This window comes from Cyprinodon tularosa, unplaced genomic scaffold, assembly GCF_016077235.1.
Source record: "Cyprinodon tularosa strain WSP-4 unplaced genomic scaffold, ASM1607723v1 ctg808, whole genome shotgun sequence".
NCBI classification, from domain to species: Eukaryota; Metazoa; Chordata; class Actinopteri; order Cyprinodontiformes; family Cyprinodontidae; genus Cyprinodon; species Cyprinodon tularosa.
Window position 1 is genome coordinate 27,015 of NW_024039572.1, and position 103,973 is coordinate 130,987.

The following is a 103,973-nucleotide window of genomic DNA, read 5'->3' on the forward strand; positions in this document are numbered from 1 at the left end:
CTTCTTATGTCTGCAAGTTGTTTTTTTTTCACACAATTCTCACTCCTTGTAGATTTTCTTTTTTTAGTGCATTCCTTTTAAACCATAAACATATGGCTGTAAGCAGAAATCCCAGGAGACTGAGTTTTTTAAATGCAGCAATAAATCTGATATCAACAGCCAGGCTACCTTTAAAGTCACTCACATTCCCTTACTTTTCCTTTATGATGTGTGCTTTGAATTGAATTTCAGCAAGCTATTTTCGGCATGTTTAGATTAATAAAGGTTATGATCTTGGTGTGTGTGTTCCTGGTGTCAGTACTGAGGATCTCTGCCGGTGGGTGTGGCAGAATGTTACAGGCTGTTATCATTTCCTTAATCTACTTTTGTAGAGATTTACAGAGATGTTCATCAAACAGCCAAAGTTGTTGATTCAAGCCCAAGAATTAAATTAGATTTTCCTGATTTGTTTTGTGTTGGCCTTGCATTTCTCCATGAGCTACCTACTTTTTAGTGCCTTTCAACTCAAAGGTGCCTTTCCAAACCCAGTGCCTCTGCCTGTCCTGACCTTTAAGCTGCTTGGGACAATTTTTAGAGAGTCCCATATAGCAGTCTGAGCTCCCCTCAAACAATAGAGCTATCTAAGTTAAAAGTTATTGATTGCCAACACAGCAGATATGGCACTAACCTGATGAGACGTATTTTAGGTTCTCTAAGGTAGGATTTAATCTAGAAAGGAATAATTTTTGGTTTTATGCCCAATATTGAAGCGTGGTCTGCGCTGTGTTATTCCATGCCACAACACAAGAGAAACAATCAGGAACTAGCTGTGGGTCTAGATAAGGCCGAGGCGGTGAGGAAGGGGGGGCAAGTTTATGTGACAATGGAGGGACATGAGGGCGAAAAAGAGCGGGGTCCAGGTGGAAAAAGGGTCCCAGTGTTCACGTGCACCTCGCTCTTCTAGCTGGTCCATCTTCACGAGTCGTTTTCTAGAATGGCGGTAAGGTACCAAAAAGGAAATACGCATAGTGTAGTGCGGATATAGATTTGACCAATCAGAGGCCTCCTGTCTGTGGCACTTTCTACAGTCACCTACAATTCTGGAGAGGTGTAGAAGAGTGTCTGCTGAGTATCTGCGTTGACTGCGACACACGCAGACGACCTGGTTTCTGAGTATAAATCAGCCTTAACTACATAACTTCTCAATCAGCAGGTCCAAAGTGGTCTGTTATCAGATTTTGTAACACAGAGGGAGACTGTTTCATTTAGGAAAAGTGCACTGTTACCAGTGGCCTGCGGGGGCGCTAGACCTGCAGGTTACAGGTCTAGCGCCCCCTAGTGATCAAGTCACAGTTTTGCTTTAAATCGACTCGAGTAAGGTTTGGGCTTCTCATCCACAGCCTTAGGATTCGGGTTAGCACTCAGGGGAAGCAATAAAAACCAAAGTTATTAGGTTAGGGACTAAGTTCATGGACCTATTTTTAGGTTTCCTCCAAAACTTCGGGTGTGAATTTTTTTTTTGTGTTTGACAGCAACTAATTTTCAAAAATATAGATAATCAAAAAAACAAACGAACAATGTTGAAACCTCCCTACAAACAGCATTCAGGGGTCAGTTATATAAAAAGGCTTGACATGAAAGTATAAAAATTGAAATTTATGGAATAAAATAATTTAACAAAAAACATGACATTTCGGTCCAAATCACCAACTTCCGATGCGCATTTATAGTATGGATCATTAAAATGGCGGCGGCCTGTACCCGCAGCTGGATGTCTCCTCTGTTTTATATGATGGAAGCAGGTCCCTTGAAGCTGCACTAATTTTATTTTCATTTTCTATGTAAATGAATTTCCTTCACCACTAATTGGACACTGGCTTTGGTTCTGCATTGGGGTCAAAAAACACTCCAAGGAACAAAACAAATGCATGGGGGTGGTTTTTTTTTTCCAAGATGACATCAAAGAACCATTGATGACTTCAAGTAACGAAAAAACCCCTAAGGTAATGGTAAAACCTAATTTAATCACCATGCAATAGAAACATATCGAACAGATAAAAAATAAACATTTACAACATTTGAAAAAAGAAACTGCTTTAAATTCGGTTCAAATCGGGTCTACAGTCAGACTTTCTTACAAGAGTTAAAAAAACATAACACCAGTTTGCAAAACTTTGCAAACTCAGGCTTTTCAAGTAATTACATGAAAATGGCTTAGTTTAAAATCTTTGGCACTGACACAAAGAAAAACAATGTCAATAAAAAGAAAATGGTGTATTATCTCAATGTTTAAATGACAAAATGGATATGATGGGGTAATGTCACTGTAAAATAAATAGAGTAAGGCTTGAAAGGTTTAAAGCTGATTAAATAAGGCAGAGGTAGTAATATATCTCTAAAGCATGCTTTTATCCTTATTCTGTGCTCCTGTGTGCACGCCTAGTCATACTTCAGCTGAAGATGAAAGCATCACATCCCTGATTTGCTTTATATATTCATAAATCATCAGGTAAACGAGAGTCCGCCTCATAAATTTTCATCCTCTGACTCCACGTCCCGCTCCCTGGGCTTCAGAAGTCCCATTTCCATTGGAGGTGTCCTCTTCAGCCTGGAGCGAACCGCACTAAAGAGAAAGATGTGTACATGTGCTTTAATCTGAAAGCCTCTCAGGACAAACAAGTCTAAAGGAGCAGGTTCTTACCAGCTGACAGTATAATACAGCACAGCGACAACTAGCATGGCAAAGGCGAGGTGCCAGGAATAGCACATGGTAATAAACATCATGGTGTTGTGGTCGTCCATGTCCCACTTGGAGCCGCTGGGAGGGTACAGCACGAAGCCAATCTGTGTGCAAACAGAAAGGTAGAGTCAGAGGAATGTGGCTCCACGATAATATCAGCCTTATGCTCTCAGTCAGGCTTTACCTCCCAGAACCAGCTCCCCTGCAGGAGTGTGAGGGTGCAGCGCAGCAGCTCCAGAATGATGTTCCCTCTGTGGAAGACCTCCAGGAACGCAACAAGACCCTCGCCAAAGACAGCGTAGAGGAGCAGCTGATGCACATGGACGTCCAGCATGGCTCGACCATGGAGGTGGTAGAGGAAGAGGAACCCTGACAGAAAAAAACATATAGAAGTAAGATTTTACGAGTAAATATCTCATTTAAAGAAAGTTTAAAACATTCATGCCTCTTGAACATTTTCTCCCTTTGTCACTAATTATTTGGATGTGTGTGTCGTGCATTCTCTCCTCCACAGCCCTAATGAACATGAAACACATTACGCTCCACTTTCAGCTGCAGGTCTTTGCAGGAATGTCTCTAATACTGCATGCCTATACATCAAGAGATTGAAAACCTTTCCTTATAAAATATTAGCTAAAGCTCAGTAAGACTGATTGGAGATTATGGCATCTATGCAACTATGGCAACTATGGACATTACTTTTCAAGGCTGGCCAAAAGATTCTGGGTTGTATTTAGATGTGAACTTTGACTAAGCCGTTCTAAAGGGCTGTTATACTCCTGCAAAAGTGTGTCGCAGTGAGCTTGTTGCAGATATTTTTCATTTATACCCAATTTTGAAGTGGGAAAATCACCAACTAGCTGTGGGTCTAGATACGGCCAAGGCAGTTAGGATGTTGGGGCAAGTGTGTGCAACGGCGGAGGGACATGAGGGTGAAAAAGAGAAGGGATCCAGGTGGAAAAACGGTCCCAGCGTTTTCGCACACCTCGCTCTTCTAGCTGGTCCATCATCATGAGTCGTTTTCCACAATGGCGGACATAAAAACTAAACAAGCCGGTAAGGGACCAAACAGGAAATACTGATAGAGTAGAGCGGATGTAGATTTGACCAATCAGAGGCATCCTGTCTGCAGCACTATCTGCAGTCACCTACAATTTTGGAGAGATGCAGCAGAGTGTCTGCGGAACAGGCGGGGGCATATCTGCGTTAGCTACGACACACGCAGACGACCTGGTTTCTGCGTATAAATCAGCCTTTAGACATGTACTTGGTGCTGGGGTCCTACAACTTTGGTATGTGCAGAGCTAAATAGTGATTTATTTGCAAATGGATAAAGTTTATGTGTAGTCTGGTGGCTATACTATTATAAATGCAATATATTGACAAAAAGAATAAAGGTGCAGGAATATGAAAAAAAGAGTCATCTTCATCCTTTTCCACCTTAGCTAGAAGTATTTGTTTTGATGATTGTATTGACATTAAGTGTTCTCTTTTTTGTTGTTTTAGCAAAGTGTTTAAAATGAACAAATAGTGCGTGCAGGTGGTGCCGTGATTAGAGCGCGTGACCCATGTAAAGAGGCCTTAGTCCTCGACACGGCAGACCCAGGTTCGAATTTGGCCTGTGGTCCTTTTCCGCATGTCTCTCCCCCTCTCTCATTCCCCCTGTAATGTCAGCCTACTGACAGAAAAACAAGCCGCTAGTGCTGTAAAAACTAAAAAAATTGGGTTTTTAGAAGCTGTGACCCAAACCCAACCATTAAAGCTCTGGTAGTGTTTTCCTGTTAAAAGTTAAATCTCTGCTCATTCCTAAGTCTTTGAAAATGTTTACATCCAGGATCTCCTACTTATCTTTACCTGCTGCCAAAAAGCTAATCCTATAGCAAGATGGCAAGCTTGCTTAAGGAGAATCTCTCGAAGGAAGAATGCTAGTCAAAAACAATTCTCAAAGGAATTTCTAAGAAGTTAGGACCGAGTATTAGAGGTCAAAGCAAACTGTTAATAATATTGATCTTAATATTCAGTTTTAATCTTTGTATGAGTCTTTCAAAGGCAGTAGGTTTTGCAGCTTTTCGTAGGAAAACCGTTCCAACTATTGCATTTCCAAATTCTCCCGAGTGGTGCTGACTTTACACCAGTGAATAAAGTGAATGTGATTAGTCATTTATCAAGCGGGCGGGATTGTTGTGTCGGAAGGTTCACAAGCAAGTTTGATTGTGGCTGGTTTGTCGGAAGCAGCTTGCTAACCACTTAGCAACTTAGTGCTAGTAGGTTCCCAATGGGAAATTCCATTGGGACCAAGTAGCACTAAATTGGCGACTTAGAAACGACACTGCCAAGGAACGCTATGGACAGCGGAAACACGCAAGAGGAGGAGAGTTTTGTGTCGGAGGTCTTGGATGAGTCTCCTTCATCATACATTTTTTATTAAGAGGAGGAAAGCGGTGATGAAGATGTTGTGGAAGAGGACGCCAGGGCGGTAGAAGCTTGGTTTAGTGTAGAAGGCTTACAGCCGTACATGTTTGAGCCCTTGCCTCCCAACGCTGTCAGTTCTGTTAGTTCTACGCCTGCTGAAGACACAGACGTCCATCCCTGTGAACACTGGGACGGAACTCAATGGGAAAGGAAATGATTCTTATTTCTTATTTTAACTGTTGCGTATATTAGCTGAGACATATGAATCAAGATGCTATGACCGAAAAAATTTGATTGACAGATGATTGGCTGAATTTAGGTGTACAAGCTGACATATAACTAACTGGCCCGCATAATATAACGAAAAAAACCACACATTGTAAGAAGGGATCTATTTTTAAATAGAAATTTTCTAAATTTTGGGACAATATAGACTGATAAAGAGTACATTTATAAGCCAGAATGATTTGAAATTTAAATATGACTTCCCTGTGAATTTAAAGGAAATAAAAACTTTTACATTATATTCAGGGCTGGTACAAGAGATGTGAGTTTTTTTTTGTTTTCCAAACAAACCTTCATTAAAGAATGCTATGGCCAGCATCAACCTATCCAGTGCTACCGGTGCTGCCTCTGTCGTGTGGATAATCAGAGACACGATGGCAGCCAGTCCAAAGAACAGGTACATGGTTGTATGCTGCCAGATATGCAGCTGCTCCCAGTGTTTGTCTGCAAAGTTGTACAAATGAAGCTTTGGCCCATTTGCTACAAACTGCTCGCCGACCATACCTGCGGAGCACAGAGGAAGAAATATTAATTAAAAGTGGACTTATCGGCAGCTAGCTTTTAAATCCCAGAAGAAGAAAATAGGACCTGCTCACCAACAAAAGAAAAGAAGAGAATAAGGGAGCTTTCGATGACCTCGACACGTCGCTGCGAGGCTCTGCTGGCAAGTCGAGCAGAGCCTAAGCTTTTGTTCTTGCGGGTCGCATACCACAGCGAGAACTTTCCTGTCCACCAAATCCCCGCCATCAGGAAGAAGCTCCCTGGGAGAGCGTGGCCCTTGAAGCTGCCCATGACTTTCAGCACCTGTAGGAGAGGAAACCAGAGTCATCTTTACCTCAATCCTGCAGGTAGATTTATTAAATATCCTCTCTCACCGATTGAAGAGAATTCTAAGCATAATTGTTTTGTACTTATGTATACTTTACGGGAGTAATTATTATTTGGGTAATGTTTTACTTTTATTCCTGACATTTGAATCATGCACTTTCTACTCCTTAAATATATAATTAATAGACAAGTTACTTGTATTTCATTGTAGCTAGATTTCATTATGGCTCAACTGTCAACAATAATATATATTGTATAAGAAAATAAGAAATAACAGCCGATTCCGATGTCATAATTGATATCATGCATCCCTAGAATGTACGATTTCAATTCCATCCATTCAGAAAAATATGGACATGCTGCATTTTGAATATAGCATAGGTTTTTATTTTTGTAAACCTTCTTGTATTCTTGGAGATATATATATATATATATATATATATATATATATATATATATATATATATATATATATATATATATATTATTGCATGTTGCATATCCCAGTAAATCTGTTTCACCTTTAAATCTGCAGCTCTCCCTTTTTCTCTCTGTGCTCTGTTTAAAACCATTTAGAAAACCTCTTTACTGATATAATGATCCTAGAAACAAAATTTCAAGATAGGTAGAAGCTCTGCATTCTGATTCTGTCTGTACAATAAGTCTAACGAACTCAAATATAAAGGTTGAGACAACAACTTTGAAAGAAAACACTAAAGATTAAATGTAAACTTGAAGGCTAAACAACGTGGGAACTATTAACAATAATCTAATGTTTTGCAAATGTAATGGGGGATGAAGTACAAAATTAAAAAACAGCATAAAACTGTACAATCAGAAGCAAAAAATATTTTAAAAATTGTAAAAAAAAAAAATCAGCTTTCTATTTTGGTCAACATTGTTATAAATAAAGCTTTAAAAAAATTATACCATAATATGGACTAAGTTCTACTCTCAAGGAAAATATGTTATAGTGCCTTTATTTTAGGTTTGGACCAAGACAAAAAAGATTGTGGGCTATTTCCACAAAAGACAACCTAAAACACCAAAACATCTCTTAAATTCACAACTGAACACTTCTGGACTTTCTAACAGCAAAAGCTTTCATTGTTTCATAATAGAGACTTATGAGTTTATTGTTTTGTTTTCATTCTGCAGTTTTGCACCCTGTCCAGCAGATGGCGCCCCAGACAGCCATCTGTGTCTGCAGAGCCAGTCCTGGTTTGGCCTCTTTAAGGAGCTCCAAACGTGGCAGGTGTAAATAACCTTCCATTGCACACAAATAGACCTCTTTTTTTCACAAATTTTATGACTTCTAAAGTAAATTGGCTCCACCAGAACTTTTTTAGCACCTTCATAGAAAATGGGGTGGAGACAAGATGCAATTTTAAACTTTTTTTTTATCTACATATATTTTTCTCATTTCACTCTGCCAACCTAGATTATTATTACAGATTCAGCATTAAAAATAGTAGAAAACATTGAAATTAGAGGTAATACATCAAGAAATAAATAAATAGGAAAAAACAAATGAGGTTAATACTTTTGCAGTGGTGTTTGTTATATGAATGCACATTAGAAAGATCAAAGAGAACCAAGACAGGAAAGCTTTTTAAAACAAGACGGAAAAAGTGAAGGAGTGGCTGTAATCAAGCTAAACAGCAGCAGCGGCATAATTAGCCACGATGGCCACAGGCCTCCAGACACCACAGCAGACGTGCATCTCCTGGAGAGTCTGTTAGGCTGACGGCTTGCACTTTTACAGCTATAAAGCTTGTTTTTGCATTTCTGCTGTGCATGGGTTACCACATAATGTCCCATGGTTTGCAGCCTTTTTAAGGATTAAACAACTTTATTCTATAATTAAATCAGAACATTATTTATAAGAGCTGTTGTTTAAAGTAGACTGTAATAAAAAAAAAGTGTGTATGCAGCTGAACAATCAGCTCCATTCAGCAATGAAATAATCAAAAGAAAAAGCGCGGCAGAGCATCAACAACAGCACAAAATGAAGCTACAGTCCCTGGGTCTACTCTCCTTTGTGATGGAAATGTCAGACAGAGTTCACAGGGACCCTTTTGAACAGTGAGTCCTGATTTAAAGCGCACTGTTTGAGATGTTAAATTGAGCTCATCTGTGTGTCAGATGGCCCTTTTCCCTATGCAGTCTCTTCAAGCTGAGGAAAACACTTCAGCAGCCACAGCAAAGGCCCTGCTCGTGTCACTGAAGTGCCATCGGAAGACTCATCAGAGTCCGCGCAAATGAATCACAGAGTCGACATCATCTGGGTGGTGAAGGTTTATTTTGATAATTTACTGAAGTACAAACAGGATACTTCAGTTTCTAAAATAAATCCGGCTGACTACATTACATGCCATAAAGTACTAACTGTATTCACAGCCAGTTTTATGTTTACTTCAATGTTAAAGAGCAAACTAATTTCATTAACCAAACAATCAAAACCTGAGTAAATACAAAAACTTCTATTTTTAATGGTGATTTTATTTATTAAGTACCAAAATTCTATCTAAACCAACCTATTAGAAAGCTGAGTGGCCACACCCAGGCCTGATTACTGACAGAATACAGAAATCCCCTGAACAGAACCAGTCTCACAACATGAATTTCTCAGGGTTTGGTTGAAGTTTTGAGGACCCAGATGCAGAGGCAGGGAGGCAGAGCTGAGTTCTTGCAGTTTTAATTAATGATAACAGTTAACAGAGGCAGGAATCCAAAATCCAACCTAAAATGTAACACAAACCAGAACTATGGAGACATCAGGGGAAAACAATCAGAAGGAGCCAGGGTAAAGGCTGATTTATACTTTGAAACTAGGTTGTCTGCGTAGGTGAAGTTGGGCCAGCTAGAAGAGCGAGGTGCGCAAGAATGCTGGGACCCTTTTTCCACCTGGATCCCCGCTATTTTTGGTCCTCATGTCCCTCTGTTGTCGGACAAACTCGCCCCCACTTCCTCGCCGCCTCGGCCGTATCTTGACCAACATGGTAGAGCGCAGACCACGCTCAAAATTGAGCATAAATCAAAAATATCTGCATCAAGCTCACTGCGACACACTGCTGCGGGGAGTATAACTAGCCCTTAAGAGGAGGAACCAGCACTGAGTAACTGCACAGGGAGAGTATTTATTGCTGACTGAAGAAAGGCAGGACTAACGAGCTGATTGGGAGCAGGTGTGAACAGAGGCTTCGAGAAGGAGCTAGGGAAAAGGAGTCCAACACCAGAGTGCAACAAAGGGCTAGCCAAAAAAACCTAAGAACTCAAATATACCCAGAGAACACAACAAAATAGGAATTAAACCAATAAAACTAGAAAACATGGAGCAAAGTAAAAGTGAAAACTTAACAGAACCAAGACCGTGACAGAAGTAGGCTGAAGGGGCTTAAATTGCAACATATAACCCAAATAGTGAAATATGTTGTTTAACGTAAATTATGATAAAGAAGTTTGATTTTTGCTTAAGGTTAAAGCTTGATGGTGTATCAACCATCAAACACTCATCCAATTCTAGCCAATTAACCCATGTTATAAAGATGTTATTGAATGAAAGAATAAATTCTAATGACTGAAAAAACTATCTCTAATCAATGTTGAATCAGTGTTTGTTTTTTGCCTTGCAACCTGTTTCTGACTGTCCCCTGGCTGTTGCTGTGGAAACCTTTTCCTGGTTAACTGGTCATTGTTAATGGTGGCAGTAAGACCCCAACATTTTTGCAACAATAAGTTTGTAGAGGTCATTCAAAGCCATGATGAAATTCTCAGACCTTCAACATTACATCATTTGCCTTCTCTGCTTATATCAACCTCTGGAAAAGCGTATGGTGTGCTTTATAAAGTTCAATATTAATGTTTGTGTTCACACATTTTTGGAGACATGGTGATGTAAGATCATTTTGAAGGACATACTGCCAATTGTCCACCAACAATATTGGCTGTTTCGGAATGTCGCCCTAATTATTTAAATGAGTGTCTGAACGTCTAGTAGATGGAAAAGTAGTGGACTCGAAATTTCCCACAATGCACCTTGTAAAGTAGTGATCATCCATGGTCACTAGATGAGTAGATATATCCCAGAATGCTTTGCGAGGAGAGCTCTCCTCCTCGCAAAGCATCATGGGGTTTAGTGTGGCGGCAAGAAAGAACAAAAATGGCGCCGGCACTGTGCAGGAAGGAGAAGTTATGAGTCCAACATGGAGTGATCATCTGTCCAAACGGTCAGTTAACTGAGTTCACTATGAAGTCCACTATATAGTCCCCACCCTATATAGTGATTGAGGGGTTAGGGTGGATAAAGAGACTTGTAAAGGTATGATGTAGACCTGTCAGTAGAAAGCCTTTCTTATTGACTTCACAGTGGCTTTATAAAAGCTGGATATTTTAAAGGAAAAGTCTGCTCATATTTAGAATTTAAACTTCTAAAAAGTACTTTTAATATAAAATTATGACATACTTTTCAATAAATGATAAGTGTTTTAAGTCAGAGTAATTTTAATTTGAATGTGCTTTACTGGAGACATCCATGTTTGTCAAAGAACACTACTGCCACCTACCGGTTTGTGACGTCATGGTGCGGTATCAGCTGTTGAGCAAGTCCCAGTGCTGTATCTGGTGTTTGTCACAATGTGCTATTATCTAAGTCATTTTGAAAACATTCTTCCAAATGTTGGCTACATATGATGTGTTTTTTCTCTGGCCAGAAGTTTGATGGCAAATCCTTCCTCTTCAAGTATCAGAAGGGTGAAATAACAATTTTTCCCCCTTTTATCCGATATAATACAACATCCAACTGCCATGCGTGTGGGCGCTAGAACGGCACTAGGCTTACTGCACCATGAAGTCACTGCCAGAAGGTGATAGGTGTGAGGCATTACTATATTTAGGCAAAAATGGCCGCTCCCAGACTGGGTGATCGTGACAAAAATTATTATTTAATTTTTTTTATTAACGCTAAATTCATAAAATCACCAAAAACGTAATAGGTTCAGGCATAAATAATGATCCATTGATCATTCCCTGCTGACCGGACTTTTCCTTTGAGGTGAAATTTATATGAATAAATATTTATACAATAATCAACACAAATATACATCTAGATCTAAATTTAGATATCATTTTAAAAATAATTTTGAATAGATTGAATATTGAAGTCACTGACCACTCGTTGCAATGCTTCAACATTGATTCACTCACATGTTGCCATATGGGCAAGGTCTGATCTCAGGAAAGTTTAGATAAAGTAGAGTCATAATCAATAACATATATCAGTTCAGAAATGGTACAGAGTCATCTATGGGATAAAAGGGAATTTAATGAGATGTGTCAGCAACAGATGGAGAAAACAAAAAACAGTGACGAACCTTTCTAGGAGTAGCAGTAGCTGCTTCAGTACCTGGATGACTCTCTTAAACATAGTGAATCATGATTTTCACTCTGTATAAAAAAGAAATCCCCCCAAAAACATCGAACTATGATTCCATAATTTTAGGCTGAATCTTTTTTGTGTTAAGCAGCAGCAAAATTATGAAAAGCATACAAGAAATTTGGTCCTTAACATGGGCGGGTCAACACAGGGGCCAATGAGGGCCAGTGCCCCTGTAAATCATGTCCCGGTCCCTGTTATGGCCTCTGTATTGAAGAAATAATACTTAAAGGACATTCTAACGATGATATGTGCTGGAACAGACACGGTTACTGATAGGTACTGTGGATCTATTTCATTTTGTGTCTTTACAAATTATATTTTTCTAATTATTAAAAAACAATAAGGCGATAGCTTCAGTGGTACTGAGATAGGATCCCAGTTTTCATCTGCTAAATGTTTTTTTTCTCAAAATAAATTAAAAAAAATACTCTAATTTTTACTGCTGAATTCATCAGTTTATCTTGAGTTCTAATTCAGATTTTACAGAACATTGGAATTTTTACTTAAATTAAGTGAAGAATATGTAAAATTCCTAAATTATGAATGTATATTGACCTAATAAGAAATAGAATTTTTATAAAACCTAATTGAATAGAAATTTCACTTCATGCAGCGTTCCTAATATATTTGAATCCCTTGCCGTAGTATTTATTCCATGCTTTTCTGGGCCCCCATGAAAAACTCTGGCCTCCTCCTGGCCCCCTGGTACATTTGGTCTAGAACCGCCACTGGATCTTAATAAAGACTCGTTAAAGTACAGGCTGAATTCTCATTAAGATGCTGCATAAAATGAATTTTTATTAGCTGCACATAAATAAAAACCATCCAATTAAAACCAAGAGGACAATAATCCCTTCGTTTAAAAGTACACATTACAGATGTTGTATGGAGTTGATACAAACCACCTGTTTTGCAAAAAAACAAACAAACAAACAAAAACCTGTATGTTTGGGTTGAATAGTTTTCCTTATAAATAAATAATAATTAGAACAGCTTTTATTCTATTTATTTGAGTATACTTTATCTGATGAAATGTGTTTTATTACTTTTATTATGACAAAAACAACATTAAGAAAATCATTTGTTATGGAGCAGATATTTTCTACAGCACTGTAAGATATTTACAGTTGCCACATAAATATTCACTTTAGTTCTTCATTAAATTAATTAGCTTTATATTTTTAAAGGTGAACTTTATAGACAAAACCAGGTTAGAGATGCCCGCGATCTATTTATATAAGTTTAGTCCTTTTTTTTTATTTAATTTTTTTTACTTTTTTTAAACACTATTTGCTGACAGTTAAATAACATCATGTTTACTGACTCTATTTGGTTATAAAAACAATACGTATGGTTAATACTGTTCTGTTAAAATAAAGTTTTCCATCTAATAAAACAAAAGGTTTAAAAGTATTTTATTTTTAAAGTTCTGTATAACTCCACAGTTTCAACTTCTCAGACGGTGTGAAAAGGAGAAAAAAACTTGGTCTTACCTAAGTTTTTTCCTCTCCGAAGATAAAAAGAATATATATCGCATCAAGTATTTCAGGAAGAAAAAATGTTTCGTCCTATTTTTCCCACCACATAGATCATGATTCCCCAGGAAAAGAGAAAGGGTGTATCTTCTGTCTAGGGCTCAGCGCAGAGTAAACATCTGCAGCCTGTTATCCAGATTCCTAGCAGCCAGACCAGATCCTAACTTTTTTTTTTTCTTTTTTCTTTTTTTTTTTTTTTTGCTACTTAGGGTCATTATTTTCCCCTACTTGCAATGTAGGCCTATGGTGCTCCGGGAAAAAAGAACGAAGTCATCCCATTGGAGGACCTGAGGGCGCTGACGTCACAACGCCGTGCTATTATTGGCTATCCGAGCCGTCGGTCTGAGGTGTCCACGTGTGCACTTTTTCTCCGCCCGCTCCAGCTCGGCCCAGTCCGTCTCTCTCCTCGCAGGAAACCGTTATTTTCCGTGAAGAGAGGGAGGCCGTGTGGTGGAACAAGAGCCCGGGCACGTACACTGCAGCTGGAGGAGGAGGAGGAAGACTCCTCTCTGATTAAAGATAGCCTTCCTCCTCCCTGAATTCACTTTACTTTCAGAAGCTCCTCTCAGCAAGGGAGAGAGTCTATTATGGCAGGCCTTTCAGCAAACAGCTGGCGCACTACAGGGCCTGTAGTACAGGCACATCCACACACACATATATGTATATATATTAAGCAAAGAAAACTTAATATTCTATTAAAACGTATTTTGTTTAAAATATTTACATTTTTATTTACATATGAATCATGAATAATTCATGAATCAGATCAGTTATAGACAGTAGTCTAGTTCTAAGTGGGATGATGTAATTTTCTTTTTTTTTTGGAAGCATACATAGCCTAATGCAGGGGTCTCAACGTTTTCCAGGCCAAGGACCCAAACTGAGGGTGAGATGGAGCGGGGACCCCTAATTATACATATATAGTATTGTAAATTGTGTTCTATCAAACCGGTCCTATAGTCACTCTATTACAGATGGTGTAATGTAACGAAAGTAATTTCTCCCTGGGATTATTAAAGTATTTCTGATTCTGATTCCTGGTTGATGGGACAGGTGTTGTGAATGAAATGGTGCTTGAAAGAGCTCCTGTGTGTCTCTGAATGTGTGCATTGATGCCTGAAGGACATCTTCTGCCTCCATTTATCTGTTTAGTGGAAAAATTTGCAGGGGGGAATATAAAAAAAAAACGAGTGTAATCAACCAAAACTTTCGCAACCCCCATGCTGTACCTATGCGGACCCCCTATGGGTCACGGACCCCCTGTTGTTACATGTCAGGTACGCTCGTCAATAACCAAGGCATCTTACAGTAGAACTGCAGTCAGTCCCTGGACTGGCAATGGCTATCACTGCCCCTACATAGTAAGGGACTAATTTCACTGGGATCAGCTTCATAGTCATGATAGGACACTTCTTTGGTTTTATTTATTTTGCTCAGGCTACACGTAAGCCCACAGCCCATCAAATGTTGAAAGGGCAATATTGCCATATATAGTAGAAATTTTACACATTCAGTAATAAAATGTCACAGGTAATGGTATGGGGGAGGATCATTTAAGAAGGGGGAGGATTTTAAAGATTTGTTTAAGAAGGGTGATGCCATCCCCCCCTCAACTCGAGATTAGATTATATTTTTATGTTATTTTTTAGCAGTAGGGGTTGTTATTATGTGAGAGAAAATTGGATCAAAAATAATCAAAGAAAACTCTGCCATCAATTAACAGATCATCATGTTGTAGTGAAACACAGCGGTGGTCTAGATTAGTTTTCAATGCAAATATACTTATATTTTAAAAAACATAAAGGATTTTATCTTGTATTTTGATTTTCACATAATCATGTTTCGTGAGTGGATCGTTTTGGGTTGTGATTATTTCTTTTCAGTTCCGTTCCATACTTGGTAATCTGTCTTCTATTTTTTTTCTGTCCTATTTAGATCCCTGTGTGTTCCTCTCTATCTTATCTAGTCAGTTTCTTTCAGCTCATTAGTTATGCTGCATTGAAATGCTATTGTTCTCACCTGTTTTACCGACCACCTGCCCAACAGTTATCCTCTTAAACATCAACTTGCTGTTGTTTTTCCTTCTCAGATGCTCTTCTGTTCCTCTTGTGCATCTTTGTAGTTTTTTGTTGATTTATCCAATATGACCTTGGGGTTCTCTTTTCTCTTCATGGGACAAACTCCGACTCAAATCACTACATTCACCTTATCTACAATCCATATACATCTTGGCAATAAAATACACCTTAAGTTAGAATAAAACAACCAACAACCAAAGATTTATTTATTGGTGAAACTTACATTAGTAAGTTTCACCAATAAAAAAATATTATAACATTTTTAGACATTAAAGAAATATAGGGAATAAACCATTTTGCATATTTTGCTTGCCCTATAAGACCTTTCACATGATTGACCAGTCTTACACAAATGTAAACATGAGGGAGATAGAACAACTGCCTGCCAGGTTAACACACTATTAATTTTTTTTATTTAATTAAATTAAACCCAATTTAATCCAATTAAACTCTGTTTATTTACATAGTGGCAATTCACATCACATGTCATTTTAAGGTCCTTTGCAGAGACAATTCAATTAAATTGTCCGGTCAGATTAATTCAAAGCTTCTATCAAAAGGGCTGGTTATTCTACAGCAGTGTGTCGCTGTGAGCTTGTCGCAGGTATAATGCAGACATTTTTGAATTATGCTCAATTTTGAAGTGTGGTCTGCTCTATGTTATTCAACCCCACAACGCAAGAGGGACAATCACGAACTAGCTGTGGGTCTAGATATGGCGTTGAGGAAGTGGGGGAAAGTTTGGGCGACAACGGAGGGACATGAGGGCAAAATCATCGCCACACCTACGCAGACGACCTAGTTCTGAAGTATAAATCAGCTTTAAGGAAGACAAGTAATGGACTTGCAGGACACACTCCTTCTGGGTGAGCATGTAGAAACAGTAGATATTTGCTCTCATTTTGTCAGACTATACAGCATCCCTCACATCAAGCATGCATGCAGCGACAGTGTTAAGGAAAACCTCTCCTTTAACAGAAAGAATCCTGCAGCAGAACCAGGCTCAGTGTGAGCAAATTTCTGCCAAGGAGACAGAAACAGACATACAGAACAAAGAGAATAGAGACCAAATTAGGCAGAATGATGAAAAGTGGTCCCTATGTACCCCTGCAATCTAAGTCTATAGCAGCATAACTATATAGGTAGCTCAAGATAACCTGATCCACTCTAACTGTCTGCTATTTATGTGCATTTAAATTAGGATGCATATTTTTTATTGTCTGCAAAGTTAATCTATCCATGTAATTTGTTGTCTTATTCTATCCTCTATGCCAATGGTTCCCAAACAGTGTGCCATGGCACGCTGGTGTTCCGTGAGGCAAGTCCAATTGTGCCATGGGATTTGGAGTTAAACAGCAAGCTTCAGGGTAGGAATGAAAACATTTTATCATCCACAGACAAGAGTCAGGGGTTTATGGCCAAACCAACTTTGTGGCGCAAGGCTTTGGAACGGAGCTCCATGGACATTTTCCTGCTGGAATCAGCTGCGACACATGCAGCTACAGAGTGCGATATATGCCAGCTACCTTCAAAACTTCAAAGGGAGGTTTAAGCACTATTTTCCACATTTGTGCATCAGAATACCCAAACATCTCCCACCACGCTATTATCCAACTTTTGCATTTTCCTACGTCCTACCTCCTACCTCCGTGAACTGGCATGCTCCACTATTGTTAAAAACAAGACCATGTCATGGCTGTCTGTTGAGCAGGACTTGAGAGGCGCTCTGTCCTCAGTGCCACCAAGGATTAAACACACCGACAGCCACAGGGGTCCCACTAATTTGTTAGTAGGTGTAATATTTACAAAAGCACATATATGAGTTATTCTAAATGTTAGAGTTATAATGTATGGGTCAGATTCAGGACCATGAACATTGCAGATTTCTCATTGACATTTCCATTCTAAATTTCTGTTTCGTTTCTCTCACCTGTCTGGTTTAAATGAGTCTGTTTGATTAAGCCCAATTTTATCAAGTTTAGATTTTTCTTTAGAATATGTTGTTAACAAATATTTCATGAGTAATATAGTTGTGTTTGGGACTCTTTCTGATCTGTTTGCCCGATCTGTCTTCAGCTCCTGCTGGTTTATCGAACCTGGAACTGATTCCTGACACTGTCCTGGATTTCCCTTCAGTACTTCTTTGGATCTCTGATCTTCTGGCCCAGACTCATGAGCAGCTCCTCGACACCAGCTTTGGCTTCATCCTGTGGATTATCCTGTCTACCTTCGTCTGCTCTGATCTGATCTTCTGCCTGTTCTCCAACCTTTGGAACTTCAACGTCTGGGACTCTCTGGGCATCCGCCTCGATGAATGAGACTGGAACCAGAATGGAATCTCGCTGAAATGGAATCACGGGCTGAACTTCAATACCAGGTTAGTGACTCACACGTTCATAATCATCCTCCGCAGGTTTGACGTGGTCACCAACCTGTGTTCTCTTCCTGCAGGGGTTCCTGTCTTTGCACCCTCGCTGTTCACTGCAGATACATTACTCTTAATAAACACAATATCAAACTGTCTATCTGCTTTGAAAACTGGGTCCTCTTTTCTGAACCTTAACAGTCACATTTTATTTGGCATCAGTAAATAATTATGAACTTTACAGATCATTTGAGTTATAACACATGTTGTAGGCTATTTTGCACAAAGGCGTGCCATGAAATTTTTGTCATATGGTGTGCCTTAGGTAGAAATAGTTTGGGAACCACTTCTCTATGCAGTGCTGTCTTTTTAATTTCCATTCCCAGCTCTACCTCCTACACCAAAATATGACAGCATGTATTTTGTGGCTTGTGTTTTCCCAGCCAAATGCAGAGATGCGCTGGCTGAACCTACGCAAAATTTGGACTGTAAAAAACAAACAAGGGTTAGATGGAAACAAAATAATGATTGTCCTCCAAAGTAATTCTTTATAGTTTAAGTTGAGCAATTGCTAAAGAGGGAACAAAATCCAGCACCGTCTACATATCATATAGATGATAAGATATAATTTTTGATTGCCAAACAGCACCTTTCTGTAGATGTAAACTCGTGTGAAAAAAATTGTGGGAGCCTATCAGTCCTTTAGCTGTTAGCTCATATTCGTTTTGTTGACACATGTAAATTAATGAAGGCTAAATTATTGATAACATCTTTAGCAGGTTTGGTTTGTTTCTCTCAGCAAGGTATGAGAGAGCTCTTTTATTCCATAGCTATTGTAGGATTTTAACACATTTGAATACTTCTTTTTAGATTTTATAAGGGCAGCGCTGTTATGATTATATGATAGGAGTGTACATGTAAATAAGATGAATGCAAATAAAAATTATAGACACTGACATTTATTTAAAAAAGAATAGTCTAATAAAGTTTCATAAGGTACAATGATGAAGTGGAGCTTTGTGAAGCTCGTTGAAGCACCTAGACATCAGTTCTTGGTGCTATATTATTAAACAGGATGCGTAAAATAAAATAAAAAAGAAATACTGATCTTGTTATATATATATATATATATATATGACATTTTTACTATACATATGTAAAGTGCTAATTTTCTAAAATCTTGATGCTTGCCTATCAAAATGAAAATGAAATTTAAGTTATGACATTTCTACTTTCTGTCACAAAAAATGAGGTATTACAATAAAGAAAAAGGACTGTGAGATATGAGGAAAGAAGAGTTATAACGAGACTGTAACAGCTGTAGCGATGACTGAAGATGAGGAAAACTATCTTAGCATAAGTGGAATTGATGCAGAAAAGGAAGCTACAAAGTCAGGGAATCCAGCCTATGCAACTGCACCTCCTGATATAGTTATTTTCTGTATAAATTCCACTGCAGAAATATTGAATAGAATTTAATAGAACAGAATCGAATAGAATAATCTATACAGGGTACAACAAAACTGAAATACAACTTCCTTTGGTGTACTTTGCAAACAGCATGAAAAGCAATAGTATAAGATAACAACAATGTAAACACTCATAAAAGTGACAGCTAAAATCATTCCATTATGATCATTTAGGTGTTTTTTTAATTGTTCTCTTTATTAATTTCTCTCTTATTTTGTAGAACATCTTTCTCAGTGAGCTTATACTTAAAATTGTCTTTCTTCCTTTGGAGAAAAGATGACAAAATAAAAATTTCAAAGGGTTTCTTTTATGTTTTGTTAACTCCTTGAGAGATTGAGAATTCCAGCCTGTCTCCTTTCTCTCTCATGTGAAATTTTCTAGCTCTGTCACTGGCTAAATAGGATCATTTTAGCAGCCTATAATTGCACATGCTTAAAATAGATGCACGATATACGCTAACATTTACTTTTACTGCGCACACAGTAAACATTGCATTAAGCAGTGAAGGGCACACAGTTGTCTTTAAAAGCTTAGAGATGATGGCAGACGTAGCTCTACATGTTAAGAAACTGCTTAGAAAGTTGGCGATGCCCATCATTTATTTTCTTAGTCCCACTAGCTACTCTGACCTGCGGCAAGCCGGTGCAGGTTGGACACACCCAACGCTCCTCTGCTGTTCCAGCTGGCTTTAAGGCTAAGGAAGGGAGGCAGTGTAGATTGGAAATTAGATTTGAAAAGTATTTGAAAGCCCCTTCTTGTGTCTAATGCAAAATATTAATTAATTAATTAAAAAAATACCCCTTTTTTATCTCTAAGGGATGTTTTTGGAATATATTGGTGAAATGTATGTTCTTATGATGGGAAATAATGGAATATTAATTTAGGGTTTTACGGATCTAATTGAACTGATTGTCAAGTGTTAATGCCTTTTTAATTTGTCTGTGGGTAACAATGAACAACAATAGAATAAAATATGCTGTTTTGAATTTATTATGCAACATTGTTGAGTTAAGCTGCATTATTAACACATCCAAATTAAAATGTTTCCGACTCAGTCCTCTGTTTTTAGAGATGTACGTTGAGGTGAAGCCTTAGCGAATTGGCATTCCTTTAGAAGTTTGTTTAAATACAACACTGCCTGTTGTCTGGAGCTGAGTTCCCTGGGCGTTTCCTTTAGTTATTATGTGAAGGTCAACGCTCAAACCCGAATCAAATCGAGCAGTTTGTCATTGTCTTCTCAGAGCTCAGTAATTGGTTGTATGTGATAAAGTCTGTCTGCATTTCTCCTGGAAGGTCCTTGTTGTTCTAAGACAAGAAGAAGGTCTAGAACAGGGTTGTCATGCACTGGAAGGAGTAATTGCAATGTGCTGGAGGTAAGATGCAGGCATTACATCCTCATGGGACAGTGGTACGAGACGAAGTACAGTAGAGAGGCCTCATCACCGAGATGTGGACACGGCATGTTGGGCATGTCTGTCTCATCCACAGCCACTGCTCCATGCACTGAAATACATCCCAAAACAGACAGTCAGCCACATTTAAATTACCGTACTATTACCTCCAATCTAACAAAGATGTGTTCTAAAGGTTATTCTGCACAATCAGGAATGAACCTGAGTGTAAGTGACATTACTGATATAATTCAAAGTGAGAAATTCAAACACATGATACCAGTGATGGTAGGGTTAGGGTTAGGTTAATCTTAACATCTGGGCTATAATAAAACAAGGTCAGCTTTTAAAAAGTTGCATTGTACAAGAACCTTTATATATTGATCTAGATATAAATATAATCTAAATATAAACACACAACCCAATATTTTATCTTCTTTATACATTTCTTTATAGCTAAAGTTGACAGACAAATTTTACACCACATATTGGAGCTTGCAAAAGTATACAACACTATAGGAACTGTTTCAGAGTAACTTTGGGAGAGCTACAGAGGGTAACGCTCAGGTGGGGGAATATGCTGGAGCGATAAGTTGTTCACACCACAAATCTTGCCTGTAAGAAAAAATGTAAAAAAAAAAAAAAAAACATCTTCGCTTTCATATGTATATTATTTTTTAAAGAATTTGTGTTGGTCTGTAACACAGTTCCCCTCCAAAATATTTATAATTTGGTGTAACATGACAAAATGTTAGGATTAGACAGTATGCATACTTTTGCAAAGAACACTAGAAGCTTAATGTTGAGAAAAATCACTTTTAATTACATTTAATTACATACAGTCATAAAAGAAGTTATAGTCTTTGGACCAGAGTCTGACAAAGTACCTGATTAGTCAGTTACAGTTTTTGGATGGGATTAAATTTATCTCAGATAATAAAGTAAAAATCCTTAGTGTTATTTTTGATCAGGTCCTGTCATTTACATCCCACATGAGGTTTCTAGAATTCCCTTCTTTGATCTGTGAATTGTGATTGTAATTCTTTACTATCAGGAAGTCCACAAAATGTAGTTAAAAGCCTTCAGCTGATCTAAAATGCTGCAGCCAGAGTTCTAACGAAAATTAAAAAGAAAGATCATATCTCTCCTATCCTGACTTCTCTTCTTTGGCTTCCTGTTAAATGCAGAATAGAATTTAAAATCCTCTTTCTCACATATAAAGCCTTAAATGGCCAAGCTCCATCTGATATCAGAGATCTGATTGTTCCTTCTGTACCTAATCAAGCACTTCGCTCTCAATCTGCAGGTTTACTAGTGGTTCCTAGAATTTCTAAAAGTAGAATGGGAGGCAGATCTTTTAGTTATCAGGCTCCTCTCCTGTGGAACCAACTACCAGTTTTAGTCCGTGAGGCAGACACCCTGTCTACTTTTAAGGCTAGGCTTAAAACTTTCCTTTTTGATAAAGCTTATAGTTAGAGTGGCTCAGGTTATCCCGAGCTATCTCTATAGTTATACTGCTATAGGCTTAGACTTCTGGAGGACATAGGGACCCCCATTTCATCATTCTATCTCTATTCTCCCACTCTGCATTTGTTAGTTCAACCTCTAACGTTCTGCTCTCTCTGCTATTTCTCATAGTAGCTTCATCTGGTTTGTTCTTGTTTGGCTGTGACTCCATCCTGGAGAGAAATATCAGCTGTGCTGCTGCTACCATCAACACCTTTGTTTATACATGGTCGAGATAAGCCTGTTATACAGTGTAGTCCTGTTTCTCTGACTATGACTGGCTCGATGTGCTCCCTTTCATCCTCTGAAATTGGAGGTGGCTGGACGGTGCCGCCTGTGAATCTGGTTGACAGTTGCCTTTTATATCTGTGCTTCTTTCTGTATCTCTGCTTCTGTCTCCTTAAACCCCAGTCAGCCTCAGCAGATTGCCGCTCACAGTGAGTCTGGTTTAGCTGGAGGTCTCCTCATGTTAAAAGGGAGCTTTTCCTCTCTACTGTCGCTACAAGCATGCTTGGCTTGAGGGACTGCCTTTGAGTCAATGAGTTGATGCAATCAAATGCTTTTTATTAGAAATAAAACTTCGAATCAGTTTGACCGTATGGTCTGGTTGAATTGTCTCTATAAAGTGCATTGAGATTACATGTGTCCTGAAATGACCCGTTACAAATAAACTGAAGTGAATAAAAACTAGGTCATATTCTGATCATCAAAAACCCTTTATGAAAAATTCAAATATTTAAAATTCTATCTTTTTAGTCTTTCACTATGGGGAGCAAAACACCAAAATCTGAGCAAACCAAGAGAACTTACAGGGCAGTTTTCAGGAAACCACACTGTTGTTTATGACAAAGGAGGAATCTTGATGTTCGGAGAAAACATTTAAAATAGTTTGTTTAAAGATGGCACCCTTGTACTGAGAGGTCTCAGCGATGTCTTCGCAAGGAAAGCTGACGCTGTGGGGTGTGCAGATCCCTTGTTGGGAAAATGGATCCATCTGCAGAGTTTCGTCGCTCATCCGAGAGCCTCCTGAACATACAAGCTGCGGTGTCGCTTCTTCTGCGTGGCACACTCTGCTCTAACATCCGGGTTTCCTTAGGCACCAACCAAAAGGAGGCATCAGATTTAGCTGAGGTTGAGGGTCAACAGATTGTGAAGACTCTCCATGCATTTCTAGTCATTGCAGGTCTTTGTTCTTTGCTACAGGGTTGTTGTTTTCATACCAGGCCCCATCATGCATGTGCAGGAATTAGATGACTCCTTGTACCATAGATCTGATTTCTGGCATGCTGGGAATGTAATGTGAATGCACCACAGACAGGAAGCATGCACTAAAGATCTAAACCAAATCAGCTTCCTACCTCTTTGTGGAAGCGATGTGTGCACTGTAGTTCTTGAAGTCTCTCTCCACTTTTACACAGATCTTCATGACAATTCAGGAACACCTTGTCTTTATCGCTCTACAAAACGTAGAGAAAAAGACGATTTTCAGTCTCAATATCAACATTATTTTGTTTCTCTCTCTGTCATAAAGCTGTCAAATTAGTCAATCATTCAGTTAGAATGTTGCTGTTCTGTTGTGTTTTCTTTTGGATCGTTTTACATGATCTTTTCTTATTAAAATACATAGCCTCAATGTGTGCATATGTGACTCCAAAAACCTTATATATAGATAATTTATATATAAATGATCAATATTAGCTTACGAGCTGTACCATGTGTACCTCATAATACTAAATACAGTGGCTTTAAACTGTTAACCGATAATATCATGGATTTCTCAGTCCTCCGAGCCCAATATTTTAAAATTCCTACAGCAAACTTCAGCATCATTAAGCAAATACAAGGAGGATGTTACTGATGTACGGGCAAACTATAATGAGATATGTAAGGGGTTCAATCTGCAAGGAAAGGCTGCATTTTAGTGCACAAGAGAGGGTAAGAAATTCATGACCCTTAGAAGTTTTACATTTTGACACTTTGCAAAAAAGTATATGTACTTGCTTTGGGTTTTATCTGATATAATAATATTAAACAGTCAGAGACTTTAGAGGGAAAGCAAGGGGTTTTCTTTAGGGGGATATCTCTCTCAGCTTTCAACATCATGGATCAAAATGAACTTTCATTATACTGTATCTATTGGAAACCATTCCATTATAACCCTTCCTTTAGGTTTTGGGTTGTTGTATTGCCATAAGGTGAACCTCTGTCCCCGTTTCAAGCACTCAGCAGACTCTAAAAGGTTTACTTCTCTAAATATCATATAATAGGCTCCCTCAATCCTCCAAATAACTCTGACCAGCTTCCATGTCCATGCTTAAGAAAAACACGACAGCTGGTACCCCATGTATAGAGATTTTTAGGGCAAAAACAACTGATAAATGCTTTCTCTTGCAACTCTTCCACAAAATCCAGGCGTATGGAGTTTACTACTATTATTTCCTCTTTTATAAGGAATCTATATTTATCCTTCAGTGTTACATTGATGTCCAGATCACTAACCTATTCTCTCCTTTCTTTATAGGTCTGGGTAAGGTAGATTGCCATTTCTTATTATGTTTACAGCTGTGCTTTGCTGGAATGATAGCTCAAAAAGAAGCTCAAATGTTTATAACTTTTTACCAGATTTTTCTACTCTATTTCTATGTCATAAAGATGTTTGTTCATTAATATCGTTTAAGATTTGTTCTGAAATCAAATTACACATGATAAGGTCACTTCTGAGAACTGGTTGCAGAGAATATCTTGGGAAGTATTGGAGTAAAGTAGCTAAACACAAAAGCCCATCTTCCTTTTTTAACAGTAAATCTTTTTGAAAGTTGTGTATTATTCTCCAAAAACTATATATCCATTTGCAATGCCTTCAAAGGTATTGCACTGACCACTGACCAAACATTGAAATCCACCTAACGTCGTATAGGGGAATCGCAAGGAAAGCTTCACTATGCCCTCAGTCCAGTAGGTGGCACTATTAAAGAACCAAAACATCAAACAACCACAGTTGGAGCAACAAAGTGTGTCCTTTTATACCATTTGGTGGGAGCAAAGTGTGGAATCGAGTCCTGCCGTCAATGTGAAGTGACACAGGGAAATTACTTTTAGCCCTATAGTGTGAAATGCCACTAGGTATGAGGTTAAGAGGGGACTAATGTCGAAGATCTGTATCTGTGCTACCATCTTCTAGAAAGAACACTCTGGAACAGTCTTCCAACCAGACAACCCAATAAAAGTCTATGGATAGCCAAGAGTTCTGACCTCCATCAACATGTGGAGGATCAGCTCAGACCACTTTCCCCACACAGAATGAGACACAACACCTCTGAAGGGGCTTCGTACAAGCATTACAACATGTACCCAGGGCCCTATGGGACCAAAAGGGTTTGCACATTTATGTTTTTATTACATTTGCCATCATAATCACAGCAGTGTCTTCAAATTAAACCTCTAGTTGTGATATTTTTCTAGCCTGGGTGCCATTCCGAACTTAGTCCCGCCCACAAGGTTTGAGGTCGGGAAGTTCGGTCTGGCTCTGCTCCATAGTAGCGCGAGTATGGTCGCCCACTCTCTGGCGATCCAATCAAATTGTCAGGGCGGGCTTTATACGATGATGGACAGATGATCAACAGTAACGTAATCAACCACGTGACCAAAGCGCGCTTGGGCGACAACAACAATGGCTGCCGCTGGAGAGTTGAGGTGAGTAGATTCTGCTATTAGGTCTGTTCTAGAAGATATCGACAGCAAATAGATTTTAAAAGAGTAAAAGAGAAACGCGATCACGGCTCATCTTCTTATTCTAGGCGCGCAACTGCACGCTTTGATTTTTGTTGACAACAACTATGCCTGGCTTAACATACGTCACGCACTCCGTTGCTCTTATTGGTTGTAGGTCTATCCAATTGAGTGCAGAGGCATTTTTTTTCCTGGTCCGTTCAAAACACGCCCCATAATCACAGCTCTGTGGAGCAGTATCAGACTCATATTCTGACTAGAATTGAGTAGGACTACGTCAGGCTAATATTTTTCCTCCTTTTGACCTCAGCTTAACTTTCTTCACTAATAAGTGAACTTTCAAAGGGTTGATGAATGAAACCTCCTATTGGTTTGACATGTTTTAATAAAATAATACAATGCAGAATACAGTTGATGAATGAATTATTTGGCTTTTAGCGTTTTTAGCAGCATCCAATTTTTTTTTCAAATGGTTTTTAAAAGATAACGCTGAAAGATTTTGCCACTTTTGGCTCTGCAGACGGAAACTTCTCTGTTATGTCATACAGATTTTACATCTCTGTTTGGCTGCGTGAACATCTCAGGCATCCCACCTTAATGCCGTCTAAGTTTTCCTTAATTCCTACAGGCTTTACCTAAAGCAACTAAGCAAGAAGTTGAATAATGATCTATAAAAAAATCCAAACTAAGTGGTAAAAAAAACTCACCAGTGACATGGTTCTCTTTTCATTGAGGCACAGCCTTCTCTGGAAGGACTCTGTGATCTCTGGGATGGGTGTGATGCGGCTCTCTGGGATAGCCGTGTTGGGCCGGCTTTCATCCGAGGAGATCCTATGTACCCTCTGATGGGGCCTTACCTCCCCCTTCTCCTCCCTCCTTTTAGGAATGGCCGCCTTGGACGCTGTGTGGATCCTGTTCAGCTTCATGGCATCTAACTGTGTCTGTACATAGCAGAGAAACAAGAAAATTGGAGTCATTGTAGGGTTTTTATTCTTTCTACTGCAAATGCAGAGAGCAATGAGAAGGTGGAACAGAATAAAGGGGATAATCACACTACAACCTTCATCCTTAGGTAACACCAACTAAATATAGCTTACCTCTTGACTCAGTTTGGCCAATTAATTTAATTAGCTGTAATCTGAAAAAGAAAGTACTTCTTAAAGTGATGTAAGGGGAATCTTCTGTCTGAGAATGTTTGTCTTACATCATAAGCATTTAACAGCACCAGTCTTTTTCTACTATGTTATGTAAGAGCAGGAATTCTGTAATACATTTAAATACAGAGGTGACAAAAGTATTCAAAATCTTTAGCTTAGTCAAAGTACAAATAGGTGTGCAAAAAAAAAGTGAAAGAACCTATTAAACTTGTTTGCTTGAGTTACAGTTAAAACATTGCAGATTCTACATTATACTTAAGTTTAAGTAAAATTACGTTTTTATTTTTTTAACAGTGTCCTGTCTGGCAATGTGGCAATAAAAATAATTGTCTTGATACCAAAAAGGGACCAACAGATTTAGCTTTCACAAGTGGAACAGTATGGCTAACGCCAAAGAGTTCCGCTTGATTTATAAGTATCAATAGCTTTATTATAATTCATGCAGGGAGTTTTACAGAATATATGGACACTGCAATGGGAAAGTAGAACAGGAAAGGAAAAACAGGAAAAAAGGAGAAAGGATGAAAGAAAGAGGAGATAAAAGGGAGACAATGATAAAAAATCTTCAGTCTGCTTGATCATCTGCAAAGAGATGTAAAAAAGAAAAGCACAACCAACAGATATAGTATAAGAGACACAATAAAGTAGCACCTTGATTCTATCGCTGAAGTATATGTAGTATTATTTAAGCTGACATGTTTACTGTGGTAGCTGAAAATAAGAATATGGGCTTTCTGTATGGAAATGAATCTCTAAGTACCTGGAACCAAGCACCTGAAGTTGAGGGAGTGCACTTGTGCATGTAAAGTTTATCCAAAGGGAAAATGCTCAATAGTGGTTGTGAAGAGCCCAAGACCCCCCCCCCCCCCAGAGCACCGAGGCAATTGCCGGGTGACCCAAAACCCCAGATGCCCAGAGGGAACCCCAGAGTAAGGGCGTCCAAAATGGGAGCCAACCCAGGAAATCTGCCCCCTACCAGACATCGCAATGCCGAACCCCCCAGGATCCACCCCGAAGTGGAACAGGCCATGGTCCCAAGGCACCCGAGGCCCCAGGGGCGACCCGCCCCCTGGCAGGAGCCCTGACCAGGCCCCGAGGGACAAACCCCCGCGAAGCAGCGGCCAGTAATGAGCACCACTAATGCGAAGGCGAGCCAAAGTGCCGGCAAGTGGAGAGGGCCAGGACAGGGGGAATGGGCTCCACACTTAGCGGAGACTTGAGATGTTCTTGGGAGGGGGATCAGTTCAGACTGGAACCTGACAAGTAAACAGCAGAGAAAGAAAGAAAAAAACATACATAGTCTCAATCACACCTTCCCACCCTAGTGCCCCCACTCGCAACACACAGACTCTTCAAAAAAATAAAATATAAACAGCATACATACATTTGCACACAACACTCATATCCAATAATCCCAGGACCGAGGACCCTGTGCCGGGATGACCGGATAACCCAATAGGTGAACCCTGGGTTCACCTACTAGGTCAATGGCTTTGTTTTTGCCTTAAATAATACAGAATTCTTTTATAAACTTTTTTCTTCCTTTAACAAAACAAAAAATAAGTTGGATGCACAGGAAAGTTATTATTCTCTTATTTTACCACTTTGTTGGTTGACAAAAAAAATAATGACTCAGTCTGTTTTATTCTATTCTAAAATAAAATTTCAGATAGGATAATATAGATTCGAAGTGAACAAAAGTAGTTGATATTTTTTGCTTTCACAGCATTAAAGTTGAATATGGCTTTAAATTTGAAACAGATCATGATAAATACGAGGTGTTATAAACATGCATAGAAGTAATGAGACAGATTTGAAAAAGGATTAGAAAGTACTGATATCTTTGCTCAAATTTAGGTTAGTAAAAGTAAAATGTAAAAGTAAAAATGCTTCTTGAGTATAGTAACAAAAACGTGCATTTCATTTCACTACACAATAATGTTTGAGTGTTTTCAATATAAGTGTTCCATGTACCAATCTTTGCTTTGTTGACAGGTTATCGATACATGTCAAAGAACTACAGTCTATGAATTCATAACCAGAGAGATAAAATATTGCATTGCTAATGCCATACCATGTTGTAGAGTCCTCTTCTAAATTTGTATTCATGTCTATCTAAATGTGAGCTTCTACATTGTCAGATAATCCATGCGTAGAAACAATACAGAAGCTTTAACTCTTGCAAGAGAAATATTTGATTAAAAAACATAATAAAAAAAAGTATGAATAACCATATATTTTTGAAATATTGTTTGCTCTGCAGAGTGTCAGGATTAATCGACTGCAGGAAATAGAAGGAAGGCCCAGATGAATGCTTATTTTGTTTTTTTTGTTTTTTTATTATTTGCTGAACTACCTTTGGGTTTGCTTGAAGCTTAAACAGAGCGAGGCGTTTGCTCTTATTTTAGCCTTTATGGAGCCATGATCTCCTTATACTGAGCTGGGTTTAAGATTATAAGGTTGTTATTCTCTGTCCCCACCTGCTTTTGGCTATGGTTATGTGAGATCACCAGCTCTTTTTTAATGAAAAGCTCCTCAAATAAAGATAATTTCTGTGAATAATTCCATACTGGAAAGTCTAAAAGTTTGAACTGTAAAAGAATGTTTAGATATACAGTGTATTGGACATTTAGAATATACATGCATTTAGAACTGTTTAAAACCTTCACCAAAAGTCCTCTTTAATAAAATTAGGGACATTAAATCCCATGAGATATATGGGATCAGAAGGTCATCGGTTAATAGGCTAGAGGTCAGACATAGACAATATTTCCTTTATCAGTTTTGACAAAAAAAAATGGCAGATCAAATGATGAAGCATATTCAAATATTTTCTTCCTATATAAGAAATGCATTAGAACTACGAACCAAACCCATTTTTAGAGTAGCAGCTAATCCCATGTCTTCCAAGGAACTCTGTTTGGTTTTAAAAACCGATATGTCATGTAAAAAATACTGTCAAAATTAATTGTCTCTATTCAAAATGACCCGTATCAAGAATGAAAAAGACCTGCGGCATGCTTTATTTCTATCCTTTATGTGTTAAACTGTTAAAGGATTAAATAACTGTAATCAGTCAAAGCCCATATGACCTCATCCAACCTTAAAATTAAATTGGAAATCATTATCAGCTATAATACAGGGTCATCTCATTCTCATACATTTATCTATACTGCATTTCACTTTTACAATTCTCAGTATTTAACATGGGTGGTTATAGATATGGGCCAACAGGGCTCAGTGCACCTTTAGACCTGGTCCTGACCCCTGTTATAACTAACTATACTAAAGACATAGTACTTTTAATATAACATAATACTAAATTTATTATAAATGTACGAGGGTGTGCACTAGAAGAGAAACTGCATTTTTTTGGTGTGAATTGTTTTAATTTTACAATGATGTAAAAATTGAATTGTCGCACTTTTAGCTTTGGTCATATTGAGGTAGAGTTATATTTTTCTGCTATATCTAAGGATTGCACGGTAAAAAATTGCTCTTTGGTTAACTTGATATTTCAAACGATGAACTATTGCCCTGTTTTTTGTTTAATTGTTTTGCTCGGTGGCCCCATGGGAAAAAATGGCTCCACCCTCATCCGCCTGGTGAACTTGGTCTAGAACCACCACTGGTATTTAATTTCAACCAGTTTATTTATGTATTTATTAATTTTTTACTATTTATGGTTCAGGTTTAGCTAAGGAAAAGTTGCTTTAAATTCTGTGGAAAACAGAGCTACATTAGCCTACATCATCAGGCTGGATGGCAACTGGAACGAGGCGACAGCATCACACAGTCCTATATTTTGAGTCAATGTGAATAAGAGCAGAGAAGTTAAATAGAAACTTTCACACTAATATATGCCCATTATTTACATATGTTACTGAAATGTGCTAATCGAGGCTAATCAAATGTGCTAGGCTAATCAAGCCAAATATGCTTTTGCAATTTCACCATATTTCATATTAATTTTTCATTTTAGGGGAAAAAACGCTAAAAAATGTGAATGAATTCAATAAATCTTTATTGAAGGAGTCAGTAATTTGCTGACTTAAAAGAATGTCAACATTTAATTTTGTACAATGACTGCCCAAATACACACCTCCCTATGTAAAAAAAAAAAAAAACATTAGTTAAAGTACATTTGAAAATTCAAATCAGTTCAAATTTTTTTATTAATCCCAAATGGAAATTTTATTTAAGTCTGATTTTTTTTAAAAAGAGAGAGATTTATTCATGCAATAAATTAACTGGTTGCTCGTTGGTTTGAAAACTGTTCAGATAAAATGTTCTTCTATTTTTTGTTTTTTAATTTTAGTAGATTTAATGTTTAATTACTGCCATCCAGTGTTAGCCAGAATGTTCCTCTTATAAACACAGACCAAAACTCTATCTTTGCTTATTTATGCATTAATTTAGATTTTAATTAATAAATGGCACACCTTTCCTAAACCTCTTAAGCTCTACAGCTTTTTTTAAGGTTTCTGCTCGAAAATGACATATCCAAAATAAATAGAGTATATCTTTGCATCTACAAGGTCTATTTGAGTAATTTTGGTGTCATAATAAAGGGAACACCTGGGACTTTTGTTCAAGTGTGTAAGTATCAGTATTTATGTCACTAACCCAGAGTAAATTAAGATGGAACACAAGAAAGAATGACATATTTCACTTCCACCTAAAAAACAAACTCACTTTTTCAATGAATATCTCTTTAAAATGATGCAGATGGAGGTAAATATCTATATCCAAGCTTGCACATTGCATAGCTCTGACGTTATATACATTTTGATATTTAAACCTCAACATGCTTGGTGTTTGGGTTGTGTTTGGTGTATGTTAAAATGACTTATATGTGCTTGTAGCAGAGTTCCTCCTGTTTAGTTTGATGTATGGTTTGGCTACATTGGTACACAATTAGTGCAGCATTGTGCATCTTTTGCAGCAGTGAACTCCAAGGTCCCCCTATTGGGGGACCTTGGAGTTCAAGAGGTTAAGCCAATTTTAACCTTAATTCTTTATTTTCAAAACATTTCTTTTCATTGCTGTAACTCTGACAGTATCGAACAACATGTTGTTCAGGGTCCTCCTCTCACATTGAGTGTGACTGTGATCCATTCAAAACGGTTCACTGAAGTAAATGTGTTTAGTCTGAGTTGGTATGTTTACAATGTTCTTTAATGCAAAGCCGGATCTGAAATTTCCATATAAGTTTAATAGCATGCAGTAAAATCAGAGTTATGTTATCTTGGTTATGTAGAAGACTAGGGTAAAAAACATTTAATAATTCTAATAATATCAGATACACAATTTATCTGCAATCATGAGACTCAGAGGACAGATCGATATCACTTCTGGGTTGATTATGTCCTGGTTGTGAGTTTAAAAACAGTGAGATATGCTTTGTGTTTGATGCTAACTGCTATTGCAAATACAAGGCAAAATACTAGTTTATAAAATGCCTATTACTGCCCACAGTACAGTACTATAGCACCAATGCAAGAACTTGCCTGATTTTGAATTTTAGTAAGAAACCATTAATATCACTAGGTATCTGCTCTTAAATTAAATTCTCATTAATTTTGGTATTCTTTTCATTTTATTTAGTGTGCTGATATTTTTTAAAATGATTGTGTTCTGATCCTGGGGTTGATGGATGAGCTCTGCTTTCGCAGTGGAACTTAGGACGCATTATTCATGTTTACGTTCAAGGTTGCAGGAGAAATTAGCAAAAGGGTGATTATATTATGCTAATGGTACAAACAGGCTTCACTCGCATCAACATCTCAGCTTCCCTCACTATCTTTTGCAGGAACCTTTTGTCTGCTGAGCTGTACTTTTTCTAACAAGAGTGATATAAAACATTTAAAGTCAAATTGAGGTCACAACCTAAAGCAAGCATATAACAGTGATAAAAGGACATAAATCTCATTCTGGGATTAAATAGCACAGTTTGAAATCATTTTTTTCATTTTGTTCAATTAAAACTAAGTGCAATGCATGCATCCAGGTACACAGGCAGTTCTTACCACAGTGGGGAGTGATGCTCTCCGATCAACTTGTGTTTTCGAAGGCCGTCTGAAACTGCGTTTCCTTTCTCTGGAATGTCCAGAATCTGATCCGTGACCCCAGTAACTACTCATCCAGTTAGTGAAGTTCCCATCATCATCTTCGTCGTTTTCCATCACGATAGCAGGCAGCAGTCTGAGGGACATGATCAGCGGCCGTGCAAACAGACAGCCTCTTGGCTCAGCAAGTCTAGCAGGACCGATTCAAATGAGATCCCAGCTCACTGGTGCAGAAAGACCACTAACTTAGCTGACCCACTAAGTTATGCCACACAAAACTGTCCCACAGGGTAAGGGTAACTTCTATTAGAGGCCACTAGTGCCTCTGGAAGCTTTCGTCGTTGTTATTTCTGGATAATCCAAAAATAAACAGCAGAGCTTTTACTCAAGTCTTTAAATAAGAGAATCCTCTGTAATCTAATTACCTTTGCTGGCAGAGAGCTTTAAAAAAGGAAACACTGACGACGCTGAGTAACAGCTAGTATTTTTTTTGTCAGTGGGTGGCTGATGCGGCCTCGGCTTTAAATCTTTCCATTACAGTGGCGGGCCTGCGGGTAAACAGCTGAAACTTCAATTTGCCCATACTTTCCACTCGCAGACTGCATCAAACCTGTCAATAATTATGGAGTGCTCGTATCTCTGTCTCCCACAGCGCATGCAGGGCCCGGGGGCTGCCTGTGTCATACAGGACTAACAGGGACAATGTCTCTTCAGAATGAACAATTACAGCTGGATGACAGACTCCCATGCAACAGTTTTGACAAGATCTATACTTTTTTCACTTTAGCTCAATGTGCTCGGAGGGTTTTAGAAACAATTTCCACCTGACAATACACAATTGAAATAAATAAAGAGCAGCTTTAAAGTCATCAGGTCTACAATCAACAGACATAAAAGATTTTTTTCCAGTAGAAGCACTATCATAAACAAAAAAAATGAATGAAAGGGAAAAAATCTGAGAACCTTCTGAAGATTTTTCTTTAATAAACCTTGAAAAATACCCTTAAAGTCCTTTTAAGAGACACCGCAGGTCGTATTTATCAAGCTCTTCACTGTAAGTGCACAAAATTGGTACATGATGGGTGCAAACATATTTGATCTAGAATATGTCAGGCAGAGATATGCTAAATGTGGTTTTCAACTAATAAAAGGGAACCTGGTGCTGATTTCCATTGAAGGACTCATTCTGTACATTGCATAGCCTTTAGTGACGTTCATGCCCTCTATCATTAGAATGCCAGGATTTGTCACAATTTCTTGTGGATTTAATGATTAGTCAACTGAGAACAGAGGCAGATAATCCAAAAATCCTAATATGAAAACAAAGTCCAGAAACAAACAGGAAACCAGGAATCCAAAATCAAAAAATCAAAACAAGAAAACAAGTCAAGACGAACCAGAAACCATGGGGTCATCAGGGGGAATCGCTATCACAAGGAGGAAGTTTGACGAGGACCCAGCAAAGAAGAACCGAACAGAGAGGGTATTTAAGGGGGACTGAGACAAAGAGAGAACTAACGAGTAGATTGGGAACAGGTGTACATAGAGCAGAACAGAAAAGGAGCTAGGGAAAAAGGAGAGCACAAGAGGGCAACAAATAAAAACCTAGAAAACTGAAAATAACCAGAAAACATAACAAAATAAGAATTAAACTACCAAGTCTATAAAACATGGAGCAGAGTAAAACTGAAAACTCAAAAGAAAAAATATAACAGAGCCAAGACTGAAACAGTAACTAAGAATTAACCAGAGAACACAACAAAATAAAAATTAAACCACTTAAACTAGAAAACAAGAAGTAAAGCAAAACTGAACACTAGAAAGAAAACATAACAGAACCAAGACTAAGACAGTTACTGAAAAAAAAACAAAGTACACAATAAACTAAGAATTAAACCTTAAAAAAACTAGAAAACAAAAAGCAAAGCAAAACTGAACATCCAAAAGAAAAACATAACAGAACCAGAACTCTAACAGGATTATTTCTTAAAGTGAACCATAGGAAAGCATGGAGGGTTTAATAGTGAATACCACTTTTATGACTTCAGTTACCTGTGGAGATTGTGTCACTTGAAAAAAACGGAAAATGATTAATAGACGTAATAGATGTAAATGGCATTTTCTGTGTTTAAATGGCTGTAAAACTGATGGTTTTTGTGAAACAAAAATGAAATTTGTTGCCTTAAAGTCTATAAATTATTGTTTAATTTAATCTAGTAAAAATCCAGCTGTTTTTTGAAAGCCGTTAAAGACCATCAGTGAAACCAAAAAAAAATTATGGAGTCGAAGAAGCTTTTTCAATTAAAAAGTTTCTTGGATGGGAAGCGAAAGGTCTTCAAACTTGAAAACAAAGTCCAGTGGATTGCTTTTAATTTTCTTTTTTTTTGAATGACTATGACCTGAATGACTGAGTATCTTCACCAACTATCCGTGAAACTAAGCTGAAAGCAGGAGAAAGGGGAAAATTCATCAAAAAGCATCCATGGTAATTCAATTTAATTTAAAAATACTTTAATAATCCCAAAGGACATTTAAATGTTGCAGTAACTCATACATTATTTTTTCAAACAGGAGTTCTAAGTGTTGATAGTTGTAGGCTTTTATGCCTTTTGGCACCATGTCTCTCCCACAATGTTTACATTTGATCACTGCTGCACTTTATGAATGGAAATTTTCTTCTCACTGCTAAGCTGCTGCTCTTTTACTGTCGGAAAGCTGGATAAATGAAATTTTGTTTTGTATACACTGTGTAGGAAAATACTAACAGAAAACTAGACAAAAGATCTGTCAAACTTAACACAATGGAAATAAGTAAATACATAAAACTATATTGATTATAAATAAACAACATGGTTAATTGATGTTAACACATCTGAAAATCAAAACCAAAAGAGGTAATGATCAATTAATGAACAAGTAAGGTTCTTACAAAACCCTACTTACTCAGCTGTTTTTTAGCAACCCTGGAAATAAATAAGTAATTACTTCTATACATATACAGCATCAATATGCTGACATATGCAATATGCCTTTAAGTTTGCATGAATCCCAAGTATTTAAATAAGATATGGAAAGCTTTGACCAAAAAATGCTTGTTTTTAAGTCCTTACAGATGATTAAAGTGATGTAATTTAACATAAATCAAGAATTGTCCTCTCTCCAAATGAAGGGATCTTCTTGGGAAACAAATGTATCCATAAAATACTCCTTAAAAAGAGCCTATAAAGCCTTACGGTCCACCTGTATTGTGACAAAGTAAACTAAATTCTAGATCATTTCTTTCAGAAGTTGATTAAAATATGGACTGGGAGTAAATGGATTAACATCTTTAACTTCTTTCTTTCAGTGAAAATCTCATTATTCCTGTTCTAGAAATTAAAGTGAATGGAGATAAGGAGGTAGAATTCCTTTCCCTTTACGTGGGAGAAACATAATCTGGCCCGGAAAATCTGAATTGCTCATTCAGTTAGAACAAAACGCCTCTGAGCTGAGACTGCAGACATCTAAATATAGGACCAAGCACCTATAAAAGAGGATTTTTTTCCCCTACATTATCTTTATTTCCAACGTGACTCTAGGAGAGCAGGACTAGTCAGGGCATGTAGGCTGATGAGACATGCTGGATCCCTCCAAAACCTCCAGTAAGCATCAAGATTACAGTAATCTGCTTTTATATCAAAGATGGAAGTCAGTTACAGTCAAACTGAGCAGCAATGGGTTCTCACACAAACTAGAAATAAATGAAAACATATATGTCTTCAAACCTTCTTTTACCTGAATATGCCTAGCATTCAAATCACCTAATAATGATTGAATTAAGTTTTTTTTAACAGATGGACCACATGGTGATATTAAACTGCAGATCAATGAAGTATAAATCCTTCTTTTAATAGATTTTATGAATATTGAACAAATAAACATCATACTCGTGAACAGATATAAATCTGTAAAATAACTTGAAACCAGAAGCTTTATGAGCATGAAAGTTATATATATATATATATATATATATATATATATATATATATATATATATATATATATATATATATATATATATATATATACACTATATATTTGCACACACAGTCATGTTGTTGCAACAAAAAATGTAATGGTATTTTATGTGAAGAAAACCTGGCTTCAAAATATTTTGAGGTATCTTTATTATTCCCTCTTTATTTGGATACCCCTAAATAAAATCTAGGGCAAACAGTTGTCTTACTTTTTCCCCGTAATTGGGTAAATGGAATTCATCTATATGTTACCTAATCTCAGAATAGGTAACATTAGTAAACCGTCTCGTTAAAACCTCATAAAAATCCAGAGGTGCTCGACGTGGTGCCGCAGCTGTGCTGTGGTCCCTATTCATGCATTCCACAATTCTGACTTTTATTTAAAAGAGTGTAAGAAAGAGAAAGCCCCTTTTGTAGGAAAGGCAGAAGAAGTGATGAATGCATTTTAAGAAGGGCCATGTGTTGCACTAATGTAAGCTAGGGGACCCTCCTCACAGTGAAACATAATGGTGGTGGTGTCATGCTATGGGAATGTTGTCCTTCATTAGGGACGGTGAAGCTTGTAAGAGTTAATAGGAAGACAGATGGAGCTAAACAAAAGGGAGGAGAGGAAAAATTATTTCACAAAACAAGTTGCTCTACAGGACATTGGCTGGGAAAAGGGTAAATAAAAAAATCCTTTTTACATTTTTCATAGTTTTATTTTTTTTTAACCTGATGCAATAGTCCAGGCTTCCTTCCTTCCTATTTAATTTAAAAAGCATTTGATTTTATCTTTTTAGGATATATGACATAATAACAAGAAACCATTATGGATTTCAGGATATTAATTAAATTCATCATGTTGCTGCATCTCTGAATAAAACTTGATTCATTTTTTACTGTCAAGTTTCCTGAGGTTACATTTGATGTGATTTGTTGCTTAACACAAACTAAAATACGATTAATTGAATGTAAAAACAAAATAAATATGGAAACCATGTATCAGATTATTGATTGATTGACTTTATTGATCTCACAGTGGAGATCAATAAAGCTCAAATAGTCAAAAAGAGAAGAAGAAGGTGCCAAAGGAAGAAATATGTGCATGGGATATATACAGTATATACAGTGTGTCCAGATATTATTTATTTTTTTTATACAGGATTACTGCACGGGGTGTTTACATGGGTATTTATATAGATATATATATATATATATATATATATATATATATATATATATATATATATATATATATATATATATATAGTTATTGAACTGTGTGTCAAATATAAAGAAACAGGTTATTGCACAGGGTATTAAATTGTAATTGCACAATATACAATGCACAACTTATTGCCATTGTAGTGTCGCATTGTAGAGTCTGGTGGCTGCAGGGATGAATGACCTGCTTTTACAAACAGGGTGTAAAAGTCAAAGGACCTTACAGCAGATTAATACCTGCTTTCAACAATAAAATAGTTTGTGTTGATTTGTCAGATAGAAATCACATCTCAAAACATATAATACAAATCATATAAAACCCTCAAGCGCGTTACTCTGACAGTCACTCAATAACATGACAAATAGTGAAAACATTAGGGGATGTGAATACTGTTCTGAATGACAACTCAATATATCTGTCTGGAGTTATTTGGAAAAATGTTCCCTTTTGTACTCTCTCTCTATATATTAAGAAACCACTTTAAACCAAGTCAAACAAAACTTTTTCAGAGGTAACACACTGACATCATGAGAAAAACTAACCCAGGCAGAGCTGAGAATAGTGAACACACAGAGAGAAAATAAAAACATGGATAACATTAGACATCAGAAATCCTTTGATTTTTTTTCCTAGGTTTATTTTTTTGTGCACCACACTTCACTAATGTACAGTGGTATAGATGTGTTAGACTGAGTCGCTTAATGTAAAGAACCCTACAGATCTTTAGATAAACTCAGAACTGAGAGCAACTGACTTTGAAAATGTCACGGTTTGGTGGAGGTTTTTGAGGACCCAAATGCAGAGACCAGGAGGCAGAGGTGAGTCTTGCAGGTTTAATGAGGCAGAAATCCAAAAAACAAATACAGAAAGCCAGGATCTGGGGGACATCAGGGAAAACACACATGAGGAGCCGGGGAAAGACAAGGAACCAGCACTGAGGAACTGCACAGTGAGAATATGGCTGTGTTGGAAATTATGGGGTGTGTCTTCCAAGGAAGACCGGAGGAGTTGTGGCTGTGAATTCAAACAGGTCTAGCCTTTGAAAAGAATGAACACAGAACTTTCCAAACTGTTTCTTTTTGTTGTTGTTTTTTTTTATTGTAAAGTGAACAAACACTACACTCATGAGAATACAGAGTGGAATAAAGGTTCCAACCACCGGGAGCATGAACAAATAAAAGCAAATGAAATGATATAAACCTTAGTCAGTCAAAAAACATGCTGCAGTCATTTTGCACATCTCTGATGTTGCTGCTATTTTCAAATATCAATTACTGTAAAAAAATGTCCATAGCTGTAAATTATATAATATTATTGTTAAAACACTTTACTGTACAGCTTTTATTGATAATTTAACTCTTCCCTATTAAGTTATTCTTATGCATTTTTCTAATATTTCCCCAATGCAGGACAAATAAAGGGATTTTCTATTCTATTCTTTGAAAGGGGTAGAAAGATGTAAGTAAATCTAAACAATGTATGTATAAAAACTATCTGCAAAATCTCTCAAAATTCAGCAACAAAAAATATTTAAATTGTTCAAAATAGCAATTGAAAATAAAAATTATATCAGATTTATAGTCCCCACACTGCAGATATATTAGAATGTGTCCTTAAATATTGGCCAAACCCATTTAGACAGTAAAAGATAAAAACCTTTCAATAAATCATACATTACCCGCCAAATAACTGACTCAATAACCATTAAAACAACTACTTTTATTAAACTATTCACGGAACTATTCTGTTGCATTATATTAAACTGAACTTCCAATATTCACCACTGTTCTGTGCCAAGCACCATTTTCCTCTGAACACAGAGCAGCCGGCTTGCTTGGTCTCGCAATGAATCTTGGGATAAGAATAGGTAGGATACATCGGACCCGTGCTTCAAATCGCGCAAAAAGAAGAACGCATTTGTAGGCTGCAAAACAAGGAGTCTTGGAATCTGACCAGACCACGCTATGATGTAATCGGCCTTCAAATCTGGCCCTCGGAGGACGCAGCCCATAAATTCGAACAGAGCCTATATATGGGAGACAGAACAGAGCCTGAACTAATGAGCTGACAAGGAAAAGGTGTGGATGGAAGCGTCTAGAAGGGAGCTAGGGGGAAAGGAAACACACACAAGGGGGCAACAGAGAGTAACTCAAGAAATACAAAAGCACTCAAAAATATAACCAAAAACAACTAAAATAACACAAAATGGAAATGAACCCAATAAACTAGAAAACACAGAAAGACAAGAATAAAAAGTATAACTGAAATCTCAACAAGAAAAACTTAAACAAAACCAAAAAGTGCAGAGTCATGAAAGAAAAGGGTTCAGAGCTGCTCTCTGTTAAAGAACAGACTGCCTCAGGCACTTATTGAACTTTAAGTTGCCTGTTATTTCCTAACAGACTTTTCAAATTCAGACATAAGATATAGAGGGAAATCCAAAACAAACAGTTAGCTAGATGCACAATTATCCAAACAAACAAAAAACCCTTATTTTAATGATGGAGAAAACCCAAAATGTAGCTGCTTGTTTGAATTCGAACTGAGCGACAGATTTCTAGGTTTGGTCCAACAGTTAGACTCTAGCTCATTATGTCTAGTGCTTAAATAAATTGCAAAGCATACATAAAGTGTGTGTTTACACCCTGTGGTTCCAGTGGGCCTCAGAACAATCCAGGAATAGACTGTTGAAAAGATAGCAGGCCCACCATCTAGTGGCCATAGTGAAGAGTGAAACTGTAAACACTATAACTAACAGTTAACCTTCTGCAAATTATTTTGTGAGCATATATAAAATAAGATAATAAAAAAAAGCCAAGTGCAGTAAAAATTCAATAATGTAAATTAAGTAAACTTGCAGGTTACCAAACACATGTAAAACTTGCAGAGGTTTCAAATCCTTAAACTACCTTTTGAATGAATGACCAAAGGTCAAAGGTTAAACAAACTCAAAACAGTCACTTAGGAGGACTGGACCAAATCTGAGTGAAATGGCAGCAAAGGTCCAAAGAAAACTCAAGAAAAAAAAGCAGAAAGCAAGAGAACTATTAAAAAGATGGGAGGAACAACAAGACTGGTGATTCTAAGAAAACAGACGTAAAAATCTGAATTTTTATGAAATGTCTTAAGCACTGTACGATTTTTTTGCCATTTTCGGACCGATTCTCCAGTCATGCAAGAATTTTTCGATCGGGCCAGGTTTCAGCTTCATCGTGCATCATGTAGTATACAGCAGGTAATGAGGGGCGATCAGCCTCTCATGCCCACCTTTCGTGAGGTCAGGAGAAAATCAAATATATTTGAAATTCAATCGGCCGTCGTAAGATTGCATCAGAGCGTCGGGCCGCACAGAGTTAGAACATGCATCGTCAGCTGTGAACTTTCCAACCCTTTGGTTTCATCCTACAGTTTGAGCTGTAGCTGAGTGCGACAACTGAAAATAACGCACAGTTTATGCACGGCTTTAATTCAATTTCAATTCAGTTTCAATTCAGTTTATTGATATAGCGCCAAATTCACAACACATGTCATCTCAAGGCACTTTACAGTTCAACCAGATCATACAGTCAAATTGATACAAAGTTTTCTATCTAAGGAAAACCAGTTGATTGCATTGACTCATTGACTCAAATACAATCCCTCACACTAAGCATGCTTGTAGTGACAGTGGAGAGGAAAAACTCCCTTTTAACAGGAAGAAACCTCCAGCAGAACCAGGCTCAGTGTGAGCAGCCATCTGCCGAGGCCGACTGGGGTTCAAGGAGACAGAAGCAGAGATACAAAAAGCAGCTGTAAAAGGCGGCCCCGTCCAGGAAACACACAGCCAGGCAGACGAGCTCCAAGGCAGCTCCCATGCCAGAGGACGAAGAGAGCACATCCACTCAGTCACGGTCAGAGAAACAGGACCACACTGGAAAACAGGCCGATCTCCACCATCTATAAACAAGGGTGTTGATGGAAGCAGCACAGCTGATGTTTCTTTCCAGGATGACGTCACAGCCAAACAGGAACAGACTTTAAGCTGAAGTGCTGCCATGGCCATACCACAGAGAGACACATCTCACAGCTTTTGGTGATAATAACATTTAACACCCATCCATCCATCCATCCATCCATCCATCCATCCATCCATCCATCCATCCATCCATCCATCCATTTTCTCCTTAGTTCTTGTCAGGATCGCTATGGATCCAGTGCCTATCTCCAGCAGTCTACAGGCGAGAGGTGGGGTACACCTCGGAGAGGTTGCCAGTCTGTCGCAGTGCAACACAGAGACATACAAAGACATACCACTACACACACACACATACTCACACCTAAGGACAACTTAGAAAAAGCCAATTAACCTAACGATTGTATTTTTGGACTGTGAAACTAGGTATTGATAAAGTTATATTGGAAGCAGCACAGGTAACATCCCAGGAAGTAAGTATAATATTAGGACAGATATTGTTCCATAGTGGTCTGAGAAGAGTACAAATGCAGTAGGCATAAGGCATGCAACTCTGAGAGTCCGCACATGCAGGTTGCGCAGTGGTTAGTACGCAAGACCCTTGTATGGAGGCCTTAATCCTTGATGTGGCCAACATGGGTTCAAATCTGACCTGTGGTCCTTTGCCGCATGTCTCTCTTATACCCCATTTTCTGTCTGCCTACTGTCAGAAAAACGAGCCACTAGTGCCGTAAAAACAAACAAAAAAAAACTTTGAGAATCAGATAGCTTATAAACAACTTCAGGGTGTTGTTCAAAGGGTAATAAAAAAAGTAAGGAATGTATATTGGAATAGATAATGTGAGTCACTGGAAGAACTACACTATGAGGTAAAGTATGGAGTACAATCAAATAAAAAAATCAGAGGGATTAGGAGGGAATTTGGATTCCCCGTTTTAAGGGTTGGGAAGCACTAGTAGCAGAAAATGAGCTCTTAGCCAGAATCTTTGCTAAAGTGCACAGTACTGCTAATTTTTTATTTTTTTTTAGCAAGAAATAAGACAGAGAGGTATTACAATAAAGAATTGAGCCTTTGAAGTCTAATGTGGTGAAGCTGGTAGAGCTGATTTAATAAATGTGTCTTTTTCTATGGTTAAGTAGTGTTGATAAAAATAATAGAGTAAACATTAGGAAGAGATCAGATAAGATTTAGTGTGAAGAGTAGAGAGATCATTCTTAAGCTTTACAATAAAGTATGGGATACAGGAGTGCCACCAGCTGCTTGGAAGGAATCAACTGTTGTTCTTATCTGTAAGCCTGGCAAAGACCCAAGTGATCCTGCTAGATATAGGCCGATTGCTTTAACATCCCATGTGGGTAAAGTAATGATAAATGAGCGGTTAAAGTACTTTAAGGAGAGAGATGAGTTGTTTAAACCATGTCCGGGTGTCATGACTCAGAACAGAGGACCCAGTATTCAGACAAGACAGACAGTGGTATTATTCAAAAAGATTTTATTAAAACACTAACAGACTGGAGATCTGCAGTGGTGGCAGCTAGGACATCTGAAGTTAGTGGTTATGTTAGTAAATCTAACAGAGGAAGAATATGAATGTGAGTCACTAACCTGGTTTACAAGTTCAGTCCATGCCCAGAGAAAGAGGTAGGATCCAGCTGGTGGGCTGCCTACAAGATGTGGCAAGTGCGGCCAAGAGTGTCCCAGATGCTGCAGCCCCAGAGAACAAGCAGGAGTCCGAAGACAGGTGAGGCAAAAGGTTCAGATGGGAACAGAAACACCAAGGTAATCTAAAAAAACTCTCATCTCTGGCTAGAGAGAACAAGATAATCAGGCTTTGATGGCTGGTAGAAGGCAGCTTAAATAGAGGCAGGAGCAGGTGGATCAGATTAGCAGTGATGAGAAACCAGGCAGAGTTAGACAGGTGAATGGAATGAGTAATTAAGCCAGTCATCAGTGCCAAGATCATGACACTAAGTGGGTTTAGGAAAGGTTGAAATATTATTGATCTTGCCGTGTTTTTAGTAGATGAAATTAGGAACGCACAGGTTAACAGGGAGAGTCTGGTAGCAATGTTTTCCAATGTAGAAAAGGTGTATGATATGATGTGGAAGGAGGGGCTAATGATCAAGTTAAAGGGGTTAGGACTAAGAGTAATGTTGCACCGACACCATTATCAGGCAGGGCTCCGATACAGCAATGAAATGGTGGTATCGGTATCTGTGAGTACCAACAAATAGGGCACGATACCATTTTGAGAGCCAAAAGTTTATTCAACTATTGTCACCAATTCCAGGTAGGCAATAAAATGTTCTACTGGATTCACTTTGTATTAGTCTTTTTCCTGCTTCACAAAGGTAGGCAGCAGCTTCACAAAGCCATGATGGCAATTATTTTACATATAAGCAGTATGCAGTTCTTCATATGTACACACACATCAATTTCAAACAGATGGTATCGGTATCGGCCAATAATGCACAGCCAGGTATTGGTATCGGGGTCAAAAATGGCATCGGCGCAAAACTAGTTAGAATTAAGGAGGTGTCAGTGAGTGAGAAATGTTTTAACTGAGAGGAAAATAGTTATATAGAGGGTAGAGAAAGAGCATATGCAGTATTAACTTTTGTTACTCTAGGTCTGTGTCAAATCATACAGTTAGCGATCATTTGTTTGTTTATACAGGAGAGCTAGTTGCATCAATGCTGGCACTACAGTGGGTAGAAGAAGAAAAACTTGTCTCATTTATTGCTTGCTTAGATTCCCGCAGTGCTTTGCCTCTAACTAGTAGTAAGGATATTAATACAGAATCTAGACAAGATATGATTGCTGATATTGTTCATAGTGTTGCCAGAAAAAAAAGGCATGGGGTGGAAGTTACTCTGCTATGGTTCCAGCACACATAGGAGTGGAGCGGAATGAGCTTGTAGACATATTTTCTACTTTTCTACATAGAAATTAAATGCATAATAAATAAGTAGTTAGTAAAGATTTGGCAGAAAGAATGGGACATAGAGACATTCAAATAGGATTCAAAAAAAGGTCAATCAAATAAGGACAAATAGAGACAGAAGGGAGGATATAATAAATAGATTGAGACTGGGAAACACAGGACTTAATAATACATGTGTAATTCCATGTAATAGCAGGGGCATGCAACAGGGAACTGTAATTACCATGGTGTGATAGAAAATATAGAACATGTGCTTACTCACTGTAGACAATATCAACCATAGAGTGATTTTCTTAGAGATTAATTTGATCAAGAGAAGGTAGCCAACAGTTTAATGTTTTCAAATTACTTCCATTAGATTCAAGGCATGTTCTGGTTAAGTATATTTTTCTGTCTTTTAAAGGAACACAGGATTTTATTGTGGAATGTAAAGTTTTGAATTCTGATCCGCACTCCTTTTCAGAAGGTGGCGGTAATGCGCACCTAAAAGTGCGCACTACCGTAATTAAACAGTAGAAGAAGAAGAAGGAATTTGCTCCACCTCACCTGCTGGGGGCAGCATGGCATTTATACACTAAACTAGCATGCTCTGGTACCATCAGTCAAAGAGGAGCATTCAAGGGGTTTCCTCACGCTGTATGCTGGTGGTATCGGCTGGCTAACGTTGCTAAATTCGGAGTGGATCATGGCTGCTTCTAAGCCAGTTGAACCCCAGTCTGGGAGCGGACTACCCCGCTGGCAGCTGGCGCTTTTAGTCGGGACTCCTATTGTGCTCGGTGTCGGAGCGGTGTACCTCTGGAACCGTAACAGGACGAATAAATCGAATGGAACCGGGGAACGGAAAACTCCAGAAGGCAGTGCCAGTCCCGTTCAGGGCCAAGACGGTGCGCCTCGAGCCAACCGGGAGGAGGAGAACATGGTACTGAAACCCCGGGGAGGAGGCTCCCTGGCTCTGCGGTTTAGCATTAGCTTCCTCACCTTCACACGGTTTATGCTGCTGCTGGTCGCTCCTGGGTCCGTTAGCCCTCACCTTTATGTTTAAGTCCGGTCAAGGACACCTGACGGTGGAGCCACAGTCAGTGACAGCTACCGTCAGGAGGGCAAGGCCGATAAGCAGCAGCCCTGCGCGGTGGATTAACTTTACACCAGCTAGTTAGCTTTAACGGCTAGCTTTAACAGTGTAGCTAGGTTAGGTAACCTGGATATAGCTGTATTATATCAGATATAATCAAACCATTCATTGGGGAAAAACATTTAGATGCGTCTAAATATTTAACCCACCTAATAATCAATAGAAAACTTTATTTTGTGGTTAATGTTGTATGCTAGCACCTGGGTCAAAAAGTCAAGGTGGGCGGGGAAGGCTGTCAGGTAATGGGTAGCTTTACTGTTATATAGATTTATTAAAAAAGCATGGCTTAGGTCCTATAGCATGATGATGAATTGGCATTTTTATTCCACATTAAAACATTGAAATCAAAATTAAGATTACATACAAAATGTAATTGTAGAGGGACACCTGAACAGGTGAGCCAGTTGTGAAGGGCACACTAGTGTAGAGGTGTACCTATCCTGATTGTGCAGTTTTATTGGTGTTTAGTAGTTTTTATCACCCTTGTTAAAATGTTATACCCTTCAATGTTTTCTCTCTCTAAATGCATGAATATTGGTTATATTTTTCATCCTGTTAATCACACATTGCCTATCTTTGCATCACACCCTGTCTTCTGTTTTGCATCAGGGTTTGAGGATAAGCGACTGATTAGCAAATCAGTCTGTAGTCCAGCCACTACATGCAGTCATCATATATATACAGTTTCTTTACTTTATGATTTTGTGCAATACAACAGACAGTTATTAAGGCCTTATTAAATGAGATATGGAAGGGGGGAACTAAACATAATTTACTTCTGATGCCTGCTATTATGTTGAAAGACCCCCATATTATAGTTTTATATTTAGTTTTCATAGACACCCCTTTTTAGATATAAATAACAAAGTCTATTAACATTGTAGATCTCACTATCAGAGACTTTTGGACATTATTTGTGAACAGACAATATATGCAAGTGCAGCTTTAGGAGGAAGTTGTTCAACTGGGTTTAGAGTACCAGTAAAAAAAGAAAATCACAGATATTGAAATGCATTGAGACAAAACCTGGGCATTTGTTACAGAACTGTCTCTGACCTTTGACATCTTGCACAAGTTCCTGAGAAAGGAGAGTAGATTTTATAGATCCTTTACTTTAAAGAAATGTAATGTAACTTTTATATATATATATATATATATAAAGGAGCACATGATGATATAAGTCCATAGACAATTTTCTTTCCAACGTATTCTAAAAGACTATTGTGTTTTTAAGAACATAGAGGATGCCCGACATCTTATTAGCTTTAAAATAAAGAATAGATTCTCCTCAGGGCTGTAAAAAGCTTTGACAAATGTATGTTAGAGTATTTGATGATCTGATGATTCTGGGAAAAATTTACTCATGGCTTCCCTGTATATTATGGTTGCCCAAGTCAGGCCCTCAAGGCCTGGCAAGTTAAATTGTTTAACACATTTCAGTAGAAGCACAGATCAAGACAGAAATGAATTAAAAAAAAAAGGAAAACATGCATTGCAATGGCATCAAAGTAATAAAATTATTTATAAAGTAATAAAAAGGAAAAAATAAATTTTATAAAATGATTACAAAACAATTACGTACAACATAGAAAGGGAAAAAACTAGACTACAAGCTAAAACCACCAATGTTTGGGTGGCACAGTAAAAGGCCACTTTACACTTGGTTTTAAATATCAATTTAAAACAATGCAAGGTTTCAGTTTCTTAACAGTTTTCTGCAAATTTATTCCAGATTTGTGGATCAAAAGAACTAAAAGCTGCACCTCCATCTTTAGTTTTGGCTTTGCAGTGTAGGTTTGGTTCAAAAGACCTGTGAGGTAATTGTGGTTGATCCACTGACAGCAAGTCAGTAATCAATTCTACTAAAGCTGGACAGATGAATTAGTTCATAAAGACAGTTCTTTTAATCCTGGAGATATTCTTTAGGTGATTGATTACTTTTTAAATGTTTTTATGAGCCTCTGAAGGTTCAGTTCTTAGTCCAACACTACACCCAGATTTAGAGCCTGATTGGTGTTTTCTAGTTTGATTAACTGAAGCTGTGTTGTAACTTATAAATATTCTCTTTTTTTGGTCCAAAAATTATTTAAATCTCATTTTGATTTAGTCTAAAACAAATTGGCAAATCTGTGCATCGATTTCTTCTGTGCAATTAGCCGACCCTTGAAATGATTTTAATAACAATGACTTTATTTATATATTGCCTTCGAGTGTTCAGGTTATCATACTCCTCTCCAGCACAGCAGGCCCTGCTGTACAAAAATACATATTTTTTTTTCTTATCTCTCTTCTTCTGATGTCATTACGATATTATCGACTCTCTTCAACTACTTAAAATAACACAGAAATGCAGACTATGAAAATCCTTTTTATTCAAAATTCCCAAAATCTTGAAATTTATTAAAATAACATAAAACATAATCTAACATATTTATGGGGATCTTTATTTATTATTCTGGATTATTTATTGACAATTTGTCGATAGCGGTATTTATTTAATTTTGAATGTAACGGCTCTCCAAAGCAGATAGCTGTTGTTACTTCTTGGAGCGCTGCCTTGCGAAGTCTGTTCTGTCCTTCTGAGCATGCGGTTAGTGTTGGAGCTGTGAAGCGCTCACACACTGGAGTCTGATCATAGCTGTGTTTTCACAACGTGAGGGAAAAATATTTATAGATTTCCGTAAAATAGTCAGAAGTGACCATCAATACCCGCACTGGGACCATAGCCTTAGTGTCCCTGTGATGATGAGGAACACTCCACAAATCGGACTACCAATCGGTAGGCAATGCGGGTGAAGATTCTTGTCCAAAGACACAACAACATTGAAAGCTGGTGTTTAAACCAGCAATGCTTCGGCTGCAGGGCAAACTCCTGCATCCGCAGACAATGTCACCCGGTCATAGTCGATGGCACTGTTGTTTTATATAGCTATTTGCTAAAGATGGGATTTTATTTCGGAGCCAACTTTTCTTAATCTGATTCTGATTTTTTTTCCCCCTAGATTTTTGAACTAAAAAAAAAGATGAATTTTTAAATATTTTTTTTATTTTATCAAATATAAGAAAATTTTCAGCTAAAATTTAAAGCTGCAGTCTGTAACATTGAGGAGAGAGCAGACTTCGACTGAAAATTTGAAGAAAAACAGGTTTCAAGCCACTCCCCCACCCTCTCTGCTTCACTCATGCCCCACCTCCAAGCTCCACCCCTCTCACAGCATCTGCGCGGCTACCAAGCATCCAAGCAGCGTACGCGGCATGGAGTGTGAACCGGTAAGAGCGATAACACTCACCTCCAAGCAGCTAGATATAAGATGCTGGTTATACCGATGTTTGCCGTGTAAGCAGTTGTCGGCAGGGGCAGTAAGGGCAGTTTCTCTTTTGCTGGTGGCTGTCGCTCCGCCATGACTTCCACGCGCGTCCTCCTGACTGCAGCAGCCGGGCGGCAGCGGCAGGTTAAGCGGTTTGGGCGGGGGGGGGCAGACGCTCCTCTGGCTGTGATTGGTTGTTTTGACTCGTCCCGAATTATTCTTTCCAGATTGAAATACAGGCAGTATGCGGGACCAATTGAAGCAGTTTTTTTCACAGGTTACATATCACATGTACTGCTGTCTGGACATAGGGACAGTTTTAGCCAATATGCCAAAAAATGATTTTTAAAAACTTACAGACTTCAGCTTTAAAGCCCATCTTAGCTATTACAAGCATATCCCATGATTCTTGCTAGTGTATATTAGTGTCACAGGTTGTTAAGCTAAAAAAGTCCCCGTTATGCTGAAAATCAGGAATTTTGACTGACATTTGGCCTTCCTCCCCCGCCCATTTCAGCACAGACTCTGGTTAGATGGAAACTTTAGAATTAAAATGGAATTATGCCAATAACCAAACTGTTAATGAGCCTAATGACTGTTGAAACTGTGTTTTTAAATTTGCATACGAGGGAAGTACTATGAAAACATGAGTCCACCAGTGATTAGTGGTAATGGCTGACTAAGGTGAACGCATTCCCGACAGCAGAGAGCAAGCTTTAAAAAGAACAGATAAAAAAATAACACTCCAAACCAAAATCCCTATTGAAAAGAATGTCAAGTGGCACCAAAAATTTTTTTTAAACTTTATAAAAGTAAGAATGTAACTCACAAAAATATGTTTCCGTCTCTTAAAATCCAAAAGGTTGTCATCTTAGACAGACTTTACTCATACATTAATCATCAAATAAAGTTTTCCCTCCATTATGGTAAAGAAAAATGAAACGAGCTGCAGCCTAACAACCATAAAATGCAGGATAGTTATTGAGCACAATGCAATGTGAGCCACGTTTAGCATAAAGTTCCCAAATCTTCAAAATGGAAATCTTTTTTCATTAAACTTTTTTTCCCTGTCTTTCGTTTAGAGCCCGTTGGACAAAGCCCAGGCTGCGAAGAATAAGGGCAACAAGTACTTCAAAGCCGGCAAGTACGACAAGGCTATCCAGTGCTACACGGAGGCAATCGCTCTCTGCCCCAAAGAGCAGAAGTCTGATTTGTCAACATTTTACCAGAACAGAGCAGCAGCGTACGAGCAGCAGGTTGGTCGCTCATCGTGAGCATTATGTGTGATTTTTAATTCATGAGATTGTATTTGTTTTGCTAGATGCCAAATGCATTCAGTTAAATGTAACAAGGCTGAACTGTTGTTTCAGTTGAAGTGGACAGAGGTGGTCCAGGATTGTTCTCAGGCTGTGGAAATGAACCCACGCTACGTCAAGGCTCTGTTCAGGAGGGCTAAAGCTCTGGAAAAACTGGACAACAAGAAGGAGTGCCTAGAAGGTCAGACTTTGTTTCATATTAGAATAGATTTCTTCCAGCATTTTTTTGCTGAAAATGTTCAATTCTTGCAGACAGTTAATCCTCATTCTTTGTACTTTTTAAATAAAAAGTTCTGTCTTTGTGTACAGATGTCACAGCGGTGTGTATCCTCGAGGCCTTCCAGAACCAGCAGAGTATGTTGCTTGCTGATAAGGTGTTAAAACAGTTGGGAAAAGAGAAGGCCAAAGAGAAATACAAGGTACTGTTTAATTTAAAACGTTTGCATCAATGTAATCTCTTGAAGGTGTATTTCCTGGTTGTATAATTTTTAAATAGTCAATATTAAAACTCTGATCTGAAATTCTGTTGTACTGGTGGCATCTCCAACTTTAGCTCTTGGCTGTTCTGCAAATTTCACATGTATCAGCACTCCTTTTTTTTTTTAAAGAATTGCTTATTACTGTACCCTTTCTAGATCTTGGTGACATGTTGAGGAGGTCATTAACCATTTAACTTTTGATGTTCTGTCTCCTTGAACCCGAGTTGGCCTCTGCAGATGGCCACTCATACCTGAGCCTGGTTCTGCTGGAGGTTTCTTCCTGTTAAAAGAGAGTTTTTCCTCTCCACTGTCGCTACAAGCATGCTTACTGTGAGGGATTGCCTTCGAGTCAATGAGTCGATGCAATCAGCTGGTTTTCCTTAGATAGAAAACTTTGAATCAATTGGACTCTGTGATCTGGTGAACTGTAAAGTGCCTTTAGATGACATGTGTTGTGAGTTGGCGCTATAGAAATAAACTGAATTGAATTGATAGACTTTGTAACAGCTCTCTGGACAATTTCATCTTTTTTTAAAAGTGCAGCCTTGAAAAATTTGTTAAAAAATATATTATTTTGATTTTATTGATGATGCAGGGATTAAGCTCCAGGTGTAACCTGCCTATACGAGGTGGTGAAGATGGGATTACTCTATGGATGCATGTGTTAACCCTCCATTGACAGAAATAATCAACAGAATCAACAGATACAGCACAGAAATCTTGGAATAAAATGGTTTTCTTCTGGATGTAGTGTGCCGTTGAACCTTGCAGGTTGTGCGCTACAGGCCTCCCCCAAGACTCGGCCAGAACTTTAGAACTATGGGGAAAGGCAGCATAGTCATACAATGAGAATAACATTTTAAGTTACAGGGACAGTGCCTCTCAAGATGCCATCCTCTGCAAACCTTCTGACTGCCAGTTTAAATCTACTTTAATCCTGTTTGAAACTGTTAGCAGCTAAACCCCTGTGCTACGTTCACACTGGACGTGCTCTGGGTAGCAAAAAAGTGCTTGCTGCTTAATTTTTAATGCTTGTACACACCAAGGTCTGACACGCGTCAAGAGCATCTTTGATGCTCCTGAAACGCGCCCAGTAAAGTGTGTCCAGATGCGTCTGCTGCTCCTGTGTTTAATGGAGAGAGCGGCTTTGCTATATTTGCTGCGATCATTGAGCAAAAATTTGTTTTAATATATTTTTAAGCGAGAAAGTCCACCTAAAACATAGTCTGTGCAGTCAGTTCATCAAGATTACGACTCTGCCTTAAAACATTATTTTGATGTCGACGCCGCTCAGACCCACACATACCAAAGGTGCGCTGTCACTGGGAATTTTCTGGGTTTCCGCTGTGGCTGCAAGTAGATGTTAGCGTTTTTCATGTATGTGGTAAAAACTGCAGGCACCAGAATAATAAATGAAAACATATTTTGCAGTCAGGCTTCAACCTTTTAAGTCCATTTTAGGCGTCAATAAACTATTTCAGGGGAGTGATCATAGCGATCTGTATCAGCAGCGCTGTCTGTCTCCCTGCCAGCTCCCAGATCAGCTTTTCTGATTAGTGCATTTGGTGCGTCGAGCAGCAAAAATTAAATTTTTCAAACTCCAGCATCTGCTGCTTGTGCTCAGATGCTCAGTAGCCCATGAGGCGCTGCTGCAGCTGCTCAGATGCATCAAGATGCGCTGCAGGACCTTTTGATGCGCCTCAACCGTGGACTTTGCATGTAAACCTGCTGCTTCAATCCCGTGCGGTGTGCTGTGCTTTTACTAAAACTGTCTAAAAGCGGTGCAGAAGGTGTGAGGTATGTTTGCTTTATAAACCTTAGGCAGCAGAAACTTGGATTGGAATAGAATATTTGAGCTTTTTTTTCTGTCCCTGCAGAACCGTGAGCCGATGATGCCATCTCCTCAGTTCATCAAGTCATACTTTAGCTCGTTTACCGATGACATCATCTCCCAGCCGCAGCAGAAGGGCGAGAAGAAAGATGAAGACAAGGATAACGAAGGAGAGGCGGCTGAAATCACAGAGAGGTCAGAATGTTCTAAACATCTACACTTGATCAATATAATATGCCTCTTTTTGTTGTTGTTTTTCAGTCTTTATAGTGGTGTAATGAAACAGAGGACTTACATGTTTAAAAACCTAAATTTAATAATTTCAATTACTATTTTAAATGAGATTTTCAAGCTATCTATGCTCCTGTATCGCTTCTTCCTTTCACTTTTTCTCAGTTCCCACATGGTTTTTAAATGTATATGAATTTAAAAGAAAGATAATTAGTCAATCCACCAGAAGCTCTTTGAAAATAATCTTAAAAAGACACTCGTCCTTTAAAAGTCATTGAAAGGGTTTTTGGGATTAGAAATTTTAGCTGGCTGACGGCTGCTGCCAACAAACTATATTTTGTTTGTTTTCCGCTTTGCATTCTAGTGTTTCCAGTATATACCGGTAATCTTATTGTGTCAGTTCCATTCAGGTTGTGTCGGCATGTAATGCCATAACTGGAAAATATGCACATTTCCAAAGAAAGCTGTGAAGAATGATTTATAAAGACACAAAAAATATTATGGTTGTTGTTAGTGACTGGAGACCGTTGGGTTCTTAAAGTATTAGTTTTTGTTTTGCTGCAGATTACAACCTGTGCATTATTCTAATAATGGTGATGTCAAGAAGAGGAAGTATTTTTCCTCTATTCAGAAGCACTCAGGTCAAATTCCTTTAAGAAAATGTTTATTAAAAGAAAGAGACCCAGTTAGGAAAGCTTGTATGGAATATTCTGTATGTTTTTAATTTTTAGGAGCTCTGAACAGATGTTTCTTCTTTGAACTAATGACTTAGCTTGCGTCTGATTGGCTTAGATGCTGTCTACTTTTCTGTATAGACATTCTTGAGCTGATGAGAGCTGAAACCAGCTTCAAATTCATACAATAACACGTTGTTCTGGTTATCTAGATCATTTTTTCTTTCACTTTCTTAAGCAGCCAAGTAAGTTAAATACTGGTTTATTTCTGTTTCAAATACTTATGTTAAATTAATTTCAAAGGAATTCATATTTAAATGGGTCATAGAATGATTCTATAGGGTATTTGGTGCTGGTCCTTAAGGTCTCTGAATATGGTGTGTAACATTGGTTGGGCTGAAAATGGCATATTAGCTGTTTTATGAGCCCTAATACAAGCCTGGTTAAAAGTCCCAGAATGAAACGACAGGTTTTCTTCCTTTTATGGTATGATCATGAATATTTAGATGAGCTGTGCGCTGATTGGTTGGTTTACAAAGAATGAAGCTGCTGAGCAAAGACGCATCATAGCAACAAGCACTCACTCACTGAAACATCAAGATTGTTGATATGGTAGGGTGACCAGACGTCCTCTTTTTCCCGGACATGTTCTACTTTTCATACTTAAAAAAAAAAATAAAAATGTACGAGAAAATCGTCCAGGATTTAGGTTGACTACCGTGCAGCAGAACCGAGCGTGAGCTCTGGGGCTGGTCGGGGTATCCCAGTAATGGTAGCCTGGACAACGGTGGCCCCGTGCTTCCCCCCACCTGCCATTTACGGTCCACGTCACTGGGTTGGTTTTGGACCAGCCCCGGACCTTATGCCCCCTAAAAAAAAAAAAAAAAGTGTCCTCCTTCTCAGAAACCCAAATCTGGTCACCATAGATATGCCAGCATTGCTATCAACAGCTTTTCGACAGAATCATTCTTCCAAATTGCAGTTGTGATGGCCTTACGGTCGGAACAACCCCTCGTCTCAGTAAAAAAAGTTTAGCTAATCCTGCTTTGAACTGTCCAAGATTTTGAAACCTGTCTTCGATAAGATGCTTAGAGAAAATGAACACCTGAGCATCAAACTTTGCAGGGACAAAAATAATCCATGAATGTCAAGTCTTCAGATCCTTGACTGTGAATTTTTTCTCTTTTCCCCGTGCATCCTGAAACTCTGCATTTCCGCTAAACAGCTAAACTGATGTCTTACATTTACCTCTATTCATGTTCTTGGGCCAGTGAACCAGTGGGCTGGTCTGTATGTCAATTTCGGGGCGTGACAAAAGTACAGGCCAGAACCAAATAAGGGAAGATCCCTGAATTGACGTAAATTCGGTGCTTCGTTTGGATTCGCCTGTTTTATGGTGGAAGTTTAGAATTGTAGGTGTTGATGGGGTTTGAATTTCTCTGTACGTCCATTTCACCCAATGAACTATCATTATTCATCTATGACAAGGTAAACTCAGCTTTGCCTTCTATGATCCCTTTAACTTAAATGGGACTGAATCTCGCAGGTATATTGTTTACTACGCTGGTAGATTATTATTGAAGTTGTTTGCTTGTCGTAGCTCTGAAATTTTAGCTGGTCACCCATTTCTTAATTTTCCAACATCTTGTACTGTTTTTGTGTAAAATGTGAAAGTTAATGATGCAGCCACAATGCTGAGGACAGCAAGAAGAGGGAGAATCGTCTCATACGTACTTTGATTAACCAATCGTTGCTGAAGGCAACTGTTTGAACCACCCACCTCATTAACATGTGGAAATTGAGAAATATAGAAAGAAATGTGGAAAGAAATAAAAGTAGAAATAAATGAATGTATAAATAAATACAAAAAATGACAATAAGGAGAAAAAATACACAAATGTGTAAAGAAAAAGGGGAAAAAATAGAGGATTAGCTTTTTTCCTGACTGAATCATATTGCCTTATTTATTCATTCATTTATTTTTATTTTTATGTGTATTTTTCATATTTTTTGTTTCGTCATTTCTTGTCTGTCGTATCCAACATCCTTGTTAAATGTTATGCTTCTTCTTCAGCTCTGGCTTCTTAAAGGCGAAGCAGTTCATGGATGAAGAGAACTACGACAAAATTATCAGTGAGTGCACTAAAGAGATCGAGTCAGGAGGCCGATACACGGCAGAGGCCCTGCTGCTGAGAGCCACCTTCTACCTGCTGATTGGAAACGCTACTGCTGCCCAGCCTGATCTGGACCAGGTCATAAACATGAAAGAGGCTAATGTTAAGGTACATGCATTCAGTGTCCTATATTCTTTTTTTTACATTTTTATTGATGCATAATGGTACTTTAAGTGTGTGAATGTTGGCTAATGAGAACAAGTAAAACTTTGTCTCTGTAAATAATCATGAAGGAACTTTGCCTGATAAACTCCCATTAAATCAGTGAATTATAAAAGCTGGGTCTGGACTGGATGGACTGTGTAACAAAACTTTGGCTGTGAGCCTGAATTACTGCTTCTGTGTCATTTTATTATAATTTAGAACTAGTGTACAGAAACAGCAGTCTGATGCATTTCTGCTATGCTAAGAAATTCCTTAGTCCCTATTTGTTCTGGTTGGTATCAGATTATAACAGTGTTTCAGTGACATGACTTGAGGGCTGGTTATCCTCCCGCAGCAGTGTGTCGCAGTGAGCTTGCCGCAGATATTTTTTGATTCATGTCCAGTATTTAAGCGTGGTCTGCGCTATGTTATCCACGCAAGAGGGACAATCATGAACTAGCTGTGGGTCTAGATAGCGGTGAGGAAGTAGGGGCATGTTTGTGCAACAACGGAGGGACATGAGGGTGAAAAAGAGCGGGGATCCAGGTGGAAAAAGGGTCCCAGCGTTCTCACGTACCTCGCTCTTCTAGCTGGTCCAAATTTACGAGTCGTTTTCCACAATGGAGGTCATACAAACAAAACAAGCTGGTAAGGTACCAAACAGGAAATATGCATAGTGTAGAACTGATGTAGATTTGACCAATCAGAGGCCTCCTGTCTGCGGTCACCTACAATTTTGGAGAAGTGGCTGCAGACAGGGCGGGGGCACATTTGCATTCACTGCGACACACACAGTATAAACCAGCCTTTACCGTAGGTTTCATTGCTGAAAATCTTTCTGAGGTCTAATAGAAAACGTTTCTCTTTCACCAGATTTAATATCAAGATTTTATGCGTCTTTTATTGTGAGCTTTAAACTTTAGAATTTGGAATTAAATACTAATTGACCAATCGATTGATTGACTTTATTGATCTAACAGTAAAGAAATTAAGTTACATCAGCTCAAATAGTCAAAGAAGAAGAATGTGCCAAAGGAGGAAAAAGGTGCATGGGATATATATACAGTATATACAGTGCAGTGCATATATACTGCATCAGTTTGTCTCAGACAAGATTCAGGTGTTTAGCAGCATGTAGCTTTATAACAGTGGAGGTGTGTGATTAAAGGTTCATCTATTTGCCCCCTCTGCCTTTACTCTCTCCTACAGCTACGAGCAAACGCTTTAATAAAGCGTGGCAGCATGTACATGCAGCAGCAGCAGCCTCTGCTCTCTACACAAGATTTCAACATGGCTGCTGAGATCGACAGCCGGAACCCTGACGTGTACCACCACAGGGGGCAGGTAGGAGGATCTGGTTTCTGTTCATTTATTCTCTTTTATTTCCTACTGTTGTTTTTGTTATTGTCCAGTCTTTACTATTTATTTCATTACCCCAACAAAACAACTGATATTAAAATTAAAGTGTGCTTTTTCTGCTAGTAGCTTATGCTAGCAATTCCAATCTCCACATCTCAGATTTTAAATTCATCTGTATTTAAAATATCTGTTCAGATCTATTATCAATTTAGAAAAAAAAAAAAAAAAAACGTTTGCTCAGAAATATGTAAGCTAACATAAGCTAGATTAATATAAACATTACAGTTATTTAAATTAAACTCCAAAGATATTTGTTTTACTGTGATCTGATGTAGGATAGTTTTTTTTTTTTTTAGCTCTCACTAAAGACATTTTGACATTTTCACCTTGAATGGATTGTTTTAACCTCAAAGGTTAATGCAAAGATAAAAAACATCATTCAGGGCTTACAAAAGCATTTACACAACTTAAAAGGTTTTCCCACATTTTGTCAGAATACAACAACAATCCTGAATTCCCTTTGTTGGAACTTTATGTGATTGACCAACAAAATATGGGCAAAATTGTAAAGTTTAAAAGACAGCTGAATTTAGAAGTCAGTTATTAAGATATATTTTTAGAACAAATAAAGGGAACATTCATTGACCTGCTGCCAATAGCAAGATAGAAGCTGATGGAAACAGCTCAGACAATCTAAAAAGGCATGATTTCTTTCCACATCAAGTCGGTAAATGTATTCACTGGACACAGTCATGTTGGCTGTTGAAGCTAGTGATGGCATTTAGTATAGAAATGAAAGGTGGGTGAAAATGAAACCTGTTTTTAAATAATTATAAATTTTCTGCCTGTGTATCAATATTTAAAGCCCATGTTGGCACATAGCCTTCAATAAAGTTTATCACTCATTTTTGTAACAAATGGAGCAAAAGAAGCTTTTTCTAAGCTAAAAATAAAACTGTTATTATGACAAAAAAAAGAATTGTTTGTTCGTACTCGTGAAAAACTGTGTGCTTCTATTTATAGCTCGTGTTCAGCTGCTCATGACGTCCACAGCAGACCTTTCTTCTTTTTCTACATTTTCAAACACTTTTTTTGAGTGGGGGAGTTGAAAATAGAACAAACTATGATTTTTTTTTTTTACAAAACTTTTCGTTTGCTGTGAAATACTATTATAAAACCATAGTAACGTTGTCAGAGTGTGCTGCTGGGGAGAGCCGTTTCAGTTTAGGAAAATCGAGATCACTGATTGGTCAGTGGTTAAGCCTCTTGGATTGATTGACAGGTGGCGTCTTTTCATTTAGCTAACTTCTGGAGTTAACTTGCAACTTAGATGTTGTTTTTTTTTTTGTTATTTTAGGGTGTCGGACTGAACTGGGTTTTGAAACATACCGTATTTTCATGACCATAAGGTGCACCATACTAAAAGGCGCAGTCTCAGTTATGTGTGCCATCGCTGTATTTAACACGCACATAAGGCGCACCGGATTATAGGGCGTGGGTTTTATATAATGGTACATATCCTCTACTACGTTTAAATACCTCTACTGCATATTTAAAAATAGAGCGGGAGCAAAACTGAATATGTTTGTACTTTATTCATGTATTTATTACTCAAGTATTAAAGTATTAATCAAACCCATCAAAGTCATCATCCTCTGTTTCTGAATCAAACAGATGTGCTAAATCAGACATGCCAATTTCCCCTTCTTTGCTGTCAGAGTCACTTTCTGTGCCGTGCGGCTCCTCCGCTTTTGCGAAAGCTCGAACAACAGTGCCAGCAGACACATTAGCCCAAGCATCTACAATCCATCCGCAAACTGTGGCGTAACTTGCCCGGCGCTGCCTTCCACCTTTCGTGAAACTGTGGTCTCGGTTCACACCGATGTCGAGCGGTTGAAGTTCCTTTGTCAGACCTCCCGCAATAACAGCAAGCACAGCATTCATTTGTTTCACCATGTTTTTCACATCGGCTGTGAGATGGGCACGCATGGAGTCACAGATTAACAGCGATGGTGATGCGTGGAAAAAACCACCTGGTCTCCTTACATACACCTGCCTCAGCCACTCTTTCATCATCTCCTCATCCATCCAGACCTTTTCATTTGCCTTAATAATGACTCCAGCTGGAAAAGTCTCTTTAGGCAAAGTCTTTCTCTTAAAAATCACCACAGGCGGCAGTTTCTGTCCATTTGCGTGGCAGCCAATCCACGCCCACACTTCCCCCTTTAACGTTCTCATGGTGGTCTCAACAACGTCTGCAGTAACAACACACATAGGGCACACCGCACTATAGGGCGCGCCGCACCTTTTGAGGGGAAAAAAATGCCTTAATATGCGCCTTATAGTCGCGAAAATATGGTATGTGCCATCCTTTCTATTGACCTGTGACTGTTATTTAAAAATGTTTCATATGCTGCCTACTTTTATTTTATTTGCTGTGAAAATTACATTTCGTTATAGCATGACTTTATTAGAAAAAAGACAGATGGTAAAACATCCTTCTTTTGAGTTTTTACGGCACTTGTGGCTTGTTTTTTGGACAGTAGGCTGACAGGAAAGCGGGTATGAGAGAGGGGGAGAGACATGCGGCAAAGGACCACAGGCCGGATTCGAGCCCGGGTCGGTCGCGTCGAGGATTAAGGCCTCCGTACATGGGTCGTGCGCACCAACCACTGCGTCACCTGCACGCTTTTAAATACCCTTCTATTTAAATCTAATTGCTGTTAGATGTTTTGTTGTTGTTTATAGGATGATATTTTTACCAGCTTTGCCAAATGGAAAATCAGTACTGCCTCAATCAATAAATATCTTTTTAGTTAAAATGTGTCATCGTAAGCTTTGTAGATTTAGAAGTAGCCCTTAGCCTTAGTTTTACACAGGACATTACCCCTGATTTGCACAGTACTGCAGGGATAACATGATCATGCAGGAGGAGATGCTGGAGCTTCTTTGACACCTTTTCTAAAAACATCTGTCTTTCCTTTCAGCTAAAGATCCTGCTGGACCAGGTGGACGAAGCAGTGGGAGATTTTGATGAGTGCATCCGCCTCAGGCCCGACTCTGCTCTGGCACAGGCTCAGAAATGCTTCGCCCTTGTGAGTTTTGGTCTAGTATAAACCCTGCAGCACAATGCTGTTTTTTATTTCAATGAAGATTCTAGATTTTTCTCTTCTAATGCAGACAAGTCTGCGTAACTCTTTCGAAAACTACTCGTTGACTTCCGCCTTTGTTTTTACAGTACAGACAAGCATATACTGGAAACAACCCATCACAGGTGCAGACGGCCATGGATGGCTTTGAGGATGTAATCCGAAGGTTTCCAAAATGTGCTGAAGGCTATGCTCTCTACGCTCAGGTATCAGTTATCGTTTAGCAGTTCATAAAAAAAATAAAATAAAAAAAGATGCTTTTAATTTGGAAGTTAAAAAAACAAAACAAGGATCTGATTTGTGAAATAAATCCAAATTCTCAATTTGTTTTTTCATGTAGTGTTAATACACAATACCATGCAAGAAACGTAACCAGTTCATATCCATGAATATATAGGGTATTTTCTGCACTATAGGCTGTTTTTTTTTTTCTTTTCTTCTTCATATAAAATGTGCGCCAGACTATAAGGCGCAGGTCCATTTCTTGCTTCCTCCACTTCCGTTCCATTGATTCATTAATTTTGAATTATCTCATATTTGCGCTATTCGCATGTTCTACTGTGAGATTGATAGCCTTGAGTTTGAAGTCTGCTTTGTAAGCAGTAGCCATTTTGGGGTCCTTATACACACGCATTTTATGGTACTGCACAGCATGCATTACTTATTGCTCTGACTGTGGTAGCCTTTATCTTGAAAGCATTGTAGCTTTGTACTTCACCAAGATCAAAAATAAAACAGTTTCACAGAGCACCACATACCACAGAAAATCACTTGGAGGTCAGTGAGAACAACCAGAATGAATCCATGTATAAGGCACTTTGGATTATAAGGCACACTGTGTTTTTTAATATTAAAGATGAATTAATATTAAAGATTAAATTCGCCTTAAAGTGTGGAAAATACAATAAATCATTTTAGCCTTATAGACACATTCAGATTTACTGATGTTTCTCCAAAACGTCCGATTATCCCGGTTTCACCCATATAGCACTAACACTGTGACTCCAAAACAGACATAGTTGTTTTCCATTTGTCTCCTTTTCAATCCTTTACAATCATTTTTTATTTATGGATCGCATTTCAACAATCCAGACAGTGCCCAAAGTACTTAACACGTCCTGAGTGATAAAACAACTTGCAACAAAAGAGAAAATGACATAATAAAATATCTAGAAACACAATTTAAAGATGTAAAAAGGTTACATTTAAAACTTTATAACCCCTGGCTTTTTATGTCTTCTCCACCAATAGTTGAACACTAAGCTAACTATTAAAGTTATAGATCTGGCGGTCTACAGATGCCTCTGTGTATACTTGAAAACAGGTTGCGATGGTGCATTAAAGATTAAAGTATGACTCCTCAATGAGAAGACAATAGAAGCAAATCAGCAGGATGTTCCATAGTGGGGGATTTTCGGTGTAAAGCTGGGCATACATGACTTTTTGCCCTTTTCGGGTGTTGGAGTGATGGAGTTCTTTCTGTGTCTTTGTCCAAATATGTTGTTGCCTTTTCTTTTTAGGGCTTTCAGCACACAAAATTGCATAAATTGCCAAGGCAGCAAGCATGAGGAAACCCTGCGGTTTCGTTGTACAGTGTGAGCTGTAGCTTTGCGCAGCGATTGAAAAAAATCGCACAGTGTATGCCCGGCTTAAGCAGGAAGGAAGAGGCTGATATCAAAGCCTTGAAACATTGGAAACATTTCCAGTGAGGACATTTTATAATTATATAGATTATGAAAGCTTAAAGGTTTTATTTTTTTTTATACACCAAACCATCACCTACTCAGATCAGATCAGAAATACAATAAGCAAAAAAGACTTCTATTTTCCTTTTTAGTCTTCATGATTTAAATGATCATTAAGACTAAATGATCTAAATATATTTCCAATATATCTGTCTGCGTTTGTCGCCACCTAAGTATTTGTAGGACCAAATAGTTTGAAACTTAAGAGGAACTGATAAAATCCTGTTAAAAATTCAAACACTTTGATGTTGTCTTCAGGCTTTGACCGACCAGCAGCAGTTTGGGAAAGCTGATCAAATGTACGACAAGTGTATCGAACTGGAACCAGACAATGCTACGACTTATGTTCACAAAGGGTGACGCGTTTCGTCCTTATTTACCAATTTTTTACTGATGATTTTCATTATTTTTTACTCATTGTTCCAATATGTAATCAGTTTGTTGCAGCTTCAGTGGAAACAAGACCTCGACCAGGGGCTGGACCTCATAAGTAAGGCGATAGAAATTGACAACAAATGTGACTTTGCCTATGAAACTATGGGAACCATCGAAGTTCAAAGGTGAGATTGAACAAAAATGAGGATCTGAGAGGCTTGCACTTAACTTGTTTTCATTAACTGGAGTGTTATCTTTGCAGGGGAAACCTGGACAAGGCGATAGAAATGTTTAACAAAGCCATCAACCTCGCCAAGTCAGAGATGGAGATGTCCCATTTGTACTCGTTATGCGATGCAGCGTACGCCCAGACGGAGGTGGCTCGGAAATACGGCCTTAAACCTCCCACTCTGTAACGTCTCCACCGCAGAACCTAATTGTCTTACTGTTTGAAATAAATCTGATTTGTTAAAGGAAATTCTGGATATTATGATGAAAAGAATAAACCCTTAATATGTCACGTGGTGTTCTCAGATTAGAAAGGATTTTATTTTTGAAAGCCAACAGGTTTTCTATTTACAAACCAGGTCTCTGTCTCTGTCAGGATACTGTTTAACCAGCAGCCCGTTGCTGATGCCTAGTTCAGCCCAAAGTAATTGTGAAACCTTTACATCTCTCAAATAAAGCGTGGAGGTAAAACATACATGAATGTCCATTCATATCTGTTTAAAATAATACGCAGAAGACGAAAACGTGCAGTTTGTTGAACGATTACTGACTTTTAAGGCTTCTGTAACATACAGATGTACAGAAAATACTGTGAGGTTGTGAAGAACTGTTCTCTTAGCAGTTTATGCTGATCTGAAGAGTTGTTTTTTTTTTCCGGCTGCTTCCATTTTCTAACATAGATCTTCAGTTTGAATGCGAGAGAATCAGTTCTTTGTGAAATGTCTGTATTTGCAATGCTGGAATTGATCCGATAGGTATAGGCCCTAAAAGGCCTGTTTAGTCTTTTTTTTTTTTTTTTTCTTTAATAGGTTTGCCTGTTTTTAATATATAAAATTTGTGCAGCATGCTCACTTTATCTATGTAAATGCAATGCTCAAGCTGTCTGGAACACTAGAAAAAAAAATCAAAGTATGCTTGACTTGGGCAAAACCCTTTTCATCAGACAAACTTAGCCATCGTTTTTTTTATGCCTCTATTCTTTGAAGATGTCACCTGCTATTGGAGTTTTGTAGTTCATTAGTGAAATCTTTGGGGGGGTGTTTTCTGTTTGTTTTATTCCATTATTTGTACAAGTCCTTAAGACCTAACCTTTTTTTTTATTTTTTAAGAGATTTTTTTTCACAATGCTGGCCTTAAGGATCCCAGCCTACATGCAGCCCAGACAGTCTCTTTATGCACTGTGTTCAAATTCTCAGCATGATTTTTTTTTTGTTTTTTTTTAAAGCAGCCAGCTGTGTTTAATTTAGTATGCACTAAGTTTTGCATATTTTACGAATCAACTGGGACCCCTTGAGTTTTTGGACTCGATGCTTCCCAAAGAATCAGTGGCAGATTTTACACAGAGGTTATATCAGAGAATCAGAACATGCGTCACCGCTGCTGCTGTGCAGATGGACTGCTTAACATAAAAAAGCAGGATTTAACCCTTAAAAAAATCAATATATGTAAACTAAGTTGTAACTGTTTGATAGAAAAACAACAAAAATGTCAATGTTCACAGTGACCAAAGTGGAAATAATGAGAATCCTAATAAAGTGAGTTACTGGAAGGAACTTTAGCTTGTGATGATTTTGTTTTTCTATGCATATTACCCTGTTTCTAAGGTCTTAAAAAGAAAAAGGATGGTTTGGTAGATGGTATTTTCTGTAATGCTAGAAGAATTCTTGTTTAACGTCTTTAGTCATCTCTTTCAGGTTTTTCCCTTCTTTTATGACATACTCTGTCTTATATTCAAGTTCAAATAGCCTTCAACTCATTCATATCTGTAAATTATGCAGTTAGTGATGCCCTCAAGCCAGCACAATTGATTTAAGAGTTTATCTTCCATATACGGTAGCTTAATTTCTTTCTCTCCTTATGTACAGCGTCTTAAATTTTTTAAATTTATTTATTTTTACTTTTCCAGGAAGGTTTTTGAGGCATTCTATACTGAGAAGGTAACCAACCTTTTTTTTTTAAATAAGGACTGATGGCCTTTCTCTTCAGAGTAGCCCATCCATGTCTTCTGCCTCATGACTGGGTGGGAGAAGAGAACAAAGGTGAAAGATTATATAGAAATGATAAAATATGTAAAAAGGAAAAACTTATTGCTTACACAGGAAACGGATCACTATTTTAAATTTTAGAAAAAATTTATTTTGTGGGTTGGGGGGCAAAATATGTACAAATATGGCTGCAAGGACCACTCTTTGGACAAAGCTAGTCTCTAATGAACGAAGAAAAAGTAGTATTTAAAGTAAATATTGTATTTTTACAAAAAAAAATAACCAACATGTTTGCCTTTTATTCATATAGGGGGTTGTATAACCTACTATGTAGTTAAAGTGTCCCTAATGCAAGCCTAAACAATATATATTAAATAAAAATATATTTTTTTAAATTAAAATATATATATTATATATAAAATATAAAAAAATATATATATATAAAATATAAAAAAAATATTAATTAATCTCGGCAGCTCATTAGTGACAGCTGCGGGACGTACCGCCGTGGTGACGCGGTATGTGACGTGTCTCTGTCAACAGAACAATGGCGGATTTCGTAGAGGAAGCTCAGGGCAGCTGGTGAGTCGATTTGTTGTTGGGTTTAGATGTTTGGGGATTATAATCCAGCCACCATGAAGCAGTGTTCTCTTCCCTAGTTTGGTTTTCCCTTTAAAGTAACTAAATATTAATATATGTCGCTGCTCACCTCACTGAAGACGGTAAATCTGAGCTCAGTTTGGTAACGGTAGTTAGCCTGCTAATAGAATAACATGAGCTAAGTTACTTCCTATAAAAGCAAAGGTTAAAATGAAGGATAATAAATGAAGTGCTTTTATATGAAAATCTGTCTAGGGTTCATATTAGAGCGGATTTATCTATTTAACATATATTTCTACACTTAGTTAGCGGGAATGCTAGTAACTAGCTACATTTCCTTTAACCAAATCTCAGACCTAAAGCTATCTGTTCTCATTATATTCCAACCTGTTACGTTTAATATTTATGATATATAAAAAAATTTGGCATTTAGTGTAAGCATTAATCTGTCCATAGTAAATGTCAACCTTTATCTTCTGGAGATGTCATGAAGTTTTGGTTAACTTAAGAAGGCTTTTATCAAATGGATCAGCATATCTTATCATTTTGCTGTAAAGAAGTTTACTGACCACAGAAGAAGGCATTAAGTAGTTAAATGGCTAATAGTTAATAGTTAAATAGCCATTTCTGTTACTCTATTTATGAATACATCTGATTCATATTTAGCGTAGAAATAATTAGTTAAGATGTTATTTAGGGATGTCATTGTTTACTGCAAATTTTTACAGAAAAAATAAAACATATCTCACACTATTTGGTCTTTTAGGAAAAAAACATAAATCCCAGTTAAATTGTAAATTACAGAAAATTGGTATTTTATGCTTAATTGTTTTGCTTAATTTTTTTGGAGGATTTTTAGGGAACACAATTATTTTATATATTTTACAACTATTTGATGTTGGACTCCCCAGGGACCAGGATTTAGCCGAGGCTCTGGACTCTGGCGGGTCAGACAGTGAAATGGAGAGCATCGTGCAGATCCAAGAGCATTCAGCTGAACATAGAGCCAAGATGTGGAAGGTAAGAAGCATTTTATTTTATATATGAAGAGGCCGATGTGCTGTGCATCAAAGTATTACTCTGAAATCAATGATATACTTTTACATGTATTTATAGGATGTCTTTTCTTCAGGTTAGATGCAACCGGTGTCCACAGTTTAAAAGGAAGTAAACACTCACTACTTCCACGTGGCTCTTTGTAATTTCCACTCTGGGCTAAATTATGTCCTATTTCATACATGTGTTGCCATTTAGTCTGCTTCCTCTTCCATTTCCTGTCTGTAAAATAAATCCATTTTGTACCCATGTACCTAAACCATTGTATATTAACTATTCTTTTTATAGTTGCATAGTTTCATTTCTGCTAAAAATGAAACTATATGATATTGTCCAATAGGAGTGGGTCAACTCTTACATATACTCTGGATTAGGATTTATTATCAAACTATAATGGCGTTGAGCAGCCATCTCAGTGAATACTGAGAGAAAATATCAAAAGAGTATGAACTGTTAAAGGGATGAATCGGTGGGCAGCCTTTCCTCATGACAGGGTGGGGACAGTCTTGCACTTAATTGACATGATTTATTTTTTCTCAATTATCCTACCATATCTTGGAAATGTAAGCTTTTCATTATAAGCCTTTTTTTTATACTTATTCCTATGTTTTATATACATCTTTTACATATATGCATGGGTGCCAGTAACCAAACAGGATGAAGGCCTTTGAACTAGATCATACCTTTTAAACTACCTTTGAGCTGATACCAAGAAATTACGTCAAGCTTTTTTTATCATTATTGCTACAATCTATAAAAAAATTTATTCAAAACGTTGAATCCATAGCTTCCATTCATTGGCTACAGACCAGATAGACAAGCATTTCATGTTCAACTAATGTCGCCTTTTTACACCCCTTTCTGACACACCTTCAGTTGAAACTTTGGCTATTTTTAGAGATGAATTCCTGACATATTTATTTTTATGTGAAGCATTTAAAAACAAAACGAAAGAGGGATTATTTAGATTTAAACTCTGTTAAAGTTTTTTTTCTGTTCATTTCCAAATTAAAAACAAAATGAAATTTGGTTCTTTTGAATAAATGTTCAACTTTTTTTTTCTGTAGCTTCTGAGCCATTTAAAATAATAAACATTCAATACAATGAATAATTGAACTCTTATGATCTTTATCCGTAAGCTGAGAGATAACTTTGTGTTAACCGAAGTTTTGCCCTGGATTTTGTGACTGCTCACAGCTTTTGTTTTGTTTGACCAATGATCATTTATTTACATAGTTGTGCATTTTTGTCTGTAGGAATATATTAAGAATGTATAGAAAGCAGTTGTGTAGCATGTCAAGTGGTGTGTATAACGATGTGTAATATCAGTCATATATTGCAGATAAGCACAAAGTATAAAAAAAAATTGTTACTTAACTAAAATGAATCATTTAACCTTATTTTCTTTTGTCAGAAACTTTGACGGGTTTTTTTTTTAACCCAGCCACACACTATTTTTACCTTCTGGATCATAGAACAGAAATCTGAATCATTTATGTATCTTTACTCCCTTCAGTGTTTTACTCATGGATTGATCTCTTAGCGTTTAACTTGCTTTGTGATGACAGATTGCGCTGAATGTCTCTGGAAAAGGAGACAGCCTGTCTCCTTGGGACGGAGTGCTCGATCTACCAGAACAGACTCTCATTCACAACCGCAGTCAGCAGCTGATTGGTGAGTAACTCCTACATTTTGTAAGAAACCTTACTTATATGTTGTATGTGTAAATAAGGAATGCAGAGCATGAAGACAACAAGGTAATTAGCTTGATCTCTTAGCTGATAAACATTGATAACATTCTGGATTTTAACATTTTCAAACCAATTTGACAAAAGCAGATAAATCAAATCAAATGATAGACCTCACAAGTGAAATGATTATTTTTACTGTCATCTTTACATGGCAACAAACGGGAACTAATGTCTGAGTAAAGCATTATATTTAAATGCTAACCTCAAATAATGTTCTGCTGTGACGGTTATTAATCTGCTGCTGGAAATTAGATTATTTCTCCTAAGAGTTGGCTGAGGAAGCTACATTTTTAGCTGCCTTCTCATACCAATATTATTATCAAGACTTCATAGAATTAAAATTCTTTGAGTCTGATATCCTGACATCTCCTAGATCTGGTCAGGCTAAATATAGAACCTTTGGTAAAGATGGTTAAAAATAAAATACTCTGATCTTGACCTCCATTTTTATCTTCTTTATTACTTAAGATAACTTGTTGTCTGTAGTTTGGTTGGATGAACATGTTAAGTGTTCAGGAGTAAAGCTTATCAAACCTCTCGCCCTTTCCTGCCGTGTTTAGATCAGCTGGGAGTTTCAGAGGAAGAGGGGCGCGAACTGGTGTCTGATGTCGAGTCTGTCATCACTTTCTACTGCAAGTCTCGTAACATCACCTTCAGCCCAGATCTCAGCCTGCCTCACCTGCTTAAACCCCTGCTGGGGCTAAAGTTACCGCGCAGCGATCTCTACAACTGTTTCTACGCCATCATGAACAAATACATCCCCAGGTAAACCTCCTAAACATGGCTGTCTTTTTACCTCCAGTCACAAGGCAGGCTTCATCATCAGCCAGGTGTGTTTTGTTTCAGGGAGTGTGTGCCGAACGGACGACCCTTCCACCTGTACAGACTGTTGCTGCAGTATCACGAACCGGAGCTGTGCTCCTTTCTGGACACCAAAAAGATCACTCCTGACTCCTACGCCATCAACTGGGTACGCCAGGACTGCCAGGACGGGTCTGACGATGCTTCTCCTTCTGCCGTTTTTTACTAAAGTGAGTTTTGTTTGTTTTTCTTTCAGCTGGGGAGTCTGTTTTCCAGTCACTGCAGGCCTGAGGTCACTCAGGCTTTGTGGGACTCATACCTCCAACAGGCTGATCCTTTCCTCATCTTCTTCCTCATGCTCATCATCCTCGTCAATGCCAAGTAGGTATCTGTTAGCAGTTAGCCATGAAATCGTTAACGGCTTGGTTTCAGTTCTGAACATGTGTTTATTCACTCTTTAGAGAAACCATCCTTACAGAAGTTGGAGACAGCAAAGAGGACATCATCAGTCAGTTTGTTTGCCTGACATGTTTGAATCTGTTCAGATTTCGTTTTATTTTTTTATTTTTTTTATCTTTATTAAAATTATTCCTTTTTTCTTCTTTTTTGGTTTCAGAAACATTGGAAATGTCCCCCTCCCTCCTGGAAGCAGAAGACATTGAAGATTTGTTTTCATTGGCCCAGCATTACCAGAGCAAAACCCCTCTGTCACTCAGAAAGGTAATGCGCTGTGTATAGATAATGGCCCTGAAGCATACAATGGAACTTAGTATAAAAGAAGTCTAATTAAAGAAGCGTACTGAAAGAGCTTGTTTTCGTTTCATCTTTGTTTTAGATGAATCAGAATCTGTTTGGTAGCAGCCTGGTGGCTCTTAAAGAGGAGGATACTGACCTGAGTCAGGCTCTGTGCCTCCCTGTGTCTGTCCCTGAAATCCTGCAGGCCAACCAGCTTCAACAGGTGAGTGACACAGACTTTTTTAACCACTTCCAAGCAAGCTGTGTCTGTAGGACTTGTGATTTGTGATGTTTAGGACGGGGTGCGTTTCTTTGTGGTGGATTGCCGACCTGCAGAGCAGTACAATGCTGGACACCTGTCCACAGCCTTCCACCTGGATTCTGACCTGGTGAGAGACACTAACGGTGTTTGACATTACATAAAAACCTTTCGATGAATATTGATGTTTCTCCCTAAACATTTGTTGTCTTCCCTCAGATGCTCCAGAACCCCTCTGAGTTTGCTCTGTCTGTGAAGTCTCTGTTGGAGGCGCAGAAGCAGTCTTTAGAGTCGGGCTCCATCGCCAGCGGAGAGCACCTGTGCTTCATGGGCAGTGGGAGAGAAGAGGAGGACATGTACATGAACATGGTGCTGGCTCATTTCCTACAGGTGAGGAGCTGAGCGCGGAGTTTGTTCAAAAATAGGCCAAACAATGCAGAACACTGAGGAAAAGGGAGGAGCCTATCTTTATAAGAGATAAATTAATTGTATAAATACATATGCTGGTTTAATAAAAGCATCTCTATCATTGTTTTCCTTTGTTGTTGATCTTATTCCTAATTTAAATATTACCTGAATATGTTTGTTTTCAGAAAAACAAAGAATATGTGAGCATTGCTAAGGGAGGCTTTATGGGTAAGTAGCTTAAAATCATATGTTTATTATTTTTTTCTGTTTATCTCTGTTTTTAACATCAATTAGATTTTTATGGCCATTTTAATGTGTTGCAATAAGTGCGTAAACATTTGTGTCATTTCAGCTCTGCAGAAGCACCTGGTAGACATGAACGTTGAAGGCCTGGACTCCTCATACATGAACTGGATCGTCAGCACATCTGGATCTCACAGCAGCCTCTGCTCTGTCGACGTAGGTGTAAATGAAAGAAGGAAACCAGTGTCTAGTAATCTACTAATTAGATTTGCTGTAACAGACCAACACACAGGAGTGTCACTGAAGTAAAAAGAAATGATGCATGGTTTTACTAATAATCTACAACGTAAACAGAAATACTTCCAAACTTGGAATTTTCTGTATTTTCCCCATTTTTTACAAAAATCTAAATTGAGATTTTTCTTTACCAAAAAGTATGATTTTTCCATTTCCCTCTGCATTAATCACAAGCATAACTTCTAGTTCACATACATGGATCTGTGCGTTGCAGCAAACCAATTTAACCCTTTAAAGTCCGATCCAAGAATAAAACAAAACAGAAAATTACTTTTTTTTGGTTTGAATTCCTTATTTGCCCTTTTAACAAAATATGTAAAAAGAAAAAACAAAAATAGATTTTTTTATGTTAATAATTTATTACTATGCGATAAGTCAAAATTATTTTTTGTGTAGTCTTCTGCCCTCTGTTATCAGGTATATCTGATTGTGTACAATAGGATTTTGAGCAAAGTTTTTACAATTAAATTATGCAAAAGGTGTCAGATGCAAAACATTTCAGAAACCGTATGTATCAAGTATGATACATTTGGCATTAAAGGGTTAAAGCAAGTTACCAGAGCTGAACCCTCCTCCCCCATTTCCATTTCTTGAACACACCAATATTTCTGTGAGCACAATTTAATTACATGTCTGAAATCTGTAGGATCTGGAACATTAAACTCATCAAGAAAGGAAAAAAAATCACAAATCCAGTTTTTATGGAAGAGTAAGTTGCTGTGTCCTGATTCAATATTGATGCTGGCAATTGGTCCGATATCAGCCGAAAAAAGAACACTAGAATAAATCGATATCCTTCTATATCTCTTAATTGAAAGTTAATCGAAACTTTTTTTTTTCTGTGCGCTTTTGTTTAAAGTTTCTGCAACTCTTTGGTGAATAACAAATGAGTAGGTTGTTCCCATACCTTATGCTGTTAAGATTGGTTCTCTGTTTGGGAAATAACACTTGATCAAGCTTTTTCTATCAATCCACAATATAAAATGCATAATAAAAGTATGTATGATGAATGTTGATATCTCAGATCAGTATCAGTAAATACTTAAAAGTATAGTGGAGGATGTTCACGAATTTGTGAAAACAATCGCCCTATCCACTTTGAGGAAAAAAAATAATTCACATGGGCAACCCTGTACCCACGCTCGAGAGGGAATGCTTATTAAACCCGTGAGAGAGCGTGCACGAGCCCATTGCTTCTCTTGCACGCTCTGTTTAAAAGTTGCTGTTTGCATCGCTCATACAAGCTTGCTTTCCAAAAGATTTGCAGTTTTTCCGCTATGTCAGACTCTCCACCGGTAAGTGAAAATGGGGACGAGCACGTAGGACGGCCTTACGTAAACATATCATTAGAATGACTGACAGTTAGGAGGACCACTTATTTTGGTGATCCAACCAGAAAAAGAACACCCACCACTATACCTTTAAAGCTGCAATATACATATCAGACATCCCTTGGAGTCAGCTTAAGAAGGCCTTACCAAAACATGTACTGGATGTTTTTGTTCTTTACAAACAGGGGAAAAGGCCAAAGAGTAAAAAAAAAACAAAACATTGCATTTATTTGAAAAGATTCTGGGAAGATATCAATCCTTTTTCTTTAAATTATCTTAATGCTGCCACTTCCTGATTGATCTGTCTCACTACTTGAAATCCTTGCCAAATACATTTCTACTCGTAGCTTGACTTAATGAGAAATACTTTAATGCTCTTTCAAGTTGCTCTGTATTTTCTTTTTTTGTTGTTTTTTGCAGGTTTTAGAAGCTGCATTTCTATTTTTTTTTCATCTGTTGCTTCTTTTTTTGTTTTTCCAACAACACAGGGAGAGTCTTTGAGCAGCCCTGGAGACGGTAAAGGTGTGAAGTCTCTAGTCAACAAAATGACCTTTGCTCTCAAGTCCAAGTCGGTGAACGTAAAAGAGAAAATGATAAGCTTCATCGAGAACACCTCTGCACCTGTAGACAAGTAGGCCGCTTATTCTCTCTTCTTCATTAACTATGTTTGTAACGCACTCTAACTATTTTAATGAATCTTGAAACCTGACTAAACACTTAATTCTGTTTAATTAGAATTAATTATCACTGCTTTTGACATTAGTTGAATGTGTCAGTAGGGGTTTTGTAGTTTTGTTGTCACTTTAAATTAAAGTCCCTGTGCCTTATTTTACACTAGAATATCTTTCAATCTGCCTTGGCCAGAGAAGGTGATCCCAGATCGGTAAGAGCTCCCAAATATCCAGCTGTGTGTCCCGAGCATGCCCACTGGCTCTAGAAGAACACCTGTCCCCTGAGACACATCCAAGCATGCCTAGTGCCAACATCTCTGCTCACTCTGCTCACTCAACATAAGCTAACACTGCAGTGAGGGCCAGCTCTGTAAGGATCTGTTCTTCATGCTTTCACTAACATTAACAGAAGCTGCAGCAGAGTATCTGATCACCATAACGTCACGTCTTACTGACTCTTTTCTTTCTCAGAGAGGCTGAGGCATTTCAGGGTCTGCTTCAGCTGTTGGCTTCTACATGAAACTCCTAATAGTGCATCTCAGTTTATTACAGTAATGCTGGAAAGTTCATTTATTTGAGTAATTCTGTTCAAAAAGTTAAATATTTAGAGCATTTATTTCTGTTGATCTGGTTATTAAAGTCATAGGGAAGTCATATTTAAATGTCAAAATTCATTCTGGCTTAAACATGTATATAAATGTACTCTTTATCAGACGATATTGTCTCAAAATTTAGAAAATTTCTACTTAAAAAAAAAAAAAAAATGGCTGTCTAATAGAAATACGAAGAAAAAGACCAGATTTACTGATAGGATGATGGCGCCCACTAAAGCATGGCTGAAATAGGGAAATATCTAATGTGTAATTACATCGATAAACATTCCCGTGCATTTTAGTTGTTTTTACTTAATGGAAATAACACAATTGCAAAACTTTTCATTTTCAAAACTAGCAGAATACCAACATAGTATTAAGCACATTTGTAACGGAAACTCAGCCAGTGACCGTCTTACTGACATCTGTCACATCAGGGGTTTTCCCTATCATTGTTTAGGCCATAAAATAAACATTTCTTCCATAAAGCTCATTTTCGTTGGCCTTATGTGGCTTTCAGAGCTTCTTAGAAACAAAGTTATGACTTCCAACTACATGTGAGCCATAATCATCAATGTAAACAGAAATAAATGCTAAAAATGCAATGTTATGTGTAATAAGGTGATGATTTAAACTTTTTAAGCTGAATTACCAGAATAAATCTAATTTCAGATGTGCCAGCAGTCTCTTTCCATTTCAGTGTCTTCCTTACATGATAGTCGGGGCTATGCAGATAGTTGGAAGCTAAACTGATGCTGTGATTTGTTGCTGAATAGCCCTGAGTATCACATGCTAATCCGTTACCTAACAAACCTGTAAGTTTCTCGCTTAACTTGTCATATTTAACAGCATCACCTGCAGCAGCAGAGGGCTCATGATTCTCACAGCAGACTGAGAGTCTTCATGTCATTGCTTTATGTGTGCAAGCTGGGTGTCTTCTTTCTCCCAAAAGCGTTTATCTGCTAAGATCACAGAGCGCGGTGCTTTGTTTCTCCCTGAACAGACACGTGAGCAGCAGCGACCGCGTTGGAAAACCGTATCGAGGGGTGAAGCCCGTCTTCAGCATCGGTGACGAAGAGGAGTACGACGACACAGGTAAGTAAAGGTTAAAACTGGGTGGAAAAATCTATTTAAGGAATCAAATTGGCAGCATGTGTTTATTTCTTAACAGATGAGATTGACAGCTCTTCGATATCGGACGACGACCGTAAGGAGATTGTAAACATTCAGACGTGGATAAACAAGCCAGACATCAAACACCACATTCCCTGTAATGAAGTCAAAGAAACGGGTCACATGTTTCCCAGGTGAGCCCCATCAGCTGGCTCTTATGGAAACAGATACCTTTCCTTTTTTTAAAACATCACAGCCTTTAAAGCAAAGAGAAATGACAAATCCTTTAACTCTTTGTGGGTTTTTTGTGTTTTTTTTCAGTCACTTGTTGATCACAGCGACTCACATGTACTGCCTTAGAGAGATTGCCTCCAGGAAAGGATTCGCTTACATCCAGTCCAGACAAGCACTGAGCTCAGTGGTGAAGATCACATCCAAAAAGAAACACCCAGAACTCATTACTTTCAAATTTGGAACCAACAACTCGGCTGGAGTGGAAATATCTGCAGTTGAGAGGTGAATCATCAACTCTTTTTTTCATTTTTTTTTTATACAATTTAAATTAAACAGCTCACTGAGACATCAAGATAAAAGTAGTTCTACAAAACATACAGTAAATACAATTTTTGTCTTTTATTTTTTGCAAATTGGAGAAAGGAGAGTGTCACTTTGATCCAACTATTTGTTGTTATTCTAATAGACACTCTAAAAGTCAACTCTCTCCTGGTTTTGATTGTTTTTGGGTTTTTTTAATGGAGGACGATACTCTTTTACAGAGTATTCAAATTTCTTAATGAGTTGTTCTGACAGCCTGTTCATGAATCTTGAAACCTTTTGTAGCTGGCTCTCGGTCTCATTGCAACATTCAGACGAGAACCATTCTTATAGAAAGCACCTTACCCTTATTCATTGGATAGTCAGATAGTGAACTGTGATCCATGGGAGTTGGCTCAGAGCTCCTACGCCTGGCGGTGTTTCCAGGGCGGGGCCTCCTTTTACAGTTGTCTCCTTGAACCCCAGTTCAAGGAGACAGACTCACACTGAGCCTGGTTCTGCTGGAGGATTCTTTGGGGTAAAAGGGACTTTTTCCTCTCCACTGTCGCTACAAGCATGCTTAGTGTGAGGGATTGCATTTAAGTTAATGAGTCGTTGCAATCAACAGGTTTTCCTTAGATAGAAAACTTTGAATTAATTTGACTGTATGAACTTGTTGACTAGTAAAGTGCCTTGAGATGACGTGTGTTGTGAATTGGCGCTATATAAATAAACTGAATTGAAATTAAATTGATCCATCACTCCGGAGAACGCCATGTCATTGCTGTAGAGTCCAGTGGCTGAATAATTTACACCGCTTTTTTTCTTTGTATTGCGCTTACAGCTTGGATGCAGCTGCTCATCCATAGTGACCCATTCTATGAAGCTCTCTACCAACTGATCTTTAAGCTAACCTGAAGGATACATGAATTTGGGGGACTATGCAGAAAGATTTTCTGCTGCTTCTGATTCAAAAGTTGACATTACGTAGTACTATTTCTTGGCTGAGCTGTCATTGTTTCCACTTTGTGACATTGCCACTAACAGTTGATGCATATTGTCACAGTCATCTTTGAGCTTCATAGTCTCCTAATGCCATTGTTCATCTTGTTCAATGCTAGTTTCCTCTTGCTTTACATGCGATTCTGTTCTTTTATGTATCCAGTGAGCTTTGGTTTCAGGCCTTCATTGTAGCTCCAATGGGAATCTGAAATGGTGTGACGTAAAAATCTGTTCTCTAACAAAGGTAGTATCTTTGAGTGCTGCAGTGTAAAGGGCTTTTTGTCCTCCCGCAGCAGTGTGTCGCGGTTACTTGTCGCTGATATGTTTGATTTATGCCCGATATTGAAGCGTGGTCTGTGCTGTTATTCCACGCCACAATACAAGAGGGACAATCCCCAACCAGCTGTGGGTCTAGATACGGCCGAGGCGGTGAAGAAGTGGGGGCAAGTTTGTGTGACAATGGAGGGACATGAGGGTGAAAAAGAGCGGGGATCCAGGTGGAAAAAGGGTCCCAGCGTTCTCTGCACCTCGCTCTTCTAGCTGGTCCAACTTCATGAGTCGTTTTCCACAATGAGGCTCATACAAACAAAACAAGCCGGTATGGTACCAAACAGGAAATCACATAGTGTAGAGCGGATGTAGATTTGACCAATCAGAGGCCTCCTGTCTGTGGTCACCTACAATTTTGGAGAGGTGCAGCAGAGTGTCTGCGGAAGGGGCGGGGCACATTTGCATTCACTGCGACACACGCAGACGACCTGGTTTCTGAGCATAAACCAGCCTTTAGAGGTTAACAGGGTTCACACATGTAAAAAAATTTATAAATATAAATACATTTTTAAAGCATTCACCCCCCATTGAGCATGACAGCAGGTAGGATTGTCTGTGACATACGTAGTTATTTAAAAAGTGACTTGGGCGTTTCTTGCATACATTACTGGTAGAATTGTCCACTATACCTTTTGAAGAAGTGAGGAAACAAGACTAGACTGGTTGCATCGTTTTACAGTAACATCAAGAAGCTCCCGAGAGCGACTTATTCTGTCAGAAAAGTTTGTTGAATTAGCCTCCATGGCCAGGTGATGGAAGTGAGAGGAAGACATGATTTTTTTTTTTTTTTTTTAGATGGCGGAGCAGAGCTTTTGGCAACCAGCTCATCTACCAGCTTTGCATATCCAGAGATTATTGCCAGAATTGTTGCCATTACTTCTTTGCGAAGTTCCATCAAATTGGATGGGGAGCTTCTGAATTTGGAATTTTCTTTTAGATTTAATTAAGATTAGGACTTTGACTAGGCCATTCTAACACTTGAATTAAGCTTTTATTTCAACCAGCTTCCCTCTCTAAATAAAAGTATACCCACCATATCCTAAGATGTTGTCTTCAGAGATTTGGAGTGTTACTATCAACCAAGCAGTATCCTACTTATACACCTCCTTCCACATGTTGGCTAGGTCCCTACATGGGAGGTGGTATATAATCTTTGAATAACCGTTCTTTTCTTGGTTCTCTTCCATAAAGCAGTTAATTGTTCAACCACTGGTGACAACAGTGCTCCACATTTTCCCATCACATTTTAATATGCCTGAGATCTTTTAATAAAATCTTTGTATTTTATTCAGGCAGTAAAGCCTAGGTCACATTAGTTGCATCCGATTTTTTTTTTTTTTTCAATCTCCAATCAAATTAATTTTTTTCATGTTGCACTGACTGCATATAGATTGAGTGCAGGGTGAGCAGATCTGCGCAGTTTCCCCCCACTTCTCTCTTTGTGCCTCTCAAATCGAAGCAATTTCCCACAACTGATAGGAACGGATTATTTGAGAAAAAAAACGACAAGCCATAAAGCAAAGCCCTGACTAAATGAGTCTGTCCAGCATCCCTTAAACCCATGAAATTCCTGCATAGTCCTACTAAAGGAGACCTGTGGTCTCAGAGTCATGCAAGCCCCCTGCAGGAAGTCGTGTCAGGCGTGATCATCCCCATTGACTTTCCATGAGCGCTAAACGCCACAACCTCGTACACCATTTTCTGTCGGATCCAACGTAAAATCTTACTTTGTGTTTTTATGGCTTAAGGTCTTGATACAAACATCATTCAGATCTATTCAGTAAAAACTGTTTAAATGTTTATATTTCCACCTGTTTGTTGTTCTGAAGGCTTTGACTCTAACCCTAATGTTTTCATTCCACCAGATATTTGATACCAAATGCAGGAGATGCCACAAAAGTCATCAAGCAGCAGATCATGAAGGTCTTAGATGCGCTGGAGAGCTCGTAAGTGGAGAAAATCAGAGTCCCTAAGGGAGGTCTGGGTCACAGCTGATGACATAAACTGTAAGAGTCGTCGTCTCCTCCTGCTCTCCCATTGGATGTCCTCCATCCTGGACAGATCCCAGTGCAGTGTTCTACTCTGACGCCCCATGTCTCCGTCTGGGACATCTGGACACATTGCCCAACAGTAGACCTGCGTCTAAGGCCGCCTGTGTTCAAAAAAATAGGTGCTCCAAAGTCGTCCAACCATTTACCTGTGACTAATTTATAAAATATTGGTTATGTTGTGTGTTGTTTCTAAGGGGAAACCGAGTCAGTGCAGTTTGGCTTTGATGTTGCTCTGGCCTTAACGTAGCACACTGGCCAACCAGTGGCAGACCTATAACAGACTCCAGCATCACAGCTCCAACTCTTTGGTTTTCTTTCAAGTGATTCTGCATTTTCCTTTACACACTAATTAAACTTATTGTCCTTCATTCCAGTAGAAACGCATCAGCTGAGCTTAGACGTAAAGATCTACGTCCTGATAAAGGAAAGGTGAAGCTGATGCATTAGTTTTTTTGTTAAGTTTTCTTCTTTTCCATCAGGTATAAGAATGAAATTATTCAAGGGTGTTGATTATATATTTAATGTATATACTTTGAGACATGCTCTGTCAAAACAAATTGACAAAATGGTTATGAAAGCATAGCCTTATTGACAGAATATAGGAAGAGTCTGGAACCATCTGGAGCTGTTTGAAACATCTCTTTGCTCCTGCAGTAAAAACGTTTTCTTTTGAGTGAATCTGATTTATTCACGGTTCTTAAATTTAGTGATGGATCGATTTCACCTCTTAGCAGTTTGATGTAGCTCTCAGAAAACAGCCTCCAGAGGCCCTTTGGGCCACATTAGGATCACTCAGTGATTGTAGTCAATGAGAAACTCAGATATTTACATTAAAAAAGTGTTTCTCTCCTTATGCTTACCTCCCCGACTCTCATAGGAAACATGTTGTGGTACAAAGGGCTGTGCTTCCCTCCCAGAAGGAATAAAATATTAACTAACTGGTTTGGTTTGCAGATTACTTTTTTTTTTTTTTTTTTTTTTTTTTTTGGTTAAGTCAGAAAACGGCTTCAGTTTGCTTGTGTCTGGCCTTATAAGGCTGGGATGTAATTTCAGACTCCAGTAGTGGCCACTTTACGTGGTAACATGCAGTTTATTTAGTTTTACATTTGCTCTTGCTTGCTTATGCATTTGCTTTACGGTTACCTGTGCAGGAAGCACGGGTAGCCATCAGAGTGTAAATTTCCGTTCCTAGAGCGCTCTCTAAACTATTTATTTTTAATCACCATAATATAGACTAAAGACTCTTGAGAAATGATGAGAACGCTAAACTTGAATCAAAAGGTCTTGATCAGGTTTGTCTTTAGTCCGTTCTGTTCTTCTATTCATTCTTCTAGTCATTCATTGTGTTGTAATGTACATTACATCAGTTTTCAGTATTCCCGCTGACTGGAACATCCGTGATTTGGAGTCTTTCCATCACTCTGTAACATTAACAGGATGGCACCACTATATTGAAGTACATATAATTACTTTGCACCTTACTGTACTGCTTTTGTTTTTCTAAACATTTCCGTTTTTAATAAATGGAGATTATTGGACTGCAATTGTCTCTGTGTTTTTTTTTAAAAGAAAATTAGGTCCCTACTAAAAAATGTATTGCTATCTTTTAGGACATCTCATAAGGTTTATAATGAGGTTAGATGGTGCAACTCTGTTACAGCCAATCCAACCTCAGTTGAGTTCTATTTCATTCAGAGATGGGAAGTAACGAAGTACAAATACTTCGTTACTGTACTCAAGTAGATTTTTCTGATATTTTTACTTTACTTTACTACTTATTTTTATGGCGACTTTTTACTTCTACTCCTTACATTTTTACACAAATATCTGTACTTTCTACTCCTTACATTTTAAAAAATTGGCTCGTTACTTTAGTTTTGAATCATTTCAATGGAGTTACCGTTATTTTTCACGTCATCAATACCAAATTCAATCTAATTGGATGGGAATCTACGTTGCATTTGACACACCACTACAAGATGAATCGACAGATTCGGCGGTATTCATTGGCGGCAAATCATTGCAGCTTGGTGGCGGTGGCGTTAGCATAGTAGCATGGACGACGAGTTGACTGAAAATGAACACAACAGAGATCTAGTCCTATTGGCAGACATCCACTTAAAATGTAGGCAACGGCATGAAAAAAGTGGTTTCTACTTTTACTTTTATACTTTAAGTAAATTTACAAGCCTGTACTTTGTTACTTTTACTTGAGTAAAGAAGTTTAATCAGTACTTCCACTTTTACCAGAGTATTTTTAACACAAGTATCTGTACTTTTACTCAAGTACAGAAAGTGAGTACTTTTGCCATCTCTGATTTCATTAGACAGATTTTGGCAATAATGTTTAAAGAGATTAGACCTCATTGATCAAAGTGGTGGAAGAGTTAACAGAAGTCCATTACCTGGTAAATATCTGATAATATGTAAAATATGAGTTTAGAAGATGAGAAGCTGCTTAAACTTCCCCTGCCCTCCTTGATTACTCAAAAAAAAAAATCTATATGTGTCCATTTTTTCTGTCTCTTTTGCCTGTTATATCTAAAGATTTTGTATATTGCTTACGATTATTTCATTTTGGATGTTTCACCTGGTTTGCAACCTAGCTCTTCAAGTGATTCAGAGATGAATTAAGTTAAAATATAGATTGACAAATAAAAAATAAAAAAAAGATTACTTTTTAAGGCTAGTGGTAATATTTTCCATCTGGTTTACTGTTTTACTTAAATCCATTACCAATTAGTAGTGCTGTACATAAAACCTGATTGGCTACCTGATGACCACCCACCTGTGGCGTTCCTTTACCTCCGATTTTCACATTAAAAGGCCATAGTTTAACATCAGTTTATGTTTTGCTATAGATTTGATCGCTTTCAACTCAAACCACTATCTTTGTCTATTTTTTATTGAAAGTGTGTTTTTATTTTAAAAAGATACAAATAAAATGCACGAAGGCATAAAAATAAGGAGGTAAAAATCTAATCTCAGCAAAACAAAGTTTGGCATGCTCTTATTTTAGAAGGTAAACCGTAACCCGGAAGCACTCGTTGGTTCGGGTCCTGAACCAAACAAAACAGTTCTGCACTCATGAACGCCGTGACTAAAGCGATGTCGAGTAAGTATGTCTTTAGTTTTTGTTTTTATTGTTTTTTTTTTATTTGAGTGATCTCCGAGTTTAGTTCCTGTATATTAAAGTCCTCAGTAGTTGTTCTCATTCGGTAAAGTCTCGGTAAAAACAGTGACGGTGTTGTTCCAGGGTTCCGCCTGGCTGTGGTCCAGCTGCAGGTGAGCAGCCTTAAGGCGGACAACCTGAGCAGAGTCCGGAGGCTGGTGAAGGAAGCAGCGGGACAGGACAGCCAGGTGGTGCTGCTGCCGGTAAGGAGCTTCACCCTTCTGCTTTACTCACTACAGAACCTTCAAAGAGTCATGTTCTCAATCTTATTTTGTGACTTTGACTAGGCCATTGTGCAAGTCTAAAATATTTTTCAGCCTTTAACGGGGTTTATTCTTTCTTTTTTATTAGTCTTGTATTTAGCTGCTTCCATTTATCAGTGTTTACATAAGGCATCCCCAGACCAAGATGCTGCCGCCACCGTGCTTCACCACAGGGATAATATTTTTGCTGTGTTCCTTACATGATCTGTGGAAAGCTGCACTGGGGCTTCTCATGGCTTTTTTCTTAGCACACTTTCAAAAAGACCAGATTTATACAAGATTGGTCCACCTTAGCTGCAGCCATAACCTTTCTCTGCAGCTTAACTGAGTCTTTGTTTGATCTTTTATTAATTAGTTGTTAGGTTTTATACAGGAGATGATGTCTCTGTAGTCACATAGGGCAGGGGTTTCAACGTTTTCCAGGCCAAGGACCCCCAAACAGATGGCAAGATGGAGCAGGGACCCCCTAATTATATATATTGTATGAAATTGTGTTTTATCAAACTGGTCCTATAGTCACTCTATTACAGATGGAGTCATGTAACGAAAGTAATTTCCACCTGGGATTATTAAAGTATTTCTGATTCCTGGTTGATGGGACAGGTGTTGGGAATGAAATGGCGTCCAGCTTGAAAGAGGTCCTATGTGTCGCTGAATGTGTGCATTGATGACTGAAAGACATTTTCTGCCTCCATTTATTTGTTTAATTCATGTTGATGTGTATTTAAAGGCATTTCAATTAGTGGAAAGAATTGCAGGGAAAATATAAAAAAAAAGTCTAATCAACCAAAACTTTCGCGGTCCCCATACAGTACCTCCGTGGACCCCCTGTTGCAGACTTCCAACGTAGGAGATAAAGAACATCGCTCAACCTGTTTAATTTATATATTTAACCATAAATTCATTTAAATGGCACTAATGTATAAATATGCACATATTTTTATCAGCAAGGACCCTTTTTTAAAAATTTGTGAGTCTTAAGAATGTGAGAAGAGCAGAGATCATCATCGGGGCTCCTCTTCCCTCCATTAAATACATGTTATCCCAGCTGCGTGTCCTGAGCCGTAACATCATAAATGACCCCTCATGCCCCCAAGGACTGTTCTTCCTGCTGCCCTGTAGAAAGAGGCTTCAAAGCATCCGATGCAGGTCCAGCAGATTCTGCAACAGCTTCTTCCCCATCGCCATCAGACAGATGAACTGCTGAAAAAAATGCAGATTTTCACCATTTATATCTAATGCTCTGAACTTCCATATCAATGTGTTTTTTTGCACCATGTTTTTTTTTTTATCACTGCTGCACTTTCTGAAATGTAAATAAATTTTACTGCTAAGCTGCTGCTCATTCACTGTCGAAGCTGTACAAAACAAAATTTCATTTGTCATTTTGTATACACTCTGAGTATACAAAATGACAATAGAAGTTGTCTAAGTCTAATGAATATCTGATCTGTCTTCAGTGATTTATTTTAAAACCATAGATATTGTGGATGTTTGTTTTCCTGTTGACATTTCAGTTTCCAGCCACCCCTCAGTGCAGATTGGCCCCTGCCTGACCACCCCTATTATCATTTCCTGGAACCGCCACTGATCAGGCACTTTACCCCAGTAAATAATCTTAGAACTGCCACTGTCTGTGTCGTTACACATCGTGTCTACATGCGGTTATAGGTAATGGAGTAAGATTTGACCCTCATAGTTTTTCTCCTCACTCTGAACCAGGAATGCTTCAACTCTCCCTATGGAACGAGCTTCTTCTCCACCTATGCTGAGAGGATCCCCGGGGAATCCACCCAGCTGCTCTCTGAGGTAGCAAAGGAGAATAAGCTGTATCTAGTGGGAGGTAGGGACTCATCTGGGGCTTCAGTCACCCTTTAAAAACACCCCTTGTGTCTGTCTTGTTGGAATCCAATAAGTTTTACTTTAGAGGGGACTTAATTGTTTATAATTTGGTGGATTTTTAACAATCTTTTCCTCATATTTCTAACAACTTAACATCTGTAAGCTATTAAAATCAATACTGTGAATCTGGATGGTCCACGAGCCTCTTTCACAGTCTGTGTATATTTATTTACCTATTTATTCTTAGCAACTTAAGATAGAAAAACACAATTTTTTATTCAGTTTTAAGAAGTAAACCTATATTTATCTGTACTCTGTCCCCTTTTAACCCGATTCCCTTAAACAAAGTATTGCGTTTCTAGTTACCATCAGAAGTTACCTAATTATAGGAGACCAAAAAATGATCTGCAGCTGCATGAGTGGATCAGGAACCTAATACAGGGTTTCCTCGGGTCATTAAAATTCATTAAAAGTCATTAAATTGTTATTTTTCAAATTAAGGCCGTAATTTGCATTAAAATTCATTAAATGTGATTATCGTGGCATTTAAAATGCTTTAAAAAAAAAAACGTTTTTAAAAACAATTTCCTCAGATATTATATATCCCAATATATTTGAACAGAGAAAAAGCTAGAGAACGGGAAAATACATTTTTCAACAAAAGTGGCTGGAAAACGAGGAATTCAGGACAGGCAGCAGCCTGTCGATGGTAAAGGTGACAAAGGATTTTGTTCTGTTTTTTATATATATATATATATATGAGAGTAATGGGTACTTGTTGATGCCGTTAAAATTATGGGCATTAAAAGAGCATTCAATTAGAGTTACTCATTCCTGTATAAACCCTGTAAAAGTACAGTATGTTCCTCCTCTAGGTGCATTTCAAAATAAAACACTGAATAAAATTAGGCAGGTGTAACCTATTAAAAATCAGTGGGGTTCGAATAAAGGAAATCATCAACCAGTAAAGGTCCAGAAACACCTGAACTGACTGTTTTGTTTTTCTTTTTTCTGTCTTAATGAGAGCAGAGGGCTTTAGGCTGCCTTTCAAGGCTTTAAACCTGGGTTTGAATGGAGACAAAGCCATTCTAAAGCACATATCAAGGTGCTCACTTTGAGCCTGGATCTACATTTGTTTTTGATTCTGTTCATGGTGGAGAATCCTGCTTCACAGCAATAGAATGAGCCAAATATACTCAAAATGTGCACGGTCATCTTTGAGCACGCCGTTTCACTTTTCTGTCATCAGTTCACCACAGTTCTTCCAGCAGTCCACACTTTCTCTGCTCTCTTTTTCTCATAGTCTTCTCCTTCTTTCTCGTCGCCCGGCTTGTCACAGGTTTGCCTGCTGTGTCTAAAAGTAGCAGCAGCAGCAACCCAGACTGACAGCAGCTCATTGTCTAATTTGTATCACTAATTTGTAGCCTGGTCCGCTAACTCTTGACCTTTGGTTTTGGGTGAAGTGGCGAGCCATCTTATGGTATGACAAAATTAAACTACACAAAATGAATAGACATGAAATAGAAATGAAATGTGTTGGCCTAGTGGGTTAGGGCAGTGAGCTTGTGCTCTGAGAAGGTTGCAAGTACCCGGTTTGACCCCCACAGCCTCCATTCTGGGTTACTGAGCAAAACCCTTAACCCACACTGCTCCCCTGGTGCTGCACAATGACAGCCAACTGCTCCCAAAGGGGATGTGTCAAATGCAGAGAGTGAATTTCCCCTTGCGGGAGAGTAAATGGATTTACATTTTTCTTTACATATATATCAATAAACTACATTTATTCTTCACTTGGGATGAGGGATGCTGCCATCTAGAGGATTTTTTTTAATGTAAAATTCAACATAAAGAGGAAAAGTAATTTCCTTTCACTGCTAAAGTAACTTAAAAAATGAATTGCATCATTTTCTTTATGACTGTAAATTACCAGAAAAAATAAAATAAGAGAAAATAATTTAGAACTGATCAGAATGTTAAAACTATGTTTTAACATTAACAAAAAAAAACACCCTTAATTATCTGTTAAAATAATATCTCATCATCACCAGATTTCAATCAGATTTGAATAGAATAGAAAGTGCATGATCAGATAACTGGTAGGCGGAGTCAGCTTGAATACCTCAAAGTGAAACTTCAAACAAGCCAAACATATTTCTACTTTTTTTTTGTTTTATTTGTTTTATTTTAATCTGGTGGATGAATGAATCACTTTTCTTGTTAAACAGGATCCATCCCTGAGGAGGATGGTGGGAAGCTGTATAACAGCTGTGCCGTGTTTGGACCTGACGGAGAGATGATTCTCAAACACAGGAAGGTTTGTGTGTTCCTCAAACCTGCTCAGCCACATCAGAGGGGCTACAGAGTGTGCTTCACTCCGCCACGTTCTGCTTCACCCTCCAGATTCACCTGTTTGACATTGATGTTCCAGGAAAAATCCGCTTCCAGGAGTCTGAGACGCTGAGCCCTGGAAACACTCTGTCCATGTTTGACACACGTGAGTCACAGATGGAGGTTCATCCTGTGAGCCGGATCATCTCCAAGTTCACCTTTTTATTTTTTCCCCTTATATCCGCAAACTTTAATGTGTTTTATTTGGATTTTATGTGATTGTCCAACATAGAGAAGTACAAAACGATCCATGATTTTCACAAATTTAATAAATATAGCCCCCCTTATACCGTTAAAATTCTCACATAAGATTCAGTGCAAAACATTTTAATCAGATGCAAAATAATTATTGAGTGTATATTATTAGTGTTATTTAATCTCAGTAAAACCTTGTCTATAAACACTTAGGTTTTTTATAGAACACAAGAGGAAAAAAGAGAATCATAAAGATGAAGATCTTAGGATGTTACTGAAACCCATCTAGGGACAAGTTCTGCAAATGTGTTTCTGCCAGAAGCTCTAAGATACAGACATCAGAATTCTGTAAAACCACTTGTCTGTGTTGTTGTATCTGTCCATATCTAATAAACTGAATGAAAAAAAAAAAGGAAAAAAGGAGACGGGGATAACATCTGGGTGAGATATAGAGCAGAGGTTTTCAAAGAGAGTGGAAGAGTCTTCCTCCTCTCAAAGAGCAAATCCAAAACTAGATAAATTGATTTGTGATTACTGCAATCAATTTGCTGCGATTTTTAACGGTGAAGAGATTCTGAGTGCTTGTAAATACATTAAGACCGTCAGAAATAACAATAGTTGCATAATATAAATAAATATAAAGAAAACATCTATGCAGGCTGGCCTGGTACAAAGTAATGCTGCGGGACGGCAGACAATCTTTACACAATTAAACCTTGATTGAACTAAGCCTGCTTATGTTTAATATGTTTGCAGCTGTATTAAAGCAGGCAGTCTTTAGGGGTGGGTCAATCGACAGACAAATATACAGACAGTCGTCCCTAATGTTTCATTTTTTTATATCTATTTTTTTAATGATTTTATATTACATTAGTTTGAGCACTTAGAGATAGATTACCTATTTAAAGTGCTCTACAGGGTTTCCGCAGGTCATTAAAAGTCATTAAATTAAATTTTTTTTAATTGAGGCCTGAATTGGCATTAAATTCATAAAATGTGATTATTGTAGTATTTAAAATGCTTTGTTTAAAAAAAATAAAAGTTTACGAAAACAATTTCGTCAGATATATCGCGATATATTTGCGCCGAACTTCCCGTCAATCGTAAAGTCGTATGTTTAAGAAAGAAGCTCGAGGTGGGGAAAAAGCAAAAAGGGGCAGGAAATTGAGTAATTTGGGACGTGGCTGCAGCCTGTCGACGGTAAAGATGATGAAGGATTTTACCGTGTATATATGAGAGTTATGGGTATTTGTTGATGGCATTAAAATAATTTCTAAGGGCATTAAAAAGCATTAAATTAGAGTTACTCAGTCCTGTATAAAGCCTGGCTCTATAAATATTGTTTTAATTTTTGTAAAATTTTGAGCAAATTATTTTTATTCTTATAATATTTAGCAACATAACTTCCAAATACATGGCAGCAATATTTAAATATCACCCTCAATATTACAGATTGTATTTATAAAAAAAAATTTAAAAACGTGTGATTTAGTGCCCTTATTTGGACTCCCTGAAGATCAGTCCCTTGGTGTCATCCAATGTTCTGCATATTTTACTGTTGTGTTATTTATTCTTTAGGAGTTTTCCAATTTCCAAATTGGTTTCTTCAAACTGCTTTAAAGAGACAACCTCTCCCGCTGTTTAAATCAACTTTTCCAAATCCAACCATGTTGTTCATATAAATGCAGAGCTGTGAGATATTGCAACCCCACAGAATTCATACAGATAACCAAATCCTCCCCCTTTCACCAACATTGGATGTAAATGCACTTTAACTTTTTATTTTTGTTCCTACAAGCATACAAACGGCCATCTAATTGATTTGAAAGGTCTGTATTTGACAAAAGCCTTAAATATATCTGCTGGAAAAGTGCTGAACTGTTACAAACTGTTATACTCATATATGTAATCACAGTTTTTTTTTTATTAAACTGCCAAACAACAGTATATAACAACTTATACAGATAAGAAACAGGTTAAGTTCAGAAATATATTTAATAGTAGCACCGTTGGTCATTTTTTAATCCGTTTTCTTCATCGATATGAAGTTGTACTGAGTGACTCATGTCAGATTAACAGCAAGGAGGTCCACATCTCAGCATCTATGTGCTTTTTCATAAAACACTAGTGTTATTTTGGTTCAAGTTTCCCCACAGATCAGCATTTCCTCTGTTTGTTTTTTATCAATGTTGATGCAAAAAACAACAGCTTTTATACAGGGGGACAAAAAAATGTACTCTGGTCTGATAAGACCGAAATTGAGCCTTTTTAGCCAACATGCAGAGCAGTACGTGTGTTAAGAAAACTAAACACTGAACATTACCCTGAACACACTGTCTCAGTATGAACAGGGAGTGGATGGATAGAGAGATCCAGGATATTACTGGAATAAAACCTGTAAAGAGGCTGCAGACTTTAGATCGGGGTGAAGGTTCAACTCCCAGCAAGAAAAGGAGCCTTAACTTAAAGCCTGAGCTATAATAAATAATTTAGATAAATATCTGTCGGTGTTATAAAGGTTTTATTTAAAACCTAACTTAGAATTGTTTTCAATAAGAAAAAATGGTTTTGTGTTATAAAATGCAAGGATATTTGGTTGCAACGTGAAAAAATAATAAAAAGTGATTTGTGTATATTTTTTTTCCTCTCTTCCCTCTCTTGGTTGTCGCAGCATTCTGTAAAGTGGGTGTGGGGATCTGCTATGACATTAGGTTTGCGGAGCTTGCTCAGCTCTACAGCAGGAAAGGTGAGCAGCTGAAAATCAGGGAATTTAATCGTTGGATAGAGCAGCTAAAGAACATGTTATGCACTCAGGCTGTCAGCTGCTGGTTTACCCCGGAGCCTTCAACATGACGACGGGCCCCGCTCACTGGGAGCTGCTGCAGAGGGGAAGGTTAGACTTCCTGCTCATACACATGATGCATAGTGATTTTCTGCTTCTATTTGTTCTTATATGGCTCAATATTTCATTATTTAGTCAAAGTTCCTCGTTCATGTCTGTGTGTGTTGCAGGGCTGTTGATAACCAGGTATATGTGGCCACAGCATCACCTGCTAGAGATGAGGCTGCCTCCTACGTGGCCTGGGGTCACAGCACCGTCGTTAATCCTTGGTAAAATAAAAAAAACTAAAGAAAAATCAACTGAGATGTTAACTTGTAAAGAAAATAGAAAAATAGTCACCATTAGTTTGAATATTTAAACCGATCTGAGAGTGCTCAGGGTTTTTGTTTGTTTCAGGGGAGAGGTCGTTGCCAAGGCGGGGCCGGAGGAAACCATCATCTATGCTGATATCGGTGAGTGTTTGAGGTTTTCCTTCTGTCTGCAGCTGTGAAGGAGCTCTGGTAAAACTATGGAAAAGTTTGGAATTTGATATCAGGATTTTCCAGGGCTGAATAAGAATTGAGTTTAAAAACTAGAATATGGAAGATCATTTTTTCCCCCGTTTATGAGTTGCCTATTTCACTACATCTCCTTTTGTATTTCCTTCTAGCATACCCCTTTTCCGTGAACTTTACAGTTTTCTGGTGAACTGTAAAGTGCCTTGAGATGACGTGTTGTGAATTGGCGCTATAGAAATGAACTGAATTGAACTTTCTGTAATTCCAGATAAAAACCCTTAGGTTTGGTTGAACTGTTACCATGTTGATATTCTGTCTTTTCTCTCTGTGCATGTGCGGCCGGACCCGATTCCAGACCTGCAGTACCTGGCTGACATCCGGCAGCAGATCCCGATCACATCTCAGCGTCGGGACGACCTCTACGCTGTAACGTCGCTGCAGCAGTGATCAAGCTGATCTCTCCAAATGGGATAATTTTTCTCCAAATATCAATCAAACTAAATAGTCCTGATAATTTTCATCAAGGAATAGGATATTTAGTATGTAGTCCTTGGTGGAGTTAATGAGTGAGCGGTTCTGCGTTTTGCTGCAGCGCTAAAGGGAAGCTCTAGTTGGTTCCAGTTTAGGACTGATCTTCATATGAAGGAAGGAGGGCGTTCCAGATATTATAGGAGTTCATTGACTTCAGTCTGTTGCCCTCCATTATTTCTGCCATGTGTGAACCAATTTAATGTCAGATTGCTAAATTTTTAATTGGATGAGAAACTGAATGCTTTAATGTAACGAGTCAAATCCTTGTTTTTTTCACCACCCAGCTGTAGTTTTACATGTTGGAATTTTTGTTGTGGAATAACAATAAATCCAATTTTTCCTAAATTATGTTGAATAACACAAGAGAAATAAACGACAGAGATGCACTTTAACTGTTTGCTTCTGTGTAGTTAAGAAAACACCATTTATGTGTGATCGTTGCTCATGACACTAAATGAGAAAAAAAAAAAATTTAGAAAATAATTATTTTCTGCTTGTTTCATAAAAGAGGAAAAATAATTCTGTTCAAGTGAAACAATCACTTTCCTGTCATGATTGAGCTCAAAAAGAAAGATAAAGTCAGTTGAAATAATTTATAAACTTTATAAATGTCAGAAAATAATCCTGCAAATGTTTTTCCTTTTATACATTTTGTCATAGAACAAAGATTTATAATAGAACTTTATAAAGAAATGACTTAAAGCGTTATGTGAAAATAGCACCTTTTAAGAGAACAGATATTTAAAAGTGCTTTACAAGGAAAACAAATAAAGGCATACATACAAACAACTGTAGGAGATTCAAAAATAAAAAGAAAGCAAAAAAAAAAAATTTAGATCCTCTGAAATACATATAGGTGTGTTCAAACTATCAGCCATACAAAGCTAGCACCTGCTTTGAATAAAAAATATATTTCTACACACACTACTAATAGATGTAGTATAGTGCATTTCTAGCAGAGGAAAATGGATCCTTCCATGTGCCGTTTAGAAGAACAGCCTACTAAAAGTTGACAGATTAAAATAAAACCTGCAAGTAGACAGATTTTACCACCTCCCTGCAGCACCTCCATGACCCATGAGAGGAAAACATTAAAGGCCACTTAGAAAATGTAAACCTAGACTGGAAAGATGGTGGCCTAGAGGTTAGGGCATTGTGCTTTGGTCCAGGAGGTTCTGAGTTCAAGCCCCACTGCCACTGGCTACCTGAGCAAGACCCTTAACCCAACACTGCTCCCTGGGTGCTGCACAATGGCAGCCCACTGCTCCCCAAGGGGATGGGTTATAAAACGTGTGAATTTCTCCAGTGTGAGATCAATAAAGTTTGATGTGAAAAAGAAAAGCTGCTGTTCCAGTGGATGAAACGGTAATCAAAACAACAGTCTGATCACCTCCATTTGGTTGGAGAGGGTCTAGTGTTACCTATAAGCAGTGTTGTGTCTGAACGCGTTCATTGAACGAAAGTTCATGAACTCGTTCATATTTTGGGCGAACGTGAACTGAACGTACTGCATTACTGCCTGATGAACGTTATTGTGAACTCGTCGTAGCCTACAGCCGCGTGCGTCATCAAAACAAAATGCAGCGTGGAAGCCACAGCAGCATGGAGGCGACCGTGGATGCTACAAAGCAGCAGTATGATCACTTAAAACAGTTTTATGACTAGGTGGTCGGTGAGGATGATGGCAACAATCTTACATTTCTCTGCAAACTTTGCCCGCCGTCTTTCAGTAAAAAAATCCGCACTTCAGTAACATCCAAAGCAAATCTGAAACGGCATATGTACTGAAATGAAATTTCAAATGGAAAAAAATATTAAAATAAAAAAAACATTTGCTCCTTAAAGACTACTTTCCTGTTTTTCTTTTAATAATTCCTCATAAAAAAAGACCATTCAAGCAGCACATTTTTCCTGATGTTTTTGAGAATATACTGTAGGGGTGAAAGCTGCAGCTGCTACTAGTGTGAAGTGAATGGACAGCAACAAAGCATTAAAGCAACAATGGGGAAATGCTGTCCCCTCAATGCTAATGTAAACCCTGGTTGGATAAGGATTCAAAACTGGATATGAAGATGAAATCTGACGCACAGTTTCAGTGTTACAACTGATAAAATAATTGCTGTCTGTGGTTCTACAGTAGGCTATGGTGTAATTGAGCAATACATGAAAAAAAAAAGAACTATGAACTAGTTCATTTTTTGGAACTGTGAACTAAGTTCAAATTTTTGAATTATGAACTATGAACTGAACTAGTTCATTTTAAAATGTGTGAACTGAACTTTGAACTAGTTCACGTAGAAAGAGAACTTTCCCAACACTGCCTATAAGTAATGTAATGATTAAAGGCTTTCAGCAAGAAGCCACAATAAATCATGATTATTTAAAAAAAAAAACTGGAGATACAAGCTTGTTATTAAGTTTAATGCCAATCCCCAAACTGGATTCAGGCCACAGTGCACTTTGAAGCACGGTGGGGCAGGGATCATGATATGGGATTATCATGATAGGGGATTAATTTTCCTACTAATGCTCCAGGTCTATTTATCACATACCAACTATCCTGACCTGAGTGAATCACCCACCGTACTAAAGGGGTGTCAATAAAATGTGGCTCCTTTGTGCATCAAGTTTTTATATACACTCTTTTGCTTTAAAGATTTTAATAAAAGTTTCCAGAGTTCATCTAAAGTGTCTCTGTGCTCAGCTGTTTCCCAATGTGCAGGAAAACTAGGTGGCACAGACAAAAAATGAAATTGTTGACACCAGTTATGATGGGATTGGAGAAGGCATTGGGGGCAACTTCACTTATATGGGATCATGGATCAGTTCCAAACACTGAACTTTTTCATTTTACCTTAAACAGTAAATTCATGCTTTAAAGGTTTAGTGGAGGACGTTCTTTTTCCAGGTGGATCATCGAAATAAGTGGTTCTCTTAATTTTTTAATCATTCTGATGACATGTTTACGTAAGACCGTCCTACGTGTTCGACCCCTTACTTACCAGTGGTAAGGATGACATAGTGGAAAAATTGGAAATCTTTTGGAAAGTACACTTGTATGAGCAATGCAAACCGAAACTCTCACATGCGTTTAATCATGTGCTGGTTGTGCATTTTTTTGTTTTAAAGTGGAGAGGGCTGATCTTTTAAAAAATTTGCGAAAGTCCTACCCTATACCTTTGACAATAAAAGGACCAAAAAGGCACTCATACGTGAGAAGAAAGTTGTTTTCAGATTGCATTATAAATTGCCCATGAAATCTGAAGATTTAAACCTGGGGAAACAGAAACCTTACTGTTTCTGATTCAAAACCAAGAAAGAGGTTTTGTATCTAGTACATCCATCTGTTTACGGGTTTTAGTGACTCCATGCAACACAGATGTGAAGCAGTTCACAGAAACAGGTTAAACTAACAGTGTTAAAAGCAGTTTTGTTAAGAAAAATATTTTTAACAATCTATTATAAAGTTTTCTTCACTTCCTGCAATCAGACTTTTTTTTCTTTTTTTACATTTTGTAATCTCTCCATTAAGAGTAGAACATGCTGTGCTTTCATTATATTTGTGTGTATGGATTTTATAATGGTTTGGGGTTTTATTTGAAACAAAACTAAATATCAAGATCTGCAATAAAATTAAAATCCCTGAGTTGGGTTATAATGGGTTGACATCAAATCTCACACTTAAGAAAATAGTCCTTGCTATTTCACACTTTCATAAGGGGCAAAAAGAAAGAGTCAGGTAAATATCTAACAAATATGATGCGCTAAATAATTCAAAACAAATAAAACATCAGTGCTTCTTTGGACTTGCAGTAAAAATTGACGGTGGATCAGGTGGTTTTTTTTTGTCCCTTTGTCCTTTTGTCACACGTCAGTCTCCTTTGATTCCTCCATCATCACCTCGGCTGCCTGCTTGTACCGCTGTCGTCTTCCTGATGAAAACAGACATTCGTTCAGAAAACAAAACTTGTTTTGTCACAATTATTAAATAATACATTACTTCCTGCATCTTTGTAATTTACTCTTATAATAGTTTAATTTAATCTATTTAAAATACTGTCCCATACTTAATTATTTACAATCCTTTAGCTTTGGACTTTTTTGTCATGTGCCACGAACTTCAGTGAATTTTATTGGAACTTTTTGTGACAGAGAATCACAAAATAAGCCGGGTTTTGCCGCAGATTCTCACTTGGTTTTAGATCTAGGCTTAAACACACAGATATGCTTTGATCTGAACCATCCATTTCCTGATCATGCAGTATGGTTAAGATCTTTCTCCTGCTGAAAGGGGAACCTCCGCCCATCTCTTTCACAGCTTCTAAAAGGTTTTCTGCCAACATTGCCCTGGATTTCATTATATCTTTCAGTCATCTTGGACCCACTTCCCTGGTGATGTTAAAGAAAAGCCCCTCCAAAGCATGATACCCTCACTGCCATGTTTCAACATGTAAAAAGAAGCCAACTAATTGACTAGAGATCAGTCTTCTCATGTTTGCCATTTGTCCCTTATATGGAATGGAGATTACAATGAATCCTGTGTGTCTGTCCAACAGATGATCTCATCTGAAATATGGAAATCATCTCTGCGGCTCATCCTTGTGCCTCTTAGTTAATGGTGCATAGTCAAATTTGATGCAAATACCAAAAATCCCAAAATACAGTTATGATAAAAACAAGTCTATATAATCCAAGCGTCCATCTTTATTTGTTTTGAGCACCCTTGTTCAGCCTAAATAGAACCCCAGCACTGGTCGCATGAGTTGACATTAACAGACGAGCTACCATCTACCGCTAAACGACTAGAAAGCCAGATGGTGGCCATTGATGGAGCTATTAAGAAATCCTGATTGGGCTGTAATGTCTAGAAAAACCAACAGTTCAAATGATAATGCTTAAAAAGCATTTCCAACACTGTGAACTGTACCAGCAGGGACATGTACTCATGTATCTATCAGCTTTGCAGTGACACCAGAATGCTACTTGAGCTGTAGCTCCAGCTAAAGGCTGGTTTATACTCAGAAACCAGGTCGCCTGCGTGTGTCGCAGCTAACGCAGATATGTCACGACCCGTTCTGCAGACACCCTGGTGCACCTCTCCAAAATTGTAGGTGACTGCAGACAGTGCCGCAGGTTTGAGGCCTCTGATTGGTCAAATCTACATCCGTTCTACACTATGTGTATTTCCTGTTTGGTACCTTACCGGCTTGTTTTGTTTGTATGACCGCCATTGTGGAAAAACGACTCTTAAAGACGGACCAATTAGAAGAGTAAGGTGCACGAGAACACTGGGACCCTTTTTCCACCTGGATTCCCGCTCTTAAAAAGACGTTCAACCAAAAATATATAGCAGGAACTCCTGTTCCAGAATTTTACACCATGGTTTTCCCTTCAAAACAATCTAGTCTGCTATAAAAAATAAAATAAAATAAAAATGAGCAGTCTTGGCTTTACACATGACGGTTCCCTGTCTGTTCTCTCTGACAGGGTGTGACCTGCTCACCTCTATGTGGTTTCTCAAATTCCTTCTTCCTCCTCTTACTAATCTTGTCCAGGTTAATCTGATAACACAACCCGGCTATCACCATGAGGGCGACCACCACGCACAGGACGGTGCTGAAGATCCACATGCCCTCTGACGCCCGCCTCACCTTGGGGGTCTCTCCGTCTGCGAACCAAACAGAAGCAGAAATGATTGATGTGAAGCAGTGCTTCCGGATCGGACCGAGCTCCGCTCAAGGACTCACATTTGGATGTCAGCGTTTCATTCATGGACTGATTCTCAATGGTGCATGAGACGGTGGCAGGGCTGGAGAAGTTGAGGGTCAGGTGGCTTGTTAGGTTGTACAGATGGGAGTCAATCAACGCCTGGGTTTCCACTGAGCCATTGGGGGGCTCCTGGCTGTCATTGATGATCCAGTGAACTAGAGGCTGGGGGTAGCCCCCTGAGGAGTGACACAGGTAGGTGGTCGAATTTTCTTCTGAAGGCACCTTCATCACTTCGGGGGGGCTGAAACTTGCTGAAAAAACAGCCAAAAAACACAAAATATGAGGCCATGTCTTTGTAATGATTTACTGTCACAAACTCTTTTGTGTTTTAAGATTCTGCACTATCACCTGTGCTGCACTGGACTGACTGAGTTTCCCAAGTGTCTGATCCAGGCATAGGACCGAGACCTGCTGGAGTGAAGCCGCTAGACGGACCAAAGCCCATCACTGTCCCCACCCATGGGACAGCAACAAGTAAAGGATCTTTTATCATTTTAGTAGGTATCTTGCCTGGCCGAATAGAATCAGTAGTTAGATGCTGATTTGTTTATTAAAAAGGTGCTCCTGAAATATATATATATATATTTAAGCTCATTTAAAGTGTGAGTTTTTGATTTTACAGCCATTGTTCCAGTCTTCTGACTGTCTTGTGCATTTCAGGAAAGGATGGTTGGATAATAATCTAGTATAGTGATATAGTCACCATGGAGGCCACTTCTCAAAACTAAACATTTATTTTAAAAAGAGGAATTTGCACCACTGAGGGATAGTCCAGTAGGTTTTCTGCACAGTCTATGTAAGATCCTGATGGTGTTTCTGCCTCTGGAGCCATTTAACAAAAGGAACAGAACAGTTTGAAGTATTAAATCCTGGATGTGTATAATAAGTGTTTGTAGAAGCAAGCCATGCGAATTATTATTTTTCCACCACCCATTTTCCTTCCACTCCAGTTTTCACTAATCTGCTTCAACACCACATCCTGTGAATAGCCTGCTTCTTTGGTGATTTGCTTCAATGGCTTACCCTCCTTTTTGGACAATAGCAGTTGGTTTGACAAATGTCGAGGCAGCTGCTTCAGGGGCCATTTGAGGGTGTAAATTCAATTTAATTCAGTTTATTTATGTAGCGCCAATTCAAAACACATGTCATCTAAAGGCCCTTTATAGAGACAATTCAACCAGATCGTACAGTCAAATTGATTCAAAGTTTTCTAACTAAAAATCAGCTGATTGAATCGACTCATTGACTCTTCAGCAATCCCTCACACTAAGCGTGCTTGTAGCGACAGTGGAGAGGAAAAACTCCCTTTTAACAGGAAGAAACCTCCAGCAGAACCAGGCTCAGTGTGAGCAGCCATCTGCCGAGGCCGACTGGGGTTCAAGGAGACAGAAGTAGACGAGGCTGATTGATTCAATGTGGCCCCCAATTTTATACTTTTTACTTTCATTCAGGTCAAATATATAACAGAAAAGTTGACATTTTCTTACTATTGAACATTTTTTGGTACAAAACAGTATTAATCTTTTAATTATCTGACTTTTTACTCTTTAAGGTTTTAGTAATTTAGAACAATAATTTTGATTCAAATCCTGGATGGTGCATCAAAATCTGCTTTTATTTTATTAATTAAAATGGACTTAATACTGCAAACATTTTCTAACGCAAGACTAACTTAAATTCTGTTCTTACTGACAATTTATTTTTGATATTTTTTCAATTTATTTTTTTAAATCTAGCCCAAATTGTTTTGCAAGCTATATAATCATGGAAATCTCTTTTTTTGTTTTTTATTTACCCTGCCGTACAATTTTGAATCCTCTCACTGTAAAAATAGATCTAAAGATGAGTTAATTTTCATAAAATAAGTGTATACCGAAATATGATCATATGATCAACATTCTAATTCCAATAGCAGAACATTCACTTACCTTTTCAAATCAAGTGCAAATAAACTAATTTCACTAAATTTGTACCTACTTTTAGTTTACCAAATGCAGTGTTCTCCTACAGATAATCAGACTAATTTGTTAAAATATTACATATTAATCAATTGTGAAGGGGGTGAAGAAAAACACAGCATTACATAAAATCAGATTCTTTTTTTTATACTTTTTGGCTCTCAAGTACTTTCAATTTGACCATTTTCAATGCAAATTCCAAAAAGTTTGCACAACGCCGCTCCTGTAGACCAAATAATTTAGTGTCATCAAGCAAATTACACTTGGATATCTCACAACTGTATCATAAGAAACACAGAAGACAACCAGTTGTGCGCACATCTCTTAAATGTTCTCTAGAATAGAGACTGATTAAAAATCATATGTTGCAGAAAGAATGGGCATAGCAAACAGAAAATACCTCAATACCTCATAACCTCATTGTTTCAAGGTAACAGTGCCAACCATGGGCGGTTCTAGACAGGGGCCAACAGGGCCCAGTGCCCTTGTAGATCATGTACTAGCCCCTGTACTGAAGACATAATACAAAAATAAATTCTATACTATTCTACTGATGGTAGACATGGTTAATGATAGGTCCTTTGGATCTATTTCATTTTTTTTTTTATCAACAAAAAATTTTATATCTACTAATTATTTAAAAACAATAAGGTGATAGCTTCAATGGTATTGAGACAGTGTCAGGGTTTGGTTGTGGTTTGGAGGACCCAAATGCAGAGGCAGAGGAGATTTCTGGGAGTTTTAATGGGGCAAAACAGTAAACAAAGGCAGGAATCCAAAAATCCAACTAATAATCACAAGCAAACCAGAACAATGGAGACATCTGGGGAAAACCAAACACGAGGAGCCAGGGAGAGACGAGGAACGTGGACAACAGCATGGGAGGACAGCAAGACAAGGAACCAACCAAGAGTGAGAGCAGAGGGAGAGCATACAGGTGCTGGTCATAAAATTAGAATATCATGAAAAAGTAGATTGATTTCAGTAATTCCATTTAAAAAGTGAAACTTGTATATTATATTCATACATTACATACAAACTCATATATTTCAGATGTTTATTTTGTTTAATTTTGATGATTACAAATGACAACAAATGAAAATCTCAAATTCATCATATCAGAAAATTAGAATATTACTGAAGACCAATAAAAACAAAGGATTTATAGAAATGTTGGCCAACTGAAAAGTATGAACATGAAAAGTATGAGCATGTACAGCACTCAGTATTTAGTTGGGCCTCCTTTGGCCTGTATTACTGCAGCAATGCGGCGTGGCATGGAGTCGATCAGTCTGTGGCACTGCTCAGGTGTTATGATAGCCCAGGTTGCTCTAATAGTGGCTTTTAGCTCTTCTGAATTGTTGGGTCTGGTGTATTGCATCTTCTTCTTCACAATACCCCATAGATTTTCTATGGGGTTAAGGTCAGGAGAGTTTGCTGGCCAATTAAGAACAGGGATACCATGGTCCTTCAACCAGGTACTGGTAGCTTTGGCACTGTGTGCAGGTGCCAAGTCCTGTTGGAAAATGAAATCTGCATCTCCAAAAAGTTGGTCAGCTGCAGGAAGCATGAAGTGCTCTAAAACTTCCTGGTATGTGGCTGCGTTGACCCTGGACCTCAGAAAACACAATGGACCAACACCAGCAGATGACATGGCACCCCAAACCATCACTGACTGTGGAAACTTTACACTGGACTTCAAGCAACGTGGATGAAGTGCCTCTCTTCTTTTCCTCCAGACTCTGGGACCTTGATTTCCAAAGGAAATGCAAAATTTACTTTCATCAGAGAACATGACTTTGGACCACTCACCAGCAGTCCAGTCCTGTTTCTCTTTAGCCCAGGCAAGACGCTTCTGACGCCGTCTGTGGTTCAAGAGTGGCTTGACACAAGGAATGCGACAGCAGAAACCCATGTCTTTCATACGTCTGTGTGTGGTGGTTCTTGAAGCACTCACTCCAGCTGCAGTCCACTCTTTGTGAATCTCCCCCACATTTTTGAATGGGTTTTGTTTCACAATCCTCTCCAGGGTGCGGTTATCTCTCTTGCTTGTACACTTTTTTCGACCACATCTTTTCCTTCCCTTCGCCTCTCTATTAATGTGCTTGGACACTGAGCTCTGTGAACAGCCAGCCTCTTTAGCGATGACCTTTTGTGTCTTGCCCTCCTTGTGCAAGGTGTCGATGGTCGTCTTTTGGACAACTGTCAAGTCAGCAGTCTTCCCCATGATTGTGTAGCCTATAGAACTAGACTGAAAGACCATTTAAAGGCTTTTGCAGGTGGTTTGAGTTAATTAGCTGATTAGAGTGTGGCACCAGGGGCCATCAATTTTGAACCTTTTCACAATATTCTAATTTTCTGATATGATGAATTTCAGATTTTCATTTGTTGTCATTTGTAATCATCAAAATTAAACAAAATAAACATCTGAAATATATGAGTTTGTATGTAATGTATGAATATAATATACAAGTTTCACTTTTTAAATGGAATTACTGAAATCAATCTACTTTTTCATGATATTCTAATTTTATGACCAGCACCTGTATATAGGAGAGAGAGACAAAGGGAGGGCTAACGAGCAGACAAGGAACAGGTGTGAGAGGAGACAACGAGGGAGCCAAGGGGAAAGGAACACACACACACACACAAGAGGGCAAAAGAGGACAACAGAAAAACATGAGAACTAATAAATCTAGAAATACAACAAAACTGGAATTAGGCCAATAAATCTAGAAAACAAGGAGCAAAGAAAAGAACAGCAGAACCAAGACCATGACAGACAGAATCCTTGTTTACATCATCTAAATGTTTTTTTCAAAACAAATTAAAAAGAAAACACTGAATTGATCAGTTTTTCTTAAGTTCTAATTCAGATTTAATAGAAAACTGTCATTTTAACTTAAATTAAGTCAAAAATATGTAAAATTCCCAGACATAGAATTTTAATTAAACCTAATCAAATAGAAATTTCACTTCATGCAGCTATCTATCTTTCTGGGCCCCCATGGAAACATGCGGGCCCCCTCCTTGTCCCCTACATTTTTGTCTAGAACCACCATGGTGCCAACTGTATACTATAAATAATCTCTTAATCTGCAATGAACTAACCTGCAATCCTTAGGGACACGGTACACAGCGGCTCAGTCTGATTCTCCCCTGCAAACAAGAAAAGGCTCTATTTGCTCCTGTCCAGTTTGGGATGAGCAGATGGCAGCGTGAGAGAAAGGTCTCCAGTGGAAAGTACATCAGTGGAAATGCTGACATGATTCAAGCTCCATGTCTCCACGTCCCCATCCTCTTTCCACAGTGATCTGAGCACAGCTTCATCGTTTCTTCTCCACTCGATAGAGAAGTTGAGAAATGAGCTTAGGTCTGGGTAAAGGCAGGGCAGTAACACCGGGTTCCCCACTATACCGAGGACACACTCTTCCTCTGTATGCAAAGAGAAACACAAGTTAGTCCAGATTATTTTTTTTTATGTTGTATGTGTTGTTTTTTTATTTTTATTTTTTATTATCTATCTTTTTTTTCGATGGGAACTGCATTGAACTTACCCACAGCGGCGCACAAACAGGCGCAGCAGAGCAGCAGTGCCGCGCCGCGCCACAGCGCCACCGACATTTGCGCGTTCATTGGCGCAAGAGAGCGCAAACAACACCCCTAAACGGCTCTTTCATGTAGGATTCCTTAGTTTTGACAAACCGAAACTCGTCCATTCTCCTCACAGTTATCTCCTCACAGCGCAGGTCGGTTCGGCCTCACTTCCTCGTCCAGCGCCGCGCCATGTGCGCACCTTTCCACTTGATCAGTCATGCTGGGACTTGTTGTGACATATCCTACCTGGTCTCCTGGTTTAAGTCACCTCAGATAGAAACAAACTAAAACAAACTGCGGATAGAAGTTAATGGAAGAACAGAGCAGGACATCAGGCGCAGAAAAGTCTCCGATGAGGAACAATTGAATCTGTGGAGGTTGGTTTAACCTGTTAGACTGCTTTTTGGCCACACACCCACCCACCTGTTGATCGGAAGCATGAGATCAACAAGCACCGAGGCAAGAATCAGAAATAATAAAGTGAAAGAGGGGTAAGAGCTGTGGCGCCACCAGAGGGGGGCCAAAGGGGGCCATAACCACATCAGTGAATCTGCAGGTGTTACAACAAAACCTGTGACCCCTTAAAATTGTGACCCAAAGGGGCGCCACGTGTATTCCACCATAAACTTCTCTAGGTTTAGATATTAACTTTGTTACATTAGGTTTAGGTATAAATCAGGGCTGAAACAATTAAGCAGATTGATTGTGATTTATCGGTTATCGGGGCTGCTAAGTGCTGCAGTCGATAGCACTGCTGCCTTGCAGCTTTAAGGTTTCAGGTTCGATTTCCGGCTCGGCGTCTTTCTGCACAGAGTTTGCATGTTATCCCGGGTACTCCGGCTTCCTCCCACAGTTCGAAAACATGACTATTAGGTTAATTGGCTTCTTTAAATGGGTGTGAGTGTGTGTGAATGTTTGTCCTGTTTGTCTCTGTGGTTCACTGCGATGGACTGGCAACCTGTCCAAGGTGTACCCCGCTTCTTGCCCATAGACAGCTGGAGACCCAGCTTGGGATAAGAGTGACAGAAAATGGATGGGTGTAGAATTGGTTATTAAATAATCATTAACTAATTTAGTTATCGATTAATCGTTAACACGAGTGTTGGGATTCTAAAACATGCTTTTAGCTGTCAGAGCAACCCTTCTTGAGGAGTAATTATAACAAAATTCTAAAAAAAAAAATTAGCATTTAAGATAAAAATCTTTTTCATCTGTCAATTTGCTCTATCCAGCCTCGTCAAGAAGAAAAGTTTTAGTCTCACTAGGTTTAAATCCGAAAAAAGTTTTACCCTTCACCATCTGATTATTAATCAATTAATCGAAAAAATAACCGAAAACAATTTGCAAATAATCCTTAGTTGCAGCCCTAGTATAAATTCTGTGAAGTTAAGTTTAGTAGATAACAGACAAGTGAGTCACAATACACAGCAGGTCACAGATTTTTGTATAACACCAGTTCCCTCAGTATACCCCATTATACAAATGATCTTATATAGATAATATTTAATGCCTGAAATAAAGTAAAAGGACACTGCTCTAAATAAGTGTCAGCAAGGGAGTAAATTGCAGGGGGGGTTAGGGTGCCATAACCTCTCAAAACTCTGATCCAGTCAAAGAGTGTGTTTACATTAGCTTTCTCTAATGTGCATTTTCAAGTTTTGCATCAAAAAAGCCAGAATTAAAAAAAATGCTTGTTTTTAGGTGGTTTTTGACTTTTGAAAATTTACCTCACATGACCGATGAGCTGTTTCTACTGTTGGTTTCTTATGCATATCAACATGGATGGAAGCAACATTGCAATTACTAGCTGGCATAACAAACTTGTGCAAATATATATATATATATATATATATATATATATATATATATATATATATATATATATATATATATATATATATATATATATATATA

General features: G+C 38.1%; 6 protein-coding genes across 9 annotated transcripts; 3 read left to right on the top strand and 3 right to left on the bottom strand.

Moving 5' to 3' along the window:
* Positions 1–1,983: 1,983 nt before the first annotated feature.
* Positions 1,984–13,391, bottom strand: tmem45a (transmembrane protein 45a). The gene is made up of 6 exons (XM_038271722.1): positions 13,175–13,391; positions 6,013–6,220; positions 5,708–5,920; positions 2,904–3,088; positions 2,681–2,823; positions 1,984–2,602 (listed from the first exon to the last, which is right to left on the bottom strand). The coding sequence occupies exons 2-6, from the start codon at positions 6,206–6,208 to the stop codon at positions 2,506–2,508; spliced, it is 834 nt and encodes a 277-aa protein (XP_038127650.1). The 5' UTR covers positions 6,209–6,220; positions 13,175–13,391; the 3' UTR covers positions 1,984–2,505.
* Positions 13,392–18,818: 5,427 nt separating this feature from the next.
* Positions 18,819–33,471, bottom strand: lnp1 (leukemia NUP98 fusion partner 1). 3 transcript variants are annotated; one of them, XR_005279508.1, is made up of 5 exons: positions 32,942–33,471; positions 26,463–26,696; positions 23,385–23,483; positions 22,837–23,117; positions 18,819–20,632 (listed from the first exon to the last, which is right to left on the bottom strand). XR_005279508.1 is itself a non-coding variant. In XM_038271730.1 (5 exons), exons 1-4 carry the CDS (start codon positions 33,125–33,127, stop codon positions 22,950–22,952), a joined length of 687 nt encoding a protein of 228 aa, XP_038127658.1. In that variant the 5' UTR covers positions 33,128–33,471; the 3' UTR covers positions 18,819–20,632; positions 22,933–22,949. The 3 variants fall into 3 exon arrangements, 2 of the variants coding, with proteins under 2 accessions (XP_038127658.1, XP_038127659.1); XM_038271730.1 differs by having other exon boundaries at positions 22,933–23,117; XM_038271731.1 differs by lacking the exon at positions 22,837–23,117.
* Positions 33,472–45,685: 12,214 nt separating this feature from the next.
* On the top strand, positions 45,686–64,798 carry tomm70a (translocase of outer mitochondrial membrane 70 homolog A (S. cerevisiae)). Its single transcript, XM_038271740.1, has 12 exons — positions 45,686–46,019; positions 50,623–50,796; positions 50,911–51,037; positions 51,166–51,275; positions 53,213–53,361; positions 56,146–56,353; positions 57,599–57,733; positions 60,736–60,843; positions 60,987–61,103; positions 62,901–62,998; positions 63,080–63,202; positions 63,280–64,798. Exons 1-12 carry the CDS (start codon positions 45,786–45,788, stop codon positions 63,431–63,433), a joined length of 1,737 nt encoding a protein of 578 aa, XP_038127668.1. The 5' UTR covers positions 45,686–45,785; the 3' UTR covers positions 63,434–64,798.
* Positions 64,799–65,730: 932 nt separating this feature from the next.
* On the top strand, positions 65,731–80,549 carry tbc1d23 (TBC1 domain family, member 23). 2 transcript variants are annotated; one of them, XM_038271741.1, is made up of 19 exons: positions 65,731–65,812; positions 66,742–66,850; positions 68,455–68,560; positions 69,198–69,402; positions 69,484–69,607; positions 69,695–69,819; positions 69,900–69,946; positions 70,055–70,158; positions 70,274–70,396; positions 70,470–70,562; positions 70,652–70,822; positions 71,026–71,068; positions 71,193–71,299; positions 73,200–73,342; positions 73,550–73,594; positions 74,979–75,070; positions 75,147–75,282; positions 75,410–75,604; positions 78,820–80,549. In XM_038271741.1, the coding sequence occupies exons 1-19, from the start codon at positions 65,778–65,780 to the stop codon at positions 78,902–78,904; spliced, it is 2,088 nt and encodes a 695-aa protein (XP_038127669.1). In that variant the 5' UTR covers positions 65,731–65,777; the 3' UTR covers positions 78,905–80,549. The 2 variants fall into 2 exon arrangements, with proteins under 2 accessions (XP_038127669.1, XP_038127670.1); XM_038271742.1 differs by lacking the exon at positions 73,550–73,594.
* Positions 80,550–82,027: 1,478 nt separating this feature from the next.
* nit2 (nitrilase family, member 2) lies at positions 82,028–91,127 on the top strand. The gene is made up of 10 exons (XM_038271747.1): positions 82,028–82,120; positions 82,262–82,380; positions 84,163–84,283; positions 86,508–86,596; positions 86,683–86,776; positions 89,537–89,611; positions 89,680–89,758; positions 89,878–89,976; positions 90,104–90,159; positions 90,560–91,127. Exons 1-10 carry the CDS (start codon positions 82,093–82,095, stop codon positions 90,649–90,651), a joined length of 852 nt encoding a protein of 283 aa, XP_038127675.1. The 5' UTR covers positions 82,028–82,092; the 3' UTR covers positions 90,652–91,127.
* Positions 91,128–94,522: 3,395 nt separating this feature from the next.
* LOC119774283 (ICOS ligand-like) lies at positions 94,523–102,513 on the bottom strand. The gene is made up of 6 exons (XM_038271724.1): positions 102,020–102,513; positions 101,649–101,897; positions 96,853–96,951; positions 96,483–96,755; positions 96,239–96,403; positions 94,523–94,667 (listed from the first exon to the last, which is right to left on the bottom strand). The coding sequence occupies exons 1-6, from the start codon at positions 102,096–102,098 to the stop codon at positions 94,600–94,602; spliced, it is 933 nt and encodes a 310-aa protein (XP_038127652.1). The 5' UTR covers positions 102,099–102,513; the 3' UTR covers positions 94,523–94,599.
* Positions 102,514–103,973: the final 1,460 nt, after the last annotated feature.

Coding starts and splice junctions, on each gene's coding strand:
- tmem45a (XM_038271722.1), bottom strand. CDS start 6,208: ATGGGCAGCTTCAAGGGCCACGCTCTCCCAGGGAGCTTCTTCCTGATG. Junction 5,921..6,012: donor TCTCTTCTTTTCTTTTGTTG/GTGAGCAGGTCC, acceptor TGTGCTCCGCAG/GTATGGTCGGCGAGCAGTTT. Junction 2,603..2,680: donor CTGTATTATACTGTCAGCTG/GTAAGAACCTGC, acceptor CTTTCTCTTTAG/TGCGGTTCGCTCCAGGCTGA.
- lnp1 (XM_038271730.1), bottom strand. CDS start 33,127: ATGTCCCTCAGACTGCTGCCTGCTATCGTGATGGAAAACGACGAAGAT. Junction 26,697..32,941: donor GAGCATCACTCCCCACTGTG/GTAAGAACTGCC, acceptor TGCTATGTACAG/ACACAGTTAGATGCCATGAA. Junction 23,484..26,462: donor AAAAGAGAACCATGTCACTG/GTGAGTTTTTTT, acceptor TACGTTTTGTAG/AGCGATAAAGACAAGGTGTT.
- tomm70a (XM_038271740.1), top strand. CDS start 45,786: ATGGCTGCTTCTAAGCCAGTTGAACCCCAGTCTGGGAGCGGACTACCC. Junction 51,276..53,212: donor AGGCCAAAGAGAAATACAAG/GTACTGTTTAAT, acceptor CTGTCCCTGCAG/AACCGTGAGCCGATGATGCC. Junction 60,844..60,986: donor CTCAGAAATGCTTCGCCCTT/GTGAGTTTTGGT, acceptor TTGTTTTTACAG/TACAGACAAGCATATACTGG.
- tbc1d23 (XM_038271741.1), top strand. CDS start 65,778: ATGGCGGATTTCGTAGAGGAAGCTCAGGGCAGCTG. Junction 70,397..70,469: donor AGGCCAACCAGCTTCAACAG/GTGAGTGACACA, acceptor TGTGATGTTTAG/GACGGGGTGCGTTTCTTTGT. Junction 73,343..73,549: donor ACCTCTGCACCTGTAGACAA/GTAGGCCGCTTA, acceptor ATTTTACACTAG/AATATCTTTCAATCTGCCTT.
- nit2 (XM_038271747.1), top strand. CDS start 82,093: ATGAACGCCGTGACTAAAGCGATGTCGA. Junction 82,121..82,261: donor CGTGACTAAAGCGATGTCGA/GTAAGTATGTCT, acceptor GTGTTGTTCCAG/GGTTCCGCCTGGCTGTGGTC. Junction 90,160..90,559: donor CATCATCTATGCTGATATCG/GTGAGTGTTTGA, acceptor ACCCGATTCCAG/ACCTGCAGTACCTGGCTGAC.
- LOC119774283 (XM_038271724.1), bottom strand. CDS start 102,098: ATGAACGCGCAAATGTCGGTGGCGCTGTGGCGCGGCGCGGCACTGCTG. Junction 101,898..102,019: donor CTGTTTGTGCGCCGCTGTGG/GTAAGTTCAATG, acceptor CTTTGCATACAG/AGGAAGAGTGTGTCCTCGGT. Junction 94,668..96,238: donor ATTTGAGAAACCACATAGAG/GTGAGCAGGTCA, acceptor TGTTTTCATCAG/GAAGACGACAGCGGTACAAG.